The following is a 144,179-nucleotide window of genomic DNA, read 5'->3' as shown; positions in this document are numbered from 1 at the left end:
TTCCTTAAGGTTCTGGGTGTTGAGGGTCTTGGCTGATGCGTCTCTTCAACATTGCGTGGAAGTCCGTAACAGTACCTTTGGTTGATAGACTGGGGGTGGTGGTCCCCCTTTTTCAGAAGGTCGGGTGCCTTCCAACTATAGTGGAATCACGCTCCTCAGCCTCCCTGGGAAAGTCTATTCCAGGGACTTTATCTGAATCTCAGCTGTAAGAGGTTCAATGCGGTTTTCGTTTTGGTCACAGAACACTGGACCGGGTCTACACCCTCATGAGGGTGGTCGAGGTTATATGGGAGTCCCGGAAAAGTCATTAGATGGTGTCCCTCACGGATTCCTTTGGGGGGATTGGCGGCGACTACGAACTATTCGGTCCTTGTACAACCAGAGCAGGAACTTGATTCGCATTGCCAGCAGGAAGTCGAGACGGTTTCTAGTGAACGTTGGTGATTCTGTTTGGAATTTTCATGGACAGAATTTGTCGGCGCAGCCAAGGTGTCAATGGAGTCCGGTTCAGGGACCTTAGGATCTCATCTCTATTTCCAGACAATGTGGTCCTAATGGGTCTTCGGACTGTGACCTTCAGCGTTTACTGGGATGGTTTCTATCTGAGTGTGACCTCTGCACCTCCAAATCAGAGGCGGTGGTTCTCAGTCGGAAAAGGGTGGAGTGCTCCCTTTGGGGTTGGGAATGAGGTCCTGCCCCAGGTGGAGGAGTTCAAATATAAAATATCGTCACAGTTCACATGTATCTGTTATAAGGTCAACATAAACCTTGAAGTGCTCCAACTCCGCGTGTTTTTTGTCATCGCCATCTTTGTGAAGATGAGTGTAAAATATATGAAAATGCAGATCTTCTAAGGTCAACTCAAGGCCTGCAAGTGTTCCGACTTTAGATTGAAGCGACACAGATAAGCCAATCCCTCGTCAGATAACATAAAGCTCTCATACAGCTTCTCAGCCTGCAGCGTGGGTTGCCATGGCAATGTGTCCTGCTTAAAAAAAAAGTGACACTGAGTTGAACCTGAAGTGTCACATGATGAGAGCCTGTATTTTTATTTATTATTTTTTTTACATTTTTAAAGCATGAAACCTGACTTCCTGTTGCTTATAAATAACATAATAGTGTTATAAAAAAATGATGATGCCATACAATAGCTTGTAAAAGGAGTGACAGCTATACAGTGGCTGTCATTTGTTCCCCTTTAAGGGGGGGGGGGGGGGGCAATAAAGATAAGGTTGCAGCTTAGTGGGGTGGGGGGGCGGTGAATGATGGTCAACTCGGGGGGACGCATCTATCACATGGTGGCACTCCACTTATTATTCTTTATTGGTGGAGCCGCATGACGACTTCTGATGCTAATGTCACTAATATGAGTGCCGGCGTCTTGGTTTTTAACCTTTGACCTCAACTACCGCAGCCCTCTTGTACAACATGTCACTCAAAAAATGTGGAGAAATAATCCTCCCTAGATATAATATATATATATGTGTGTGTGTATACATATGTGTATATATGTATATATATATATATATATATATATATATATGTGTGTATGTATATATATATATATGTGTATGTATATGTATGTATATGTGTATGTATATATAATACATTGTAATCTAAATATATTATATATATTATATAATATATATATAATATAAATATATATAATAATTGTTATTTTTTTCGTCAGTACTACACCTTAAATTTTTTCTTGACATCATGGGTGTCCAAACAGCAGCCCAGGGGCCATGTGTGGCCCACAGCTGTTTTTTAATTGGCACTTGCTACATTCTAAAAATACAACCAAATTTTTAATTTAAAATTTTTTAAATTAAAAATGTTTTTAATTTAAAAAAATAAAAATAAAAACCCCATCAAAAATCGGGAAACAAAACACAAAATAAATTTGAAATATTAAAGTCATAATATTGTCAGAAACAAAGAATATTTTTGTGATTATGAGTCAAAATATTATGAGAATAAATTAAAACAATGTAAAAAAAAATTTTTTTAAGCAAAAATCAGGAAACAAAACAAAATAAATTTGAAATATTAAAGTCAGAAACACAGAATATTTTTGTGAATATTTTTGCAATTATGAGTCAAAATATTATGAGAATAAAGACATAATATTAAGTAAGAAAATGCACAATATATTTGACATATTTGAAAATTAATTAGCAAAAACATATTTATTAATTAGAAAAAAATGCAAAAAAATTTAATATAAGGAGAAAAGGTTCCTGGTCACAATACCTCACAATAAATTTTCTCTGATGACACAACTCTTAGAAGAATCGTTAGTATTTGTATGCTACATTTGGACCTTAATCAGGTTTTAAGTAGAGCTACAATATGCAAACGCAACAAGGGGGAGTAAAACAAAAAAAATGATGGCTTCCAGCCTTCCTGGCATGACAAGAAGATCCCACCTGAGATGTTTTCTACCCGGTTCACCACTTGGTGCAATGTTCTCCTGGAGCCTCCTGGAAAAACACTCGCATCATACATGCCCGAACCAATTTTTGAGGTCATTAACAAGAACGACGTAGCTACTCATTACCGAGTCTTACCGAGAAATGTTTTTGTTTGGAGAGTTTTGTGTCATTTTTCCAGCAATGATAAACAGCCCATTTGAGTTTAATGATTCTTTTTAAATTAATGCTTTTTGTCACACTCCCTCTATTGTAGCTCTACTTTAAAAGCTCATTAAGGTAATAATAAAAATCTAGCTATTTTTTTAACTGGTCTTAAGACTTTGATCAGGTCCGTATTTAAGTGTTGTTTATCCGGTCCAGAAAATGAGTGCGGATGAAATGCTTTTCCTGGAATCTTCTCTTAAATAATCAAGCAGTTGCAAGGATGTTTTTATTTACCTTGCCTGCTATGATGGAAGTGATAAAGGCAAAGGCAGGAGGATGGCAGGATGGCAGGAAGGGAGGCATGTGTGTCTGTGTGAGAGAGAGAGAGAGAGAGAAGAAGCAGTAATTTGAAGCCGGGCTAATTAAATGGGATGAGCAGCATGTTGTGATAATGAGACGGTGAAAGCATCTTGAAGAGCTTGCCTTTTTACGGGAGCAGCAGCCAATCCAACTGGCGGCTTCCCACACTGATGAGCCCGCTCCACCAATCAAGTCGCTCATTCCGAGCCTTGGCAACAACCTCCGCGGCAAAGCAGAAACAGCAGTGTGATGTGTGTGTGTGTGTGTGTGTGAGGGAGGGGGTTGTATTTGCACATGTGTATTGGCCTTGTCGTCTTCAGTGTTTGGCTTGTAACGTCTCGTATAAAATGTGTCTTCTGTGTGTGTGTGTGTCAGGTGACCGGCCTCACACACACACATACATGCGCGTGCACGTCCATGCGAGTAGCCTACTACATGATGACCTCATGGAATCCTTATGATTACAATCTATATCTGCAAATGTTATTTATTTTGGATTGTTTTAAAGCTACATGCACGCCAGTTTGATGCACGCACACACACACACACACACGGGTGTGTGCTTGCATAATTAGAATCGAGCGGAACCTTCATCCAGATTGATTGTGGGAAGAACAGCTGACACATACATTAAGGGTCCAATATCTCGTCCAGTCATATTTCACCATCTTTATTCATCTTTTTCATTCATAATCCTTTCAAAAACTAAATACTTGTGTTTTTGAAAAAAAACATAATGTCAAATATGAATAGATACATTATGTATCTTTTTCTATACACTTTATTATTTAACTATTATATTGCAGTGTATTATTTTAATTTATAATTTGATTAATAATTACATTTAATTATTTTTAAAGTAAATCAAATAATATGCTTGTTTCTTGTATCTTTTAAAATATTTGTCATTAATCATTTATTCATATTACATTTTTAAATAATTATCCATTATAAAAATAAGAATAATTAAATATATTGTAGCATCATTTTATTTGCTATATCATAATGTAACATATATTATTTATCATTCATAACTATATTTAAATGTGATTTATCTGTGTGTAATGACTTTTTACCATAATTTTTACACAAATATTTTCTATTTTTTATTACATTTTTAACAAATGTATTATATTTGGGCATTTATGTAAATGTTTTGAAAATTGAGTGGGGGGGCTATAACAGTTTTCCATGCTGTCATTTAACTTAAATTAAATGTGCATTAATAAAGGTGAGGTCATCACCTTATAAAGTACTGTACCGGTATCTAAACAGTTGCAGTTCTTTTCCTCACCACTGGGGGCACTCTACATTTATGCATTGCATATGGCTGCATGCTTTCATTTTAGTGTTTTTTTGTGCTTGTATCTGAAATAAGAGTGTGACGTGTTATTTCCCCTCAGGAGACTGTACAGGATTTTTCTAAATCTAAAAAAAATCTTAAAGTACATAAAAATAGTAATAGACATTCTGATTTATGAAAAAAGCACAGGAATACTATGGCTTAGAATGGAAGATGTGTGTGTGTGTGTGTCATCATCCGGAGAACAGTTGTCGGCCCTGATGGGGGTCCGCCATAGTCAGTGGCCCACATTAAGGCTGAAGCGAGGGGGGGGGGCTTGGAAAGGAATGAGTGGGAGGTATGATTTGTGTGTGTGTTCACGCGTGTGCACGACTTGATTTTGTATTCAAGACTCCAACTGCTTTGCATATGGTTCATGTTGCATTATTATGATGAAGTATTACACACTTCTTACATACATCACTCGTGCTCACTTCCAATTGAAGACATGAGCAGTGTCAATGCAGCAGTTTAACTGAGTGGAGGAAAACTGCCCCCTCTTGGTCACAATTGGAATTGCACACAGGTTCCTTACAATGTATTGTATGAATGTAATGGGGTTTTTTTTTATATTCCCCATATTGGTCAACGAAATGCAAGAAAGTGGCTCTTTTGCAGCTTTTCACCATATTTTTTATTTCACTGTAGTTTTATCTTTAGATCATACACCCAATGCAATTCATAAACACCAAATTCTACACAATTTGTGCAACTTAACACATATATTCATGAAAGAGGGGAGGGGTGGGGTGTGGGTAGCAGGGCACAAAACCAAAATAAATACAGTTGAATTGAAGGTTAAGAGCAAGCCTAGAGGAAAGTATGTACAGTATGACAGTCAAGCGTGGATGTACTTCGACATGTAGTGTGATCTATATTAAAAATGATGCATTTGTGTATGTGTACTTTAAAAACAGGTGTAGACACATGAGCACAAATTCTAATAATAATAAAGCAGGGGTGGCGGGGATGGGGGGAGAGGGGGGTTGCTGGAATTTTAGAAGTCGCCCACGTCTGATCTCTTGTCCCTGAACTTGCTTCTGGCCTTGGTGCGGGCTTTGAACGCAGCAGAGTTGTGAAGATGCTGTCAGAAATAAAAAGGAGAGAAGGTCATGCAAGTGTGGGGTTCTCAAACTGCGGTACGGGAACCGCTGGTGGTACTCCCATCTTGTAGAGCTAGAACAGTGGCTATTTTATTAAAAAATCATTTTTATTTCGTAATCTATTGCTACATTCTCATCTCCTAATTAGAAAATGGTACATAACAAGAAAGTGACAAATGATAAGTGTAATTGTTCGGACATAGCAAAGGGATAGGATTAATTCATCCGCTTCTTCCTACTCCTTTTCAGACATGTTGAATTGTCAAAGTGTCAACATAATGCTCCTCAACTTGTTCCAAAACATTAGTGCATATATGACGTGTTCCATACCCTCTCAAAGCGGGAGATCTTCATGGCCTTTATTGTGGCGGAATCGACCAGCATGGGAGGTCCGAGTTGGAACACGTCTCTGATGAACTCATTAGCCTGTTTTGGTGAAAGTTGACATGTTAAGCCTCCGTTCTATGGCGTGGTTTCATGCTACATAAACATGACCGTACCTGCAAGTGGTAATTCATCCCAGCACCCACAAACTCCCTGAAGGCATCATAGGTCCTTTTCCTAAGCCAGCTGTCGATGCTCATGCGTTCTGTCCCAAAGCGGATGGTCTCAGATTGGAAGTCGCCCTCCTAGAAAGAGGGAAACAGTCAGAAATGTGTCATTTTTCTCTTTTACATGAAAGATTTTTTTTTTTTTTAAATCACCTCCACAGCCTTAAGGACGTCCCTAAACACGGAGCGCTGCTTCTTCTTATCTGTCTTGGCCCGATGCTTGTTGCAGTCTGTGGCCAGAGCACTCAATTTGTCGCACAGCTCGTCCCAGTCATCAAACTCAAACTCCTAGAGAGGACATCTACAATAAGGGGAGTCTTGCAACAAAAGTTTGAGTATCTGGGTACCGAGAAAACTCACCGGGTCCATGTCTCTTGCTAGCTCGAAAAGCAGCGCTATGGTCTCGCCTGCTGCGATTCTCATGTTGACGTCGTCACTCTCCAGCAATCTTGGCAGCTTGGGCAGATGTCTTGAGGAAGAAGAAACGAGAAGGAATTCATAGAAAATGCACAAAAACACGGTGATGTTTCAGCTGCTGGGGCGTACTTGTGCAAGACATCTTTAAGTTGGCTGGCCGTGCAGATGGTGAGCAGCAGGGCCCAGGACAGAAGAGCGTTGGTGTGCAGCTGGCTGGTGGGGGCGTTGACAGAAGGGCATGTACCATCAGCCCGAGCGTATGAGCGCGTGAAGAGGTTCTCGAAGCACTCCATGGTGGCACGCACGTCCAACACGTCATCTTCTGCCACTAAAGTACACAGGCCCAAACTCGTCGCCACCTACAAGGCGACAGCGTCAGTGAATTCAGCGTGTTTAATTCTCGCCAAGAGTTGCGACTCACCGCCTGTCTGCCCAGAATGTTCGCCGAGGTGTCCGCAAGGATGTTTTTGAAAATGGGTTTGAGGGTCTTGAACACCTCCTCACTCTCGATGCCCGAGCCCAGCTGGATGCAGAGCAGGCAGGCTAAAGACGCTGCTGCTCGCTGCTCCTCACCTTTACCTGAAAAAGACAGCAAAGCCTTTGGTCTACACTACCTGAGGATCAGAGCTAAACCAATTTACATTCACATTCGTAGGCCACCTGCAACAAAATGTAAATTTGTTTGTTATTTTTGGTTAATATAGTTCTTCTACAGTGGCAGCCTATCTAGGCAGTAAAGGCAACCTAGACACTGTGCCGCTACCTTTCTTCAGACTGCATTCGATGCCATCTTGCTTGACATAGTTCTTCTACAGTGTTTCCTGTATGATTTTATGACCGACTACTGAATACAAGGATATTGGCGCACTAGCATCCATCCATGGGCATGAAAGCCTGTCTAGGCAGTAAAAGCAACCATGACGCTGCTCCGCTACCTTTCTTCAGACTGCGTTCGATGCTATCAGTGATTGTCATCCTTCTCTCAGAGATAAATTCATACAGGATGCGTGTGGCCATCGCCGTCTTCAGCCCGTCCATCGCCCCCTGTCTGGTCTTAGCACTGGAGGTTTGGATTGAAACAAGATACATCAAATGTTAATTGGGGCTAATGCATGGATGTTTAATGCATATTAATGAAGCAAACAAGTACCTCTTATCCACTGTGCTGTCAATGAACCCCTTGAGCTTGTACTGGAAATCCTCCTGGGCTGTGTCCTCACTGGCCTCTCCGCCTTGTACGATAAAAGCACTTTCAGTACTTTGGTACTTCAAGAAAAGAAAGCAGAGAAGCGAGGCCCACCTTCATCTGCGACACTGGTGTTATCACTGAAGCTGCTGCAATGACTGAGCGTCTCGACAGAGGCGTCCTCGTCGCTAAAGGGCTGCACGTTTCCATGCTGGCCCCCTAAAGGAAAAAAAAAGTGCAAGGTTATTATTATGTAATATCAGTACAACACAGGTAGTGTAGCAAACACCACAGTTATCTAATCTCTTCCCGTATGCTGGTTTGCAGATTGTTGTCAGGGTCAAGGGCAACGTGCACTTTATTTACTTTTCTGTGCCAATGTAACTTGTTTACATGGACGGATGTAAAAACGTGATGTACGCACGTGCAATCAAGACCAGTTTGTGTCATATTTTTGACATAAAGAAGTGGCTGAGGCCATTTCAGTACACGTGGAAGGAACAGCTGATAAAGGCGTGGGAGGGTCGATCCAAATGTCTACAGTACCGATACCGAGTATAGGCGCGGTCATTTATGTACGTATAGTTTCCAAAGAGTCACCTCAAGGAAGTAATGAGATTGTCAAAAGAGAAGGATATTTATCATTTTGTTGCTATCGTTACACATACCTTGTTAAATCAAAAGTTTATTAAAATAAAGGATCTCTCTTTGCAAATTTAAAAGAAAATTCACAAAATAATTCGATCTTGTAAATCTCCAAGTAAAAAAGGGTCACTATCATCAATACCGGCGCTGTTTGTGTGGTATCTGATCAATACCAAAATTTGCAGTATCGCCCAGCCCAACTGAGGCCGCCTTCATCACGCCCAAAACAATCAACAAATGTCCGCAATCTCCTCCATTACATCACGGGGGCGTCATCCAACACTGGTAAACGCCTAAATCGACTGGAGGAAGTCACAAAATTTGGCCGTTTTAAGTTCTAACTCGTCCCTTTTAGCGAGGGAGTCAAAAACAAACATGGACGTTAGCAAGTGGGCTACCGTTACTGAGCATGTTTGCTAACGGACGTTGAGGCACGATACAAAGGGAACGGTTACTGAAATTAAGAGTCTGGTTGTGTACGTTATACACATTTAAGATTATCAATGATAGTTTTAATCAATAAACGTGGAAAACAAACGGCATATCGTCGTGTGTTGTCACGTTTTGACTGCTTTGTGTTAGCTGCTAGTTAGCCACAGAGCTATGTTTTGACGCATGTCGCGTCATATTTGTAGTCCTAGCTGGAGACACGTTCAATGCGTTTCAATGGCATCGCGTCCGCAAAAATACTACAACTCCCATCAGCACAAAAGGGACAGAAAAACCAGCAAAGCCAGAATGTCTGCAAGGCCGCACTCACCTCTGCCGCTCTTCTTCTTGGCCCTTCGCATTTTCTTTGTCAAAACAAAATATCTAGTTTGATCCAAAATCAGCCAATACACGACCAGCTTTTATTGTGTTGTCTCGCAAAGTGAAAATAGTCCCGCGGCACTGAGGAAAAAAAGGAATTGAAAGCGATCTTGGAGAAAGACTGTTGGCCGAGACGATACATTTTCCCTCATACGCCAGTGCTGAACACGTCACGCGTTCCGACCACTTTTTACCGGCATGGCTGACCAATCACGGAAGAGGAGCTCCGTCGCATGTATCCCCGCGTGACACACTCTGTGGGCGTCTCCTCTTACTGTACTTTTGCTCACATGGGCATGCTGTACTACTTGACATCTGTATATGTACTCACAATATTGCAAGTGCATTATCTTTAACTTTCATCCATAACTTTATTTACTTAGGTGGAATTGCACTACATCATACGAACATGTGTTTATAATATTCTGGGTACTATATAGATCTAACAGGGGCCAGTCAGGGAGTCTGTATAAAAGGAATGCTATCACGGCAACAATGCTGACAACAACCTGGAGCTTCAGGTTGTGCAGGGGCGTCAAAAGGCAGCCTGGCTATGTGGAGATGTTGCAGGGGGAATCCCTCGTGACTGAAGGCCCTCATCTGTGTGGTAATGAGTGTCTTTTTCAACACGACAATGCTGCAGTTCACAATGCCCGCTTGACAGGTCTTCTTCTAAAGCAGGGGTCTCAAACACGCGGCCCGCGGGCCAAATGTGGCCCGCAGGACACTAGTTTGAGGCCCCCGCCTTGATATGAAAGTTTAATGTTAGTGCGGCCTGCACAAGTTTGATATGGATGCTGTATGGTATCATGTACCCAGAAAAAAATATTACGTTTGATTAATGTTCATGTTAAAGGTTAAATAACTGTTAATAGTTATCCTCCCTATCCGTGTGGATGTGGTAAGTTTTTGGCTATTTAAGTTTAAAGGAAATAAGTTGAAGGCTACCGTTTAGGTCGCTAGCTCTCTAGTTTGCGAGTTAGCATGTGTCTCAAGACCCTGCATTTGCGCAATATGTTGTAAATAGAAAGAGTATAAATGTGACTATAGTCGTGTTTTGTCATGTCTTTAATCTGAAAAAAATAATTTGTCTACCCACCAACTATATGTGGTTTCTCAAGTTTTTATTATTTGCCGTTTTATTATTATTATATTTATTTATTACTGATTGATTTTCTTTTTTCTTGATTTGTTTATTTATTTTTCATCTTATTTTGTGTAGAAAAATAAAAAGTAAGATATTTGAGAACAGTGGAATGTTTTATCAGAGCCTTTCTTGTAGAAAATTGGAACCAAGGTGAAGTTTTTTACATTTTTTTTGTTTTTAATAAATGTGTTGTTTTTTTTTTTTTGGAAAACCTGATGCGGCCCAGTCTCACCCAGACCCGAGCTCCAGTGGCCCCCAAGTAAATTGAGTTTGAGACCCCTGTTCTAAAGGAATAACCTCACTCTTTTGGACCATCCTGCATCCAATCCAATTGAGAACATTTGGGAAAGGATGGCAAGGGAAGTTTACTCGTCAGAGCCCCGGCTGGCTGGACCTTACGCAATTGCACAGGTACGTCTTCCTTTCAGTCCTTCCCACGACACATCTGTGTGTGCTTCACACCACACCGGTATTCAAATGCAGGCGTCTGAAAATCACCCTTTTTCATTTTTATGCATTTTTTTTTAAAGCTTTCAATATGACATTCATTTTTACATGCATGGACACCTATTTCCATGTGTTATTTAACAGCATACAGTTGACTATCAAGACACTCAAAGGAGGCAGCAACAAGGCCTCTGTAAAACTCTATTAGCCACTAGGGGGAGCCATTCTGTTTGAAATTCAACAGTCTACTCCAATAAGAGCAAATGAAATTCCCATCAATATTTTTCTGTGATACTTAAGTAACCTTGTCAGCAGGAGAGTGCCATGCAACCCTGTTAGATTGCCTTAAAAGCATAGAGAAGCAGCCATTGTCTGGTTTTATTTTAAGTAACAGGAAGTGTAAAAGAAAAAAAAAAGAGAGTGTGGAGGATCACCTGCCAGGGAAGTACAGAGGGGCCCAGTGTAATCATCACTCAGCATGCACCGCACGGTGCACCAGTGGGCACAGCCCGATCAACTTGATGCCACAGGAATACAGATGATCGTCAAAGTAGCGAGCTGACAGCAGATGATAGAGGCCATCTGAATATTCATGGGCAATGCTGCTTATTAATAAATATTTCATAAAGTCCCGCAATGACGAGATGAGGATGCACAGGCCGCCAGGGGATAAATAGTGAAGCCTTAAGGATCTCCTGATGGAGATGATGAGACGTTGAAAGAAAGCGACTCTCATTTGTTGTCCTTTGTAACAATGAGTAAGCATTTAGGATGTCAGCGAGCGTTTATGTCATTTTCTAATGCATGATGTTTACTGCCAACTAGCCAAAGATCTTCTATTTACCAATAGCGCTCTTCCTGCTGTTTTTAAGAATCTAGAACTAAAACGCTAGTCAAAGATCCTCTGTGATAGAAACTCCCTGCTTTTTTAAGGAAAGTACTGCAAAATGCTGGTCAAAGATTGACTTAATGATGGGGTGCTGTGGTGGTTTTAAGTATCTTCTGAAACTTTTGTCAAAGATCCGTTATATGACAATAGTACGCTGCTGTTTTTGGGAATCTAAAACAAAAACGTGAAGATCTTCAATATGACAGAAGCACGCTTTTTAAGGACATACTTACAGAATACTAGTCAAAGATCCTCTATATACAAAATGCTTTGCTGATTTTTTTTTTACAAATTTGTGCTCTGTTTTTAAGGATCAGCTGCACATCTTTGGTCAAAGATTCACAATAAAACACAAGTGTTCTGCTGTGTTTTGAAATTGACAGCAAAAATGCTGGTCAAAGATCTCCTACATGACAAGAGCACTCTGCTGTTTTTGAGGACCTACTGCAAAAATGTTTGTCAAAGATCTTTTACATGTTTGGGTACTCTGCTGTTTTTAAGTATCACCTACAAAAATTCTTGTCAAAGTACTCTTCTGTTCTGAAGAATCTACCACAAACACTCACTGCTGTTTTTAAGGATAACTTAAAAGGAACTTTTAAGGAAAATCTGGTCAAAGATCCGCAATTTGGATCTACAGCAAAAACACCAGTCAAAGATCTACAGCACTCAAGAACTTTTTTTGCAACGCACTTGCAAAAATCCTAGTCAAAGATCCTCTGAAGGATAGAAACCCTCTGCGGTTTTTAGGAATCTACTCCCAAAATATTCATCAGAGATCTTCTGGCTTGAAGGATCACCTGCAAAAATTATTTTCAAATATTAACAATGACAATAAGTACTCTGTAGTTTTTTGGACTCTACAGCAAAAATGCCCTGCTGTTTTTAAGGATAACTAGCGTAGATTCTCGATTTGATTCTTGATCCACTATATGGCAAGACTGCTTTGCTGTTTTTGAGGACCCACTGAAAAAAATGCTTGTCAAAGATCCACTGTATGATAGGGACCTTTTGCTAAGCAAACACTGTGCTGTTTTTAAGGATCAGCTGTGAAAACTCGGGTCAGAGATCCGCACCATGCTGTTTTTTAGGACATAAAAAATTCTCAAAGATCTCAAAGTCAAAGATCTCCAAAAATGCTACTCCAAGATCGACTATATGCTAGGGGTGCTCTGCTGTTTTTAAGGATCACCTGCAAAAACGCTAATCAAACACTTTTTCATTCATTAATTTTCTACCGTTTATCCTCACGAGGATCGTAGGGGGTGCTGGAGCCTAGCCCAGCTGTCTTTGGGCGCGGGGCGGGGTACACCCTGGACTGGTGGCCAGCCAATCACAGGGCATATATAGACAAACAACCATTCACACTCACATTTTGAGGAAGAAAAATCCATGTGATGCAAACCATAGCGCTATGCAGAATGGTTCATTCAAGGTTAAACGGACACATTGTTGCTTTAATGTGTCGCTCCACACACTTGAAATTAAAATGACGTCATTTTCTTGCCCTCTGCCGTTCTTGAACGCCACTCACAACTTTCAGTCTCCTGTTGCGTATTCATTCTCCATCGTCTCTTCATCTTTCCGATGGGGAGGACAGAGGCCTTTGTCCACATGCTCCAAAGCACCACGCCCTTCCACCGTTATACCCGACGTGGATTTTAATTGATCAAAGGCGATGGAGGCGGCGGGGGTCGGTGGGAAGGTCGGTCAAAAAGCCTCCAACTCTGCTCTCGCCTTTTCATCTCCACTTCAGTCAAACTCCCGGTGCTGCAAATGATTTCATTAGAGGGGTGTGCATATATTTACGAAAGTTCCTTTATAAGAAATGTTATTTTTTGTGTTTAACTTAAAAGGTCATCAATCTGCGATGAGTGCCTTCTGCGTTCAGGCTTATCTCGGTCCTCCTATGTGCAAAATCCATGAAACCCCTGGAGGTGCACACAGAGATGATAAGCTATTGCCAAGCATCCATCTGATTAAGTAGATTAAAGCACATTGATGGTTCCTCGTGACCTCATTACCTGCAGAAACAAATGGCCTATTGCTTATTGGGCTCCCCTAGTGAGTCCCATTTTGCTCACTTTGAGTAAGTAGACAATTGGTTCTGTTCCATTTCGTCCAAAAAAAAAGCCCCCATTCCTATTCAAGGAATGTCCTTCCTCTTCTGTGGTTTCTTACACGTCCTGTTCATTTCCAACGCAATGATCAGAATCATAATTTTACCCATTAACGCCTCAGCTGTGCATACAAATCAGAGCGACAGAGGCTGTTAAAGACGTACAAGCACAAATTCAGTGCGGGTGAAGTGGCGACAGGGCCTTTGGGGTAAATCCATGCGCTTTGTGAGAGGTTATAAGGACGGCCTCTGTGCCCTACAGCTGCATTTAACATACAGGAGAAGGCCAGCACTGAGTTTATTTTGGACAGCGCCTGGATTGTTCCGTCACAGGGTTGGCCAGAAAATGTGAACGCGGCACTTTTGTGAAGCGGAATCACAAATCATGGCATGTCAAAGCAAAGCAAAACGGCTGTCCATAAAAAAAAAAAATGACACACTGATGGACATGTGTGGCTAAAATAAGACAAAACGCAGACAAGATGGCTCCAAGTTTCTTAAGTCCGGGATTCACTCAGTAAGACCAATAAGTAGATTAACTGGTCTCTTTATTACCAAAGGTATTTTTAGACCAAATGTTTCAATGTGTGTTCAATTATTATTAAATGATGCTAAAAATGCATGAGCAAAATACATTTGTTTAAAAATTTAATAATAATAATGGAAAAATTATGAAAAATCTGTGTGGTTACGCACAGACCTCACAGCTAGGAGACCCGGGTTCAATTCCACCCTCGGCCATCTCTGTGTGGAGTTTACATGTTCTCCCCGTGCATGCCTGGGTACTCCGGTTGCCTCCCACATTCCAAAAAAAAGATGCTAGGTTAATTGGGGACTCAAAATTATCCATACGTAGGTATGAATGTGAGTGTGAATGGTTGTTTGTCTATATGTGCCCTGTGATTGGCTGGCCACCAGTCCAGGATGTACCCCACCTCTCGCCCAAAGACAGCTGTGATAGGCTCCAGCACCCCCGCGACCCTTGTGAGGAAAAAGCGGGAGAAAATGGCCACTCCAAATTGTCCATTACATTAAAAGTGGACTGTGCGTAGTACCCTGAGGGACTCCTGACGGGAGTATCGTCCTGCCCATCTACTGCATTGAAATCACACTGATTTTTAGTTACATTGAAATTCCAACGATGTTTTATTGGTCATATGTAATTGAAATACAATCGGAATTGTCTTGATTTATGGTTATGAAATCAACGTTATTCCAATGTAAACTGAATTAACATTGTCCGACACTGATTCAATGAGCTAACGTTGAAACGTTAATTCAATTTCCACAGGGCCAAATGAAGTTGTCAGTGTCAGCGATTTGATAAAGAGGATGGGAAACACTAACCTTGCCTTTTCTGCATGTAAAAATATATTTATAAATATATATCGAGTGGTTAGCACGCAGGCCTCACAGCTAGGAGACCCAGGTTCAATTCCACCCTCGGCCATCTCTGTGTGGAATTTGCATGTTCTCCCCATGCATGCGTGGGTTTTCTCCGGGTACTCCGGTTTCCTCCCACATTCCAAAAACATGCTAGGTTAATTGGCGACTCCAAATTGTCCATAGGTATGAATGTGAGTGTGAATGGTTGTTTGTCTATATGTGCCCTGTGATTGGCTGGCCACCAGTCCATGGTGTGTGCCCCGCCTCTTGCCCGAAGACAGCTGGGATAGGCTCCAGCATCCCCGCGACCCTTGTGAGATACACTTCCAGGTTTTGTGTCACATGACTATACAGTTTAAACTTGATTGGCTGGCTCTGAGACGACTCAGTTTAAAACACATTTTTGCAGATTGAAAATGGAATATTTAAACACATGCTTTTGTTTACACATTTTTCCTCATGGAATTGTGAGCATCAAGTCATGCAAAAAAACAGAAACCAAATAACTCTCATACTCAGTATGTTGTGGCCGGTGTAGTTGGCACACAAAGATGCAGGGACACCGGCAAAGTAGACCTTAGTTGGCGTTGCTTGGCAACTCTCTAGGCCACAAAGAGGGGGAAGTTTGGCACTGATTAATATCTTATATAAGCACAGGTTGCATAAGGCCACAAGTAATAGAAACTGTGTGAAATTCAGGTAGGTACATCCACAAAATAAAGGTTGTTAATGGTTTTGTTTACACGGAGCATGCTTAGCAAAGTTCCATTGCGTCCATCACATGTGATGGTGATATTTGGCGTGTAATATGTCACCACCCACTGTGCTCTGCAGGGGTGGAGCCTACTGAAACCGTGGGAACCTCCTGTGAACTTGCCGCCAGGCTTGGTGGTGGTTGGGGGGGGGGGGGGGTAAATATGGACTCACGGGTGCCCGATATAGAATAGAGAGTGCAGGATATTTAATACAGCTTTTTCCATTGTACACATGTACAGATCAAAACAATGATACTGAGTGGTTAAGCCACACAGCTAGGAGACTTGAGTTTGATTCCACGCTCGGACATCTCTGTGTGGAGGGTACTATGAACCCGTGCATGCATGGGTTTTTGTCGGTTTCCTCCCACATTCCAAAAACATGATAGGTTAATTGGCGACTCCAAATTGTCCATAGGTATGAATGTGAGTGTGAATGGTTGTTTGTCTATACTGTATGTGCCCTGTGATTGGCTGGCCACCAGTCCGTCGGGAAAGTAAGTATTACATGTTATCATGAATGTGCCTGTTAGTTTACGGTGACAGGATGGTCATAAAACCATAAAATATTGTTGGAGGTAGGCTGCACGGCGATCAAGTGGTTAGCGCGCAGACCTCACAGCTAGGAGACCCGAGTTCAATTCCACACTCGGACATCTCTGTGTGGAGTTTGCATGTTCTCCCCGTGCATGCGTGGGTTTTTGTCGGTTTCCTCCCACATTCCAAAAACATGCTAGGTTAATTGGCGACTCCAAATTGTCCATAGGTATGAATGTGAGTGTGAATGGTTGTTTGTCTATATGTGCCCTGTGATTGGCTGGCCACCAGTCCAGGGTGTACTCCGCCTCTCGCTCGAAGACATCTGATTAGGCTCCAGCGACACTCGTGAGGATAAGCAGTAGAAAATGAATGAAGATCCATACCCAAACAACAGGGGGTGCTATAATCTACAAGCTGAAGCTTTAGCATTGTCATTGCTGGAAAAGGCAGCATAGAACTGCAGAGTAGAAGCAATGTTTTTTTATAACAAAAAAAGGAAATAATAAAACAAAAAAAAATCATGACAAAAGCTGAGAATTGTAGTCACAGCTGTGGGCGGTATGTAAATGAGTGTGTGAAAGATTATTATTATTATGATTATTAAATATCACCACCACATGCCACAAAGAAAGAAGGCAAAGATGAGCGTGTTTCATTTCATTTCTGTGTCATATCTCTACCCCCAACCTACCTCTGGAAAATTCCTGCAGAATTCATAATTTTGCTACACCCCCCCTCACCAACTCGTACTCTATGATTCCATGTGGGTAATGTATGCAGGCAGGAATAACATCAAAGATACATAGAGCGTATTTATGTGTGTGCACATGCATGTGAAGCTGCTAAAAGTGCCATGAATAAGCCCCAGGCTAAAGGGCGGGGACAATTTAAATATGTTTTGCAGTCTGAGGCTAATGAAAACTTCAATCTTCAAGGATTGGATGTGATCAGTTTGGAGAAGAGTCATGCGGGACGGCTGATCCTCATACTGATGCTGCAGTGGTAGAAGATATACCAAAATAACACCCCCACAGTAGCTCCAATCCATCCACACATGATAATGCTCAGGTTTGATTGACACTGTCAGAGAGGTATGGGAATGCAGCGCTTCTTTCTTTCCCACCTGTCTTATTTCCTCCACACGGTACACCCCCTCATTTGTACTCCAACATGGCTTCTTCTAGAAAAACAAAAGGCCAACGCGTTGGGATTTAAACAGCCGGCCTGACATTTGCACGATGAGTTTTTTTTTTTCCATCACGTTGCTGCAGACCAACCTATCTATCTGTCAGTGTCATAATCCGCCACCTTTTTCTCGCTTTTTCTTTCTTTGCCTCCTCTTGAATTTTTTATGTTGCCCGCTGTGTGTGCACGGCAGCTTTAAAGAAAAAAAAAATGTTCAAATCACTGTGGGGGGGTTATCTGAGTAAAACACGGCGTGGCTCCCAGTCAGCATTTACATTCCCTGCACTGGTTTTCCTTATCAGTGTGGCCAATTTAGCCAATGTTCAGACCCCCCAGGAATTAGCGACACATCTAGAGACCTTTGGGGGCGCAGACGTGAAAACATATGTTTCTTAAACCTGGGTGATGCTTCTGTGTAGACACTAATGGAGCTGTCAAGCCTTGTGTAGCTCTTAGTCGGGATTAAGTGTCTGACGTGCAGTTCTCTCCCCAAACACTGGGGGCGGTGTGTTCCGCTGTCTGAAAAATGAAAGGATGCAGGGGCGAATGGTTAATGTTTTCATTTTATTTGGCATATATACAATTTCACATGTCCAAAAGGAGTAGCAGAGTGTATTATTGTTTTTTGACAATACTTCACAAATTAGTTTCTCAGAATATTATGACTTTATTCCCATAATATCGTAACTTTTTACTCAAGCTAAATTTCCCACCCAAATATTAATTTAGTTTTTTTGCTTGTTTGCCATAATGTTATGCCTTTAAAAATGGTGCATTTTTTCCCTTTAATATTTCAACTCTATGCTACTACAGTAATGGTAATGGTAATGGTTTAATTTCATTTGAACATGCATCAGATTACAATTGAATGCATCACATAATCAGTTCACAGTTCCACATGTCCGAAAGGAGTAGGAAGAAGCAAAGCTTATTAAATCCTACCCCTCCATCTGGTACTTTTACAATCAGTAACTGTTATATTTGTTCACTTCCTGCTTTTTGTAATACAGTTTAAGGTTTTGTTTTTTTTTTAATTTTGTAATATTTTGTCCCGTACCGAAGTATGAGGTGATATGACCATACAATGACATAATGGGTACCATAGTAACTGTCAATATAGTGATATATATAGCACACCATGACCCACAGAGTGACATTAGTTTTCGTCATATTATGACGATGTTATTCTCAGAAAATTGTGAGAATACAGCCTTTTTCTCTTCATATTTTGACTTTATTACTGGAAAATTATAACTGTTTTTTATGTTCTTTCTTCTTGTAAATTTCCTTACTTGTGATTATGTCTTTAATCCCAAAATATTATGACTTTATTGCCAAAATATTTTTACTTCATTCCTATGACAACTTTTTCTGTATTTAGTTTTCATTTTTCATAAATATATGACTTTCTTTCTTTAATAGACTAAAATGCAATTTTTTATGCTATTTTTTCTCACAATATTACATTATTCTCATACATTTTTTTGTGCTAATATTTTGACAAAGTCTTGTAAAATTATTGCTGATTTTTTCCATTATTTCTGTTGTTGTTGTTTTGTTTTGTTTTTAAAGTTTTTTTTGCTAAATTCTTTTGTTTAGAATATGCCGTGGTAACAAATTATGCTTTTTGCCATAACAAGAGAGTGTGGAATGTCCTGTTATTCATCATCTTGTTGACTATCCGGAACAAGACATTCATCATCATTATTACAATACAAATGATGACTGAGCTAATCGCATAAGGAAGGAAACGGCAGATTGTGATCGCGGCCATGATTTCATTAACCAAACATGACTTCCATGTTCACCAAACATAATAAAATTTAGATCATGGCGAGATGTTTGTAATATTTTGCCCTCACTGACTTTATAGCGAGCATATGCTTTAGTAATTACACTTGATGTTTGTTTGTGCATCAATTCACGAGCTGACTAGGGTTCAAATGTTATATGTTATTAGTGAGGCCCCAGGACTCGAACCACAAAGCCCTAAAATGTTCAACTCGCAGCACAGCCTGTAGGTGTTGTGGTTAGTGACACTGACACCCACAGACCATGCGCTGATGGAAGAGGTTCAGCAGAAAAGAGCTCTGCGTGTGTGTGAGTTTTTTTTTTTTTTTTTTTTAGCACGAATGAGTAAGACTATGACTAAAACGCAAAATGTTGCCCGTTTGTGCGAGCGCTGCTCATTCCACAAAAGGAAACCACATGATTCAGGGTTACTTTCTTTATGGTATATACTGTATCCTTGCCCTTATGTACATTTTAGTACACTTCGGTAAGAGTACTGTGTTTAAAGTGCCTGATCGTCTTATATTTGTATTAAATTTGTTTATGAAATCTATTATCGGTAATTAAAAATAATAAAGAAAACCTATTACAGTGCCTGGACATAAGAAAATATTTTTTTCTATATCTGCCTTCATAATAATGACTCTGGCAAAGTATGACTTTGAACAGTAATGCATTAATAATGATAGACCAATCATGCAAACACGTCCTGGTTGCACCTGATTGGTCAAAAACTTTAATGTGCTCATGTTTTCATTTCACATTCTAGGCTTATTCAACCAATATGAATATTTTAGAAAGGAATGCAAATGCTTACCGCATAAAAAAAAAATTATTCTGAAAGTTTGGACAAAAACCCGAGTGTACAAAAACCGAGGCAATATTTTCCATGAAAAATAATACAAATTTGATTAATCTGTTCCAGACACCCCAAAATTCATTCATTCATTCATTTTCTACCGCTTAGCCTCAAAAGGCTGGAGCCTATCCCAGCTGTCTTCGGGCAAGAGGCGGGGCACACACCCTGGACTGGTGGCCAGCCAATCACAGGGCACATATAGACAAACAACCATTCACACTCACATTCATACCTATGGACAATTTGGAGTCGCCAATTAACCTAGCATGTTTTTGGAATGTGGGAGGAAACCGGAGTACCCGGAGAAAACCCACGCATGCACGGGGAGAACATGCAAACTCCATACAGAGATGGCCGAGGGTGAAATTGAACCCTGGTCTCCTAGCTGTGAGGCCTGCGTGCTAACCACTTTGTCCACTGTGCAGCCACACCCAAAAATATGAAGAAAAAATATTTTTTAACATGCAGAAAAGGCAAGGTTAGTGTTTCCCATCCTCTTTATCAAATCGCTGACACTGGCAACTTTATTTGGCCCCGTGGAATTTGAATTAACGTTTCAACGTTAGCTCATTGAATCAGTGTCGGACAATGTTGATTTGGTTTGCGTTGGAATAATGTTGATTTCATAACCATAGATCAAAACAATTCCGATTGTATTTCAATTTCATGTGACCATTAAAACAACGTTGAAATTTAAAAGTAACTATAAATCAATGTGTTTTCAATGTGGTAGATGGGCGGGACGATACTCTGTCAGGAGTCCCTCAGGGTACTATGCACAGTCCACTTTTAATGTAGCAACAACCATACGATTGGGAAAAATTGATGTTAAAAATACTTGACAGTACCATCACTCATTTAGTTTTGAATAAAATCATACTAAATTTCACAGAAATTATTCTGCTATCGACATTCCGTACGCTAGAAAAGTATGATTTGGATTCATATAAATTCCCATTCTCCACCCTAGCATGTCGTCATATCTTATGTATATTAATAAGCATGCTGTACATGTGGGTCAGTAGGTATAGCAGGGACAGTTTGCCAAGGATTTGCTTTCAACGTGATAAAGATGGAGCCATTTATGACTGCCATCTGTCCAGCATGTGTGTATGTGGTAATACACTTGCAGGCACAATCATGTTTTCAGTATCGGGTTGTGGAGGGGGGTCCAGGTGGTTGTATACTGTAATTTTGCACCCACAGAGTGCAACAGCATGGGGCATGTGGGAGCTCAGCAAAGCCCCCACAGAGCACGTGAGTCATAAAAACGCACGCAATCTGGACGTCCGTGTCAGCAAGCTAAAAAAAATAATGACTTTTAAGTGGTAATATGACACAAGTGAAAGCACTTGGCCGGTCGGGTGCTGTTTCTCATACAAATGAATGTACCAAACCACAAATCTGACACGAACTGGTCATTTCTTCCTGTTTATTATAAGTCCCACAGAAAAAAAAGATGGTGTTTTCCACCACTTCTGCTTTCCACTTAAAAAAAAACACTCCGTCGTAAGCTTGAAGCGACACTAAAACATGTGATCTAGGAATCATTTAATATGTTTTAATAGCGCAGAAGGCTTAAGATAATCCCACATGAGCGCCTCTTAGACTTAACATAGTTGTAAAGTGGGGCAAGTATAGGTCGGTTATTGCACCTATTGGAAATAACAGAGGTCATCATCATGTTGCAGGAGAACGGAAAAGACTTCCTTAACCCTTAGATGCACGAGTGACTGGACCCCACACTCTTCCATAAGTGGGTCAAATCAATGCGTTTTTATGCCAATTTTGCCATTTTGGTTAGGAATAATCACTTGTATCATATTTAGTATTATATTTAGGACCACACAGCTAGTTATAAAGTAGGCTAATTTGTTGATAATACAGTCATGAAAGACACATACACAATATTGGATGAAGATAATACTTGTTGTATTAGCACTATGTGTAAAATAATCTGATATAGTCTGTGTGGTCTACAGTTAATTTATTCCTGATAGGCAACATTGATAAGAATCAAAGATTCCTATTGGATTCCATAGAAAATGCATGCAGGTCATTTTTGACCCACTTATGGAAGGTTGGGGTAGTAACGCAAAAACAAAAAATTCTTAAAATGTATAAAAGGTAAGTTAAAAATGTGACATGATAGCAAAAACATGTTTTTTTATGAATACCTGAGAATATGAAATGATGAAAAATTTTCATTACGAAGATATTTCAAGAAAACAACCTGACCGGGTCATTTTTGACCCACTTATGGAAGGTTGGGGTAGTAACACAAAAACTAAAATTTCTTAAAATTTATATAAATAAAACATTTTTATAAATGGTATGATAGCAAAAACATGTTTTTTGAGGAATACCTGGAATATGAAATGATGAAAAATTTTGATTACGAAATATTTCAAGTAAACAACCTGACTGGGTCATTTTTTACCCACTTATGCATCTAAGGCACGGGTGGGCAAACTGCGGCCCGGGGGCCACATGCGGCCCACCAAGTGTTTGAATCCGGCCCGCCAGTTGCTTTCTAAGTATTTCAACTTTTAACATAAAAACTGGCCACATGACTTGCAAGTGGAATGTCTTATTTAGTTAAAAAAAACAACAAAAAAACTAAACAAAACTGTCAAATGAAATGACATAGTTTGATGTGGTCTGATGTTTAAAGTGCTCCTGAAAAAAGGGATATGAGAACATACAGCTGATAGTATAACACTTTTACACATAAAATTAGACAAATAATTCAAGGAAAATTATAAGCATAAAATAGTGTGTGTGTGTGTGTGTGTTAAATATATGTTCTGGCCCCCTGGGCAATTTTGTTAACTCAATGTGGCCCACGAGTCAAAATATTTGCCCACCCCTGATCTAAGGGTTAAAATGTTGGAAGCACAAAAATGTCCAAAATGACTTCCCAAGATGAATAATAAAGATTTATTTACTTTAAAGCCCGTCCCAGGTTGATTGATCAATGAATTCATGAAGCTCTTGTGACAAATCAAAGCTCCGAGACGTTTATGGGTGTGTCAGAGAAGCTGCGGTAGATAAGACAGGAAGGATAGGGAAGTCCTACGTCTTTAATTCCCCCAAAATGAACCGCTTAAAGTGTCAGAAACTGTTGAAATATGGAAAACTACTGAATATTCTTGGTGTAACATTATTTCTACCAATGTTGCACACATGTGTCGAAAGACTCACCAGCTCATGTGACCATTAATGAGCTTCTGTGGGTGGATTACATACTTAGAAGGCATTACACATGATATAAAGCAAACGGACAAGTATTTTCTAACTCTAAAATACTACTGTAAATGTGCATACAGATCACTAAGAAAATCCATAATGTTTTTTTAAGGCTATATTTATCCTTGTAGGTGAGGATGTGGCCTGCTGTGTCCAAGCTTGGGGGAAGTTTACGCTGAATTCCCCCCATCTGACCCGCACTTCCTGCTATGAGCCAGCTCAACAGGTAGTGATGTCTCCAAAAAAAAGCATGTTTTATGTCAAATTTAACCATTTCTTTACCCACAGGAAGCTGATACACTGCCATCAATAGAAGTATACAGAAGGAGTCCCTCAGGGTACTAAGCATAGTCCACTTGTAAAGTAACTAACACCATACGGTTGCGAAAAATTATGTTTTCAGTCCTATTTATAGCTGCAGAATACTTGACAATACCATCACTAATTTAGTTTTGTGTTGTTTATATTTGTTTTTGATTCAGTAGTAAAACATCGCCACAAATTACACCACCGCTGCTACTCCAAGTGTTGAATCTGCATGAATTTTTCCCATCCTACCTGCACTTCCTGCTGTTCGGAAAATCTACAGGTATCAATGTCTCCAAATATGCATACATTTTGTTCAATGACCTGTTTCTTATCCCACATGAAGCTGCTAGACTGCCACCATTAGGGATACACACAGTAGGAGTCCCTCAGGGTACTATGCGCAGTCCACTTTTTATTTATACTTTTGATGTTGCTACAACTATACGGTTAGGAAAAGAGTTCTCTTGTCTTGTTTATATTTGTTTTTTATGCAATGTTGCAAAATATCACCACAAAGTAAAGCACCTGTGGTGGTGAATTTTACCCAATATCTAGTATCTAGTATCTACCCAATATCCTAGCATATCTACAGGTGGATGTCTCCCAATATACATCATTTTTGTCCAAGTTTTTCATCCACAGGAAACCATTCAACAATGCAACAAATAGTGATAAACAGTAGGAATCCCTCAGGGTACTTTCCTCAGCCCACTTATGTCACAAAGTTAGGTGTTTGAACTTTGACAAAAACAATACCCTAAAGGTCTGCCTAGCCATGAAAAAAAATTGGGAACAATTATGCTTTCAGTCCTTTATTAGCGCTTGACAGTACAATCAGCCTCTCACATCCCGCTTCTGTTTTGTCTTGTTTATATTTGTTACCCTCTACTTGCACAGCCATTATGTTGACAGCGCATTTGATTCACATCGTTGGAAACTAGACCACCACTTGTCCTCCAAGGGATGAATCCATGGGGTTTCTGTCTTACTCTGCTACCCCCCTCGTCTTATGATTTATTCATATGCAGAGCAGAACATTCTCACAACTCAAGCGGCTCCAATCAGAGCGATGGAATAGAAGCTGGGCAGCATGTACTGCACTGCTAATCCAGACCAATCTGTTTATTTTTAATTATGCTCCACCGTTCATAAAATGTACTGCAGTACAAGGGTACTAATTCAGAAAAGGTGGACGATACAGACACTGTAGCGCAGGGGTCTCAAACTCAATTTACCTGGGGGCCACTGGAGCTAAGGTCTGGGCAAGACTGGGCTGCATCAGGTTTTCCAAAAAAACGCATTTATTAAAAACAGAAACATATACAAACTTTTTCACTGCTTTGGTTCCAATTTTCTACAAGAAAAGCTCTGATAAAACATTCCACTGTTCTCAAATATCTTAATTTTTATTTTTCTGCACAAAATAAGATGAAAAATAAATAAACAAATCAAGAATAAAGAAAATCAATCAATCAGTAAAAAATAAATATAATAATAATAATAATAATAATAAAACGGCAAATAATAAAAACTTAAGAAACCACATATAGTTGGTGGGTAGACAAATTATTTTTTTCAGATTAAAATGAACAAAGCATTATTAGAGCCCTGTAGACATGACAAAACACGACTATAGTCACATTTATACTCTTTTTATTTACAACATATTGCGTAACTGCAAGGTCTTGAGACACATGCTAACTCGCAAACTAGAGAGCTAGCGACCTAAACGGTAGCCTTCAAGTTATTTCCTTTAAACTTAAATAGCCAAAAACTTACCACTTCCACACGGATAGGGAGGATAACTATTAACAGTTATTTAACCTTTAAAATGAACATTAATCAAATGTAATATTTTTTTCTGGGTACATGATACCATACAGCATCCATATCAAACTTGCGCGGGCCGCAGTAACATTAAACTTTCATATCAAGGCAGGGGCCTCAAACTAGTGTCCTGCGGGCCACATATGGCCCGCGGGCCGCGTGTTTGAGACCCCTGCTCTAGCATCACTTTTGACATAATTTTGACTTGTTTTTTTTGTACTCAAACGCACCGCAGGCCGCATTCAAACAGCACGGATAGCTAAATCGAGTGTATTTTAGCTGGTGAGGACACAGGCTGCTCATAAAAAATGTGTGACATTCGCTGCATTCACCCACATGGAGACACGCACATGTGCACACACACACACAAACGCAAATCAGAAAAATGTGTGTGTGTGTGCATTGACTTTGACTGTGCGACTGCTTCCTCCTCCATACACAGTCATGTATTTTTCATGCCCCATTTGAAGCTCACTGCATCCACAGTCCCGACCAAGGTCATGTTGTGCACTGCTTGCATGAAATTAAATGCAAACGCTTCATTCATTTTGTTTTTTCTTCATTAGTGTTACTGGTGAGCTGGAGCCTACCCCAGCCAACTTTGGCCAACATTCTTCTTCACAGTCAATCAGAGTCTCCAGTGAGCCTAACATGCATGATATGGGACACGGGAGTAGCAGTAGAACATGCAAAACTCCTCACAAAGATGTTCCTACAGAGACTCAAACCCGGATCTCCAGACTGTGAGGCTAACCACTAAACCAATGTGTGTGCATGTCTTTGTTTCTGTCTCTTCAATTTTCCTTCTTCCTCAATTTGAGGTAAATTTCTGAGTAGGCTTGGGCTAAAAAGAGGCCTGCCTAACCACATTGACGTCACTAGGTTATTACTACAAGCCCCACAATGCACCGTGAGCGCTGCGTTCTAATACAACTCGATAATGTCGGATCTTCATTTCTGTGACGCTCAGCTGTATCCATCACGTCGATGAAAGTGCTGGTGATGAATTTCAGGAAGGGAGTGTTGCATTTAGTTAAAATATAAACTTTATTAATGTATACCGTTTTGCTTTGTGTTCAAATTGTGACATTTTAATACATTTGTGAGCAATACTTGGGAAAAAACACAATTAAAGCGGCTATACGGCACAGTAATGACAAATACTCGTTAGTGGAGGCATTTAGAATCAATGAATGAAAAGAAGTTGTGAAAAAATGAGCCAATTTGAACACATAACGATCTCACTGGAGTAGTAGCGGGATTCCCGAGGGTACGCGAATGCATCAAGTCTCCGTACCGCTACCAGCTGCAGCGGCGGTAGCAGCGGCGCATTCTCGCCGTGTTCTATCCAAACAATGACTCCTACTACGGAGCGGAGGAAAGCACGCCAATAGAATGCCTCTGACGGCACCGATTTCGCCGCTATTCCGTCCCCTCACTTAACAAAACCATGTGGATACCTACGGAGCAGGAAAAATACGGCGTCGGTAAGTTCATTGATTTTTTTATTTCAAATACTCCTGGATGTGTACTACGCGTGGTGCGTTCACAGACGTGATCGTTTGCCTTTGAGGAATCGGTCTGGCTTTGATTGTTTACTACGGGAGGAGGTTTTGATGTTTATTTTTTTTAACAACAATGGGGGGGAGCATCTTGGCTCTGATGTTGAGAGCTTGACTGCCACATTGCAAAGCAGCCTCTCTTCGTTTGCATGCAGCTTGAATATATATATGTCCAATCTCCTGGACATTTCTTATGTTTATTATTTGCTTTAATAAGCACTAAGATCACTTAAATTTGACACTTCTTGATACATACATGAGGGAAGAGTTGTCTTTTTTAGTGCATTGCTGCAGGTTGTGGAATCAAACAGTGACAACAAACCAAATGTAGGAAAAGGGGGGGTGTGGGGGGTGTTGGAACACAGGCGAGAATTCCTATTTGCTGCCCCCCCCCCCACATCCTCCACCTCTGCACAATGAGATGATCACAGAGATGTGAGCCACCTAAATGTCTCATAACAATATCTCCCGAGATATGCTCTGTGTGTGTGTGTGTGTGTGTGTGTATGAGACACTGCAATAATCCATTTCACAGGCAAAAGTGTCACATCAACATTTTTGGTTTGCATTAAACCACCCTGGCCTTGCTCTGAGCCACCTTTACCACCGTGACCTAAAATCAGTGAAGCACACTGAACAGGGAAGTAGTCCCCGTGTTCTGGCTGCTTCTTTTCCTCGCCTATTTCCAGGAAAAAAACCCTCAAATTGTACTCTCTGATATATTTTTAAGACATTTTAAAAGTGAATACTCATATAAAGCAAGTTAGTCTTGTGAAAACCTTGACAAAACCTTGACAATGATGTGGCATGCATGAGAAAGTGGAAAGGAAATCCCTCTAGTGGCTTTAAATGGCTTTACACTCATATTACCCAACACAGAAGACAAAATAAAAAGTCAATAAGCTATTTAAGACGTAAATAAAACTCCTGTGTGTCACAGTGAAAGTGTTCCTTTGGGGATATTAGTAGCGGGCGGACAGATGTGTAGAGGACAGGAAGTGGGTTCTGTGCCCAACAGTAGTAGTGGTGTTGTGATAATGAATATCATATTATTGTTAAACCTGCAATAAATTTCAGTACTGGAGATCACTTCCGGTCCTTGTCTCACCAAATACTGACACCTGGTGGCCAAAGTAGAGTACTACATGCACAATTAGAATGCTTTCTCTGCCTTGTATTTGTATTTTAGTTCATGTAGCCATTTGTATGCTTGAAAATGCTTAATATAGACCAAGAACAAGTACATTTTGCTTAAATCTGCATTTTTTTATGTGAATATTGAACCATATTCAACCACTTTATTGTTTGTGGAAACCCGCAATCGAGTGACGGTCGACTGTAATGAATAAATCATCGCCATTATGGTTGAATATCTATTATTGGTAAAATATTCATTCAAAAGACAAAGTGTCAGTAAGCGGATGAGACAATAGCCACAGAACAGGAAGTAAACAACAACAAGGAAGTATCCCAATGCTAATATGTCTTATTTTGAAGTGTAAATGTTACAATAGGGGTGTTACTTCATGTCTAGAGGGCTCTAATAATGGTCAAAATCATATTTAGAAGGTCATAAATTCAATTGAAAATGAAGAAACAGGGCTCCATAGCAATAGAAAGTGTTGCATTTAATTGGATTAAATGCCTAACATCCCCTTTCAGTTCCCAGTAACTACATTTTAAGTCATGTTCTGGCAGCGCAGCACATCTTTTGTCTTGCTTTCTTTCTTTTTTTTTTTTTAAGAGGAAGGAACCCGGGTGTTTTCCTGTTGTGAAACCCACAAAAAAGCGATGTGTGACATGAGAAGCTGTGAGTTGGCAGCGCTGTTGGAGCAGGTGAAGAGCTGTCAGTGCTTCTTATGAGTGACGAGGAGCCGACAGATCAATGAAAGCTTATTGTAATGGGTTCTTTTTTTTTACAGTTAGATACTCCTTTTAGGGACTGTTTACATAACGGTTTTGTACGTGCATGACCTTCAGCTTCCTCACCGAGGCACTTGATGATCTCAGTGTCTTTTTGCTTGTTATTATGTTAGAAACCTGTGAAGCCATGCTGCTATGTAAGCTGGATACTGACTACTCTAAACAAAGATTCATTCATTCATTTTCTACCACTTATCCTCACGTCGTGGGGGTGCTGGAGCTTATCCCAGCTGTATTCGGGCGAGAGGCGGGGTACACCCTGGACTGGTCACAAGCCAATCACAGGGCACATATAGACAAACAACCATTCACACTCACATTCATACCTATGGACAATTTGGAGTCGCCAATTAACCTTGCATGTTTTTGGAATGTGGGAGGAAACCGGAGTACCCGGAGAAAACCCACGCATGCACGGGGAGAACATGCAAACTCCACACAGAGATGGCTGAGGGTGGAATCAAACTCGGGTCTCTAGCTTTGAGCCCTGCGTGCTAACCACCATACAGTCTCCAAGTAGGACTCCTTATTTATGAATCCAATATTTTAAAACTTGGTTACAACCATCTAAATACAATTTTTAACATTAGAGCCCTCTAGTTATGAAATAACATCCCTACAGTCACCTTTACATTGGTATGACCCAATATACGAGACATACGTATTAAAAAGAAAATAACACACGAGTCCTTGTTTGTTTGTTTTTTTACTTCCAGTTTCTGTACAGTACTTCCTACGGTGACCAGTATAAATATTGTATGTCAAAACAACCTGATGGCCGAGGATGGGATTGAACTCGGGTCTTCTAGCTAACCACACGATTACCGTGCAGCCTCGATTATCCATTATGAATCTTTTTTTATTTTAAAAAATGTAAAGCAGACCTAAATCAGGATTTCCATTGAATAATTTGCCATAAAAATAGCATACAGACGTGAAGATGTGTGTCAAGACTCGATATCTCATTAACAGGTGTGGAGTGGTTCAACAAATGTTAATCCGGCTAATCCTGACTTGACCCCTGAACCCCGATTTGGGGGTCATGGAATAACACCTCATTTATTCATACCAGTCAGAACAGCTGTTGCCCTGCCAGGAATTTGGATGCATTTGATTTAATTCCATAACATTTGCATAATTAAACTCTGCTTCTTCCTACTGCTTTTTGGAAATGTTGAGTAGGGGCCATAGGATATGGCTTTTTTTTTTTTTTTACCAAAATTGTAATAATTAATGAATTAATTTCAACATATTTAGTTCGGGAGGGGGCGGGCTAGTGTTTGTGATGAGATTCGCCAGGATTGAACGGTCTACCTGGGGAATACTTCCCCACACAAACATTCCTGCTCACAATGACGGCATTTCATTCACAGCAAAGACCTCCGCCAAGCAGAATCTGTTGGAAATTTCTCCTGTATTTTTATTTCCAAGTGCTCTGACCCTTTTTTGTAGACTTATATGCATCTTTTAAAACAATTCATGATCCGGATCACCCCCAAAATTTAATTAATTTTTCCATATCCCATTTCCGACAATTCCTGAAAATGTCATCCAATTCCATACAGAACTTGTCAAGTTACAAACAGACACCGAAAAAAGCATAAGCTCCACACTATAAAGTACTAAAACTACTAATTTAATTTCTACTATGTTACACTCTGTGTGTATGTTAGCAGCCCCGACTTCACCCACTGAGACTATATGACTAACAAAAGTGCTCACATGCCAATATATTATAATTAGCAAGTTCATTTTCATTTATTGTGTGATTAATTAATACATTGATTATTTGCTGAACAAGAAATCTTGTCAAGGGCTGCATGGTGATCGAGTGGTTAGCGCGCAGACCTCACAGCTAGGAGACCAGGGTTCAATTCCACCCTCGGCCATCTCTGTGTGGAGTTTGCATGTTCTCCCCGTGCATGCGTGGGTTTTCTTCACGTACTCCGGTTTCCTCCCACATTCCAAAAACATGCTAGGTTAATTGGTAACTCCAAATTGTCCATAGGTATGAATGTGAGTGTGAATGGTTGTTTGTCTATATGTGCCCTGTGATTGGCTGTGTACCCTGCCTCTCGCCCGAAGACAGGAGGGACAGGCTCCAGCACCCCTTGCGACCCTTCTGAGGATAAGTGGTAGTAAATGAATGAATGAAAACCGCACTACACATGATCTATTCTATTGTGCAGTTGCATCATCACCTCTATTTGCGTTTTGCGGCAAAAAACGTAAAAGAGAGCTGTGGTTCGGGTTGAAACAAACATAAATACGCTGTTGGGAGTAAATGAGTGGGTGAAATGTGCATTTTCGAACCTTAGTTTGCCTACTTTTACAATTTTGCCTCAGTTCGCAATCACTTGTGAGGCAAAGCGGTAGAAAATGAATGAATGAATGAAATCTTGGCGGTTGAATATGTAAATATAGTAGTCATATATCTTCTTTTTGCGTGTACGTTTAGCTAATGTGAAAGGGATTCGAAATTCGTCAAGTTCCATTTGATCTTGGACCAGTCAGATAAAGATCAGGGCGGATCGCTTCTTAATTGGAGTGCCGTTTGATGTCGATTCATCTCCCTGACGTGTGGGGTGGTGGGGTGGGGGTGGGGTGGGGTGGGGTAGTTGGACGCTCCTGCCGTGGATGAAATGTAAACGGACTCCAGGCCACTTGGTATTAAGGCGCATTACTGCTTTTTAACCTGGAGCGAGACTCTTGCAAGATCAATGAGATGATGTTCATTTGTGATCCCTAAATGGAGAGAGAGAGGGCGGTCATTTATCAGGGGCAAGAAAATAAGTTAAGGCTACATGGCGTCTCCTCATTAAGGCTCCTCTGATGAAGCCAATCAGCCGTGTCATTGCTCATCACAGTGTAGACACATAATGAAACTATCTAATAAGATGGCCTGCGTCAGCAATGATTGATTGGAAATAAGAGCTAGACTTATAACCCCCCCCCCCTTTATTCTTGCTCATCATCAGGGGGGCACCCGCTTTGCCCCTTCACCCCCAAACTCTCCCTCTTTTCTCCTCAGGGGGGATTAGCAGGTTGTTTTGGAGTGTGTTAACCTTCCAGGCCCATTCCGGCATTATAAGCAATGATTCCGTAATGCAGCCAACCCCAAGGTTTTCTGGACATGGATTTGGGGGAGGGGCTTGTAATTGCTTCCTCGCCTGCTGCCTCCATCTGGAAAAAATGGCAGCCCTTGTCCTCCAATCCCATTGTGTAATGTATAACTAAATACAGGGTATCTATTAGGTAAATATGAAATATGTATAGTTGATCTTGGTATGCGCTCCTGCTTTTGAACGACGGTCAGATTACTCCTCTATTATAGCCTAGATGACATGATCCACTCTGACAATACTAGTAAACAAGTTGCAGCAACATGCCCCCCCACCCCGTCGTTCAATTAAACCACGCTCTATTTATAAAACACTTCAAATTGGATTACAGCCGAAAAAGCCTGTTTGCTTAAAGAGGAGATGAATTGAAATTGTCCTCTCCGCCATTGTTGTTAGTGACACAGACAAGCATGCAGCAATATTAGTCCACAGCCGTGCATAATGTTATGACAGGCCGGCAGGGGTTGGGGGAGGGGGGGGGGGGGGTAGGGTAGGGGCGGCGTGGGCTTTCCTTGCCTTTCCACTCCAGTGGCATCCTTCCCTGGCTTTGCCATGGGGAGTGATTCCCGGCTATTTTTACAGACGCCAATTGCTGGTTTCGTTTCATCGCACGGGTTCAAGACAATAGAAGTAAAAAAAAAAAAAAATGGCGGAGAGGAATGGATTCTTACTTAAAAAGCTGCGATGTGTGATCCCTGTGTGAGCGAGGTTAATGGGATGTGTCCTATTAGGAATTCAGCGGCTTAACTGTCGGTAATTTTCCTGCAGAAGTGTTTGTCATCTGTGTGGGCCGAGGGGGAAATATGACTGGCATTCCATTTTCATAAATAAAGGGGTGTCTGCCGTTGACAATCACTGTGATTGACAGGTGAGGGGCGCTGTTAACACGTTAGGAGACGCTTGTTTTTCTTTTTTTTTTTGTATTTGTGTACTGGTTTATTGTCAGAAATGATGACATGTGCTGGTCTAGTGTCGGCCATCCATACCCCGTGGCTGTAGTCCGGTATTGACCATAAAGGAAGTGTAAATTGATCTGTGGGGGCGGGGCGCTTGTGTGGGTGACCCAGTGTAATCGTAATGACCTCAGGGCTTTCATTTGCCCCATAAAGCTCACTTTGCTGAAGCTCGGGTTCTCTAACGTGCGGCCCGGGGGGCTATTTGTGGCTCTTGGTGGTTTTTGTACTGGCCCACCACACATTCTAAAAATGTAATTCAGCAAGAAAACTAAATTGATCAGCAAAAATGGCAATATAAGCAGTAATTTTACAAGAATAACGTAGTATTATGAGGGAAATTAACATCATTTTTGTAGCATAAAGTTTAAATATTAAAGAAGAAAAACATCTTTTGAGTTATTTCTAGAATTCTATAGCGTTTCTCATGAAAGTGCTGACACTCGCTACTTCCCTTGGCGCCATTGTGGGTTATTTTGCAACCGTGATTAACAAGAAAAGCAGAGGCTTGTTATTGTGGTAATTTGCAAACAAGTACAGCAACAGAGCAAAGAAACGTTTTTACTGACATAGTGTATTAATAACACGACAATACGAGTACCAGATTGTATGCTGAATGAGAAACTGAGGTTTGAAAATATACATTTCAGCCACTCATTTACTCCCAACAGCGTATTTGTATGTTTGTTTCAACCCGAACCACAGCTCTCTTTTACGTTTTTTTGCGCAAAACGCAAATAGAGGTGATGATGCAACTACACAATAGAAGAGATCATGCTTAGTGTGGTTTTCATTCATTCATTTACTACCACTTATCCATAAGCGTCATGTGGGTGCTGGAGCCTATCCCAGCTGTCTTTGGGTGAGAGGCGGGTACACCCTGGACTGGTGGCCAGCCAATCACAGGGCACATATAGACAAACAACCATTCACACTCACATTCATACCTATGGACAATTTGGAGTCGCCAATTAACCTAGCATGTTTTTGGAATGTGGGAGGAAAGCAGAGTACCCGGAGAAAACACACGCATGCATGGGGAGAACATACAAATTCCACACAGAGATGTGTGCTAACCACTTGTCCGTATAAACGGCCATAAGGTGCATTTTATAAGAGCTCGGCCTGCATCTTTTGCTTTTGTATTAAAGCATACCAAAAGAAGGAGGAAGAGGAAAAGCTTGGAGGAGTGAAATTTTAACCCATGCACACACACACGCACATACTTTGTAAATAGTAAATTGTAAATAGTTTATGGTGTTATATTTGTAAATAAATTCTGATTGTATTAGACAACATTTTTTTGTGTTTATGTTGTGGCATAATTGTTTTGGTAGTTTGGCTAAATATGAACATGAAGGCAAAATTTGTGTCAAAGTGAAAGTTATGCTTCACAAAAAGCTTTTTCTTTCTTTTTTTATACTGCTGATTACTAAAGAAGATGAGAAGGTCGAAAGAAACCCCTTTTTTCTGATAACATCTTTCTTTTGTTTCTTTGTTGGCTGCACGGCGGACAAGTGGTTTGCATGCAGGGTTCACAGCTAGGAGACCCGAGTTTAATTCCACCCTCGGGCATCTCTGTGTGGAGTTTGCATGTTCTCCCCATGCAAGTGTGGGTTTTCTGCGGGTACTCTGGTTTCCTCCCACATTCCAAATACATGCTAGGTTAATTGGCGACTCCAAATTGTCCATAGGTATGAATGTGAGTGTGAATGGTTGTTTGTCTACTATATGTGCCCTGTGATTGGCTGGCCACCAGTCCAGGGTGTACCCCGCCTCTCACCCAAAGACAGCTGGGATAGGCTCCAGCAACTTCTTGTGAGGATAAGCGTTGTTTATGTTTATGTAGCTCTAGAACACAATATTCTATGTGCCTTGAAATGGCCGCCAGTACTAGAGGAGATGACTATTTTTCACTGTCTCTCATGCCCATTTTGTCCAATCATAAGCCTGAAAAAGCAATCATAGTGGACTTCATATGGTGAGATATTAGATGTAAAATTCCACCATGCGTGTTATAAGATATACATGCGTGTACGCCTGGCTGCACGAAATGACACTCATCGATAGCTTTATGTTCTGTTGACCTGTTTTTGGCCGGGGATTTTCAAAAGCGAATCTCAGTTTGTTTTTGGCCGAAATATGCATTTTTAAAATGAATATGTATCGAGATTGTTAAAGACCACACAAAATGGTGTCGTTGCCGGAATAATGATAGTACATAATAATACATAATACATAAACATGCACACATATGTGGGCGTGGCCTAAATAATTGGGCGCTCAGGTCCAGTTTGGGTCACTGGGTTTGAGGATGAAGAAAAGGCCTCCGATGTCTTCAGACTTGATTTGTCCTCACCTTCCTGTTTCCACCGGTAGCTCTACTTCCTGTAGTTTCTTCCTGTCCCTTTTCCCACTTCTGTCTGGTCAAGTGTTTTCATGGTGAGCAGGTTACACCACCATGAATGTCCCTTATCTCACATTCCGCCTCCTGATACTTCTTCACCCCCAGCCCGTTCCGTTATCTCTCCGCTGCAATCCTCACCTCCAAATCCACACGCGTCTGTCCCACATATTCCGCCGTTAACGCATGTGTTTATTTGTAGGCCATATTGAGTGCATGTGTACGCATGCAGGCTGCATCCCCGGTGAATCTCACCGTCGTCTTGAAGATGATAAAGCGCTACAAACTCTCGGGAGGCTCTTAACCGCGGCAGGTCTTTGTTGTGCGACTTAGTCTGCCTTGCGTCAAATCTATTGGAACATGTTTTCCTTTCGTTGGAGGCATGTTATGCTGAAATGAGATTTGAAAACGGCTTTTTCATGCCTCTCTCGGAACAAAATTGTCCTTTTTTGTGTACACCAACGCTGTTAAATGAGGTTAGCAACGGACAACGAGCATAACAAGCTGTTTATGTCCTCTGGCCACAGTTTTATTTGGATAATGGTATATATTGGTGTGTCTGAAATAGTACTTTGGATTATTATTGTCATTTTGCAGCCTGCAGCTTTTTTTAATTTTTATTCAGCCAGCGGCACCTTCTTAATTGAACAAGAAAACTAAAAAAAACAAAACGATAAAAAATATAACTATAGAAAAATATGCAGTAATTTTGCACGACCAAAGTAAAAATATTAAGAGAAAATTAGAAAAATGTATGAAAATAATGTTTTGAGCACAGAACTTGCTTTTTTAATTTTTCTTATATTTCTAACAAGACACGACAAATGAAAAAATTTTTTTTTATTTCAAATGTTAAAAAAAAAATCAAATTAAAATCAGGTTTTCGAAAAAGTTACAATTTTATGATGAAAAAGTCATAATATTATGCCAATAAATTCATAATTTTGAGAAGAAAATTTCCAAGAAGAAAACTTAAGACAATAAAACAGCAGAAATGGAAAAGACAGCTGGTGTTTTGCCCAAAAAAGTATTATTATATTATTATATTATTATGTTATTATATTATTATATTATTATATTATTATATTATTATATTATTATATTATTATAATATTATAATATTATATTATTATATTATTATATTATTATATCATTATATTATTATATTATTATATTATCAGAATATTATGAGGGAAATAATGTCAGTTTAATAAAATAAAGTTGAAATATTCAAGAAAAAATACATTAAAAATGTTAAAATATGATAAACAAAATAAAGAATTTTGGAAAATAATGGAGGACGAAAAATGAAAATCTATGAAAAATGAACTATGAGAAAGTCAAAATAGCTAAATAACTTTTATATCACAAAGCTGAGCGGAGTAGAGGTTGCCTACAGCCAGCTGTTCATGCACAGTGCTTTTTGACAGATATCAGCCATGTGTTTTAGCGGGAAAATAAATCAGCTAATGGCGAATGCAGTGTAAGTACAAGTCAATAACCCAACACGAGTGACTTTTTAATGCATTGCAGACCAAGCACTAAACGGCTGCCATATTGGCTGTGTACATTGACTGTAAGTTCAAGAGCTGTGACGGTCGTGATATTGATCCCGCTCCGTCACGTCCACTTTCTTTTCTCCATCACGACTCTTTCTCACAGCTCGGCAGCGATTCTGACCTTTCTTTTTTTTTCCATCTCCTCTACATTGACGATCCCCTGGGTCTTTGCCCGTCCACCTAACCTCTGCTCGACTTCCTCCCCACCCCATTACAACAAGAGAGGCTTTTCATGGCAAGCCCGCCATCACTCGCTTGCTTTCTTCATGTCTTTTTCATTCCTGCACCAGTCAATTGAAGGAGTGTTGGGTACGATTGTAATTGATTTTTGTTGCGCACAAGTGCTCAGCTGATTGAAATAGCTTTACTCTGTAGAGAGAGAAGGAGCTGTTGCATTCTGCATTCTTCCTATTTCCTTAAAGTGGTGATTCATACAGCAGACCTGCTTAGAATATGGTCTTTAGCTTCCAGGCTAATAGGCTTAAACCGCTCATGTCCATTGAATGAGGGGTGACGTTTGTAGGGTTGGAAATGTATTATTATTCATTCATTCATTTTCTTGCTGGAGCCTATCCCACCCTGGACTGGTGGCCAGCCAATCACAGGGCACATATAGACAAACAACCATTCACACTCACATTCATACCTATGGACAATTTGGAGTCAACAATTAACCTAGCATGTTTTTGGAATGTGGGAGGAAACCGGAGTACCCAGGGAGAACATGCAAAATCCACACAGAGATGGCCGAGGGTGGAATCGAACTCGGGTCTCCTAGCTGTGTGGCCAGCATGCTAACCACTCGTGCACCATACAGCCACTCAGTAGGATTCCTTATTTATGAATCCAATATTTTAAAACCTGGTTACAACCGTCTAAATAGAATTTTTAACATTAGAGCCCTCTAGTCATGAAATAACATCCCTACAGTCACCTTTACATAGGTATGACCCAATATACAAGACATATTAAAAATAAAATAACACACAGACTCACATGAGTCCTTGTTTGTTTATTTATTTTTTTACTTCCAGTTTCTGTACAGTACTTCCTACGGTGACCAGTATAAATATTGTATATCAAAACATGTATTTGAATGCATCTTTTGAATGCCTTATATTTGTATTTTTGTTCATTTAGCCATTTCCTTGCTTGAAAATCCTAGCTGTGTGGCCTGCGTGCTAACCACTTGTCCTATATTATTATTATTATTATTATTATTATTATTATTATTATTATTATTATTATTATTATTATTATTATTATTATTATTATTATTATTATTATTATTATTATTATCATTATTATTATATTGTTGCTACGGCTGGACTACCCAGCATACCTTGCGGGAATTTGGACAGACCACTTTTAAGTTACGTTATGCTTAACTGTTGTTGATGAAGTCGTTGATATATGTGATGTGAGATCTTGCTGTGGATGTTTTTGTTTTGTTGTGAACTGTGAGCAAGTTTGATGGAATGAGGCCTTATGGGTTCACAGATAAACTGCCTGACACGCTGTTGGATGTGATATTGCACCAGATCCCGTATCGTATATCACCCCCTGCGGCGGCGATGGTATCCCCTTTCTCTCACCCCAAAAAAATCCCACATTAGCTTCAAGCGGCGGTCCTCAAGCCTCCACCTGGTGTCTTGATTTTCTCGACTTCAATCACGCTCCGCCCTCAAGGGAGGGAGTCTTGAGGGCTTATAAGTGTTGCGTCTAAAAGTAGCTGAAACGGATCCTCTTTGTGTGGGCAAAGTGGGGAAGGAAACCACCGTGGGAGCCTTTGTTTGGCCAACGCATGCCGCACTTTAATATTAAATATTAGTATTCACGTTTCCTACTGTATATCCACAATACAAGCCTTCGGTTGCAGATGGTTGTCATTCCGTGTGAGGTCCCATGGCTATTCTCGCTAACAAGCAATTTGTGTTGAAAGCTGGCCTCGCCGCATATTATCCATACACACACCGGGCATGGACGTAATCCAGCGTGTGCCAGTTAGCAAACGTTTCACTGGGACTCACGGCCAGATCCTGTTTGACGACAGATGGCTTTGTTGATCAAGTGTTATGCGCGTGTGTGGTGGGGGGGGGGGGGGGGTTCTTCTTCTTCCCCAAGGGGACTGGATGTGTAAAAATAGCATTGAGTAATCTTCACCGTTAATGGATCGATAATGGAAATCTTTTGGGCTCATGTGGCCCCCTACCTATTATTTATCACATATAATGACCCTGTCAGTGACTCCGTTTTGACCTCGATGCCGACCAAATCCCGCTATCATCTTTCAGTCTTTGAGCACTTTGGAACGAAGATGCTTTCATGCTCATTTTAAAAGTCAGTGATTTGTGTCTTTGAAATAGGACTCCGTTCCTTCGTGGACATTGTTCACACCTGAAGGTATGATAATATCTAAAGTAAACCTGCGGTCGTCCCTCGCTGCTTTGCGCTTCAAATTTCGCATCTTCACTTTATCACAGTTATTCAAAACATATTAATTCATAAATTATTGCTCATTTTTAGCTTGGTTATGGCCTGTTATTAGTCAAAAACAACCATTCATTCATTCATTCATTTTCTATCGCTTATCCTCACAAGGATCGCGGGGGGTTCTGGAGCCTATCCCAGCTCTTTTGGGGCGAGAGGCATGGCCAGCCAATCACAGGGCACATATAGACAAACAACCATTCACACTCACATTCATACCTATGGACAATTTGGAGTCGCCAATTAACCTAGCATGCACGGGGAGAACATGCAAACTCCACACAGAGATGGCCGAGGGTGGGATTGAACTCAGCTCTTCTAGCTGTGACGTCTGCACGCTAACCACTCATCTGCCGTGCAGCCCCAAAAACAACAATATTTTAGCGAATTTTCTACGCATTTTTGGTTTAAATTAAGCATTTTCAAGCAAGGAAATGGCTAAATGAACAAAAATACAAATATAAGGCATTCAGAAGATGCATTCAAATACATGTTTTGATTTACAATATTGATACTGGTCACTGAAGGAAGTACTGTACAGAAACGAGAAGTAAAAAAACAAACAAACAAGGACTCATGTGTGTTATTTTCTTTTTAATATGTCTAGTATATTGGGTCATACCAATGTAAAGGTGACTGTAGGGATGTTATTTCATGACTAGAGGGCTCTAATGTTAAAAATTATTTTTAGACAGTTGTAACCAGGTTTTAAAATATTGGATTCATAAATAAGGAATCCTACTTGGGGGCTGTATGGTGGTGGATGAGTGCTTAGCACGCAGGCCTCACAGCTAGGAGACAAGAGTTCGATTCCACCCTTTGTGTGGAGTTTGCATGTTCTCCCAGTTCATGCGTGGGTTTTCTTCGAGTACTCCGGTTTCCTCCCACATTCCAAAAACATGCTAGGTTAATTGGCGACTCCAAATTGTCCATAGGTATGAATGTGAGTGTCAATGGTAGAATTCTCTAGCATAAAAAAAACCTTGTAAGCATGTAAGCATACCCGAGATGATGCCCCACTCCTCCGACCAACTCGGGCCTTCTGCTGTGACCTAATGAGCATGGAATTGCTATAAATAGTGGCCCGCAAATGCTAGCAACGCTGCTCTTTTCCTTATACATGTCACGATAATTGCATGTTGTGTATTTGTCCTGAAGCTAAATATGAAAAGTCTTCTCCTACATTTGGCATTTACTCACATCAGCGGTGAACACAGTAATGGGAATGATTGACTTGGCAGACATTGATTTGTTGGTGGATGTTTCCAGACATCATCAGTAATGATGCGTCACCCGTAAGTCCCCCCCCCCCCCCCCCTCGGGACCCTCATCTGGAGCGGTGCCATAATCCTCTTTGCACAGGGCCATAATGCAGCAGTAACCTCAACATCACCGCCACCTAGGAATAAATATGGACCCGGGTGGGTCGGTCACATTTGTGGATGATTGCATTGATTTTCTCTTCATTTGATAAATCTTCCAGCCGGTTTGTCCCGTCGAAGTAGTTTATGAAGGAAATCCAACGTTTTTATATCACATCATTCCTCCCAGCTGGTCTGGTTAATAGCTTTTTAAACACAATCAACAGGTAGGTCAACCTAGCAAGGCGATTGGTTGTAAATCACTGGTTGAGAACAACAGCCTGGAATTGGAATACTGGTTATTATTGTAATGGTTTAGTTACATTGAATGGCAATACATGGGGTGGCAGTGCTTGTGATCCCAACCTGAGGGTTGTCGGTTCGATTCCCAGTTCTTTTATCATAGCTCATTAGAATTTAAAAATGATTTTTATTTTATACGTTCTTCCCCCCACAGCTAGCGCCATCCGTGGAATGGGCACACAAATGAGGTTACCTTTTTCTGCTTGGGTGGGAGGAGAAAAACAAAGATGAAATTAATCACTCCAGCCTTCACCGTCCCCCCCCCTTTCTCATCTGCATCTCCATCCTGCGGACTTTTTGTGCAACACTTTTATTTAATTACAGACAGCCTTGGTGCTAGCACTCAAATGACCTAAATTGGGAAAACTGGGGCAGTTTGGTGTCTTACTCCACCGCATTGATTTTGTCTGTGTTGGACCTTGGCATGCGCAAATTAGCTGAGCAGTAGGTATCAGCTCGACAAGCTCCCAAGTGCTCTGTCTTGCTTCTGCTGCGGCATTAGCCTAGTTGTAGCTGGCGTGGAGCTCGGGCGCCGCTTCCTCCAATTTAATCTTGCAGGACGTGCAGGGAAGGAGGAGGAATTGGGAATCTCTCACATTCAGGGGGTGCCTGACAGGAAGAGAGGAATTACCAAACAAATTGGAGAGCAGCCTCTTTTGTTCACGCAGTCACGGTCTCGTTAATGGGCAAGATTAAGCGCACAGCGGCTCCGAGTTGAAGTTGAAACAAAATTCAAAGTAGACACGGGGGATTTTCGGTGACGGTGGAGTGTTGGTTAATTATTTTTCCGCTGTGAGATGGTTTGAGTGACGTCTCTCTCGCTCCCTCTGGAACAGTCCAGTGGGATTCCGATACAGCTCATCCTCATCCATTCCACCCCCCCTGGAACAATTCTATGCTATGTACCAGTCGGTGGCATGCAGAGGACAGCAAAATAGCCCAGACAACAGCTGAACCCCCTCTGATGGAATGTTGACTGCACTGTACACTTATGTTGGTGTTTCACTGATGTTTACAGCTTTAGGGGGCCGGGTGGGAGGGTGGACGATCACCTACACAAACATGAACACATGGCTGGACAGTTATACTTGATAACCGCCGCCTTTTATAATAAACATCAATAGAAAGACTGAAATAATCAACAGCAGGTTCACTCCGTCTGCCGCAGAGCAGCGGTTATCAACTGGTGGGTCATGACCCAAAAGTGGATTTTCATCAAGTTTCGAGTCTTTGCCAGGGCAAAAAATCAAATCAAATCTTAAAATTTAGTGTCTTTGAATTGAATTCCCGAGTTCAATTCTTCCGAGAATTAAATTCCGAGTCCAATCCTCCGGCATTGGCATGTTCTCCCCGTGCATTTTCTCCGGGTACTCCGGTTTCCTCCCACATTCCAAAAACATGCTAGGTTAATTGGCGACTCCAAATTGTCCATAGGTATGAATGTGAGTGTGAATGGTTGTTTGTCTATATGTGCCCTGTGATTGGCTGGCCACCAGTCCAGGGTGTACCCCGCCTCTCGCCCAAAGACAGGTGAGGTAGGCTCCAGCACCCCCGCGACCCTTGTGAGGATAAGCGGGAGACTTACAAATACACGATATACCTACAACAAGGACTGGTTGTTGGTTACTGACAATAAGAACTGGTCACAATTGAATGGAGTGAGGTTCCCAAGTTGGTAAAGGTAGCATCAAAGCAGCGTAGAAAATCAAAGAGACTTACATATACACTATATACTTACAGCAAGGACTAATAAAGTTAATCAGGCATACCTACAATGAGTTAATAATCGAATGGAGTGAGGTTCCCAAGTTAGCATTGGAGACCGTCACCAGGCTATTTTAACTTATAGCACCGCAAAAAAATGATCAGGCTGGATTTCCTATTTTGTTTTGTGCATTTAGATCTGATAAATTAAATTCTACGTTACATCTTCAGTAACGTAGAATAAATCTTGTGAAGTTTCCGTATGGACAGAAAGGTGGATTTCATAGCTGCAAGACCTTTCATGGGCTGCTTTTGTGCACAATCACCTTTAAAAGGTCAACCTGCCTTACAAATGTTATCATCAAATATTTATCACTCCCATTTGACCAAGAATGTAGTGTCTTTCCCTTTCATGTGTTAGGTATCTTTACGGAAGAAAGGTCAGATTTTCTCTGGTGAGTAACCAAGCAAGGATCGGCACGGTTTGATCTCGCTAATAATCCAAGCAAAACTTCCCAAACAGTTTATTCGCAAAAGGGCCTGACTTGAAAGTATCGAGTTCTGAAGCACTTCCACGAGAACACTGCAACTCCTTCCCCGAGCTCAGCATGGCTATTTCTTGTCAAGACAACAATGGAGTGATGACAAAGTACCACCAGTGGAGACGGGCAACCGGAGCAGGCGGGTCTAAGTCTCAGAACAAAAATAAAATTCCACATTTGGCCTATGGGAAATGAAGGCGTGAGTGTGTCTGTATTTATGCTGATTGTCTTTCTTTCCCGGTTGGATTATGTGGTTTGGTCTAGAAGAAGTGGAGATCAATAACAGGACACAAATAATGTATCACAAATGATTTTTGGTCATACGCTGTTGCAGTGGTTTTAAAGAGGAAATGTGCTTGCTTCCTTTTCAGTTCTAGCGTCTGCTTACTTGCTGTTTGCTGTCAGGAAATGCACCCATTGACTGATTCTTGAACACCACACCTACAGAAAGCTTGCATGTGGAAACAGTCCATACCTTGACTTCTGACTTCTTATTTTAATTTATCTCATTTACATGGCAACATGTCATTTGTGTGTTTACATGGTCGCACATTTACAGTAACCTAAATTGAATGACGTCTTTATTACATGGAGTTCTCAACTGGTTTTCCTTTGGCACCCATCATTAATCCTTGAAGGGGATAGAACTAACTTATTTTCTTAGTCAATTAATCTCAAGCTTGGTGTTTTGTTTAATCCATAACAGGTTAGGCCGTAAACCAGGGATGGGCCAATTTTTTCACTCATGGGCCACATTTGGTTGAAAAAATTTGGGCTGATGTGGCATCAAATAGAACGACATACTTGCTCACGGTGCAACAAAACGAAAACAACACACCCACAACAAGTTAAAACACCCCATAAATCAACAACTAAGCACTGAACACGTAATTTAACCTAAAACTGTTATTTCCAAATGCCCGCAAGGCATGCTAGGTAGTCCACCAGCAACAATCATATGAACTATGAACAATAAATCATTTTATATCAAGAGTACGTTAACTCGGGATGCATGTCGGACGAGTGTGAAACCGGAGTTCAATTCCACCCTCGGCCATCTCTGTGTGGAGTTTGCATGTTCTCCCTGTGCATGCGCGAGTTTTCACCGGGTACTCCGGTTTCCTCCCACATTCCAAAAACATGCTAGGTTAATTGACGACTCCAAGCTTGGGAACGTCACTCCATTCGATTACTAACTCATTGTAGGTATACATTACAACTTTATTTTTTTCTAAGATACCCATTCAGATACAACCAATCCTTGTTGTAGGTATATAGGTATATGTAAGTGTCTTTGATTTTTTATGCTGCTTTGATGCTACCTTTACCAGCTTGGGAACCTCACTCCATTCGATTACTAACTCATTGTAGGTATACATTACAACTTAATTTTTTTTCCAAGATACCCATTCAGATACAACAAGTCCTTTTTGCAGGTATATAGTGTATATGTAGGTCTTTTTGATTTTCTAGGCTGCTTTAATGCTATCTTTACCAGCTTGGGAACCTCACTCCATTTGATTGCTAACTCATTGTAGGTATACATGACTGATTTTATTTATTTTCCAAGATACCCATTCAGATACTACCAATCCTTGTTGTAGGTATGTAGTGTAAATGTAAGTCTTTTTGATTTTCTAGGCTGCTTTAATTTGACCTTTACCAGCGTGGGAACCTCACTCCATTCAATTGTGACCAGTTCTTATTGTCAGTATCTAAGATACCATAATTTAACCAGCTGGGGGAAGCTCACACCACAGAATTACCACCAGTCCATATTCTGTATATATATACATATATATATATATATATATATATATATATATACATACATATATATATATACATATATGTGTGTGTGTGTATAAGTAACTGTTGGTTAACTTTTATTTCCGAAGATTTAATGATTCTAGGGAACCTCACTCCATTCAGTTACCACCTGTCATCAATTATATATTCTCATCTTGTGGCGGTGCTTGGCTAACCTTTTACCGTCAAAGTGAAACCGCAAGTTTCTAGCACGCCCTCATGAGCTCACCGGCCGACGGGCCTCGCCGATTAATGAGGTGCGCTCCACTGGCTCGTATTTGTGTAGCACCTGCCATCTGTGTGTCCTTGAGTAGATCCTGTGTGTGTCTGTGTGAAGTGTCTTCAATGGCGCTGGCTGTGCTCCGAGGCAACCACCGTCTGTCAGCACGCTTATCACTTTGCGTGCGGTTGTTCCAGCGTCTCGGGCCTCCCGCGGCGAATCCGAGCGCGCATTTAACATCGGAACCTGCACCCAGTGGCCCTCCGGCTCAGCGTGGACCACTAACACTGCAGTCCTTTCATTCACTGTCTCTCTCACAGACACACAATTATATAGTCGGCCTCTCACTGAGCGCTTTTGTTTTATCTCTTCGGGAGGAGTGCTGAATGAACGCCACTGGGCGAGGATGTATGGGATAACGACTACACTGAATTTGGGATTCTCATCCGCCGGGATCGTCTCTTTGTCTCTCAGCTGTTTGTGATGCGCCTTTCATCCGCCCCTTTTTTGCTGTCTTTTAGCTTGTTTGCGGCAAACCAGGCTAAATAAGACTCTCGGTGGTTGGCGGCAGACGTGCCAAATTTGACGAGACATGGAAAAATGTCATAAAAGTATGGTGTCTCTCACTCATCATCTACAGCGTGTCTGTCTTGGAACTTGTGGGAGATTTGTCCTTGACTTGATGCAAAAGACTTGCAAGGAGGAGGTGTGACCTTGAAGTAAATAATAATCTCACGGTCCAGTGAAAATGCTTATCTTGAGGGTATATGCTACAACTGTGCCTTTTTAATATTCACCCAACTTTGATGCAAATGTAAAGTAACATCGTGCTGACTTGTTAAAGCACTCTTGTGCCTGGGGAACCTCACTCCATTCATTTACCTTCAGTCCTTATTGGAGGTGTATATGCTGCCTGGGCACAAAAATAAAAAGAACACACATTCTTATTATTTTGTGGGACCGCCTTCGGCTTTGATTATGGCACACATGCAATGTCACAACTCAAAATTTACCTTCCAGAGGAACCTCACTCCATTCAATTAGCACTAGTCCTCATCAGAGTCCAGTAAAAAAGGCTTATCTTGAGGGTATCCATGCACCTTTTTAATATGCACCCACCTTCCATGCAAATGTGTTGTGTGAAGTGCAGGTAGAGGTCGGTCCCGCCTACTCAGCGAAAGGAAGGAAGCGGAATGTTTTTGATTGGCACGCCCACTGCCAATCTGGGGGGGGCAGGCAGATGTTTTCGTTTTTTTTTGCAGCCTCTTCCATATTAATTGCCACCACCATCGCTGTCTCGCTGCAGGGATGGGAGGCATGTGTAGGCGGAAAAGCAGTTGTTATCTTGGAGGTGTGTTTGGGGTCGTTATCATGTTGGGAATCTGACACGCAGACCAGTTTCTGCTTTAAAATGTTATGGCTATATGGATGATAATGGTTGGATGATACATCTTTTATGGTATACATGCTGTACACTTGCTACGCTAAAGTACTGTATATCTGGAGCATTCTTGGATGCCTTTTCTTAGGTCCTGTCCACACGGAAATGTTCACACTGTGTCATCCAGATGGGAACGGATCTCTGGGTGCAAACAATGTGATACACAAGCCACGCCCACATGCGGCGCTGTGAACAGACACACAGATGGAACCATGTCACACCCCAAAGTATCATCATGGCATCGTTTTCGTTTTCCACATAGGTTCCTTCAACTCAACTATCATCTAATCATCAACTAATCATCTACAATCTATAGTAATGCACACAAGCATATGAGTCTTATTTGTGTCATAAATGGCTTATTTTATTTTATTATGTCTACCTTTATGGTAATGGTAATGGTTTAATTTCATTTGAACATGCATCAGATTACAATTGAATGCATCACATAATCAGTTCACAGTTCCACATGTCCAAAAGGAGTAGGAAGAAGCAAAGCTTATTAAATCCTACCCCTCCATCTTGTACTTTTGGAATCAGTAACTGTTACATTTGTTCACTTCCTGCTTTCCTAATATAGTTTAATTTTTTTATTTAGTTTTTTTTGTTTTGTTTTTGTCACATACCGAAGTACGAGGTGATATGACCATACAATGACATAATCGGTAACATAGTACCTGTCAATATAGTGTCAATATAGTACCATACTGTCAATATAGTACCATAGTAAGTGTCAATATAGTGATATATATATATAGCACATCATGACTGGTTGAAGACTCTTCATCCTTGTATTTAGCAAACATCAACTGCTTGTATTGTTTCTTGAATTGGCTCATCGTTGTGCATTGTTTGAGGTCCTTACTCAATCTATTCCATACTTTGATTCCACATACTTAAATGCTATGGCTTTTTAACATAGCATACAACGTCCTAGCATAGAAGTGTTTCAAATTTAGTTCTTCCTTTATTATGTTTTATTATGTTTTATTATGTCAATTGGATAATATAATTGTAAATGTCACTATAGGGCTGTTAGATTATGTTAAGAGGGCTCTAATAATGTAGTAGTAAAGATAAACATGTATTTAGTATGCTTTAACTACAAAAATATTCCATTCATAAATAAGGAATTCTATGGAAATTTACAGGACTGTAAACAATCAACCGTGACAAATGAGGAAATGACAGAGTGGATTTGGTATCTTCTCAACTTTGGCATCAGTAAGCGATTTTGTACATGCTTTTAACACGTATACAGATTCAAGTCTGCAAATAACTCACCAATATTTCCATGTAATCTGTTTTTATCGATGCAGTCCATCCATGTCCACTTCAAGAGTCAAGTTTCGATGACCAGTGAGCGAAAAATAAGCATCACAGCCCCTCAATAACATTCCAATTGCCCCCCCTGCATTCAGACACTTATTGTGGATGGAGAGTCTTGTGCCACGGTGGTTAGTTTGCTATCTCCCTGCGCAGAGATGAGGTGAAAAGAAACCTGGCAGCTGGCAATGAAGATGGCCGAATGAAAGCCCGTTCCGCTCCACCGGTCCACCTAGTTTAGCTTTTGTATGCTGCCTATTCCTCGCTCGTGGATGCATGCATTTTTCCCTCCTGGGTGCCAAGTTAAACGAAGGTCTTTTCCTTGTCGTCTCCTGTGTCGTTTTTAATCGTATCTCAGTTGGAATCGAGTCGTGTATTTCATTCTTGACGCATGTCTGGAAAAGATGGAGAGATCTCCCAGTAGCCTTGATACTAGAATTTTTGGCTTTGGTTCTCCAACTGAGAACACGCCGTTTTGTTTGTCTGCAGCCTTAATGTTTGTCCGTGCTCGTGTGTGCGGCTCCGCTAAGTGCTGTTCTGCACTTTATCAACTTTTTACAACTTGAACTCTGCAGCAATTATGCGGTATTGATGTGTTTCCGTCCCCTTGTGAAAGGCTTAACGCGTTATTAAACTGCTGCGACTTGAAGAGTGTGTCAGTTGGACATAAAGATTCCAGAGTGAGTCCTCCTGTTGCTAACCGCACTCCCGCTGTCTGTCTTGGATCCACGAGGCGACGACAGTTGTGGCATGCGTTTTTTTTTTTTACCGTCCTCCACCACAGCATGCAAGATAAATGCCCAGAGTCCTTTGATTTGGGAAACAGTGTTAGCAGCGTCTGGCGTAGACTAAGCATAGCTCAGCTAGTTTTGGTTTTAGAATGGGAATGTTTTTTAAGTCGCATCCCTGGACTAAAAGTAACCTTCTGGTGGTTTTGGCTGCGCTATATGTCAGGTCTTTGAGCGAGGGGAATGCGGCCAGGGAACATGAACACAACACAGCAGGCGACACATGAGGAAGTGGAGGAGTTTTAGCTTGGTTTAGAGGAACTGAATTTCAGTTCTGTCGGTGGGAAAGAAGTAGCGCTTCCTTTTGTGGAGGCCATCATGGGGGGTGGGGGGGGGGTAAATAAGCTCTGCTTCTTCCTACTGCTATTCCGACATGTTGAATTGTGCAATTGTAAACGTGATGTACTTCAATGTGACTTCGAAAATAACGACATACCATCACAGATAATATAACATAGCATACAACAGTATACTGTATATGACATAACATAATGTCTTATCATCTGATTACTGATTAATATAACAGCATAATGTTAACAATAACGTTAATTAGCATAACGTAGCATAGTGTAACATAACATCATTACCATCATATTAGTACTGATTCACATACCTTAGCAATGTTGTGTAACATAACGTAATAACATAGGGTAACACAACATCATGTAGAGTAACATAACATAGTAACGTAGCGTAGCGCAATGTAAATAGTATAGTAACATAGCATAGTAACATAACGTAACGCATCAAAACGTTTTATCATTACTGTCATCAGATTACCATTCACATAACATAGCATCGCAACGTAGCGTAATGTGGTAATGTAACATAACTCAGCGGAACATAACGTAGTAATGTAACGTAACCCAACAATGTAGTAATGTAGTCTAATGTGACATAGCGTTGTAACGTAACACAACAAAGTGGCATAGTGTAACATAACATAAATTGTTGTCATTACTATCATCTCATTATTGATTCACTCAATAATAGCTTGCAATATAGCTATATAGCTATAGCTAGTATAGCTAGTACATAACGCGGGAACGTAACATAACTCAGCGTTACATAACGTAATGTAGCGCGACATAACGTGGTAGGGTTGTGTAATGTAACGCAGCGTAACGTCACACAATGACGCATCATAGTGTAGCATTATCATTTTAGCATTTCATCATCGGATTACAGATTCACATAACCTAGCATTGCAATGTACCAGAACGTAACATCACGTGGTCATGTAACATGACACGTGACATAACGTAGTAATGTAACATAGTGTAATGTAACACAATGACGTATCATAGTGTAGCGTTATCATTTTATCATTTCATCATCGGATTACAGATTCACATAACCTAGCGTTGCAATGTACCAGAACGTAACATCACGTGGTAACGTAACATAACCTTGACATAACATAGTAATGTAAGATAGTGTAATGTAACACAATGAGTGTTAGCATAACTAGTGTAGCATAACTTTTGATCATTGTTGTAATGTAACATAGCCTTGTAACTTAGCAGAACGTAACACAATGAATTATCATAGTGTAACATAACTTTATCATTACTGTCATCGGATTACGGATTCACATAACCTAGCGTTGCAATGTAGTGTAACGTAACATAAGGTGACGTCGCGTGACACAACGCAGTAATGTTGTGTAATGTAACATAGCATTGTAACATAGTGTAACGTAACACAATGAATTATCACAGTGGCTATCATTGCTATCGTCCGATTACTGATCACACAACATAGCGTAGCGTAAAGTAGCATCGCTTAGCATACATGTACTGTACTTTAGCATAACATAACAGCATAACTTTTTATCATTAACATCACCTGATTAGTGCTTATTTATTTCATAATGTTCACACCAGATCCTAAATATTCATGAAGCGTGCATTTGGCAGCAATGCAGGCCAGGGGAGCGCCACCAGTTGCGGAGCAAACAAATTAGCATATTAATGATATAAATGCTGTATAATGAACACGTGGGAGTGGATTATGCATGTGAATCATTGTCAGATCAGTCTGGGAAAAGAACGCTAATGAGGTTAAAATGTGCGTTAATAGGAATCTGGATCGTCGTCTTTTTGATTGCACTTTAATGGTGAATTGTCTCTAATCCGCCCCGTAAAATAGAGTTGCAGCAACACAATAACAAGCTTTTATGAGGAGATCATCGTATACGTGCTTGGATCAATGGAAAGCTTTGAAGGAGCTCTTTTGCTTATTTGAAGGAGGAGCGCTGCTGTTGCGCTTTTTTACTGGAAGCCCCCCCCCACCCCCCGACTGTGTTTGTTCTTCTAAGGAGCTTAGATGCACTGAGAGAGCACACCAAACTTAATGTGGTTTGACAAGCCTCGACTGCCAGTGGAAGTGGAGAACACCTGTTAGACGCATTTGGGAAAGGAGGCCTCCGCTTCCTCTGCTCAACTGAGAGCATGCAACACTGCAGCGGGAGAATACAAGTGGGATTTGGATACAGGAAGGGATTTTATATGAGCCTTTTTTATAATAAGACTTCATTTATTAAATATTTAAAATTGCTGTCCGGTCTTGGTGCAAATTTACAATGCTGTCCGATTTAAAAAAAAAAAAAAAAAAGCATGTATGCAAATATCCAATGTAGAATTTGCGGTCTCCAGCAGGAGCAACAGGAATATTATTTATATTCAGACTCCACCGCAACGTGTTTGGCGCGCTCACTGCTAACACTTCAGGTGTTGCTGCACATTTTGACACCTAGCATGTATACCTAACCAGCTGGCACCTAGATTAGTGTGCTAATCTAGAACAGTCGATAGCATGTAGCCCATAATCAGTCCCTCTTTTTCAAAAGGTTGTTGCTTTGAGGTTTATTCAACGTAAAGGAAGAGGTGGACGCAAGTCGGCTGTGCGGGGGCACATTTGATTGCTGAAAACAACAATAATTGGCCAAAATGTGCAAATAAAGCGCCAGCCTTAAAGGGCCAGCCTTAAAGCGCCAGCCTTAAAGGGACATCCTTAAAGGGCCAGCCTTAAAGGGCCAACCTTAAAGGGCCAGCCTTAAAGGGCCAGCCTTATGGGCCAGCCTTAAAGGGCAATCCTTAAAGGGCCATCCTTAAAGGGCCAGCCTTAATGGGCCAGCCTTAATGGGCCAGCCTTAAAGGGCCAGCCTTAAAGGGCCAGGGTTAAAGGGCCAGTCTTAAAGGGCCAGCCTTAAAGGGCCAGCCTTAAAGGGCCAGCTTAAAGGGCCAGCCTTAAACGGCCAGCTTTAAAGGGCCAGCTTTAAAGGGCCAGCCTTAAAGGGCCAGCCTTAAGGGGGCAGCTTAAAGGGCCAGCCTTAAAGGGCCAGCCTTAAAGCTCCAGCCTTAAAGCTCCAGCCTTAAAGGGCCAGCCTTAAAGGGCCAGCCTAAAGGGCCAGCCTTAAAGAACCAGCCTAAACGGCCAGGGTTAAACGGCCAGGGTTAAAGGGCCAGCCTTAAAGGGCCAGCCTTAAGGGGCCAGCTTAAAGGGCCAGCCATAAAGGGCCAGCCTTAAAGGGCCAGCCCTTGTTCAATTTGTGTGACTTAGCACAATAACAACATCAAAAAAATCCTGGAGGGTCTGCATAGAAATGTGCTGTCCACTTCCTGTACCTGTATTTTGGAATGCACCATATCCCCCCATGGCAACCTTGACGTGAGCTGCCAAAGTGACAGCGCCATACCATCGTGACGGAGATGAGCGCTGACACATTAACCTTGCAAGGACCCTGTGACACGGCGCATCCATGTCAGACCACCATCTCTGCATCACTTGTGACTCATCAGCTTCTGCATCTCAAGTCCCGTTTTTGACGATGCTTTTTGTCAGCTTGGATTCCTTCACTTGCTGAGACCCCCCCCCCCCCCCACTTTATTTTTTTTGGTCTTAGCTTTGTCTGTGTGCGCATCTTTTTTTTACAGTGGCGGTCAAAAACAGCAGCGCCCTGTGTGGTTTAATTTAATCAGCTCGTCCCTTCAGTGTGCATTTTTCAATTTAGTGCGTGATTCCACCTTACTGGGGGACTTGGACCTGCAGAAATAGACGAGAGCAGACATTTAAGGACGTGCAAGCAGCCTTGTGGATTGACATGTAACAGACTCGCGGCTGAATAATTAACTTCTCCTGCTTAATTCATGCATCAGGCACACTTTTCGTCAGAGTAAATGTATTTGCCGCTCTGTGTGCTTTTTGAGTGCTCGTTCTTTGAAGGATTACAAAGTTAGATGTGCACGGGTGACAAATCCCTCGGGGTGTTTTGGGGATAACAAGGAGCTATGGGAAGATTGCATAGAAAAAGACACAGAAAAGTGAGTGTCTCGTTGTTGTTTTATTACAAGGAAATGCAGCTCTTTGCTTCAATTTTGATGAAGTAGTGACTGCTTGACATCAGATATTCAGTGTAATTCAAAAATACAAGTACAGCATGTCCTTTGGGATACACTGTGGTTATCTACAATCATTCATTTGTAGTTTATACATGTGTTAATTGCCACTTTAAGTAAATAACACATGGAAACTATACTTTAAACATCATTTCATTACCCTGGTGTCAATCTATAAGTAGACATGACTATAAATAATGCAACATGTAGCACAGCTCAACTTTGTTTGGAGGGTGTGTTCAGGTGAACTGGCCTCAATTTTCCCACTAACGTTGTATTTACACGATCGACTTGAATGGCTCGTTTGTATGCACGGAGCTGCAGAACACCCGTGCTAAGACTTTAGACAGTGTGTGCAATGATCGCTGTGCCGCGTGTTTGCTTTAAAATGTGTATGTAGAATATGAAGAAGCACCATTCATCACCGGTAAAACAAAAACAAATAAAGCAGCCCAGAAGGTAATATAGTAACTTTAAAAATATATATATAATAATGTTTTGTCCCACAAATATATATTTATAGTGGGATTAATCTTAATAAATTTTGGTGGCTCACTGCCAACATAACCGTGCTATTAATCTCCAAATAAATTATGCATTTCCTCATCTGCATGGAGTGTCCTTCCATGCTGTACATTAATCTTGACCGCATTTTAGCCTCCATAAATGCATGATAATGACCTCTTCTGTGCAGATTTACATCCCATTACCGCTTATTGTTTCTATGGCACCCAATGATTTCCACTTATGCTCATATTGAAGCCTTTTTTCAATGAAGCATTTCAAACATATATATATATATATATATATATTTTTTTTTTTTACAGTGCTGGCCAGTTTCCGAGGTACCGTCCAGCATGGCCTCCCGCTGGAAATCGGCGACACGGTGCAGATCTTGGAGAAATGTGAAGGTAGGTAGAATTTATCTCGTAGAAATGTTCCCAGAAGAGTGGACGCTTTTATAGCCGCAAGACTATTTTCACTTCCTGTATGTGCAACGTCCATATAGCGTGTTGCCACGTATGCAGTGTCTCTCAATGGGGGTGATGTGAGAACCAAAGCAGGGAGGAAAAATAATTGGTTCTGCTTGAGTAGCGGCACGTGCCTGACCCCCCCCCCCCCCCCCATCCGTACATGAAATGTCCTCCAATGAAGTGCTGCAGTGTTACATTTAAGACAACATGATAACAAAGACCTCGCTGAAGAAAGGACAAAATGAGCACTGACGGAAAAATCTCAAGCTGACTGTTTTTCCAGCCATGCAGCCCACGCCGAGTCTGCTTTTCTCCTCCACGTGTTATTCAAATTTGGCGTTCATCGCTTTTGTTCTGCACACTTAACTTCCTGCTCGCTCGCACACACACTAGACCTGGATGTGATATTGCAGCAACACACCTGGCAGGAAGTCAGCAATAGCCCCGCCAGCAGGGATGCTTCGGCCCAGGAAGGAGGAGCGAGAGCAGCGAGGATGCTGAGCGACAGCAGCCCAGACGCGCTAATGTTTCTGCCTCACGTGGATGACACTTCAAAGCGAGTGCGGAGTGTCTGTGCTGACAACGCCACGTCACTCCTTATGCGGTTTGTGTTTGAATCCGCCTGCAGAGAAACGGAGCATTTGACAGCAAATAAACACGTGTCAGCTGCCTCTTACAGACGTGTTGCCGTCCCGTGTCAAGCAGAAATATGAATACACTCGACAATAGGGGAGTCACAAGACGAGAGGATACACGAGATCTGGTTTACGAGACGAGAAGAGATTTTAACATTATTTTGAAAAAAAAGCACAACAAAAAAACATATGACAGGTAGGAGACCCGAGTTCAATTCCACCCTCGGCCATCTCTGTGTGGACTCCAGTTTCCTCCCACATTCCAAAAACATGCTAGGTTAATTAGCGACTCCAAATTGTCCATAGGTATGAATGTGAGTGTGAATGGTTGTTTGTCTATATGTGCCCTGTGATTGGCTGGCCACCAGTCCAGGGTGTCCTCTCCCCCGAAGACAGCTAGGATAGGCTCCAGCACCCCCGTGACCCTTGTGAGGATAAGCGGTAGAAAATACCCTGGACTAGTGGCCAGCCAATCACAGGGCACATATAGACAAACAACCATTCACACTCACATTCATACCTATGGACAATTTGGAGTCGCCAATTAACCTAGCATGTTTTTGGAATGTGGGAGGAAACCGGAGTACCCGGAGAAAACGCACGCATGCACGGGGAGAACATGCAAACTCCACACAGAGATAGCCGAGCGTGGAATTGAACTCGGGTTTCAAAGCTGTGAGGTCTGCACGCTAACCACTCGACCGTCGTGCAGCCATAATAATAATCATAATAATACATTTTATTTGTATAGCGCTTTTCAGAGTCCTCAAAGACGCTTTACAGTGGAGAAAAAAAGAAGGAAGTCCACTCCTCTGTGACATCACAAAAGGGCAGTTTTACCACGCCTTTTGAAACGGAGCGTTTTCAGCCATCCCAAACTTCTTTCAGGGCTCACTCCCAAATGTGCAAACCTCATAAACTGAAACTTTGGCATGGTTTAACATGAGAATAGAACATTCTAACTACATTTATAGGTCAGAAAAGAAGAAAAAGCATAATAGGTCCACTTTAACTAAACTAATTAATTAATTAATCTTGTCATGTTTTAAAAAAAATCCTGAAAGTAAAAACTTGGTTTCACCACCTTGGCGCGTTTATTTTATAGAACAACCCTTTTGCATCCTTTTGTCGTACAGCCTCTTCATCTCTGTGGGTGGAGGCGGGTCCACTAGCATACACACAGAGTGCAGAAGTGTGTAACATAGTCGTAATTCAAGCAACTGTCGTCTCGTTCTTCTAGACCCAATCTACATATAGTACACATACATATATATATATATATATGAATATTTGAACCTTTTTTCTTTCAAATGATTATCAAAGATGAAAATCTGTAATGACCTTCATCAGTGTATGGCTACGCTACCATGAGAAGGCCTCCAAGAATGATTTCTTACACGTCTTGTGGCCAAGCTATAAAGTGGAACATTCCAAAATGAGAACTCCAGAGCACAGACCTCACCTTTTTATGTTTTTCCTGGTGTCGACCGTCTATAAAGGTAATTAAGTAAGTTTGTCCCTGCAGGCTGGTACCGCGGATTCATTCTGAAAAACCCAAATGTCAAGGTAGGTGCAACATTGAACTGCTGGGAGTAATGACTGATTGATAGAGCCTATGTTATTTGGGTGCTCCACAGGGTATCTTCCCATCCAGTTACATCCACCTGAAGAATGCCCATGTCAAGAATAAAGGGTACGTCATGTTTTGCTGGCTTGCTTTTGCGCACATGTCCACGTCTTAGTCAAGGTTTGTCTCCTTCCAGGCAATTTGAGACGGTCATCCCCGTGGAGGACACGGTCATCACCGAGATGACGTCCACCCTGCGGGACTGGGGGGCCATGTGGAAGCGGCTCTATGTGGTAAGTATTTGCTTGAGGAGTCCCACAACGGAGCTTGTGTGTGACCGTGTTAAATGCAATCACCAAAAAGCCATTTCCCACACATTTATTAGCGGGATTGATTGTGTTTGTGACCCATTAAGTTATCTGGGGCGCTGATTAAAGTGAGCTGATGAATACTTACACATCAAAGCGCATGCATTTGTGGCTAAAACGCAGCAGGACACTGAGGCTAATTTGCACAAAGTGGCTCTAGACTGGGATTCAGGCATGAGAAGATGAAATGTTTTATATTAAGGCCAGATTTTTTTTCCCACGATCTGGCTTGAAGTAATACGATTTCTCGCCTCTCATCCCGCAGAAGAACGAAGGGGATTTGTTCCACCGGCTTTGGCACGTGATGAATGAAATTTTGGACCTGAGGAGGCAGGTGCTGGTGGGCCACCTCACACACGACCGCATGAGGGACGTCAAACAGCACATCACAGCCCGATTGGACTGGGGCAACGAGTAAGTAGAAAACTCCTGTCAGGGCTGCGAGATTCGGAATAAATAATCCAACTTCTGTCTCTCCCTTTGGACCCTTGAGTCTACTTAGTGACACGTCTTCTGTTTCTTTCTGGGAAGACGACATCTGAGGATAGATTGTGTGGTTAGGGTGGAAACAGGGTGCAGAAAAACAGCCAAGCGAGGAAAATAAAGCAGTAAAAGTAAATTTAGGCTTGTACGCACGTGCGCTGGCGTTTTTAAAATAAATGTCCAGCTTGAATGGAAACCTGGTTTTGCAGGCTAAGCGGATTCGAACACAACAGGTGGCGCTAGAGGCCAGAAACGTGCAACCACTATACATCCATTTTGGGGGCCATACTGCTATTTATACGTATATTTTGTTATTTTGTTATGGACTATTAATATTGGGCTGCATGGCGGTCGAGTGGTTAGCGTGCAGACCTCACAGCTAGGAGACCAGGGTTCAATTCCACCCTCGGCCATCTCTGTGTGGAGTTCTCCCCGTGCATGCGTGGATTTACTCCGGTTTCCTCCCACATTCCAAAAACATGCTAGGTTAATTAGCGACTCCAAATTGTCCACAGGTATGAATGTGAGTGTGAATGGTTGTTTGTCTTTATGTGCCCTGTGATTGGCTGGCCACCAGTCCAGGGTGTACCCCGCCTCTCGCCCAAAGACAGCTGCGATATAAATTGTAGCAGTATATAAATGTATTTATTATTTATTCGTCATTTCCAAATGCCCGCAAGGCATGCTAGGTAGTCCACCAGCAACAATGATATGAACTATGAACAATAAATCATTTGATATCAAGAGTATATTAACTCAGGCTGCACGGCGGGGAGTGGTTAGCACACAGGCCTCAAAGTGAGGAGACCCAAGTTCAATTTCACCCTCGGCCATCTCTGTGTGGAGTTTGCATGTTCTCCCCGTGCATGCATGGGTTTTCTCCGGGTACTCCGGTTTCCTCCCACATTCCAAAAACATGCTAGGTTAATTGGTGACTCCAAATTGTCCATAGGTATGAATGTGAGTGTGAATGGTTGTTTGTCTATATGTGCCCTGTGATTGGCTGGCCATCAGTCTCGCCTGAAGATAGCTGGGATAGGCTCCAGCACTCCCTGCGACCCTCTTGAGGATAACTGGTAGAAAATGAATGAATGAGTATGTTAACTCCTCCATGTTTACTTCTCCGACAACCTCATCAACATATTTTGCAATCAGGTGAAATGCACAAACATGGCAAAATTGCAAGCTACCCAGCATACCTTGGGGCAAATATAAATGGGTGTTTTTTTATTTCTACTCTCGAAATATTTCATTTTTTTTTGTATTTCCTCCATTTTTTATGTTTTTATGTTTAATTTTACTTCCACAATGTGTCACTAGCCAATAAGACCAAGCTGTGGACCGCAAATTGTCCCCGGGTTCCATGTTAGACACCCCTGTACTGCTACTACTAACAATAATAGTGGTGTTCCCACTCAATAGTTTGTATGTAATGTATAATATCTTTTTATCCGCAGACAACTGGGTTTGGATCTGGTCCCTAGACAGGAGTTCAGCATGGTGGACCCGGATGAAATCAGCGTGACGGAGCTCTACAGACTGGTGAGCATTGCTTCTGTTCTCCATGGATGATATTGGTCCCCGTGCTGGTGTCTAGAGAGTGGATCCCCATATGTTGCATGTAGTCAGTCCCTAGACTGGATTACGTAGCTATGGAGAGGGGGTCAAAGGTTGAGTCAAAGCCAGAGTGGATTTCGATAGTGCTCCCCTGCTTCTTCTCCTTCACATCTTCAGATGTGCCGTTACCATAGCAACCACATCTCCACTGTGATACAGTGTAAGGAAAACACACACGAGTTGGAGTAATTGAAGCACTTAATCCATCTGTTTCTTTTTTTTGTTATTGTCCAAACAAAAGCTTACCTCCATACAACGGTATTACACAATGAGCACTTTTACAAGATAAGGAAACGGGGGTGCATTCTCCCCCAGAATAAATGCACACACAATGGTCGCCCACAACAATCCCAGAAGGACGCCTGTGTTGTCAGCGAGATCTTTGTTGTCGACGGCACCGTCTCTGCGCTGGACTGCGCCACTGCGCCAGTGTGGAGTGGATTAATTAAACAGAGATGAGCATCACGTGTGCTGGAAAGGACTCGCGGGGGTGTTATCGTGGGCTGTTTTTGTTACCAGGAATGATTTGAGATTACTCACACAACCCGAGAAGGAGGATGCTAAAACACACATGTCTTGGGAGTGACATATCCCGCATGAACAGATGGATGCAGACGTCCTCTGTGACCTCAGGTGACAAGTGAGGCATAAACATCCCCTGCAGGAGTGATGTGGGAAGAAGGGAAGGTAGCATTAGCCATTCAGAAGGCCTTGGCTTGACCATTTAAACCTTTCAGAAAGCTTTTTGCAATTTACTTACAGTATAGTCAGTCAATTGTGATAATATTCATATATAGTCTCTTTTTGATTTTGTACAATTTTGTAATCATTTTTTTTTCTATTTTTTTCTATTAAAGCTATTAATTTCCAAATTTTCTGCATAATTTTTGTAAATGTTGTTGGAATATTTTTATTATTGTTATTGTTATTATTATTATTAATTTCCCTGCCCTATTTTTTTTAAATCACAACTTAATTTTTTAAAATTTTATATTTTCTTTGATTATTTCAAGTGTGTGCTGCTAAAATGACATTATTTCTCATATTATGACTTTCTTTAAGATTTCCATTTTATGCTACTACAATTTCCTCATAATAATACAACTATTATTATTATTATTATTATTATTATTAACTTCCCTCCCCTATTTTTTTCAAAAATCACATCTTAATTTTTTTATTGTTTTTTCTTTGATGATTATTATTATTATTATTATTATTATTATTATTATTATATTATTATTATTATTATTATTATTATTATTATTATTATTATTATTATTATTATTATTATTATTATTATTATTAACTTCCCTCACCTTTTTTTTCAAAAATCACATCTTAATTTTTTTTATTGTTTATTTTCTTTGATTATTTCAACTCTGTGCTACTAAAATGACATTATTTCTCATAGGAAAAAGCGGTAGAAATGAATGAATGAATATTATGACTTTCTTTAATATTTCCATTTTATGCTACTACAATTTTCTCATAATAATACAACTATTATTATTATTACTATGATTATTATTATTATTTTTCAATTTTTTTTGCTGGTCTTGCACAACATGTGGCCCCCAGGGCACACTTTTCACACCCCTAATTAGCGCCAAGTACAAATCATATATTTCTTTTCATTTTCCCGTCCATCATAAACGCAGATGGAGCATCGGCATCGCAAGAAGGAGACGCCAACGCCGGCCAGCACCCATCACTTATTTGTCCACGTTAAGAGCTTGATGAGCGCCAATCTGGGGGAGGAGCTGGAGGTCTTCTTCCAAATATATGACGGGCGGGAGAACCGGCCACTTAGGTAAGGACTTGAATTGCGCACATCTTTATGCACTTGGTGGGCAGCATCCAGCGCTACTTCCAGCGCTAAAAGCATTTTATCTTCCAACCACTGTCATTATCTCTAGTTTTTTCTCTTCTGTCATGTTAGCACTCCAGGAGAGTGAATGCTTTAATGATAAGACTCCTTCAATGCTCTTTGAAGTGGATTTTAGAGCACTTTTCTTTCTCATTTCAAATGAAGGACCCTTACAGTTCTGAAGTTACTATGGTAATTGAACTCGGAAATCCATCCAATAATATTGATATCCGTTGTGTGGGACTTCTGAGGAGGACATTCGGCTGAATTAGGGGAGAAAACATCAAACCTCATCAGCCAACTTAAATGCCAGCATGAGTACGACTCCTGGGGCTTGTTCCTATCGCTGCTGGGTTTGAAAGTTGCAAAATAGCTTTCCAGGAACGACCTGAGGGCTAAAGTAATCTGTGATTTCATCATAGAAAGCATGACGCTAAATGACCAGGCCTTTATTATCGCTAAAGATACTATCATGGATAGTAAACCTTCATGTTCATCTTAATAATAAGACATGTCATAATAAGACATTAATAATAAGAGCCCAGAAACGTGCAACCACTATCCATCCATTTTGGGGGCCATACTGCTATTTATACGTATATTTTGTTATCTTGTTATGGACTATTAATATCGGGCTGCACGGCGGTTGAGTGGTTAGCGCTCAGACCTCACAGCTAGGAGACCAGGATTCAATTCCACCCTCGGCCATCTCTGTGTGGAAATTGCATGTTCTCCCCGTGCATGCGTGGGTTTTCTCCGGGTACTCCGGTTTCCTCCCACATTCCAAAAACATGCTAGGTTAATTGGCGACTCCAAATTGTCCATAGGTATGAATGTGAGTGTGAATGGTTGTTTGTCTACATAATAAGACATAATAGAACCAAAATCCTTTTACATCCCCGGATCTCACCTACTTTGTCGCGATTGGTCAGGAGGTGAGAGACAAAGAACGAGATTTAGGAGTGGACATACCAACTTTATGATATTGTATTTCCACTTTAACATTGCAAGTTATGTTTACATGTACACAATTACTTTTACCATTACTAATAGTTTGTTTACTTTCTGTGTTTGACACGGTAAATAACTATCCTCATACTTGATGCATTCAGCTGGGATGCACCCCCCCCCTCAAAAAAAAAAAACGGGCTTCTTGTGTGTGTGCATGGCCACTGCATTGCTTGTCTTCGAGGAAAAAAAGATGGCACCGCGCCAGCGTTGTCTCTCGCACTGTCTGGCCTTGCAAGTAAACAGACAAGCACATTTACACATCTCGGCCCGTCTGGCCGGGAGCCACGGCGCCGCTTGAATCCGGTGTGGGTGCTTTCTGTGTGTCATGGACCAGATGGGGGTCCAACCCGTTGTTTGTCTCGGTGCCATGCCAGCACCAGAAGACCCCCTTTTGCACCACGGCTGCTCCTTTTTGTGTCTGAGGGATAATGAACACAGTGATGTGTTGTGCTAACATAACCACGACTGTATAACTTTTAGGTAGCATTTTCTTCGACAGCCAACAGGACAAGTGCCCCCACCCCACTAGCCCCCGTAAATGCAATTATCAATAACATGAGAGGGGCCGGCGAGTGCTCTAGGGGGCCCAGAGGGGAGGGAACGGAGCCATTCATATTGTGTTAATACGAGCGGTGATAGAGCGAGATAAAGTCCCACTGGGGGAGGAGTAGATCAACAAGCTGTGAGGGAGGGGCTGGCAAAGGACTGGGAGAGGACATATTTGCATGTGTGTGTGTGTGTACGAGTCGCTGGTAATCGGTGGTTGCGACAATAAGGCACTAATTAAGGTGGGGGAAACCATGCTAAGCACGGCGCGGTGTCTGATGCACAGGAATCCATATGGTGGAATAAATGGTGTGGAAAGTCACACAGAGCATCATGGATCCACATGTGAACATTCCCTCACGTGTTGCTTTTTGATTGGACAGTTCAGACAAAGCTAATCTGACTTGGGCCGTTCGGGGCCATCGTCGCTGTTAAAGTACACACATTCAAAAGTTTTAAGGGTGCTTTGTGTGTCCTTGTGCGAGTGGCTCGGACTGCTATAGCCGTGTCAGCAACTTGGCTCATTGTCAGGCGCTGGTGCATTACAAGGTTTTCTGTCTGCTTATCGGGCCGACTGTGAAAGTCACCTAACTGGATTAGCCGAGCTGGGATAAGAGAGAGCGAGAGAGGCCCAGCTGGATGCCTCTGCCGGCTCTTTTTGTTTTTTGAGTAGAGGGGGCAGTGGTCGTCCTTTCCGCTTTTGCCCGACATGGACTTCAATTTGTGGTCGTTTGAGGGCACCGTGCCGCGGGTTCAACCCACAAAATACCACTTTATAACTTTACGACGAGCATTCCTTTGTGCTCTCTTTGTGTAATTTCTTTCGAGAGGTGTTTGTACACCCTGGACTGGTGGCCAGCCAATCACAGGGCACATATAGACAAACAACCATTCACACTCACATTCATACCTATGGACAATTGGGAGTCACCAATTAACCTAGCATGTTTTTGGAATGTGGGAGGAAACCAGAGTACCCGGAGAAAACCCACGCATGCACGGGGAGAACATGCAAACTCCACACAGAGATGGCCGAGGGTGGAATCGAACTCGGGTCTCCTCGCTGTGAGGCCCGTGTGCTAACCACTCCCCGCCGTGTAGCCCGAGTTAATATACTCTTGATATCAAATGATTTATTGTTAATAGTTCATATCATTGTTGCTGGTGGACTACCTAGCATGCTTTGTGGGCATTTGGAAATGACGAATAAATAATAAGTAAATTTATATACAGCTACAATTTATATCCCAGCTGTCTTCGCCAGCCAATCACAGGGCACATATAGACAAACAACCAGTCACACTCACATTCTTACCTATGGATAATTTGTTGTCGCCAATGAAGCTAAGATGTTTTTGGAACCCGGAGATGCTTGCAAACTCCACACAGAGATGGCCGAGGGTGGAATTGAACCCGGGTCTCTTAGCTGTGAGGCCTGCGTGCTGACCACTCATCCGCCGTGCAGCCGTAATTTCTTTTTTCTTTCTTTGAATTTGTGCAGTGAAAGGTTCTTTGTCCGGCTGAATAAGAGCGGCTTGCCCAAGTCACCAGAGAAGACGGAAAGACAGTGCACGCTATTTGTGGTGAGTACTGCCAAAAACCCTAAAAATCCTAATCTACTACCAAAAGTGTTGCTCACATCTTGTAACAATCCAGGATCTGGGAAGCAGCGACCTACGGAAAGATGTCTACATTGTTGTGCACATGATAAGAATAGGTAGGCCTCGCTATTTTTAACATTGGCTTCCTTAAGCGAAGCATCATAGGTTAGAATGTGTTGTTGTTCGTTTGCAGGCAGAATGGGCGCCGGAGAGAAGAAGAACCAGTGTAGCGTTCAATACCGCCGGCCGTTTGGCTGCGCCATCGTAAGCATCGCCGATCTGCTCACGGCCGATTCCAAGGATGACCACCTGCTCAAGGTTTACGCGTAAGCGCATGGAAACGGGGCGACAGTTGTCTGTTTAGCTGATATGACTAGTGCAGGCGCCAACACAGCAATCAGGGGAATAGCTATTATAAGTCATGCATAATCACAATAAATACATATTTTTATATGATTTTATTGCTTATTTTTAATTATTGTGTGTGTTATCTTAACTTGTGCATTTTATGTATTTAATTGCATTAATTTTCTGTTGTATTACTTTGTTTTTTAGGTATTATAATAACCAAACTGCACACAAAAACACAAGAGAAAATTTAATTTGGTTTCCCTCTGTATTGTTTTAGATGTAACACAGAAAGTGAGTGGTACCAAATCCACGAGAACATCATCAAAAAGGCCAATTCGAGGTACAACCTGTCTGGATCCAACACAGGTAAGTTTTGAAGTAAAATTTGTACAAAAAGAAAAAGAAAATCAGATTTAAATGTGTTTGACTTTGCTTTTTAAGAGGCATAACATAGTAAAGGTCCTGAAAGATACATATAATGACTTTTCCAAATATCCATCCATGCGTTTTCTATGCCACTCGTTCTCACTAAGGCCGTGGTGGAATGCGGGAGCCTATCCCAGCTGTCGTTATGCGAGAGGTGGGGTATACCCAGGACTGGTGGCCAGCCAATCACAGGGCACATATAGACAAACAACCATTCACACTCATATTCATACCAAGTTAACATAAAATGCAAGTTTTTTGAATGGGAGATGCTCAAGCGGAGATTGATTGAAACCCAGATCTCCTGACTGTGTGGTCAACATGCTAATCACTAGTCCACCGTGCAGCCGCTTTTCCATAAATATACTTTCAAATTTTGTTTTATTGAAATAGACACTGAAAGATCTCTTTGTAAAGCACCACTACTAATAAGTGGTCGGACTTGTTTGAAGTCTGGCAGTGCTGGAGCCGTGTTGCATCATCATCAGTCTGGTACCATGTCCGGTCCGGCCTGAGTCACCACACTTTGTGGGCATTGAGTTCTTCTTTTTTTGGGGGGGGGGTGGGGGCAGCAATTAAAATGAGCCTCACATGGTCGTCTCTACAGGAAGCCTACAGCAATTGCAAAAAGGCAGCATTTATATAAATAGACGCACACGCATCACCACGCCGAACAACAGCATCAGCAGTTTCCCGTAGCAACAGGTCGGCCGTAGACGTCAAGAAGAAAGAAAAAAAAAAGTGTGAAATATGAAAGCATTGTTTCGCTGCTTTCAAACATCGGTGTGCACTTTCCAACGAGAACACACGGTGACTGAGCCTCAAAGACAAGGACATTTGTCCTCACGCTAGACAATTTTGACACCGAATCTTACTTAGTCAGCGTCTCTTTTCCAGCGTCCCCCGGGGGACCAATAATTACTTCGCACGACATCCAGAATGGTAATTTATCACAGGCCATCCCTCCAACGCATTGGATGGATGCTGCAATTATGCTCAATGTCACACTGTTGTGTGTTATCTGAGCTGTAGGACCGATACGGCATGACGGCGCTTCCACTGCCACTGCCTTTGTAATAGCAGTCTAATAAAATATCAAGAAGAATGCAGCAGACCACCTTCCTGCATCCTTATCAGACACTGGACCATAAATCATATTTTTCTGTTATTTGGCACAAAAGCTGTTGCCATACACTTGGTCTGCTCACATGTTGAAAATCAACTTGAATGGGTGCTTGTTCAAAAATAGCCTGAAAAGAATTCACAAAAAATACGAAATCTGTTGCTCACAGCCGCCTGGGTTATGTTATAATTTTTCATAGTACCCAATATTCCATGGAATAGCCTCATTTGTCCTACAGTTATTTCTTACTAGGCACTCAGATGGGTCACTGACTGGGAGCAATATTGTTTTTCATACATTTTATTTTTCTACAGTACCAAAATGAGGGGAAATAAAACACACTCGAGGCCAGAATGACCAAAAATGTCAGCTTCCCAAAAACAGCTGTAATTATATGATATAGGAATATATTGTTTCAATCTTATATTTCTTCATACGGAGTATGAATCATATTATGGGAGTTTTTAAGTATTTTTGACCAAAAATGTCAGCTTCCCACAAACTACTATAAAGAGTGGATATTTTCCACTTTAAAATAATCACTCTTCAACTCTGTCAGTGACATAGTGTCAGTGTATATATATATATATATATATATATATATATATATATATATATATATATATATATATATATATATATATATATATATATATATATATATTATACTAATATTAATTTAGAGCTTTTAATAACTTTAAAGTTGGCATAAGTTTATATTTTTAAGTAATAAAAAAATAATAATTATAAAAATACATTACTGCTTATTATTTTTACTAGGCTCTTAGATAGGTAAGGTAATTGGCAGCAACTTTGCTTTTTATGCATTGTTATTTTTCTACAGTGTGAAAATGTGGGGAAAAAACAGAATGCGGTCCTAATGACCAAAAATGTCAACTTCTCAAAAACAATATTTTTCCCCAACTTGAATTGGCATTTCAGCATCTTGATGCATTTTCTGAAAAAAATCCTAATTGCTACCCAAATTCCTCCCATCCTCACTAAAGGTCCTTGCAGTTGCTGTAGAACTTCCTGCATAATTGAAGAGCCTCGATTTATAACACTTAGTGTCAGGGAAACGATTAAAAAGGGTTCAATGGTGTGAGATAAGTGTTGTTGGGGCTTGTGTTGTGTGAATCATCTTTGTGTTGCTTTCTAGAGACCTGGCAGTGCAACAGAAATCTCTTATTAGCAGCCTAAACTAGACAAAAGCTGTCTAAAGGTGAGGAGGAAAGGAGAAACTATGGAAAGAGGTTTCATAAGGGTGTTTGTGCAAGCTCCATACTGCATGAGTCAGGCCATGCAGGTAGTTAATTCAGCCCTCACCTCCGTGTGAGCGTAGGCACAAGCAGGCGGTCCTACGGCAGCTCAGCGGTTTTGTTTTGGACTTGTTTGTGAGAGGAGGCAGGCAGGGTGGGCTGAGGCCAGGAGGTTGAGGATGCTTTTTTTTTGTCCTCTGCATCTACATAAAACAAACTGAATAGCAATGAAGCTTGCCTAATTGTTTCCCCGCAGTGGCTTTTAGAGACAAATAAGCTCTGGTACTTTCTGCTCCTTTTGGGACATGGTGAATTGTCTAATTATGTGGTGTTTCTTAATGCAACAAATAAAAGCATGACCGTGTACTGCATATTAGTAGAATTACTGTATTTTGCCATGAAGGCAGTATGTTTTGCCAGCCTTTTAAAGCAGTTTGGTGTAGGATTTTGCACCATCATGCTCCGCGTTGCGCAGATAGACTACTATACCGTATTTTTATTTCACCTTATATTTGGTCCCAAATTCTGATACTATGTGGGAAGGCATAAAGGTGAAGATTTGAGTAGTATCATCTTGTAGTACCTTGGTATCATCCTGTAGTACCTTGATGTCATTGCATAGCGCTGTAATTTCCTCCATCTGGTTTTTAACCTCCTCAATAGAGGTGTGCAAGGCAGTAGTATCATCTTCTAGTACCTTGATATCATCTCGTAGTACCTTGATGTCATTGCATAGCGCTGTATTTTCCTCCATTGGGTTTTTAACCTCCTCAATAGAGGCACGCAAGGGAGTAGTATCATCTTCTAGTACCTTGATATCATCCTGTAGTACCTTGATGTCATTGCATAGCGTTGTATTTTCCTTCGTCAGGTTTTTAACCTCCTCAATAGAGGTGTGCAAGGCAGTAGTATCATCTAGTACCTTGATATCATCCTGTTGTACCTTGATGTCATTGCATAGTACTGTATTTTCCTCCATCTGGTTTTTAAACTCCTCGATAGAGGCGTGCAAGGCAGTAGTATCATCTTGTAGTACCTTAATGTCATTGCATAGCGCTGTATTTTCCTTTTAACCAGGTTTTAGTGTGCAAGGCAGTAGTATCATCTTCTGGTACCTTGGTATCGTCCTGTGGTACGTTGATGTCATTGCATAGCGCTGTATTTTCCTCTGTCAGGTTTTTAACCTCCTCAATAGAGGCATGCAAGGCAGTAGTATCATCTTCTAGTACCATGATATCACTCCATAGTGTCTTGGTATCTCCTTCTGCAGGGCGTGAAATAACATCCAAACCTTCTATACCTCTGTTTGCATTTAGAAACCAGGTTTACATTCTTCAAGGCACCATATAATGATACATCCTTATCATTCAACTCAACCTGCTGGTCATGTGACTTACAACTGATACCTGCTTATATTTCTGCTCATGTTTAGGACTAGCAGTGGCTCTCCAGCTCCTCCACGGCGACATCGATCAGCTGAGGCGAGAGTACATGGTTCTGTTCACTCGTGGCGTGTCCATCACCAGGAAGCTGGGCTTCTCTGATGTCATCATGCCAGGTGGGATACCACAAGGCTCTTAAACGAGCACATTAATCATGTGGTGCGGGTCAAGCATTACACTATGTCATGTGTGGTTAGGAAAAGGCTACTGTGGGTAATCACTTTCCCTTCTGGATGTCTGCTTCTTTTTAACATTGCATCCACTTAAAGCGACTTACCACATGACTTTAGGTATGAATGGCAGTTTGAAAGTTACCATTTTGTAAAAATAGTACAAATCCGAAATAAAATCACTGTAATCCCATGAATCACGTGCAAAAGGGACACTGCAGTATATGGAGCAGCGCTGTTTAATACAGTTTCAGAAAAATCCTGTACTTTTATTCTTATTTTGTCGGTAATGTCAATGCTATATATCAGCAGCACTCTGCCAGTTTTATGGACGTACTGCAGAAACACGAGGCAAAGATCCTCTATATGGCAGGAGCACCTATTGTAAAAATAAGGGTCTAAGATCCTTTATGTTGCAGAAGTGTTCTACTGTTTTTAAGGACCTCCTCCAAAAGTTCGAGTTAAAGATCCTCTATGTGAAAGGACTACTAAAAATATTTTCAAAGATCCTCTGGGCTGCAAGACCACTATGCTTTTTTAAAGCACCTACTGCAAAAACTTCAGTGAAATATCCTCTTTGAGACACGAGTGCTCTGCTGTTTTTATGGACCTGCTGTAAGAATGAGGGTCAAAGATGTCTATGTTGTCTATGCTCTGCTGTTTTTAAGGACCTCCTGTATAAATGCTAAATGCTAGTCAGAGATGAATATGATGAGATGAATAAATGAATATGACAGGAGTACTGTTTTTAGGAACGTGCTGCAAAAAAATCTTGCGTGGAGTAGGAGCACTCTGCTGTATTTGAGGACACAATGTAAAAGTGCTAGTCAAAGATCCTCAATGACAGGAGCACTCTGCTGTTTTTAAGGACCTTCTGAATAAATGCTAGTCAAAGATCCTCAATACGACAGGAGTACTCTGCTGTTTTTAAGAACTTGCTGCAAAAATATCCCATGTGGAGCAGGAGCACTCTGCTGTTTTTGAGGACACACTGTAAAAGTTCTAGTCAAAGATCCTCAGTATGACAGGAGCACTCTGCTGTTTTTAAGGACCTCCTGAATAAATGCTAGTCAAAGATCCTCAATATGACAGGAGTACTCTGCTGCTTTTAGGAACTTGCTGCAAAAAAATCCTCTGTGGAGTAGGTGCACTCTGCTGTTTTTTGAGGGCCCACTGTAGAAGTGCTAGTCAAAGATCCTCAATGACAGGAGCACTCTGCTGTTTTTAAGGACCTCCTCAATAAATGCTAGTCAAAGATCCTCAATATGACAGGAGTACTCTGCTGCTTTTAGGAACTTGCTGCAAAAAGATCCTCTATGGAGCAGGAGCACTCTGCTGTTTTTGAGGACACACTGTAAAAGTGCTAGTCAAAGATCCTGTATATAACATGAGTGCTCTGCTGTTTTTTAGGACCTACTGCAGCAACGCTAGTCAAAGATCCTCCTGTGTTGCAGGATTATTGTGCTGCACAAACTCGAGTTAAAGAGCTTCTATGTGACAGGAAGCTGTTTTTAAGGAGCAACTGCATGAATGCTAGTCAATGATCCCTGATATGACAGGAGCTTAGTTGTTTCATGAAACTGTTACCAAAACACCTGTCGAAGATCCTTTAATGTGACAGGAGCGCTAGTCAAAGATCATTTATGTGACAAAAGTACGAATGCGTTGCAAAAAAACGCTATGGTACAAGAACAAGAGCGTATTGCGATCCCAATACAGCACCTTCTACTGAGGTATAAAGCTCCCTAAAGGATATATTATATCCCCTTTATGGCAAACAGCAGTCGAGGCTTTCATGCTGTGTACTGTATGTTGTCCAGCCTTTTAATATCCACGGCAGTTGCCTTGGTAACAACCTCACACAGCGCATCAGAGCTAAATTACACTTACATGATTAAATATTCATATGTCGATAGCTGCCTGTCAAATGATGCAGAGCCCTCAGGCCTTACAGCTTCCACGCTCTCTCCATGTGGTGAACACTGAATAAAAAAAGTAAAAAAAAAAAACAGTCTTTTGTTTTCTATGACTTTAAGTGAGGTGCACTGTCTGGTCACACAGATAAAAAGCCAGTGCAGACCGTGGGTCCCCCCAGTGTCTCACTAACACAGATTTATGTTCGCTCTCTTTGTCTCTGCTTGACTACAACCCTTTTTTTTTACGCTCTCTCCATTTCTGACCGTAGAAGTCTGCCCCTGGGCAAAAGGAAGCCGTCTCGCTCTCTTTTTTTCTCTCGTCTGGAGATGACTGAATCATTTTCCCAACACCACGCCTTTTTTTTTTTTTGCTCTAAATGGGATCTATACAGTCCTCCAGTGTGTGCGTGCGTGTGTGTGTGTGTGTGTGTGTGTGTACAGTATGGGGGTCTATAGGATGCTTGTTGTTGCCATGGTTACTGATGGCAAGAATAGGAAATCAATGTTGACCTTCGAGGTGATGAAATGACACAAAAACAAAACTTTCCAGACACTTTTGCTTAGTATTGGATGGGAAGGTGACTCCAAACTGTACATTCAGCTGTAAATACTCAATATGATTATTTTAACCTTCCTTGTCCGGTAGGCAATTACTTATGGACGTACTGCAGAAACACGAGGCAAAGATCCTGTATATGACAGAAGCACCTATTGTAAAAATAAGGGTCCAAGATCCTCTATGTTGCAGAAGTGTCCTGCTGTTTTTAAGGACCTTTTACAAAAGTTTGAGTTAAAGATCCTCTATGTGAAAGGACTACTAAAAATATTTTCAAAGATCCTCTATGTTGCAAGACTGCTATGCTTTATTTAAGCGCCTACTGCAAAAACTTCAGTGAAATATCCTCTTTGAGACGCGAATGCTCTGCTGTTTTTATGGACCTGCTGTAAAAATGATAGTCAAACATCATCTATGTTGATAGTTTATGCTCTGCTGTTTTTAAGGACCACGTGTATAAATGCTAGTCAGAGATCCTGAATATGACAGGAGTACTGTTTTTAGGACCTTGCTGCAAAAGGATCCTGCGTGGAGTTGAAGCACTCTGCTGTTTTTGAGGACACAATGTAAAAGTGCTAGTCAAAGATCCTCAATATGACAGGAGCACTCTGCTGTTTTTAGGAACTTCCTGCAAAAATATCCTGCATGGAGTTGGAGCACGTTGTTGTTTTTGAGGACACACTGTAAAAGTGCAAGTCAGGAGCAATTTGCTGTTTTTAAGGACCTCCTAAATAAATGCTAGTCAAAGATCCTCAATATGACAGGAGCACTCTGCTGTTTTTAGGAACTTGCTGCAAAAAGATCCTCTGTGGAGTAGGCGCATTCTGCTGTTTTTGAGGACACACTGTAACAGTGCTAGTCAAAGATCCTCAATATGACAGGAGCACTATGTTGTTTTTAAGGACCTCCTGAATAAATGCTAGTCAAAGATCCTCAATATGACAGGAGTACTCTGCTGTTTTAGGAACTTGCTGCAAAAAGATCCTCTGTGGAGTTGGAGCGTTCTGCTGTTTTTGACGACCCACTGTAAAAGTGCTAGTCAAAGATCCTGTATATGACATGATTGCTCTGCTGTTTTTAGGACCTACTGCAGCAACGGTAGTCAAATATCCTCCTGTGTTGCAGGATTATTGTTCTGCACAAACTCGAGTTAAAGAGCTTCTATGTGACAGGAACACTGTGCTGTTTTTAAGAAGCGACTGCAAAAAAAAAAGTGCTAGTCAAAGATCCTCAATATGACAGGAGCACTCTGCTGTTTTTAGGAACTTGCTGCAAAAAGATCCTGCGTGGAGTAGGAGGACACAATTTTGAGCAATAAACACCTTGAACGCACCCAAATCATGCTCCCAAATTTGAGGACACAATATAAAAGTGCTAGTCAAAGATCCTCAATGACAGGAGCAATCCCAATACATCCACAGTTACAGTTAGGCAATTACTGGGTTTTATTAGCCTGTTGGATTGTCTCCATTAACCAATCAAGACAGTCTGACCTTAGAAATAAAACATAAAAACATGTATCCTTGACTTTACTGACTTTTGCCTTAGATCTCATTAGAATGGGCTTTAAAAGGGCCGACATCCGTGGTTAAGTACAGTTAAATAATACTAATGCTGTCCGCCCTTTGTCAGGATGCATTTCACTCACAATGTCCCCAAGCTGTCAGTCGGTCATTAATAACACTACACTCGTATGCATAATCAATGATGCCTGTTTTTGACCGTGCAGGAGAGATGAGGAATGACCTTTACATCACATTGGAGAAAGGAGAGTTTGAAAAGGGTGGGAAAAGTGTCGCCCGGAATGTGGAGATCACGGTCTACGTGCTGGATATTGATGGACAAATCCTCAAGGTATAAAAACCTGGAATTTACTCAATTATGACTTTTTTTTAACCCACAACGCTCTGTTGAACACTCCCAATTAGGTGCTTAGTTAACTCGGTTTGTCCCTTAATGGCTCCTCATTTGAGATGCGTCTTCTTTTAGATTTAAATATGTCTGACCCAGATGAGCCAGAGCTTTACCTCCAGTGTGTTGCTCATCTCGGGCGCTTTTGCTCCTGGGTTTTTTCCATGTCAGGGGACAGAAAACGGTTTACAATTAAAACTGATTGAACTGATTTTTTTTTGTTTGATTTTTTTGGTTCTGTACCTTCCAGAGTCATGTGGCAGCCGGTTCTGGTGAACCCGGTGCGGACGAGTACCACTCTTTGGTACTCTACCACAACAACAGTCCTCGCTGGGCAGAGCAGATCAAGCTGCCCATCCCTGTCGACATGTTCCGGGGGTCGCACGTTCGCTTCGAGTTTCGACATTGCTCCAGTAAGCAGCAACATACAACGAAAAAGGGTGTCATTTTTGATGTACTAAGCATAGCACAAACCCAATTCAAACTTCAACAGTTTGAATGGATTTGGATGACATTTTCAGGAATTGCTGGAAATGGGATATGGAAGAACTGATTACATTTTGGGGGTGACCCGGATCATCCTCTGGATCCAGGATTTTTTAAAATAGATTCTATACATTACCATTTTTGGCATTTTGTGCATATAAGTCCCCCAAAAAATGGTCGGAACACAGTAGCATGCTAACATTGCAAGCATGCTATTGGTACCACACTTTTTTGCTATTTTCATGGGTAGAAACAAACACTTACCACTATCATGTTAAGTGTTAGCATGCTAACGTTATCATGCTAGCATTTCTAGCATGCTAATATTAGCATAGTAGCATATTTAGCCATTTTCATGGGTCGACTCATGGGTAGACACAAACACCACGATCATGTTAGGTGTTAGCATACTAACATGCATACATCTTAGCATATCTAGCATGATAATATTAGTATAGTAGCATTTTTAGCCATTTTCAGGGGTCGACTCATGGGTAGACACAAACACCACAATCATGTTAGGTGTTAGCATACTAACATGCATACATGTTAGCATATCTCGCATGATAATATTAGTATAGTAGCATTTTTAGCCATTTTCAGGGGTCGACTCATGGGTAGACACAAACACCACTATCATGTTAGGTGTTAGCATACTAACATGCATACATGTTAGCATATCTATAGCATGCTAATATTAGCATAGTAGCATTTTTAGCCATTTTCACAAACACCACAATCATGTTAGGTGTTAGCGTAGTAATATGCATACATGTTAGCATATCTAGCATGATAATATTAGCATAGCAGCATTTTTTGTGATTTTCATGATGATGAATTTAAGCAGACACGACTAGCTAACATAATTACAATATGGAAACATTTGTAGCATTTTCAGAGGTAGGCATTTATATAAACACATGCTTCGGGCAGGTAGGGCTCGCTAAACATTATTATGCAAGGTGTTAGCATGCTAAGGTTAGCATTGTTTAAGTCATTGAAATCCTATAGTATGTTTTCATGGTCAAGCAATGTAAATATGTAGATAAAATAAATGTAGGTTTAATTATTTCATTTTTAGATTTGGGTTTAATTTTATTTCTCAAAGGCATTAATGCATACAATAATCATTCTTAAAAGGTGTAGCTATAAATGGAGAAGAGCAGTTCAGCATCGTCGCCGCACGTTTATCCTAAATTCCTACCTGCTAATGAGATGAATCATTAATGAGGACTTTTGATTCTTTACATTTGTGCTCTGTTTGCTGCCAAGTTTGCGTGGCTGCATGCAGGAGATGCTGCAGCCTTATTCCTCCTGGCACCGCTCGCTCCGACACCCAAGGGCTTCTCATTAGGAGCCCTATTTAGACTTGCGGTGACACCAAACTGCCAGAAAAGTTGTGCTCAACCTGCCTTTGGAGTGCGGAGAGTTGATTAGGAGTATGGCGGCACATATAAACCATAATGCCGGGGTTGCATTTTAATGCCAAAAATTGGTATTAAAGGTGTCCTTGTGAGGATATTTAATTCCCGTTTTTTTTGCACCAGCTAAAGAGAAGGGGGAGAAGAAGCTGTTCGGCTATTCCTTTGTCCCCCTGATGCAAGAGGACGGAAGGACTCTGCCAGATGGCACGCACGAGCTCATTATCCATAAGGTACGGCCTGCTTGTCCTCTGCAGAAAAATACTCCTTTTTATGCAACAATGTATATTTTGCCACATTTTATGTTGTCAAGTACTACAGAGCAGCCTCTTAAAGGAGCTATTTGTGTCCTGCTACTGTGTGATTATGTGATTCACTCCTAAGTGTGTCCCATGTTGTCCTGTCTCTATTCGGCGCCACAGGCTGTCAAACAGCCATGCATGTAACACTGGTAGCCGTGTATCATTTGTTTTTAAAAGCTCTCCCCATGTCTGTTCAGCATGTGTATATTATAGACACAAATAAAACATTTAAAATGTAATTGCAGACTGCGTCGTCAGCTGCAGGCAAAAAAAGGGTGTGTGCGTGAACCTCCTCGCACAATGACGCGCAGGCTGCATTGATTCATTTGTCAGCTGCGGGGCACAACAGCGACCAAACGTCTGATTTTTCATGTTTTTTTTTTTGTGTACCCTCCTGCCTGCTGCAGGCCATCAGCGGCGTTGTCAAATCATTTTCCTTGACTTGAGAAGCATCGGGGCCCCGCCGCTAATGTCAGATGAAAGTTTGCGGAGAGTCGAATGAAAACTTGCATGGCCTAGTTTCTCCTCAGACCCAAAATAGATGCTGAAGCTGCAGTCCGACCGACGTGTGCGAGCTTTGGGGCTCCGGCAGCCTCAGCCGAGCGCTAAAGCTATCTGCGCGCTGAATCAATAAAACAACAACAGCTTCTTACCCTTCTGTGATTGTATAACACCAACTGGCAGCATTGAAGGCCAAGAAAAGAACACCTCGCAGCAGGATAATGATATAACATCCAATAACGTCAGCCTACGGTGTGCAGCAGCCACAGAATGGATATTATGTCATATTCTCAAAACAATTATCCAATCTGCAATTACACCGAAAGCAATTCCTTGTATGTTTCCAGTGTGAAGAGAACACCAATTTGGCCGACTGCACACGGTATCTGAAGCTACCGTTCTCCAAGGCCAACATCCCGTCCAACAACCAGACACTGAAAGGCACCAAGGAGTCTTTCTGGATCACAAGCTTCCTCTGCTCCACCAAGCTCACACAAAACGGTAAAGAAAAAAAAAAAAACAACTTACATTTGGGGATTTGCATTTTTGTGTGTGTCCGACTGATGAAAGCACTCGGTGAACCGAATAGTCACAAACATACTGACATATGCTGGAAGGGAAAATAATACCAGCAAGTGTGAATATGTTCTCCGAGCGGGGAAACGTGTGTGAATAAATCTGTGAATGTGCAGGGGGGCGGGGGGGGGGGGGTAGCTTCCATTTCTTTGCACTATGCGCTAAAACTCTTTAAAAAGATACATTCCTTATTTATGAATGAAATATTTTCCTAGTTCGAGCATCAAAAACATCCTTCTAAATCAGGGGTCTCAAACACGCGGTCCACAGGCCAAATGTGACACGCAGGACACTAGTTTGAGGCCCCCGCCTTGATATGAAAGTTTAATTTTTGTGCGGCCTGCGCAAGTTTGATATGGATGCTGTATGGTATCATGTACCCAGAAAAAATTATTATGTTTGATTAATGTTCATGTTAAAGGTTAAATAACTGTTAATAGTTATCCTCCCTATCCGTGTGGAAGTGGTAAGTTTTTGGCTATTTAAGTTTAAAGGAAATAACTTGAAGGCTACCGTTTAGGTCGCTAGCTCTCTAGTTTGCGAGTTAGCATGTGTCTCAAGACCCTGCAGTTGTGTAGAAAAATAAAAGGATATTTGAGACCAGTGGAATGTTTTATCAGAGCTTTTCTTGTAGAAAATTGAAACCAAAGCAGTTTTTTTTAATTTTTTTGTTTTCAATAAATGTGTTTTTTTTTTTTTTTGGAAAACCTGATGCGGCCCAGTCTCACCCAGACCCGAGCTCCAGTGGCCCCCAAGTAAATTGAGTTTGAGACCCCTGTTCTAAATACTTGTTTATATTATTAGAGCCCTTTAGACATGAAATAACACCCCTATAGTCATCTTTGCACTTGTATTACCCAATATTGTTGAAATAGTCACAACAAAATAAGCCATTTAAGACATAAATAAGACTGATACTCCTCATATTTATATGTTCCTTTTGTTAGGGGAGCTGAGTAGTGGGCAGACAGGAAGTAACATTTTGAGTTGGTTTAGAGTTGACTTTGTTTTATGCCGTTCCTTCAAAACCTGTTGATCAAGTCTGGTGCTTGTGTGTCTCAGCAAACATGACAGTAATGTTACTGACACCTACTAGATACCATCACAGCATCTTTGAATGCGTCTTCCGAATGCCTTATATCTAATTGTATTTTAGTTTTTATTTTTATGCTAGAGCTTGCTTAATTTAGGGAAAAAATACATAAAATTGTGTTAAATATGCATAATTTTATTTTATTTTTATTTTTATTTTTTGTTTTCTCTTTTTGGGGTACTAATGAGGATAACAAGGAAGACAAGAAAACAAACAAACAAATTATGACAGCAGCTATTTAAATATGTTTTTGTTTATGTTTTTGTCGCTTCCAGCCGTTTTAATGCGGCATTTGTGCAAAAGGGAATGTCCGTTGTTCTGTCATTTTGGATTAAAGTCAACAGGAAGTTAGTATTGCTTTAATGAAAACACATGTTGGCTTGCTCGGTTGCCAGGTCTTGTGTAAATCATGTTTTCGACAGATATATTTCTACATAAATTTGCACCAAAAAAAGAATTTAAAGAGGCCGCTAAAAGACTCGGCGGCGGTGATGTTTTATTCATGTGCAGGGAACTCGGGGAAATTACTTCTTATCTCTTCTACGCCGCTCAACTTAAAAATGTCAACATTTGTTTGGATTCCCGTCACTTTTGGGCGGCGTAATTGAAGGCTGCGGTGATGTTTTTCACCGCCGAGGGACGTATAGCTCGCATTAACCCGACCCAAAGTGGTGATGTTGCTTCGTGGGTTGTCACCTCACATGTGTTTTTTTTTTTTTTTAAACTCCCTCACCTCAGGCGACATGCTGGACCTGTTGAAGTGGCGAGCGCACCCGGAGAGGATCAACGACAGCCTCTCTAAACTGAAGGAGATTGACGGCTCGGAGATTGTCAAAGTAGGCGTCCCCGGATGTCGTCACTGCTAGAGATTGATTGTTGGTTGCTTGATTGACAATTTGGACATTTTCTCTCCCGTTTTGTAGTTTCTGCAGGACACATTGGACACACTTTTCGGCATTCTGGATGAGAGCTCCCAAAGATATGGACTCAAGGTTTTTGACTCGCTGGTAAGTCTTTCCAAAAACACCTGAAGCAATCTCGCCACGGTTACGCCACGCTGACCAGAAGATGGAGCTTTTGACCCGGCGCACGAGTCCGACGAGTCGATCAGAGTGATGAAATTGTTTGGCAAGCTGACGCGTTTTGAAACAGTGATGCATCATTGCTGCTGAGCTGTGACGTCACTTGTTGCTAGGCAGAATTACCATTATATACAATACCATAATCCCAGTATTATTATTATATTAAATTAGTAAATTAGTATAAAATTAAATTATATTAATTAGTATTAAATTCCCAGTTTTTGGAATGTGGGAGGAAACCAGAGTACCCGGAGAAAACCCACGCATGCCCGAGAGTGGAATTGAACTCGGGTCTCCTAGATGTGTGGCCTGCACGTTAACAACTCGGCCTGTTTAATTAATCATTCATTCATTTTCTACCGCTTATCCTCATGAGGGTCGCGGGGGTGCTGGAGCCTATCCCAGCTGTCTTCGGGTAAGAGGCGCGGTAGACCCTGGACTAGTGGCCAGCCAATCACAGGGCACATATAGACAAACAACCATTCACACTCACATTCATACCTATGGACAATTTGGAGTCACCAATTAACCTAGCATGTTTTTGGAATGTGGGAGGAAAACCGGAGAGAACACGGGGAGAACATGCAGACTCCACACAGTGATAGCCGAAGGTGGGATTGAACTTGGGTCTCCTAGCTGTGAGGTCTGCATGCTAACCACTCAACCACCATGCAGCCCTTCATTGCTGCTGAGCAGTGACGTCACTTGTTGCTAGGCAGAATTACCATTATATACAATACCATAATCCCAGTATTATATCTTATACATGTACTTACGTTCCTGTGTCTTTTTGTCTTAGGTTCACATCATCAATCTTCTGCAAGACAGCAAATTTCAGCACTTCAAACCAGTGATGGACACCTACATTGAAAGCCACTTTGCAGGGGCTCTGTCATACAGGTATACGTCATGTGATCATATATTATTATATCTATACAACCTATTGCAATGACATAACACACTAGACTGGTGTTGGGCTTTAGTGGTGTGAACACAATGCTGAGGGTGCCCCCTGGTGGATGGAAAAAGAGAAAACAGCTTTTTACATGCACAAACCAGTGAAGAATAAGCAGGAAGTGACCTACCATGTGTTTCCAAGGGACCTGATCAAAGTTCTGAAGTGGTACGTGGACCGCATTGTGGACGCGGAACATCAGGATCACATCCAGCAGGTCCTCAAGGTGAGAGAACTGATCAACATGTTTCTGTTAGTGTCTTGTGTGGTTAAGGTGTTAGCTTTAAATGATGAGTGTTGTGCTTTCAGGCCAGTGAATACATATTCAAGTACATCATCCAGTCCCGACGCCTCTTCTCCTTGGCAACGGGGGGCCAGAGTGAGGACGAGTTCCGCGTTTGCATCCACGAGCTCTTTATGTCCATCCGCTTCTTCCTCTCGCAGGAAAACAAAGGCACAAGTGCTGTGGCACAAACGCAGGTGTGTGTGTGTGTGTGAATATACAGCATGTTGTTACTGCGTGTGTGTGTGTGTGTCAACTTTTCCCTCCACATATTTCCCCACCCTGGTGTAATTGAATCATTTCATGCTACTTGAGGGTCTTGAGTGTGTTGAAGCTTTTTGGCTTTTCCCAACGGGAAATTCGAGAGGAGAGGGAGAGGATTTAAAAAAAAAAAAAAAAGCAAAAAAGATGAGAATGCCAGTAATAATTGGAATCACAGCAGTCTGTGTGGACACCACGAGAGGGAATGCCTGATTATTCCCCTCTCTGTTGACATTGTTTATTGTTTTTGCTCTTATGGTGCAATTATTATTAATGTGTATGTATTTTATTTTATTAGAATTACTTAAGATTCATAGATATTTGTTTTACTTTTAATTCTGAGAAGGCGAATAACTCATTGCTCTGATTTGATATAATTTTTTTTAATAAAAATATTATTATTAAGTTTAATGTATTTTATTACCGGTACTCACATTGTTACAGTTTGTAATTTTTTTTTTAATAAATATTTATTTTTGCTTTTAGTTTTTTTTTTTTAGTTGTACTCTCGGTCAATACAATTTCAAATTAATACAAATTAAATAATAATAATTGAAAAAATGAATAAATAAATCAATAAATATAAGCAAAGTGTAAATAAAGATATATATATATATTATTTTTTGGGGGGCAATTATTGTAATTTGAATGTGTTTTACTACTCACATTCTGACAGTTTGTACATTTATTAAAAATATATATATTTAGAGTTGCTTTGTTTTTTTTGTTTTTTTGTCCTCTCAGTTAATAAAATTTTAAACAAATGCATATTTAATTAAAAAAACTAATCAAATAATATATATAAAAATATATAAATATATAATAAAAAATATAAATAAACACCAACAATTATGTAAAATGATGCAAGACTCGAACACAATAAATGTGTTTTTTTTAAGTTAAAGATAATAAAAATTTATGTTTTAATTGTCAATCTATTAATATTTTCATATTAATTTAGTGCTACATGATCTGCTGACTCCCCTATTGTTGCTAACCTGCTCTACAATACAAATTCCAGGCTAATTTGCCGCCTCAGCTAACTATAACATAACCGTCGTCCATAACGGAACCCGTTCTGCTCAGGCGGTCTTCCTGCGGACCTTCCCGGCGGTCTATGGCGAGCTCCTGAAGATCTTCACGGTGCGAGAGGTGGCCGGCTTTGTCAGGGAGACGCTGGGCTGCCTGCCTACCATCCTCCACGCCGACTGCTCCTTGGAGGCCGTCAAACTGCAGTGCCTTGCCAAGACGGTGGAGAGCCAGCTTTACGTTAACCCAGGTGAACCGCCCCGTGCTGCTGGATATCACCATGGTAACAACACCTCTTTATATGTGTCTGGGAGGACTGAACGTGCTGTTCCTGTTGCAGAATCGAGGTGCATCCTGTTGCCGGTGGTGCTGCGCATCCTGCAGGCCCACATGCAGGAGCAGAAGGACCTGGTCATGTGTGCGCGGATCCTCACCAGCATGCTGTCGCTCCTCAAGAAGGAGGAGAATGGAACTTCTGTGAGTGTTACGCATGCGTCTTCAGGCACAAATTAAAGATGTCATCCTCAAGATTGGTCTGTGTGAGGAACATGTGAAGGTCAATTAGTCGCTGTGTAACCTAGTTGCATCATACAATTAAAACAACGAGAAAATCACATGAAAGCTGCAGGAATTCCAACTGCAATTTCCCGGCAATAGCAGCCTTCTTTATTTTGTGCGGTTACGGTCAGTTTGTTGTGTCACGGCGATACACCGGGGCCGCTGTGCACTTCACTAATGAGAGCCATCAATTTAAGCAAGTGGGCACGGTGCCACTTGCACTCACTCTAGCATGCAGTGAAGGACACACACACACACACATGTATACACACACACACACAGAGCAGCGGACAGGCAGCGGATTTAAAGAGATGCGACAGCGGTGACAGCCGTTGTGCCAGCCTGCAGCTCCTTCTCATTATCGCTCTGTCTCGTCAGGGCGGCACACACAAACAATATTATGTATATATCATCGTTTCTACTTCATGGTTTTATTATAGGGTCGCGGGGGATGCTGGAGCCTATCCTAGCTGTCATCGGGCGACTCACATTCATACCTATGGACAATTTGGAGTCGCCGATTAACCTAGCATGTTTTTGGAATGTGGGAGGAAACTGGAGTACCTGGAGAAAACCCACGCATGGCCGAAAGTGGAATTGAACTCGGGTCTCCTAGCTGTGTGACCTGCGTGTTAACCACTCGGCCTGTTTAATTAATTATTCATTCTTTCATTTTCTACCTCTCGAGGGTCGCTGGGGGTGCTGGAGCCTATCCCAGCTGTCTTTGGGCGAGAGGCGGGGTACACCCTGGACTGGTGGCCAGCCAATCACAGGGCACATATAGACAAACAACTATTCACACTCACATTCATACCTATGGACAATTTGGAGTCGCCAATTAACCTAACATGTTTTTGGAATGTGGGAGGAAACCGGAGTACCCGGAGAAAACCCACGCATGGCCGAGAGTGGAATTGAACTCGGGTCTCCTAGATGTGTGGCCTGCGCGTTAACCACTCTTGTTTAATTAATCATTCATTCATTCATTTTCTACCGCTTATCCTCATGAGGGTCGCGGGGGTGCTGGAGCCTATCCCAGGTGTGTTCGGGCGAGAGGCGAGAGGAATCTGGGAGGAAACCGGAGTACCCGGAGTAAACCCACGCATGCACGGGGAGAACATGCGAACTCCGCACAGAGATGGCCGAGGGTGGAATCGAACTCTGGTCTCCAAGCTGTGAGGCCTGCGCGTTAACCACTCAGCCTTAATTATCATTCATTTCCTACCGCTTATCCTCACGAGGGTCGTGGGGGTTGCTGGAGCCTATCCCAGCTGTCTTCAGGCGAGAGGCGGGGTATACCCTGGACTGGTGGCCAGCCAATCACAGGGCACATATAGACAAACAACCATTCACACTCACATTCATACCTATGGACAATTTGGAGTGGCCAATTAACCTAGCATGTTTTTTGGAATGTGAGAACATTCGAGAACATGCAAACTCCACACAGAGATGGCTGAGGGTGGAATTGAACTCGGGTCTCTTAGCTGTGAGGTCTGCGTGCTAACCACTCATCCGCCGTGCAGCCCTTTAATTAATCAAAAAAATGACACAGCGCTTCCTCCCCAAATGTTCCTTTAGGCATGTGTCCATCTCCTTTGCTTTCCAGGAACCAATCATCTCAGAGGAGGTGGACCTGATCGTGGAAAGCCTGCTGGGAGTGTTGCTAAGGACCATCCTGGAAATCAGCAACCGACCACAGCCTGCTGGGCCTGCGATGAGACTGCAATTCCAGGATGTCACTGTATGTCTTGTGTGTGTGTGTGTGTGTGTGTGTGTAATATCCAAATTGTTTTGGGCTTTGGCAAGTAATTATAGATTTTAAATGGAGTTGCTGCACCAGCGACTATAATTGTGCCAACAACATTAACGCAAATGGCAGTAATTAAGATTTATAATACGACATACACTCGGGGGCTGGTGATGAGATCCTCATCGGATACTCGAGGAGGGGGAAAGAGGGGAGGTGTGAGAGTTGAAAAGTATCCACATATATTTCAGCTGTCCAATAAAGTTAATTAAGGCCAGACATTTAAGACAATTAATGTCCTTGAAGAGAGTTTGCAGCACACATGGAATGCCTGATGATGATGATGATGATGCTTTTATTGTGTGTGTGTGTGTGTGTTCCATCCTGCCAGGGGGAGTTTGTGGCATGTTTGCTGGCGCTCCTGCGACAGATGAGTGACAGACACTACCAGCAGCTGCTGCAGGCATTCAGCAGCAAAGATGACTTGAGGGTACGACCACTCACTCTCTATTTATTTTGGGAATGCACGCACACTAATACAGTTGTCAGTTAATGCTGAGAAACAATAGTATTGTGCATGAAAAAGGCATAAGTCGGTATGTTGTTTGATTTATAGTAAAAATGCATAGTTTCATTAGTAGTTATGTGTGTGTATTTAATGGTCAAAATTGAATTTATGCAAATATATATTAAAATATTATTAATTTCCCCACACAATTACAACATTGATTCTGTTGCTGTTAAATAAAGTAACTATTATTTTGACCTCCATCATGTTTTAACACAACCAAGCAACCTAAACTTTGACATTTACTTTTTTTTTTTACTGTGATTACAACATTGGTTCTATTGCTGTTAAATAAAGTAATTATTATTTTGAACTCTATCATGTTCTAAAACAACCAACCAACCTAAACCTTGACATTTACTTATTATTTGTTCTTTTTACTATGATTACAACATTGGTTCGGTTGCTGTTAAATAGAGTAATTATTATTTTGACTTCCGTTATGTTTTAACACAACCAACCAACCTTAACCTTGAAATTTACTTAATTTTTTTGTTTTTACTGTGATTACAACACAATATTGGTTCTGTTGCTGTTAAATAAAGTAATTATTATTTTGACCTCCATCATGTTTTAACACAACCAACCAACCTAAACCTTGACATTTACTTTTTATTTCTTTTTTTTGCTGTGATTACAACATTGGTTCTATTGCTGTTAAATAAAGTAACTATTATTTTGACCTCCATCATATTCTAACACAACCAAGCAACATAAACCTTGACATTTACTTTTTATTTGTTCTTTTTACTGTGATTACAACATTGGTTCTGTTGCTGTTAAATTAAGTAATTATTATTTTGACCTCCGTTATGTTTTGACACAACTAACCAACCTAAACCTTGACATTTACTTATTATTTGTTTGTTTTACTGTGATTACAACATTGGTTCTGTTGCCATTAAATAGAGTAGTTATTATTTTGACTTCCGTTATGTTTTAACACAACCAACCAACCTTAACCTTGAAATTTACTTATCTTTGTTTTTTTTTTACTGTGATTACAACATTGGTCCTGTGGCTGTTAATTAAAGTAACTATTATTTTGACCTCTATCATGTTTCAACACAACCAACCAACCTAAACCTTGACGTTTACTTATTATTTGTTCTTTTTACTGTGATTACAACATTGGTTCTGTTGCTGTTAAATAGAGTAATTATTATTTTGACTTCTGCTATGTTTTAACACAACCAACCAACTTAAACCTCGACATTTACTTCTTGTTTGTTCTTTATACTGTGATTACAACATTGGTTCTGTTGCTGTTAAATTAAGTAACTATTTTTTGATGTTTTAACACAACCAGCCAACCTAAACCTTGACATTTACTTATCTTTGTTGTTTTTACAGTGATTACAACATTGGTTCTGTTGCTGCTGTGTTGTGCAATATACAGACAATCATATTGTGGTCAAAAAGAGCTACATATGTATTCCTTTCCCCTTTATCATGTTCTCCAAATCATTAATGTATTGGAATTGATTGGAACCTATAAGTATGTTGATTGAATTGATAAAATTCAATTTTTTTTTTTTCATATGTTTGTATTGTTTTGTCCAGGACTTCCTTCTTCAGATCTTTACGGTCTTCAGGATCCTCATCCGACCTGAGATGTTCCCTAAAGACTGGACGGTCATGCGGCTGGTCACCAACAAGTAAGACGCTCTGTCCTCCTGGTGGCTGGTTGTGTTATTTCAGTCTTGTCATGGCAACATGTTGCCTTCCAGCGTCATCATCACCACCGTCCTCTACCTCTCTGACGCTCTGAGGAAGAACTTTCTCAACGACAAGTTTGACTATAAGGTAAAAGAGATATTTTCAAATAAAAGCGTCAAAACTGACATTTTTTGGGGGGGTGTTTTTTTAGGTGTGGGATTCCTATTTCTACCTGTCTGTGTTGTTCATCAACCAGCCGTGCCTTCAGCTGGAGTCTTTCTCTCCCTCCAAGAGGAAGAAGACTCTGGAGAAGTAAACATGCTATTGTCTTATGTAATATACTATATCTTTGCTAAGCGTGAACAAAATAACCCAAACCATATCCTGTTGCTACCATGCTGTGCAGGTATGGAGACATGAGGGTGATGATGGGCTGTGAGATCTTCAGTATGTGGCAGAATTTAGGTGAGGGCATAATAGAATGTCTAATTATGTATGCATATATGCATAATTAGCATCCTGGTGTGTCCATCCATACAGGTAATCGAGTTGCACATTACTTACAGATGCATAATCTTCAAGGCAGTGTATTCTATCACAACATGTGCTTAAAATGTGCTTAAATGCAGCACAGGTGCATTTCAATGAATTATTGCAGCCACTAGGTGTCGCCAAATGACCAAATACCACCCCATTTTAACATAAAGGCATCTCATGTAGTATAAGTCACAGTGAAAACGCGTGTTGTGTATTGATATATTTCTTCTCCAGGGGAGCACAAGTTGAACTTTATCCCGGCGATGATCGGCCCCTTTCTGGAAGTGACGCTTGTCCCGCAGCCGGACCTGAGAAATGTGATGATCCCCATCTTCCATGACATGATGGACTGGGAGCAAAGACGCAGCGGCAATTTTAAACAGGTACGGAACTCCTCACCTACATGTGACAGTGAGAAATCACTTCCAGCAGCCAAGATGGAAGCCTTGAGGCATGTTTTTTTTTCTTTTTTTTGGTGCAAATAGGTGGAGGCGAAGCTGATCGACAAGCTGGACAGCCTGATGTCGGACGGCAAAGGAGACGAGACGTATAGGGAGCTCTTCAACAGCATGTGAGTTATGAAAAGGCGTGTCGGCCATTTTTGCTGCCATTAGAGGGTGTACCAATGTTTATTTGCCGGGGGGCAAACAGCGTAAGAATAACAAGTGTGACAAGAGGACACTATAGTGCTAGCATTATACTTAGCCACTTTTCTGAAGAAAACCTTTATTTTATAAGCTTTATTTTAAGATGTGTAGTGAAGCCTTTTTTAAATTTGAGCACAATAATATATTTTGTCACATTCTGTGCTCATAAACAAACACTAGGGACACACTATTTGTGAAATATCATAACAAGTCAATTTTGCACAAGAGGGGACAATATTGATATATAATATGATAAAAATTAGGCTGCACGGTGTTCGAGTGGTTAGCCGTGCGGGCTTCACAGCTTGGAGACCCGAGTTCAATCCCACCGTGGGCCATCTCTGTGTGGAGTTTGCATGTTCTCCCCGTGCATGTGTGGGTTTTCTCCGGTTTCCTCCCACATTCCAAAAACATGCTAGGTTAATTGGCGACTCCCGCCCGAAGACAGCTGGGATAGGCTCCAGCACCCCCCACGCGACCCCCACGTAGAAAATGAATGAATGATTAAAGTTAGCGCTGAATGTGCCAACAATGTCCAATACGACACGATAATCTTACACATGGAAAGTTTTTAGCTGGATGTAGGAAGATGTTTTTGGTATCCTAGCAACAGTAAGCCCCCTAGTAACAAGTATATGGATACCATGATGTGAAATATATAAATGAATGCATGGTCAAAAAGGTAAGCATTTCATCTTGAGTCATCTCGTCTTTGTCTGGTCTTGGTCCAATCAGTCCTTGTGTTTCCAGGTTTGTGCTCTGCATGCTTTGTTTGTGCGTGTGTGTGTGTGCGTATCTCATACCTCGAGCAGTATTCAGTGTAAATATCATTAAGGTTTCTGTTCATCGAAGTGTAAATTGTGTATTGTAATTGCTGTGTCCTTCATAGTGAGTCACCATGACCGCACCACTCTGCATTACTGTATGTAGTGTAGTGTAATACAATATAAATAGGCATTATATTGCTTTAGGTGTGATTGCATTTGCAGCTAATGCTTGCAAAATCTTCTTTTGTTTTTAATTGTGGTGTTTTGAAAAGCGATATGGGTGATATTTATTTATTAGACCATCCACTAACCCCACTAACCTGTGTGATATGGAGTTTTTTTGTGGAAAAATTAAATATTAATAATGGATTGATTTTATATAGTACGCAAACCGTTATTCATTCGCTCCTCAGTCAGTCACAAACTGGTGGTGGTACTCTACAGCTACAGCTGCCCTGGGGTCATACACTGGTGGTGGTACACTACATCTGTAGCTACAGCTGCCCTGGGGTCACACACTGGTGGTGTTACACTATGTCTGTAGTCACAGCTGCCCTGGGGTCGCACACCGGTGGTAGTACACTACATCTGTAGCTACAGCTGCCCTGGGGTCACACACTGGTGGTACCCGACATCTGTAGTCACAGTTGCGCTGGGGTCACACACCACACACTGGTGGTGGTACGCTATGTCTGTAGCTACAGCTGCCCTGGGGGCACACACTGGTGGTGGTACTCTACGTCTGTAGTCACAGCTGCCCTGAGGTCACACACTGGTGGTGGTACTCTACATCTGTAGCTACAGCTGCCGTGGGGTCACACACTGAGGGTGGTACTTTACGTCTGTAGCTACAGCTACCCTGGGGTCACACACTGGGGGTGGTACTCTATGTCTGTAGTCACAGCTGCCCTGGGGTCACAAACTGGTGGTGGTACCCTACGTCTGTAGTCACACACTGGTGGTGGTACTCTACATCTGTATCTACAGCTGCCCTGGGGTAGCCTTTACGACCGTCTTTGAGGATTTGTCGTTATTCATACCAGCACTAGGGGCAAGGTGGGTGAAGTGACTGGGTGGAGGAAGCGAGGATCGAACCGCCAACCTTCTGGTTTCTGGCTGACCCGTCCAAATATATAAAGTCAATTGGAATATTCATTTAATTTTTCCTAAAAAGAAAAAAAAAGCCTCCATAGTGTGAGTGTGTGTGCTGATATTAATCGTATTAATTTATCCCGCCTACGCTTCCCTGCCTGGAGTAGCATTCCTCTGTTTGGTCCGTACCCTAGGTAAGATGCAATTTGTTCTCTCTCTGTGTCTGTCGTCTTTTAAAAAAAACAAAATGATGGCGTCGAGGCGACACATTGAGCGACCGCCGTCTCGTCGTCTTGCTATGTTTGATATCTGTCTATATTGTACCTCTTTTAGCCTGCTGAAGAAGATTGAACGCGAGACCTGGAGGGAGAGCGGCATCTCCCTCATTGCCACTGTCACCCGATTAATGGAGAGGCTGCTGGACTACAGGTGAAATAAATAAACCCAGCATCACCTCAGTAGGTTTTTGCCTGCTAAACTTAATGATTGTGTCTCAGAGACTGCATGAAGCTGGGTGAAGTGGATGGCAAGAAAATAGGATGCACTGTCAGTTTACTGGTGAGTCCATGCCCGTTCAAAGTAGCAGAAAGGTATGATCACGATGTCTCACTCTGTGTCTTTTCTCTCTTTGCTCAGAACTTCTACAAAACAGAGCTGAACAAGGAGGAGATGTACATCCGTTACATTCACAAGCTTTACGACCTCCATCTTAAGGCGCAGAACTACACGGGTAACTTCTAACATTTTATTATTCTATATCCTGCAAATGTCACGTGTGTATTTATTTGCATCACAGAGGTGTCCTACACCCTGCTGCTGTACGACGAGCTCCTGGAGTGGTCGGACAGGCCGCTGCGGGAGTTCCTCAACTACCCCATGCAGAGTGAGTGGCAGCGGAAAGAGTTCCTGCACCTCACCATTGTGCAGAACTTTGACAGAGGCAAGGTGAGACAAAGCAAGCGTCCCCTACTTGTGCTTTTAGGGTGGAGGGAAGTGGAAAAAAACGGGACTCATTTGTTTGTCGTCACAGTGTTGGGAGAACGGGATCATCTTGTGTAGAGAGCTGGCCGACCAGTATGAGTCCTACTATGACTATAGGAACCTCAGCAAAATGAGGGTGAGCTGTTTTTATTTCTTATTTCATTTTAATTATTTTAATTTTATGGTTAATTTTAATTGTAATTTTAATGATTTCATTCTAATTATTTAATTAATTTAATTATTATGGTTTATTATTTAATTATTGTGGTAATTATAAATTTATTTTATTTATATATTTTATTAATTATTAGTGATTATAATTTTAATTATTGTTTTAACATTTTTATATATTTTTTAATGGAGTCTTTGCTTTATGTTTATATTTTTTTTACCAGATGATGGAAGCCTCCCTCTATGACAAGATCATGGACCAGCAAAGGCTCGAGCCGGAATTCTTCAGGGTCGGATTCTACGGGAAAAAGTTCCCCTTTTTCTTGAGGGTAAATATGTTTTTTAACATATAAAAATATATTTTTTAAAGACATTAACAGCATTATTACCCTGCTTGAGGTGCTTTAAATATCCTCACGCATTATTCACAAATGACAAAAAATATAAAAATATATTTTTTAATACAAATTTTAAACCTTTGTTTACATAGAGTCAGTTTTTGAATGAAAAAAAAAACATACAAACACAAGTTTTGCTGCATGCTTTGAATGGGAGGGAAGTAGCGCCCTCCAGTGGACAAATATGAAATGACAAATTGAAAGCTAGTAGTTCAAATTGAAATCTTCACATACAGGATTACATTAGTTTATGTTAATATACACGTGATAACAAAAATGTTTTTTCCAATTGTTTGTGTCGTCAGTATAAATCAAATAATTCACTTTTTAGGTGAAAAAATTCCACAAATTTGTGGCAAATTTGATCTTTTAATAAACAAATGGCTTAAAAATAATAGTAAAGATGAATGTCCCCATGATTACTTAATTGAAGGATGCTTTGTTATATTCTCTGTGGTTGTCTACATGCATTTCTTTTTTAAAGCCATTTATTATATTCAAAAACATACTTAAATGATAGCATAAATGGTTATAATCATGTACATAAATGAGTGAATGTAAGTGTTTCAAAGTGCTTGGATTTGACTTTGACAAAGTGTGAGCTCTCCATATGTTTTGTGAGAACAACTTAAAGACCTTTGCCCCTCTGCCAAAGAAGCAATAAGCCCACAGGGAGAATTAACTTTCCTTATACAAGCGTCCTTGAGTATGGGAGGTGACATTCACGGATCTTTTAAGTGCCTTTTCATGAATGTGCAGTTGTGGCGTGCTGCCACTAGATGTCAAACTCACCCCACTGTGCCCATCGCTGCGCTTTGCAGAACAAGGAGTTTGTGTGCCGCGGCCACGACTATGAGAGGCTGGAGGCTTTTCAGCAGAGGATGCTCACCGAGTTCCCGCATGCCATCGCCATGCAGCACGTCAACCAGCCGGATCAGACCATCTACCAGGCGGACGCGCAGTGTATCCTCTGATACTGTGGCGTTCGTGCGCTGTATGCGGGTGTTCTCATATACCGTAATCAGTGCAGTGTGCAGAGAGAGGTTGTTTGACTGCTCACTAGCTATATATGATATTGATACACTGTATCCGGTATATGGAGAAATTAATGCTTTTATCAGCACAGTGTTTACAAAATGTCTTGAAAAGAATAGGAAGAAGCAGAGCTTATTTATCTGAGTCATTGTCTCAATAGTGAAATGGATGCATTTTGCACCATATACTTTTGATGATTTGGAAGAATGACACTAGACAATTATATACATAAATTACTGGATCACTTAATTAATAAAATAATAAATACAAGACAATAAATACAGAAAAATCCCAAAATAAAACATAAAAATATTAAATAAAATGATTATTATCCAAAATAAAATTGACTTACATAAATAATAAATATAAATTCTTAGATTCAATGTAAATAAGAAAGCCTTAATAATGAAGGAGGTTGGCGACCAGTCCAGGGTGTACCCCGCCTCTCTAGAAAAAATAATGAATTAATAATATTGTAGGAAAATAATACATAAAATGTTTTTTTTGTCAAAAATGGAACTTTGAAAACATAATAATAAATATAAATATTTAGAATTTAGAAAAAAATAACATACATAAATAAAAAATAATGAGTAACTGGAAAAAAACAAATTAAACAAATTAAAACATATTTATTACAATTATGAGAATCTTAAAAAATTATTTTAAATTATTTTAAAATTATTAAGTTAAAAATGTAATAATAATAATTTGAAAAATTATTTAAAATATTTTATTTAAAAATAAATGACAAATAAAGAAAAGATGAGAACCTAAAAAAATGAAAGAATGACTCCTGGTAATTCCATTAAGTCAAAATGAGTGAATGATGATGCTCATACACCCCCTAGTGGCCCCCTGTGTTTGGTATGGGATGACAAGGCCGTTTAGTAAGTGCTATGATCTTTTAGGAATGGCATCACTGACGTCCATCCATCCATTTTCTACACCGCTTATCCTCACCAGTGTCACAGGCATGCTGGAGCCTATCCCAGCTATGCAATTATCCCTGTAATGCTTCCTTTAACGCACCGCTACCAGACTTGCAGATCTACGCTGTGACCCCCATCCCGGAGAGCCAGGACGTGCTGCAGCGAGACGGCGTGCCCGACAACATCAAAAGCTTCTACAAGTTCAATCACATCTGGAGGTTCCGATACGACCGTCCCTTTCACAAGGGCACCAAAGACAAGGAGAACGAGTTCAAGGTACCTCGTTAAATTGTACGCTATACAATATATGCTGTTCGTATTCATGATAATGAGCCCTTCTGTGTTGCTGATGCATCGTGTGTAGGCACATGTATTTGTGTTGCACATGTATTATTCATCTTAACTCTTGTAGCGCTAATTATTATCAAGAACCAGGATGCACAGCTTAGCAACTTGAAACACACTCCGTACGTCTCATTTTGCTTCAATGTTGCACACTTTTTTGTAGTTTGAAGTGATTACAAGGTCACAAAGGGGAAGATTTGTCATATTAATGTGTAGTCTAATATTTTATGGATGTTTTGTCACCTTAAAGAGCATTAAACCACGAAAGGTCGTATGGACATAGATTGTGTTCTATGTCCTTGTGGTGTATTAGAGCCATTTATCGGTGTTCTGTTGTATTTTTCTGTATACTCATGTGAGAGTTGAAGACGTGTGCAGGTGCAGCAAAGATGTTGTCCCTCCATCTCGTCTCGGTTTGTGTTTATGTGTCTGTACAAGCATATTAAGAACCCAGTAGGCAATAGCCGGCTAAATATAGAGCCATAAAAGTCCTGATTGTCTACGGGAGAACCTCACTATTCTGTTCTGCATCCTGGTTGGCTGTAGACCGTCAATCAATCTCCTTTGTGCCATTTCTTGTTGTGGTCAATAGTTAATACAGAAAGAAAGAAAATACAAGGACAGAAGCAATATGTTTTAACAAGGATACAAAAACGCTACACCTGTCAAAGGAGGGAAATATGTCACTTAAGTCACTATAACCAATAATTTCTTGTGTCCAACCTAGTAGGTTGATCATTAAAGTTCAAACACAATTTGAGCTTTGAGAGTGTTTAAGCAACAGAGAAATGTGAGAAAATGTTGTATAAAGTGTATGGTGAAGGACAACAAAGGAACACTGTATTGGCGTTCATGTTTTATATTTGTCCACCAGATGGCGCCACATTTGCCCATTCAAAGCATGCAGCAACATGTGTTACATGTTAATAAACATGTGCGTTAATAATAAGTGATATGTATAGTTCATCCTAAAGTAGTGTTTAAAGATGTACTTAAAAGTGATTTACTTTAAAAGTGGAAAATAATCTTCATTTGTATTTTTACAGCAGTTTTTGGGAAGCTGATTTTTTTCTGGCATTAAAACTTTTTTTTAGTTTTTTTGTATTTTTAAATCTCAAATAAGAATGCCAGCCATTGTCTCGCTCACTGCATAATTATAATGATACAAAAATACTTATTTGTTATGATTTTTTTTAAAAAGGAGGGTTAAAAACACAATATTTGATGTTTATATTGTTAGTAATATGACATTTTTGTTATTAGTAAACAAAAAAGATAATAGAAAAGTAGAAAATGGAAAAGTAATAGAATCTAAGAAATTATGTTAATAGAAAAAAATCTAAACAATTTTTACAGCAGTTTTTGGGAAGCTGATTTTTTTGGCATTAAAACTTTTTTTTGAGTTTTTTGTATTTTTAAATCTCAAATAAGATTGCCAGTCATTGCCTCGCTCACTGCATAATTATAATGATACAAAAATACTTATTTGTTATGATTTTTGCAAAAAAAAGGGGGGGTTAAAAACACAATATTTGATGTTTATATTGTTAGTAATATGACATTTTTGTTATTAGTAAACAAAAAAGATAATAGAAAAGTAGAAAATGGAAAAGTAATAGAATCTAAGAAATTATGTTAATAGAAAAAAATCTAAACAATTTTTACAGCAGTTTTTGGGAAGCTGATTTTTTTCTGGCATTAAAACTTTTTTTTGTATGTTTAAATCTCAAATAAGAATGCCAGTCATTGCCTTGCTCACTGCATAATTATAATGATACAAAAATACTTATTTGTTATGATTTTTGCTAAAAAAAATTAAAACCACAATATTTGATGTTTATATTGTTAGTAATATGACATTTTTGTCATTAGTAAACAAAAAATAATGATTAGAATCTAAGAAATTATGTTAATAGTAAAAAAATCAAAACAAAAATGAAAAAAAACGATATTATAAATTCCTCCTTTCCTTTAAAAATGTATTTTATGATGTTTACAATAGCATAGTATGACTTGTACTGCACTGAATGCCAGCGCCTCCACTACTCCATCAGAGCAACCTTGTGGGACGCGTCTTGACGAGCAGGCAAACATTAATTGGTGATAGCGGATATAAGACATGACATGTGACCTCCTCTTACACTTGGAGTAAATGTTTGGCTTCCCCGTGCTGCCTGTCTGTCACCGTTTATTACTATTATTATTGTTGTTCTCATAATCACGTGATGCTAATTGCTGCGTGCACCTCTGCAGAGCCTGTGGGTGGAAAGGACGACCCTGACCCTGGTCCAGAGTCTTCCCGGCATCTCACGGTGGTTCGAGGTGGACAAGCGGGAGCTGGTGAGTGGAACAACAACAACAGGAGGAGGATGCTGTAATCCACTTTTGTAGGTTAGAGGACTGTCATCCAATAGCGGCGTATTGATCCAGGCCGGTGCATTGAACAACGGTAATGGCCTCGGTCATGAGTTTGGGCTTATTGGCTACATCGAATCACCAGCACTGCCGCTTTTGGACACCGTGCTAAACATCTAATTGCTTTCATGACAAATGTCCAATTTTGAGCGGAATTGACTTTTTTTTTTTTTTTTACTTCCCCTGTTGTATGAAAAGCTTTTTTTTCTCGTCATTGAATGCACTTCCATGCAACATAACATATTGTGTTGATCTGTGCGTATGCATATTTAGAGTGTTTAGCGCGCTGTGAAATTGTGGCTTATAAAAGCAGCAATGACGGCTCGGCGGTGCAATAGCGTATGAAATATGGAAGTGACAAAAACTCCATCAGGGAGAGGATTAAGCCGTCGGTGCGACAAGGCTGCATGCAAGTGACCCAATACTATTTTACTGTTGCAAACATAGCAGTTTATCTTTAAACTTGTCACAAGATGAATGAGAAAGGTGATGAAACCTACTTCTTGATGCACATTGCGTTGCGTTTGCGGCCCCCAAATGACTCCTATTTTTTGTAGCAGACATCTTTTTGTTAATTGGAAAGACATTAATCTCCCTGCAATATAAATTTAAAGTCACGCAATTTCAACTGCATTTTATCATAAACAACGCAATCCTTAATTCAAAGCTGGAACGGTTTATATCAGTTGTTACTGCCGCTTCAATTTGGAGCTGTTTTGAACACATTAAGGCCATTGATTGCTTACTGCCTCAAGTGGCCCTAAAGTGATTCAACTCTTCCGAGTCTTCCGACCTCACTGATGCGGGAAAAAGGCAGATGGACAGCAGAGCGTGTGTCGTCACCTTATTGTAAGTGCTTGTGATGCAGGAAGGCAGCCGCTTTCAAAGCGAAAGTAAACAGGCAATGAAATACGACCGGTCATCAATGAAAGCAAGAACAGCCGTTTGGTTGCAATAACTGGACTAAATAATCGTTTATTAACACACAAACACAGTTTTATAGTTTTACAATTGTAGTTTTACGGTCAAGTCAATTGTACGTACACTAACCGAGGTTCCACTGTATTCGAAACCAAACAAGCTGCAAACAAGGACATTTTGTGATTAAAAATAAAAATTCAAACACAGCTGGACTCACACGGTGTGTTAATAACATGACAAGACATATGGTACGCTAACCGGGGCGTACGCTAACCGAGGTCCCACTGTATTAGAAACCTAACAAGCTGCAAACAAGGACATTTTCTGATTAAAAAATCCAAATTCAAACACAGTTGGACTCACGCAGTGTATTAATAACATGAGAAGCCATATTGCATGCTAACCGGGGCGTACGTTAACCAAGGGTTCACTGTATTAGAAATCTAACAAGCAGCGAACAAGGACATTTTGTGATTAAAAATACAAATTCAAACACAGCTGGACTCACACAGTATATTAATAACATGACAAGCCATATTGTACGCTAACCGGGGCGTACGCTAACCGAGGTTCCAATGTAATAGAAACGGAACAAGCTGCAAACAAGGACATTTTGTGATTAAAAATAAAAATTAAAACACAGTTGGACTCACACGGTGTATTAATAACATGACAAGCCATATTGTACGCTAACCAGGGCGTACGCTAACCGAGGTTCCACTGTATTAGAAACCGAACAAGCTGCAAACAAGGACATTTTGTGATTAAAAATACAAATTCAAACACAGTTGGACTCACACAGTGTATTAATAACATGACAAGCCATATTGTACGCTAACCGGGGCGTACGCTAACCGAGGTCCCACTGTATTAGAAACCTAACAAGCTGCAAACAAGGACATTTTGCGATTAAAAAATCCAAAGTCAAACACAGTTGGACTCACGCAGTGTATTAATAACATGAGAAGCCATATTGTATGCTAACCAGGGCGTACGTTAACCAAGGTTCCACTGTATTAGAAATCTATCAAGCGGCAAACAAGGACATTTTGTGATTAAAAATACAAATTCAAACACAGCTGGACTCACACAGTATATTAATAACATGACAAGCCATATTGTACGCTAACCGGGGCGTACACTAACCGAGGTTCCACTGTATTAGAAACCTAACAAGCTGCAAACAAGGAAATTTCATGATTAAAAATACAAATTCAAACACAGCTGGACTCACACAGTGTATTAATAAAATGACAAGCCATATTCTACGCTAACTGAAAAACGTGCTAACCGGGGTGTACACTAACCAAGGTACAATTGTCTCGATTTGTACATGAGTTTTTTTTATTTAAAAAAAAAATCTAAATTTTCTCCACTTTTAGGTTTTAGGCACAATGTATGAAAACGTTTGTATTTATAGTATTTTATTTCTGTCTCCACAGGTGGAAGTGAGCCCGCTGGAGAACGCCATCGAGGTGATCGAGAACAAGAACCTGCAGCTGCGCACCCTCATCACGCAGTGTCAGAGTCGCCAGATGCAGAACGTCAACCCCCTCACCATGTGCCTCAACGGGGTCATCGACGCCGCCGTCAACGGGGGCCTGGCCCGCTACCAAGAGGTGCGGCTAAATGGCGTATAAGATTGGAGGGCTTTTAGCGGCGTGACATATGGGCGGGCCCGATGATGCATGGCGCCGGGTAAGCAGCGGGAATATATAAGGCACAAGGAACGGCGTGTTATCCGCTGAAGTGTTTGCATCCTCTTCAAAAATCTCCCGAGCCGGAGCACAGCGTGGGGAAAAAGAGCAGCTTGTAAAATGTTTCATCCTCAAGTAAGCGAGTGGACTCACTCGGTGTCGCATAGCAACCACCTCTTCCACTGAGAGGCCCCTTCACGGACATGGCAGCTTTAGATAGAGAGACATGCTTGTTATTTTTGTTTATAAAAGCCTTGCATAAATCTGCTAATTTCCCATTAACAGCTGTGGAACGCCGCTGTCATGTAGACTCTTATTGCAGGGGGGGCGTTCGGAGGGTGTTTTTAACCTTTGGCTTGTTTGCTACTTCAGTGTTTTTAGATGTTTTGGTCAGATGTTGTTCCCCAAGCCACTTAGTTATCACTTTTAAAAAAGGATGTTTGTCTTGGATGCTTGTGAGAAATCGCTTTCAGAGGTTGTTTTAGTACCATTCTGCAAAATAGTGACTGAGCCCCCCTCCCTTGGTCACATGATGCTTGACACAGGACTGATGGTCGCACTCACCTTTTCTTCTCCGGATGCCCCAAACCATCTCAAAGGGGATACATCACAGAACACGGTTTTATCCAGTACCTGTATCTTTTTGCAGAATTGCAGTCAGTCCCTGATGTTTGCGACCTCTGTGCGCCCTTCTTGACACCAAAAGTCTTTGCCTCAATGCCGCCATTCCTGAGCAAGCGCTGCACTGGCAATGTCTTATTCTGCAACTCAATCAACTTTCTGTAACAATCCAGATGCTTGCTGGACTTTCTTAGGCGCCCTGAAGTCTTCTTCAATAACATTTGAACCTCTCTCCTTTGAAGTTTTTAATGATCTGATGAATGGTTGGTTAAGTTGCCGTCCTCCTTTTTTTTTTTTAAAGATTCCCATCTTGTCCTTCTCACTCAATCAGGACAATAGAGTGTGAACAATCTTTGTCAACACTCTATGTTACCCAGAGAACCACTAACATGATTTCATCAGGTCCTTTTGTGGCAGGGCTGAAATGCAGTGGAAATATTTTGTGGGGATTATGACTTCTAAGAGGGGCTTTGCATACTAATTGCCATCATAAAAAAATCAGGCAGTGGACTTGAAAATGAATATTTGTGTCATTCTCACAACTTTTGGCCATGACTGTACACAGCTTAGCATCCCCTTGCCATTAGTCATTTATTCTTTGTAATTATTTTTTTTTATTTTATTTTGGGGACATATAGTGTAGATATTGCTAAATAATATTTTCCTAATGATGGATGAACAGCACAGGTCTTGGATTTTTTTCCATTGATTTTTTTTGCCAATTGTGTTTATTTGTTCACGTATAAGCTCATATTTGTGGCTAGACCTACTTTTTATTAGTAGTTATAAGTATCTGCTGTTGGAATATTTGTATTTTTAACATGATTTCAGCTTTTATTTAATAGTAACTGTGTTTTGTTATTTAAATACCTCAATAAATGTAATTATTTTAATGAGAACTATTTGGTATGTTTCTAAAATTAAAATAATATATTATTTAATGTAATAATTATGTAAAAAAAATAATACACAGATTGAGATAGTAATAATTTAAATAATTTTTTTTTAAATACATAAATATTTATTTTTAGGGAAATATTTTTTTTAATAAAACTCAAGTGTTCACATCTGGGAATTATGCCAAATTTCAGAAATATACATATTTATAAATCTAAACATATTTCTATACAATTGTCTTTGTAATATAAGCTAAAAATATCATGATAATATATTTAAATACGACAAGTTTCAGAAATATACATATTTATAAATCTAAACATATTTCTATACAATTGTCTTTGTAATATAAGCTAAAAATATCATGATAATATATTTAAATATGACAAGTTTCAGAAATATACATATTTATAAATCTAAACATATTTCTATACAATTGTCTTTGTAATATAAACTAAAAATATCATGATAATATATTTAAATATGACAAGTTTCAGAAATATACATATTTATAAATCTAAACCTATTTCTATACAATTTTCTTTGTAATATAAGCTAATATATCATGATAATATATGTACATATGACAATTCACGCTGCAACCAGGGCAGCGCTAATTACGCGTTCTTAACAATAGAATAGTCAACAGACGAGCACTATTGTTTTTCACGTGTTTGTTTGGACTCTCAGTCAGTCACTGCATCCCAGTGTGGATTCAGCTCCAACATGAAAGACAAAAACATCTCCCGCTGTTCCAAGTTGGTGCATAACAGACATTTTTGTTTTCAACACAGGCCTTTTTTGTCAAGGACTACATGATGAATCACCCCGAGGACGGCGAGAAGATCGGGCGCCTGAGAGAGCTCATGTTTGAACAGGTTGGTAACAGCAGATTAAATAGCAGGAAAGGGACTCTTTTCTTGTTTGACGTCAACATTTTTTTTTTGTAGTACCAGGCAAAGTTTGTCCAAATAATGTCCAATAATAATGCTAATGTGAACGCACACAAGCCACATTGCCAGCATCCTCTAATAGTAATTGTAACATAATAAATCCAATGTGGTGCCAAGCAAGGGGCGGAATGGAAGAGGACACACGTGTTTGCATGTTGATGAGCAGGCGGCATATGTTGAGTATGAATATTGAAATGTAGGCGGGTGACAAGAGTGTTTGAAGAATGGTCACAAGGGAGGTCAGGAGAAGAAGTAACAAAGGAAGGAGGAGACGAGGGAAGTGCTTGTTTCACTTCACTGCGCATCTTTGTGACCTCTTTGCCACAAACTTTGAGGGAAAAAGTTGAATTAAGTTTTAAATGTCAGTTTTGAATTTAAATGTTTCCGTTAGTTTTCATTGTTTTGTTCTATTTTTGTTTACATGGGGAATGAAAACACACCCAAACCACTTTGACACCATTTTTGATCCTAATGAGCTTTTTACATTTTCAATGTCAATTTTAAACTCAAAAGTATAATGACATTTCAGTTTTCCATTTTGTTTTGTGTTCATTTTTTTGTTAACATAGGGTACATAGGGTACACAGTGAAAAGCAAATCACTTTGAATCCTTTTTTGATCCTAATCTGTGTGATTTGGGGGGAATTCAAATACAAAAGGTAAAAAAAAAAATCTTACATGATATTATTTCTTTCTGTTTTTGTTAAAACAGGCAATAAAAGCAAACCCAAACCACTTTGAAACCCTTTTTGATCCAAATGTTTCAGCTTTTTACACTTTAAATTTAAAAGTATAATGACATTTCAGTTTTCCATTTTTTTTTTTTTTTTTTTGTTTACACAGTGCGTACCGTGAAATGCAAACCACTTTGAATCCTTTTTTGATCCTAATCTGTGAGATTTTTTGGAATTGAAATACAAAATTAAAAAAAAACAACAAATTATTAAATTTTTTTGTTTTTTTGTTTTTCTTAAAACAAGGAATAAAAGCAAACCCAAACCACTTTTTTGGATCCTAATATGTGAGGTTTTTACATGATGACAGTTTTATATGACAGTAAAATTAAATTAAAACTTTTCATTTTTTTGTGTTTTTTGTTTATTAAAATGCAAAATAAAAAAATAAATTGAATAAAATTAGTTTCAATCTTATCCCCCCCCCACCCCCCTTTTACATGGGGGGTAAAAACAAACACAAACCACTTTGAATCTTTTTTTAATCCTAATGGTTGAAGTTTGGGCAATTTAAATGACAATTAAATTCAAATGTCAAGGAAAGTTTTTTTTGTTTTGCTTTTTGTTTATATGTGGCATACCATGAAATGCAAACCGCTTTGAATCCTTTTTTTAAATTTTTTCAGATTTTTCAGACATGAAATTCAAATTTTTGTATAAAAGTATAAAATCCAATCCATTCATTCATTCATTTTCTACCGCTTATTCTCACATGAGTTGCGGGGGTGCTGGAGCCTATCCCAGCTGTCTTCGGACGAGAGGCGGGGTACACCCTGGACTAGTGGCCAGCCAATCACAGGGCACATATAGACAAACAACCATTCACACTCACATTCATACCTATGGACAATTTGGAGTCGCCAATTAACCTAGCAAGTTTTTGGAATGTGGGAGGAAACCGGAGTAAAATCCAATCCAATGGTTTCATTCTTATGTTCCTTTTTTGTCATCGGGAATCAAAACAAACCACTTTGAATCCCTTTGTGATCCTAATCTGTGAAACTTGATCTGAATTTTCTTAAAATGAAACCTCCTCTGATGTTTTCTGGTGTCTCCAAACAATGACACATGTGCATATTTGAGCACCAAAGTCAGATATTGAAGATATTTGTCTCTCAGGCTCACATTCTGGAATACGGCCTGGCTGTGCATGAGAAGGTGGTCCCCCAGGACATGAGGCCTCTCCACAAGAAGCTGGTGGACCAGTTCCATCTGATGAAATCCAGCTTGGGCATCCAGGTTTGCACCACATCATTAATGCGCCTTAAACAGATTCTTATTAATGACTATCTATTTGCAAGGCACATCATTTTCCTGAAAGTAATGAAGTGGAATGTCCCCCTCATTAAACACTTCCTCTGCATATGTCATCACTGTCATTATTATTCTCATACAACAATTCCGCTTTTCCATCCCAGGAGTTTCCGGCTTATGTGCGTGCAAGCCCAGTCCACTTTACCAATGGAAGTCCGCGCACGTGCAGGAATTCGGTACCCAGCATCATCAGCCCGGACGGCGGTAGAGGGGTCTCCAGACGGAGGTGAGGACCTCTACTAGTCCTAATTTTTCTATGTTCTAACAATGAAACATTCCATTGACAAATAAGGAATTGTACTTTTGGAAGGATTAATTATCGGAATTCCCTGTGATAAAGGAGGGATTACTGTGACATGTCTTTCCACCATCCATCACGTCCTTTGTCTTCTCTTGCTTGAAACTTTTCCATGTCCTTGTTTCACCTCCAGCGCCACTTTGTGCTCCTCCCGGTCTCCACCACCTGAGCATCACCTGAGTGTGTGTGTGTGTGTTGATGTGTTCACTGACCCTGTCGCGCTGTCTCCCTGCGACATTCTGCCTCCACAGTTTGATCCCAAGGGGCAGCGCCCCACAGGAAGATACTGCCTGCCTCGCATCCGCTTCACTCTGACATTTCCCATTTTGTCTCATTTGAGTTGTTTTTTTGTTTTTTGGTTGTTTTTTTTTATTCCAACCTTCAAGCAAAAGCTTCTTGTGTTTGTTCTCTATAAAAACTCCACTCTCTCTCAACGGAAGCTGTGATAATCTTCTTCTAATCTGACATTTTCCTCCCATTTATGTCTTCTTCTATGTGCTATCTGTCTCCTCGCCGCATCCTGGTGAGTCTCTAAGCTGACTTATTTTTGCTTTCTTTACATATACCTTCACAATTATGGATGTTTATGAAACTCTTGTTTTTTTTTTTTTTTTTTTTAACAATGCAGCCTGCTCAGCTACCCGGCGGTAAACCGCTACTCCTCCTCCTCGCTGTCCTCTCAGGCGTCCAACGAGGTCAGCAACATCACAGGGCAGTCAGAAAGCTCGGATGAAGTCTTCAACATGCAGGTACTTCAACGTAGTTTAGTCGGCTTATTTAACGTATTTTCCGGACTCTAAGTTGCACTTTTTTTCATAGGTTGGCTGTTCCTGCGACTTATAAATGAAAAAACTGTTTATGTTACATAAACACTGGACACCTTTTCTGTTCATGTTTATTTTTTGTGTCCAAGAGGACGTAATGTCAGTTTTGGTCAAGTAGTTTGGAAAATACTGTATTTTCTGGACTATAAGTCGCTCTGAAATATAAGTTGCACAAGGCCAAAAATGCATAATTAGGTAGAAAAAAGCATACATAAGTCGCACTGGAGTATAAGTCGCATTTTTTGCGGGTAATTTACCGTACTATAAGTTGTTTGTAGTAAGTTGTTTATGGTTTTTCATAGGTTGGCTGTTCCTGCGACTTATACTGCAGAGCAACTTTCATTCATTCATTCATTTTCTACCGCTTTTTCCTCACGAGGGTCACAGGGGTGCTGGAGCCTATCCCAGCTGTCTTATAAATGAAAAAAATATATACTGTATTTTCCGGACTATAAGTCGCACTTTTTTTCATAGGTTGGCTGTTCCTGCATCTTATACTCCAGAGCGACTTATAAATGAAAAAAGTGTTTATGTTACATAAACACTGGACACCTTTTCTGTTCATGTTTATTTTTTGTGTAGCTGAATAACCATTGTGTTAGCATATCTTACACCTATTCAGCCTGTTCTCTATTCTTTTATTGTTAGAACTTGCCTTCCAAGAGGACGTAATGTCTGTTTTGGTCAAGTAGTTTGGAAAATAAATTACCCGCAAAAAATGCGACTTTTACTGCAGTGCGACTTATGAATGTTTTTTTTCTACCTAAATATGCATTTTTGGCATTGTGCGACTTATACTCCGGAGCGACTTATATTCCAGAAAATACGGTAGATAGAAATGACTAACCTTAAAATAATCTATCAATTCTGCATATTCCGCACATAGCGCATCCAAAAATGATCAAATTAGGAATTGGTCCTAATAAACTCATAACTGTAACTCTTGATTGATGCGTTCTCCCTCTTCCAGCCCAGCCCATCTACCTCAAGCCTGAGCTCCAACCACTCTGCCTCGCCCAACGTCACCAGCTCAGCGCCCTCTAGTGCCCGAGGTAAGGATCACCGCCATCACATCTATGTTGAACGATACACTGAGGCAGTTTCAGCCAATCAGGACAACACAAGAAATGTGCTAAATGGCGTTACATACTCCAGTCAGGTAGGGGGCTGTAATGTGTACTTGATCCTAGCTCAATTTGCTAGATTTGGAGGGTCACCGCCCCCACTTGGTCCTGACACAAGCTGACAAGAATCGACTTATGGTTCCAGAACATCAATACTGTGACTTTAATTTCCATAAACACAACCAAACTCATGTGATTTTAATACAAAACTCAACAGAAAAACATCTGTTTTTAAGAATAACTGCATCACCTACATATTTCTGCTTTCAAGCACTGCACCTTTATCCTGATCTGCACTGAAATGTAACACAAACACAACCACACTCATTTGAATTTAATGCAAAACTTCATAAAAAAAAAAACATCGATTTTGAAGAATAATGGCTTCACTTCTTGTCTTTCAAGCCATGTTTTGGTCCTAAAACAAGCTGACTAGCAATAGCTTTACCTGTATGCACCTTTATCCTGATCTGCACCAAAATGTAACACAACCGCACTCATTTGAATTTAATGCAAAACTCCATAGAAAAAAACATCAATTTTGAAGAATAATGGCTTCACTTATTGTCTTTGAAGCCGTGTTTTGGTCCCAAAACAAGCTGACTAGCAATAGCTTTACCAGTATGCACCTTTCTCCTGATCTGCACCAACATGTAACACAAACACAACCACACTCATTTGAATTTAATGCAAAACTCCATAGAAAAAAACATCAATTTTGAAGAATAATGTCTTCACTTCACTTCACAGCAGCCTCTTAAAGCGTCACATGGTCCCAAAACAAACTGACTAGCAATGGCTTTACCAGTATGCATCTTTATCCTGATCTGCACCAAAATGTAACACAACCACACTCACTTGAATTTAATGCAAAACTCCATAGAAAAAAACATCGATTTTGAAGAATAATGGCTTGACTTCTTGTCTTTCAAGCCACGTTTTGGTCCCAAAACCAGCTGACTAGCAACAGCTTTACCAGTATGCACCTTTATCCTGATCTGCACCAAAATGTAACACAAACACAACCACGCTCATTTGAATTTAATGCAAAACTCCATAGAAAAAAACATCAATTTTGAAGAAATATTCACTTCACTTCACAACAGCCTCTTAGAGCATCACTTGGTTCCAAAACAAGCTGACTAGCAACAGCTTTACCAGTATGCACCTTTATCCTGATCTGCACCAAAATGTAACACAACTGCACTCATTTGAATTTAATGCAAAACTCCATAGAAAAAAACATCAATTTTGAAGAATAATGGCTTCACTTATTGTCTTTGAAGCCGCGTTTTGGTCCCAAAACAAACTGACTAGCAATAGCTTTACCAGTATGCACCTTTATCCTGATCTGCACCAACATTTAACACAAACACAACCACACTCATTTGAATTTAATGCAAAACTCCATAGAAAAAAAACATCGGTTTTGACGAATAATGGCTTCACTTCTTGTCTTTCAAGCCGCGTTTTGGTCCCAAAACAAGCTTTACCAGTATGCACCTTTATCCTGATCTGCACCAACACGTAACACAAACACAACCACACTCATTTGAATTTAATGCAAAACTCCATAGAAAAAAAAACACATAGTAATTCACAACAGCCTCTTAAAGCATCACTTGGTCCCAAAACAAGCTGACTAGCAATAGCTTTACCAATATGCACCTTTATCCTGATCTGCACCAAAATCTTAATACAGAAAAGAGGTCTGTTTCTAAGAATCTTCTAAGAATCTTCACCAAAGTGTAACACAAATATAAATTGAATGCAAGACCTCACAGGGAGGAAAAACGCCCGACTTCTTGTCTTTCAAGCCACGTTCAGGAAACAGGGACCCTTTAGACCTCCACATGGTCCCGTCTGTTAAAGTTAGAGGGGAGATTGACATCTTGCCATACAGGCGGCACATGAGATACGACAAGGAGGACGCGGAATGAAAAGTTGGGTGCAGAGAAATGCCGTGAATATAAAGCGAGCCCAATACAAGATTGGAGCACGCTGGCGTTGTACCTCTCGGACCTCATTACAGCGTTCTGTTCTCTCGGCCCCGCTCTTATCACGCTGTATTTCTGCCCCATCTAAGTCATAAAAAGTATGAATATATGGCGACGTTTATGGACGCGTCGACGCTGCCCTTTGTGAAAGCAGCTGCCGGCCCCTGGCTGGCCATAAAGCCTGTGGTGACTTACTGCTTGTGTGTTCTTATCTGGAGGCGAGCCAGCCGAGTGTCATCACATGATGCTGTGAAATGCTCTCTTTGTGTTCGCCGTCCATTGTGAGTGTCCACTTGCCTCGGCGTCCGTCGCCCGGGTCTAAAGAGTCTCGCGCTTCCCCGCCGCTCTGTTGTATCTTTTGGCTGCGGGTGACTCATGGCCGCCCACTTGCTGCAGGTTCGCCGCAGATGGCGGAGAAACACAAGCATTCCAGAGAAAACGCCTGCCTGTCACCCAGAGAGAGGCCCGTCAGCGCCATCTTCCCCAACCCTCTGGACCCCACGCTGGTAAGCCGGGAAAATACAGACATGAAAAGATGGAATCCAATGAAACAGTCCCTAATGAGTCCCGATGATGTATAAGAGGAAGTAGAAATATTAACTCATTCAATCCCAGCCATTTTTTTAAAGGCCATCCCTCTCAGGATCGGCCATTTTTGATGATTTTGACACAGAATATTGTGCTGTATCGGCATGGCATATACCAAAACAAAGGTTCCACTTTCCTATTCTTTTGCAATCAGCAGTAGAACACAGGTCAAATATCAGTTCTTAACAAAAAACTGCTACATTTCAAGCATAACTTTCTCTTTCACACAAATTTAGCCATATAAACTTAGCCAAAATATATAAACAACTATGCCACAACAAAAAAAAACATGAAAATAACCATTTAGGCTGCACAGTGGACAAGTGGTTAGCACGCAGACTTCACAGCTAGGAGACCCGAGTTCAATCCCACCCTTGGCCGTCTCTGTGTGGCGTTTGCACGTTCTCCTTGTGCATGCGTGGGTTTTCTCCGGGTATTCCGGTTTCCTCCCACATTCCAAAAACATGCTAGGTTAATTGGCGACTCCAAATTGTCCATAGGTATGAATGTGAGTGTGAATGGTTGTTTGTCTATATGTGCCCTGTGATAGACTGGCCACCAGTGCAAGGTGTACCGCTCCAATTTTGGATCAACATTTGCCGTAAAACTTTGAATTATTGGATTAATAAACCATCTCTCTTCAATGTACCTCACACACGAATTAAAAGCATTTCAAGTATAAAATGTATCACTACTCACTAATAATGAATGATAATGTAATTAAAAGTATGTAAATTTCGAGTAGTAGCAAATTTAATTTATTTTTGGCCTATATTAAGGATTTCAAGCATAAAAATGAGCAAAATACTAAAAAGATACAAATGCAAGGCATTCAGAAGACGCAATGACGCGATGTGATATGTAGTATTCTATACTGGTCACCAGGTATCAGCAATGTGACATTCATGAGACAACAGCCAAAAACGGAAAAGGAACTTCTGTGATTATGTCTCCTATAATGGGTAAAGTGAGGGTAAAAGTGACTATAGGGGTGTTATTTCATGTCTAGAGGGCTCTAGTAATGTTAAAGCTCCAGCACCCCTGCGGCCCTTATGAGGATAAGCGGTAGAAAATGAATGAATGAATAAATAAGCATTTATTAACAATCATAACACTATGAACTATTTACAGTTTTCACATTAGTGACTGAATTGTATGTGCATGCAATTAAATTTCCCCCCAATGAGTGATCTCGTTTTTTTTTCCCACATCCTGGTTGCTATGCAGAGTGTATTACTATGGGAAAGTTGCAGGCAGAGTTCTTATAAAAGGCTCTCCTGCCACCTTATGGCCTTTTTTCCGTCTTAAAACTGCAGCAAACATGGTCTTTTTTATTCTACAGTTGCATCATCACCTCTTTTGCCTAAAGGACAAATCGAGTGGGAGTGAGTGGTTGAGTTGAAAAAAAAAGTATCAATACGTCTTTGGTAGCGAATGAGTCAAATGTGGTTGTATTACTTATTGAAATCATCCATATTAAAAAAGTGTATTATATAATTGTACTAGATTGCAGTGAATTAGCAAGCTTGTTGGGTACAAGACATGCTCTTAAAGTAGGACATTCATTGCTTAGACGTGCACATTCATTTCTTTTCTTAAGGATGGCCTTCACTAAAGCGACAGAAAATATTCCTGAACAATTATTGTGCCCCGTGTGGAGGTCGGCCGTGCACACTTGAGCTGTGAACAGAGAAAAAAAAAATATACGTGTTCTTCTCAAGGCTATTCATCTCCCCCGCACTTCACCTGCTGTTTGAAGCACGAACAAGAGTTTATTTTTTTTTCTTCCTCAGTTGTTGACAGGTAGATACTTGTAGAGAATTGGTTTAAAAGCACTTTGCTGCAGCATTGAGGGTAATTACAAAAGGGTTGTTTTACATGAAAATAGAAAATTTGCATTTATTTACAATTATAAAGCCTTGAAGTATTTACAATTTTCACATTTGGCACAGTTCTTATGAACGGCTTTTCTTGAAACTGCACCAAACATGCGCTCTTTTATTGTACAGTTGCATCAACACCTCTTTTTGCGTTGGGGAGCAAACAGTTTTGTTATACTTTATTACGATAAAATTACTGTATTTACTGTCGCACTTTTTTCATAGGTTGGCTGTTCCTGCGACTTATAAAATAAATGAAAAAGCTGTTTGTTACATAAACACTGGACACCTTTTCTGTTCATGTTTATTTTTTGTGTAGCTGAATAACCATTGTGTTAGCATATCTTACACCTATTCAGCCTGTTCTCTATTCTTTTATTGTTAGAACTTGCCTTCCAACATGATGTAATGTCTGTTTCGGTCAACCTGCAAATATATACTCCAGTGCGAATTATGTATGGTTTTTTTTCGACCTAATTATGCATTTTTGGCCTTGTGGGACTTATATTCCAGAGCAACTTATAGTCCAGAAAATACGGTATACTAGAAATAGCAAGCTGTTTGGGTACAAAACATGTTCGTTATTAATATCGTATATTCAGCTGCTGTTTGAAGCACTGTTTCTCTGTTGTTGTCAGGTAGCTACGAATGAAAAATTGCTTTAAAGGCACTTTGCTGCAGCTTTTAGGGTCATTAGAATTATTTTGATAATGGACAACGTGTGTGTGTGTGTGTGTGTGTGTGTGTGTGTGTGTGTGTGCGTGTGTGTGTGTGCAGAGGGCTGCTCCTCATCATATAGGTGATGGCACTTTACCCCGCAGTGACCCCAACCTCTCAGCTCCAGACAAAGGTAAAACACACACACGCTTGTGGCATTTCATCTTCAAATATATGATGCAATGGTGCAACTGTATTTGAAGGAAGATCTCATCATGCATGTCATATGACAGTCATAAATATGAAATTGTCTTCTTTTTGCTCAGCGGGAGCGTTTCTTCGCAGACAATAGAAGAAACGTGTGCACAAAAGAACAGCATCCCCGCCAGATAATTAGCGTTAACGGCGGAAGAAACACATTTCCTCACCGTCTCCGATGTGATAATGCATGTAAAAATAATGCAGCGAGATCTCGGTGAACAATATGCTAACTTGACACCTTTAGTGACATGGTGCTGTCGTTCTCATGATATATATATATATATATATGATATATGTATATATATAAAAAAAAGAAGTGTGAGTATTTTCTCCTGTATGAAATCTTCTAATTGTGGAGTGTTGTTCTCACACACACACACACACACTGGAATACAACATTTTAACATACACGTTTACACATACTTAACACAGCACATGGCTGTCATCATCTCATATAGACGTGTTTTGCATCATATTGATGTTAAAAAGTACAAATTGCATGAGTGGTTGTGCATGCATCGTCCATCTTGTTTGTGTTGTGACTCGTCATGTGTCTCCTGTGTGCTGTCAAGTGCGAGCCACGCCCAGTAGCTGGAGCCTAGACAGCGTCAAAGAGGGTGTCATGTCCTTCTCTGACCCTGTCGGCAAGCTGCTATGTCCTCCCATCCCTCCCAGGCCGCCGTACGCAGGTATTCCATTCATAAGGGGAGTCACACTGCATGATCATTGGAATGAAAAGATCCTCTATTTGACAGGATGGCTCGGCTGTGTTTAAGGAGTGTTGGTTAAAGGATATGCAAGGGAAATATTTGAATTCTCCCTTTCTTCTTCTCCATCTTATTCAGGCTCTTCGGCGAAAAACATGAGGTCCCAGTCGCCCGTCCTCATGTCCAGGTCGCCGCAAAAGGTCGGTTTGAAGATTTTCTTGTCTGAAAGGGAAGGCATGTTCTCAGGTGATAAAAAGGTTTATGAAGTGCAGACGGAGTCCTTAATGAGGCTTTTCTTCTGCAAGCGACAAGTGTTAAGCTTCCCGCTTTTTGTCCCAGGTGACAGCTAGCATGAAAAAGAAAAAAAAGAAAAAGGAAACAAGCTGTGGAAAGTGTGAGTGGCAGCTCTGCACTGTCAATCACTTGTAGCTGTGTGTGTGTGTGTGTGTGTGTGTGTGTGTGTGCGCGCGCGGCTTTGAAGAGCGCACATGTAGTCTAGTCAGTGCATCATTCACGCTAGTCAAAGATCCTTCGAATGACAGGATCTCTCTGCTTGTGAAAGATCCTTTGTATTACCTATTGTGAAAGATCCTTTATATTACCTATATCACCTCGTTTTAAAGGTCAATGCAAAAAAAAGATCCTCTATATGAGGGGACTGCTTTTGTAAGTAGTACCTTAAAAGCATCAGTGATCTTAAAAACACAAGTCTAAGTTCTCTCATATGACAAAATCATCCCTTGTCTTAATCCACATACTGCAAAAATGCTTGTCAAAGATCCTTTACATGACAAAATCAGCCCCTTTTTAAGGACCTACTGCAAAAAATGCTTGTCAAAGATCCTTTATATGACAAAAATCATCCCTTGTTTTTATCCACAAACTGCAAAAATGCTCGTCAAAGATCATTTACATGACCAAAATCAGCCCTTGTTTTTATCCACATACTGCAAAAATGCTCGTCAAAGAGCCTTTACATGACAAAATCATCCTGTTTTTAAGGACCTACTGCAAAAATGCTCATCAAAGATCCTTTATATGACAAAAATCATCCCTTGTTTTTATCCACATACTGCAAAAATGCTCGCCAAAGATCCTTTACATGACAAAATCATCCCGTTTTTAAAGACCTACTGCAAAAATGCCAGTCAAAGATCCATTATATGACCAAATTATGCTGTTTTTAAGGATCTACTGCAAACATGCCAGTCAAAGATCCTTACAGCCAACAAAATCATCCCATGGTTTAAAGAACCTACTGCAACAATACAAAACAAAGATCCTTTATATTATAAAGGACCTACTACAAAAATGCATCAAAGATCCTTTATATGACCAAATCATATGCTGTTATTCAGGAGCTACTTCAAAACAATTCTAGTCCAAGATCCTTTATCTGCCATGTTTTTAAGAACCTACTGTAACAATAATAGTCAAAGATCCCTACTGTAAAGGATCTACTTGAAAAATGCTCACCCAAGATCCGCTCTGAGGATAATCATACACTGTATCATACACTGTTTTTAATGATTCACTTCAAAAATGCTTGTCAAAGATCCTTTATATGACAAATTTCTCATTTTTAAGAACCCAGAGTCAAAGATCCTTTATCTAACAAAATCACCCCATGTGTTTAAGAACCTACTTTAACAATGCTAGCCAAAGATCTTTTTAAGGATCTAATTCAAAAATACACAATTGTATCGTTTTTGTTTGTTTGTTTGTTTGTTTTGTGGTTTTTTAAGGAGCTACGGCAAACATGCCAGTCAGAGATCCTTTATATGACCAAATTATGCTGTTTTTAAAGACCTACTGCAAACACGCTAGTCAAAGATCCTTTCATCCGACAAAATCATCCTATGGTTTAAAGAACCTACTGCAACAATACAAGACAAAGATCCTTTTATAAAAATGCTTGTCAAAGATCCATTATATTATAAAAAATCCATTTAAGGACCTACGGCAAACATGCCAGTCAAAGATCCTTTATATGCCCAAATCATGCTGTTTTTAAGGACCTACTGCAAAAATGCCAGTCAAAGACCCTTTATATGACAAAATTCTACCCACTGTTTGGGGTTGTACTACAAAAACGCAAATGAAAGATTGTGATCATCCCTGTTTTTAAGGACCTACTGCAATGTAAAGCTAAGGGGTGTCTGTCTTTGTAGACGAGCGTGCCCCCCTTCACCCCGTCACCCACCGAGTGCCATTCATCCAGCCTGGTCTCCAATTCGCCCGTCCTCTCCGGCAGCTACAGCAGCGGCATCTCCTCCCTCAGCCGCTGCAGCGTCTCCGAGGCGTCGGGCACCGAGTTACCCGCCGCCGGCGACCTGCCCGCGCAGCCGGCCACCACCCCCAACTCCACCCCCGACGAGCCCATCCGCAGGGAGAACAAGACGCCGCCCCCTTACAGCGTCTACGAGAGGAACAACCCCCGCCGGCCCGTACCGCTGCCTCACAGTCTCTCCATCCCCCCGCAGACGGACCCTCCCGCCCTGCCTCCCAAACCTCACCAGCTGCGCACGGGCAGCATGAAGCTGGACGGAACCTCGGACCCTCGGGTGCCCAGACCGAGGCCTCTACCGCGGAAGGTGTCTCAGCTTTAGGCGCTGGGAAGATGGAACACACTGGCATTATTTGCACTTTTTGGGCACTCACCTGCTTTTTCTTTAGTTTTTCTATTGACCAACACACTTTTGATAGGTGTCTCTATGGGAAATATATGTATATGAGTATATACTGGATTGTTTTTGCCTTAATTGGGAACCTTGCACGTTTTTTTTTTTTTTGTACATTTGTACACTGTATGGTGCTTGAGGAGGAGCATGCACTTTGACTCAAGTGTAGTAATGTGCTCTCGTCATATCCACACTAGGCTCACAATCTTTTTCCTTTACAGCGACAACGTTTCAGGGTATCTGCCCCCTCTTGTAGACTTTTGCACTTTTTTTAAGAGGACCAAACGCCAACGCAAATATCAGCTTTTTTTTCTGCATGCTTCAGAGCCTGCATGACTTTAAAGCGGTGGGTTACTACGAAAGTATTGTGCCAAAGGAAAACGCACAATTAAAGCAAGATTCTCTTTTTAAATTGGTGCCAAGGAACACCCCCAAATGCTCTAATCTACTGTAATCTAAAGCACAAGTTTATCATGATCGACAAGTACTGTTATGTATTCTCGATGGGACAATTGGAGTTGAAAAATACATCGCTCACATGTGTACAGTTTAATTTTTGTAAGCAAATGACATCATATTGTGAAGTCTGAATTTTAGCAGCCTGCATTTTTTGAGAAAAGTGGGATTAGTGGGCGCTCTAGTATTGTTTGTACGTCTCATTTTTTGGGGTTGTGAATTTTTATTTTCACATCAATCAGTTCTGGAGAACCTGTAAATGATGCCATAAGATTACTGTAAGTAAGCCAAATATAAAAGAGGAAAAAAAAGGTGTATTGCAATTCATGTAAATAGTGTGTTTTTAACAGAAAATGTAGTTATAACAATTTACAGCTTTGAATGTAATGTTCACGGAAATGATTATTATTATTATTATAAATGTTTTATGGGTTTTGTGAGTGTAGAAAAACAAAGGTCATACATTAATGACGTCCTAACACATTTACAAGTTCAATAAACTGTCCAATGTAGACATTGCGTTTGTGTTATTATATTTAGCGTTATATGAAATCACATTATGTACTCTTAGCAGTCTAATGTGGTTATGGTAATCCTAGCATCAAAGCTAACTAATTATTGTTCTGACAAGTAAACTAGAAACACCATAGGAGAGCGCAGACCCCGGCGATGCAATGCTAACATTAACATGCTAACACCTAGCAGTGCTAAGTGTTATCTAAGTGTAAATCTACCTAAGAAAATGAATTTTAACTGGAACATTTATTCAACATAGTGGAGTACAACACATAATACATTCACAATTCCACATGTCCAAGAGTAGGCAGAAACAAAAGTTATAGTAATCCTGTATTTCATATGTCATCTTTTCAATACTGTAGTGATTAGGTAATGTAAAGATATGGTAATATAATTATTTTATGTTTCTATTCCAATGTTAGCATGGTAAAACCTAGCATAATAATGGTGTTTATAAGCGTGTCTACCAATGAAAATAGCTAAAATGCTGCACTCATTGGCATGCTAACACCTAGCATGATAGTGCTAAGTCTTTATACAAATGTCTACCATTGAAAATGGCTAAAAAGTAATTTAAATTAAAGTAACAACATACATTTTTGTCGATGAAGCAAATAAAAAGCCAACAATGAGGCGGCACAAATTCCTTCATTGCAAAATGGCCACCAAGTACTCACTTCCTGTCCAGACAGGAAGCAGGAAGTATATAGCAAGGCCTTGCAAAATGCCTGGAGACACCTGCTCATTTTTAAGCTACTTTATTGACGCTTGGACTCAATGAATCCATAACAGGTACAGTCATTCTAATTTCTCTTTGAATTATACTAGCTTCATGCTAGCCACATGTAGCCATTTTGGTGGTTTTTAAACATGTTTTGTGGCGTCCATTTTGTAAATGGCCACCAAGTACTCACTTCCTGTCCAGACAGGAAGCAGGAAATATATAGCAAAGCCTTGCAAAATGCCTGGAGACACCTGCTCCCTTTTATGCTACTTTATTTACGCTTGGACTCAATGAATCCATAACAGGTACAGTCATTCTAATTTCTCTTTGAATTATACTAGCTTCATGCTAGCCACATGTAGCCATTTTGGTGGTTTTTAACATGTTTTGTGGCGTCCATTTTGTAAATGCAAAGCTGGACCATGTGTGTTTGTTGTCACTCCTTTTTTGCGTTAGCCGCATCCAATAGTTTAGTGCACTGTGTCTAATTACAGTACATGTGATTTGCCTTTCAAAGCTTTAGAATTGTGTTGCTTTGTAAATTGTGTACAAAACTGTAAACACCTGCCACAACTCATCATAATTACACACGCTTGGCTGTAATTTAGCAACAATTATCATGTCAGGAAAGCATCCCCTTGTTAATTGTACAATCTCCTTGTAGAATCGTCTATTGCAAATGGAGATCTGATGGCAGGATGGCTGCAGTTGCATGAAACAAAGGCCTGAAGAAGAGGACAGCAGGTAAAAAAAAAAAGAATACTATAGCTGTAAGGCATGCACTTGTAAGAGCATGTAAATATTATGAGCTGCAGTAATTGTAAACGCATTCAGCACTTTTCTTGGGGCATTCATTACATCCAGCGCGAGCACTCTGCAGAGCACGTTTAGCCCCATTATACAAGCACTAAACAACCTCCATTTATAGCATTCACCGGTAATGATACAGAATTATCAGGAGCGGTGCTGGGTATTAACGCCGTGCTGCCTGGGGTGAATTTTGGAGAACACACAGCCACAGAAAAACCCAAAGGTGTTTGTCTCGCTCTGCAAATCTCTCCAGGGAGAATGGAAGCTTGGGAGCATCTTTTTTTTTTTTTTTTCCCAGAACCTTTTTATCTCCCTGCTCTATTCCCATATATTATCTTCTTGCAGTTTATTGGGGATTTTTCACCTGGCGGCTTCAAACGCGACAGCTTGTTTTTAGTGGCGTCGTGAGTGAAGTCCTCGGAGGACGCCTGCCACCGAACGGGGAGGTGACAGCAGGGTTTGGAGTGCTTTGAAAGCGGAACGAGGCGAGAAGAAATGGCAATGCGGGAAATGCTGTTGCGTGAATAGCTTAGAGGAAATGAACGCCATTTTAGGAATGAATGCACCTCGGTGTCAGGCGTGGTTCAGGCATTTGAGTTACACCACCATGTGTATGGAATTGAGAAAACTTGATTCCAGTAATTGCTGAGACATGGAAAAGGGCTAGGATTAAATCAGCTTTGCTTCTTCCTACTCCTTTTCGGACATGTTTTGCATTGGTATTGTCATCGTATGTCATTATTAACATCAACAATGATATTTATAACCACAAAACCACTAGTTTAAAAAATGAGTGTTTTCCAATTTTATAAGAATAAAGTCAAAACATTAAGAGAAAAAAAATGTATAATTCTACAAGAATAATGTAACATTACGGAAAAAAATTATTATAGTAGAATAAAGTTGAAATATTAAAGAGAGCCTTACTTTTTAAAAAAGTTACACAAACAAAACAATGGATAAAGTTGTCTTTGTGGGAATATTAGGCTGCAGCAAAAGTTTAAAAATAATATTATAAAAATATTAAATATATACAATAATACATATAAATATATATAAATATTATAAAATAATAAAAGTATAATTATAATAAAATATTATAAAAATACAGTTATAATAAAATATTATAAAAATATAATAATAATACTATGACAAGAATGAAGTCAAAATATTATGGGAATGAAGGAATAATTTTGAGAAGAAAATGTACCAGAACAAAATTTTAATATTTAGAAAGTTACAAACAACTGTTGTTTTACGTTTTAGGAAGTGAAAATTTTAAGAAAAAAAGTGTTATTCTAAGAAAAAAGTTGCAATTTTATGAGAATAAATTAGTTGTAATGGGAATAAAATCCAAATATTATGGGAATAAAGTCATACTATTAAGAGAAGAAAATCGGCAAAGATTATTTGAGAAGAAAGTTTAAATATTTGGAAAAAAAAGAACAGCAAAAATGTAAAAAGGACCAAAGTTGATACTAATAATTTGCTTTTTTAAATTTTTTTGACCTATATCACAATATTCAAATATGACACATTTCAGAGCGTATTTATGAATTACATTTTAGTGAATTACAGACACATTTAAGTATTTATTTATTTATGACTTATTTCGTTCTGTTCCATTTGATTCTCCGTAAAGTGAGAACAGACTTTTGACAAAGTTCATGCTTTACACGGACGTGTGGAGATGGGCTAGGATGACTGCATTAGGATAGGCCAGCCTCATATTTTGTTATCACTCTTGACATGGTTTACTACTGGGTTCAAAAGTGCAGGTGAGAATGTCTCCTATCTGCCTGCTGCCCCCTCTGCAGGCTCCTATCATCGGAAGCTTGGCTCTAATCTGCCTGCCCATGAGGTGCTGCTGATGGTGGTGCTGGAGGTCGGTAGGAGAACGAGTGGTGGTGGGGGGTGTCTGTGGCATCCTGCGTCAGGACTGTGGCCCAATCCATCTGTCTTCATCAGAGAGGAGGGGGTGTGTGTTGGCCGGGGCCTGCAGCAACCCGCTAAGCACCAGCTGCTAACTGCCTTTCCCACTGATTCCCATCGAGCGGACATATTTACAGTAGAAGCCGACCGGAGGCTCTGCTGGTAGATTTCCACTGTGCTCATACATTGGTAATGTGTAATAGTAACAGGTACACAGTGGAAAGGAAAGTCGCGCGTGCACACAACCACACAGGCTAACTCTGCTAGCTTCCATTCATGCTCTGTAGAAAGTGTTTGTTGTTTGTTTAATTGTTTCGTGTTTATAATGATTTTGTGCCACGACTGAGCAGTCTGCCGCGTAAATACTTCAACACATGAATGTTCCTTTTCCTCACGATGACCGCATTTCATTCTTGTATATCCGCCGCGGCTTGTTTACGTTTTAGCATTCATATGGGGACATAAAAAGTATCGCCCAACCCAACTTTTAGAGTTTGAATTGCTTGTGAATTAGTAGTTCTTAATTTATTTTACTGGTTTTATTTGATTATTTATTTATTTTTTATTGTTTAAAACACAATTTTCACATAGTTTATATAATGTTTATTTTCAGTTTTTTCTGTTATTGTGTATTATGTTTGCTCTATTGCGTGACGTAGTATTATGGCCACATGGGCAAAAAATACATCAACGAAATTTCAAGAATACGGTTGTAAATCTACGACAAAAAAGTTGTAAATTTACGAGAAAAAAAAATCAGAAATGACCTTTTGCCATAGACCAAAGGTAACATAAGTAATTTCAAGAAAAAAGTTGTCAATTAATGAAAATAAGTCGAAAATTTATGAGAAAAAACATTCGTAATATTACAATTTCCCAAGACCAAAGGTAACATAACGATGGGGTATTAAAGTAATAAAGTCGTACATTTATGAGAAATTTTTTTTAGAAATATTCCGACTTTATTCTTGTAAATTTGTTTAGTTGTTTAATTAAACTCTTTTGTAGGATATTTTTTCACATAAATATACAAATTTACTATTGTAATTTTGCGACTTTTTTCCTCAAATTTACGGCTTTATTCTTGAAATCTCATATTTTTTTCAATATCATAATATTGTAAATAATGGCGCTAGTCAATATACATAAATATTCGACATATTGCACTGTTTATGCTATGTTTTGAAATAGACTACAGACACATTGTGTGTAGTTGTACAAAGTACCGATATCGCCAATACCAGCCTGAATTTGACTCGGTATCGCATCTGAAAGGAAATCGGTGGTATCGCACATCACTCCTGGAACAGATTTGATGCAAGCTGCTCCTGTGCATGGCCAGACACTAATTGCCCTCTTATACGCTGTTGCCTTCTATTGAACAAGATGCTAGCCAGGAGGCCTTCCTATTGAAATCAATTCGGGGCTAAATGGCTTATTTTCTATACTTCTTCCAAGCTTATTCTTCTTCCATGTCAGGGAATAAAAAAGCTTTCATGTGCTGCGAGTGTCTGGATGTTTTCAACAGCTTGGAGATGAGAGTAAAAAGCACTTCAGCGCTGGCAGCCGCACAACAATGAGGCGCAAACGTGTGATGTTTTTGGCAGGCCGCTGAAAGAAAACGTCTCGTTCAGCCATCTTGACTTTAACCAGGAGACGAAGGGACACGGGTGTTTGCGTGTGGTCATGTGAGTCAATATTCAGTGCCGATATATGCTAATATGTCACACACAATAACATAGCAAGGGGTTAACGAGGGAAATAGCATCTCACTGATTGCCGTGGCAGCCGTATATTACCTAATTAGTGGCGTACAGTAGGTGTGGGCGAGACATTTTAGTATTGATCTGAAAATCCTCATCCTGAAACCCAGGGACAGTTTTGCCGATACTGATACTGATGCTAATCATTGATTGAGTTTGTGTTTTAGCCTTTTATTCATTCATTTTCTACTGCTTTTCCTCACAAGGGTCGCGCGGGTGCTGGAGCCTATCCCAGCTGTCTTTGGGCGAGAGGCGGGGTACACCCTGGACTGATCGCCAGCCAATCACAGGGCACATATAGACAAACAACCATTCACACTCACATTCATACCTATGGACAATTTGGAGTCGCCAATTAACCTAGCATGTTTTTGGAATGTGGGAGGAAACCGGAGTACCCGGAGAAAACCCACGCATGCACGGGGAGAACATGCAAACTCCACACAGAGATAGCCGAGGGAGGAATTGAACCCCGGTCTCCTAGCTGTGAGGTCTGCATGCTAACCACTTGGTCCCTGTGCAGCCCCGTTTTTGCCTTTTAGGTAACCAAAAAAATCAACAAACTTACTTGTAAACTATTTCAAAATATAAGATAATTATCCACTGTTATGAAATTTTTTTGTGTGAAATATAGTCAATAATGCAATATAAATAAACATAAACAAGTACTTCTATTGGCTCCCATTCCCTTTGTGTCCAAGGAGTTTAACAGTATAACCATATCAGCAATATTCCAGCCATTCACACTAGGCTGGTCGCCAGCCAATTGCAGTATCAGCAATATTGATAGTATTAAAGGTATTGGTACTATCAATATTTGGATTTAAACGCCCACCCCCGAGAGTACAGTACTGATGTACCAAAACCCGTAAACAAGTCAATTTTTTGACTCACTCCAAATTTTCTGGCTGATTCTCTTCCGATTTCAGATCATTTAATTTGATTCTGATTCAGCTCCAGAACCCTCCCCTTCTCTCTTCAATTGCCACTGTTCTGAAGTAAACAAGCTCAATGCATAGAAGCAACATCCAGGTTTAAGCCCCTTTATATGCCTCACACAATTATTTTTATATGCCTCACACACTTATTAAATAGTAGGGCTCGGCGATAGGGACCAAAACCCATACCCCGATATATTTAGCACAGTTAGCGCTTTCATCTCAGGTTTGCCATGACGACAATAGGCAAACATGGTTGAAGCAGTCTTTATCCAGCAACCTTTATACCGTCTTTTCCCGCTATGCAGCCTCTCAGCGCGGATCTCTGATGGCTTGGCGTAGCAATGGGGTGCTCTAAGCTAACCTTGTATGACGATGTATTTATACATTATTACAGACTTCAGAGAGAAATAAATGTCTAAAAAAAGTCATAATTTTTTAACAAAAATCAATGAATTTGTGAGGTTGTGGATGGTGATTCACAGATATGCTTGGGATCCAATTTGGCCGAATTCAGACAGCGAATCATTTGACAATTTGTCTTATTTGTTGGCATATCTTTGTTCTTATTGTAAGCATCTGACTGCAATTAGATGAAATGGCTGTTGGCTCAGGTATTAAAGAGTCTTTTTCTTCTTCTTCCCGCTCCAGTTGATTGAGCTCTGCTACCTACTGAATGATGAAACCTTGATGAAACACCGCTTTGCTTTTTAGTTACTGCCTTTTTCATCATGTTCTTATAATCGCACTGAAAACGCATTTAAGATGATATAATGTAGAGGCGTTCACCACCAATGAATGATAATGGAAGTTGATTCGGAGTCACGGTGTAGGCTTTAGCCTGGTCATCAGGCTAGGTAAACAGGGCGTAGCCATCTTGCATTGACATGAGTACATTCTATGCTTTATTATTATGTTTTTATTAGGGGATTTTGCAAGATTAGAATGTGACAAGATTTTTTGTTTGGTCAGTAGTGCAGCCTCTTGTCTCGGTGGGGGGAGGCGGGGCCGCTACCGTACACACACAGAGTGCAGAAGAGTGTAAGATAGATTCTAATAATTAGTAGATTGCAATATATTGTTGTATTTCTTCATTGTACTTTTCTTGTTGACCCAATCTCGTATGTCATCTCTTCTTGAGTGTCTCGTGACCTCTTTAGTATTTATAAATGACTACCAACACAGGGTGATTGATGTGTCTTCTGTGGAAAAAATGAAAAGTGCCTATTTTTAACCCAGAGTTTGTGTATTTGAGAGGTTATGAGTGCTGAATCACAAATATGCGGGGATCCACTGTAATGACAATTTGGCCACATTCTGACAGTGAATCATGCCTTTATTTGTTGGCTTACCTTTGTTCTTCTTTGTAAGCATCTACAGTACCTGCAATTAGATGAAATCGTTGTTGGCTCAGGCATTAAAGAGTCCTTTTCTTCTTATTCCCGCTCCAGTCGATTGAGCCCCGCTTACCTACTGTATGTTGAAACCTTGACGAAACACCGCTTTGCTTTTTCGTGACTGATTTTTTTCATGATGTTTTCACTCCAGGAGACGATCCCGGAATTTTAAACTGTGTCAAAGATGTGCGGCAAACAAATGCGAGATAAAGAATGGAAGAGGGTGAGTCGTGTGTGTGTGTGTGTGTGTGCATGTTCTCAATGGAGGAAGAGCTAACCTTTAAAATGTTAATTGGTGTACTCTGTGTTGATGCAGCACCTAAATATAGCTGTTGATTTATATTGCATTGGGCTGACACTGACGGTACCTTCTAACAACCACAGCGTTCACGTATCAGTGAATCCAAGCCTTCATGAACTCTACTTTCTAATATTGTTTGCTCCGTAGATAATTGAAGGTGATGCTGCGTTGCCATGGCAATACGAGATGCTAATCTGTATCATTAAAATGTCAGGTAAAATTGACTTGTTGATTTATTGTATCTTTTTAGTGTAATAGTAGAAGTACTAATGTAGTATTTGCAGTTGAAGCAGCACTTCCTGTGCTTTTGTAGCACCATGCTGCTACCGGGCACGGTGCTCATTGCCATTTCCGCCACTCTTAAATCTTGATTGCTGGCAAGAAATGAAAGACCCATCATATCACTCTGCATGTGGCTGCAAAAAAAAAAAAGATTTCTCCCGTCTTTAATTCACAACCCTGACTCATCTCCCCTGTTTAAAGATTGGTAAACTCCACTGGGAAGGTAATGTGAGAGGAAATTGGTCTAGATGTGAGTGGTGTGTGTCACAGATGATCATTCGTGTCGCATCTGCTTAACAGAAACACAATATAGGAGAACAGTGCAGCCCAAAGTGATTGCTTGGTTTGGTGCGTCACAAGCAAACCACCCCCACAGTGCTGTTTGAGCGTCTAAGCATCTTTCTGTTTGCATTTACTGCACTGATACATACATAAGTCATATTTTAAACCCACTTATATGCAGATGAATCTACAAAAACACAGAAAATATTGTCACTCTTTGTTTATGCGACAATTGTGTTTCGGCATACATGAAAGCAGTCACAAAAACAGACATAAAGAGGAAATATTATTTCTATCCCAGAAGGATAAGGCACATGTACTTCATATACAGAGTCAGGCAAAATGATCTGACACATTAGTAGGTTAAATAAAAGGTAAATAAAGTAAAGAAACAAATAAGTGTTTCTTTATAATGCCATTGTTTTCTTTTTCAGTTGCCGCCATGAATTGGACTGGTGACCATTGCGCTTTCATTGATCCTCCGATTCATCCTCACGTTGACGAAACCCAAGTCCTGATGATCAGGTATCAGAAGAAACCAATGAAAATGTAAATAAAACTGTGAGAGAATGTGAGTTGAACGCGTTTACTTTCATTTTTGGTTTGTTTGAATGTCCCTTGGCTGCACAGCGACCAAGTGGTTAGCACGCAGGCCACACATTTAGGAGGCCCGAGTTCAATTCCACCCTCGGCCATCTCTGTGTGGAGTTTGCATGTTCTCCCCATGCATGCGTGGGTTTTCTCCGGGTACTCCGGTTTCCTCCCACATTCCAAAAATATGCTAGGTTAATTGGCGACTCCAAATTGTCCATAGGTATGAATGTGAGTGTGAATGGTTGTTTGTTTATATGTGCCCTGTGATTGGCTGGCCACCAGTCCAGGGTGTACCCCGCCTCTCGCCCGAAGACAGCTGGGATAGGCTCCAGCACCCTCCCGCGAGGACAAGCGGTAGAAAATGAATGAATGAAACAGAATGGCATTAATGTACTTTTCGAACATACTTGTTGTTTTATTTTATTTGCCTTTTATTTAACCTACAAATGTGTCAGATCATTTTGCCTGACCCTGTAGATATAAACACTCCAAAGGAATCAGTGCCAGCAATGATGATGCATTTTCACCAGGTGTCTGTCAATTGTGCAGCTGTCTTGTGATTTATTTTGGTTAAGTCACTCAGGTGCACCACACATCTGGTCCTAAAAATAAGAAATAGTCAAAAATCCATCCGAAATGGCTGATAGCTGACAATGTTTCCATCTGTACCAACCTGGGCTGTACCGCCTTAGATTGGATGTAAATTATGCACCACACAATGATCCAGTATGCAAGTAATTCTGGTTATAAACAGTCCCTAATGCCTAATGGACTCGAACCGCTGAGAATTCGTTCACGTCATCGGAAAACACAACATCAGTGGAGAGAGTGTTCCCGATTAGACCTCAACAGCGTAATAAGACACCCACGAGGTGCAGCCTAATTAAATGGAATAGGTTCTTTTTCATTATAGAGTTCCGCTGATTGTTGTTTTGCGGGCTCGCTCGTCAGGATCAAGCGATGCAGCAAGACCTCACGTGAGCGGTGGATAGTTCCAATTAGATGCCAGAGTCGAGTCAAATGCACCAAGTTTCACCTATGCAGGTTGGAAAAGTCCACCAGGAGCGGTGTCATTAGTGCAAATGCAGGGATGTGTTGTATTTGTGTTCTCTTGACGGGTGGCCAATTAATGTCGACGCTGTGGGCGAAGATGCTGTCAATGCAGCCTGGTTGTAATTAGTCACCGCAACAATTGGGTGACCTCTAGGAATTGAATTCATTAATGTCAGCGGTAACATTCATATAGTAAAACACGAAGTCTTGCGGCAAAAATCAATGATGCACAATCCATTTAAATGGTGCAAGAGGCCTTTATACAGTAGAGAATATTGCTTTGTAATTTATGGTGCACACAAAGCCACTTAAAGAGCCCTAGTCGTGCCTTGATGCATATGCATGACTTCTCGGCGAGGATGCGTGCCTCCCGCCACCCGTCGAGGCACCTCGGGGGGAAGCTGAGAAACGGGGGTTGTTAATAAATCCACTGTGGATTTGCATTGTTGCGCGCTGTCAACACTTCCTTTACAAGAACAATCTAAAAGGTCTGGGAAGTCGTAGGTTCACACTTGGCGAGTTGTTGTTGTGTGCTGAGAACAAACATCGTCTGTGAGCTTACGAGCACATTTAATATGCAAAATCTTCATCTCCTGTGGAGAAAGACTTCATGTTACCTGGAAATGTTTCCAAGGTTCAATCAAGCCACTTCCAATGTACCAGGCGTCGGAAGGGATTCGTCATTTCTGGTGTGTTTGTCATCAGGAAAGAATTGTTCACAATAAGACACACTTAGGCTGCATGGCGATTGACTGGTTAGCACGCAGGCCTCACAGCTAGGAGACCCGAGTTCAATTCCACCCTCTGGCATCTCTGTGTGGAGTTTGCATGTTCTCCCCGTGCATGCGTGGGTTTTCTAATGAGCAACCTACAGTATACAGCCTATCCCAGCTGTCTTTGGGCGGGAGGCGGGGTCCACCCTTGACTTGTCGCCAGCCAATCACAGGGCACATATAGACAAACAACCATTCACACTCACATTCATACCTATGGACAATTTGAAGTCGGCAATTAACCTAGCATGTTTTTGGAATGTGGGAGGAAACCGGAGTACCCGGAGAAAACGCACAGGGAGAACATGCAAACTCCACTCAGAGATGGCCAAGGGTGGAATTGAACCCTGGTCTCCTCGGAGTGAGGTTTGCGTGCTAACCACTCAATACATCTTAGTTCTTTTTCCTATTAACTGTATATGAAGTACATGAACCCTATCCTGTTCTTGGAAAAGTTATGATACTTTGTTGTAAAACTCTGATCACCACCTGGTGAGCTTGGATATACAGTACAATCCTCCATCTTGGCAGCATAAACATATCCACAATTTACTGCTCTCCAGCTAGTGATGTCAAAAACAAAAAATAATAATTTCTCAAACCACGCAGGTATCATATAATTATAATTGCACATTACTTACAGACGTGTTAAATTTGTGTGTCTATCTGCGTCACAAGCTCAACTGAATGAATTATTGAAGCCACTAGGTGTCGCCTGGCAAAAGACAACCACCACCACCACACTTGAACTTAAAGACAGCGCCTGTTCAATTCCAAATAAATATTGGTATGAAAGTCAAACCTAGCTATGAGTGACAGAACTCAAATGTAGGCTCAAACTCCAATGTAGTCACTTTCAATGCATTTTGTGTCAAATTGCTGCTTCACATGACAGCAACTATTTGTGACAATTTGAGTGCACAACAGCAGAATTGCTCCCAATCAGTTGAAGTGGCATCTGATTGTTGACTTAGCATCAAACTACACCCACGTGCACCATCCACTCTGTTTTTTTTTCCCACTTTCCTCAATGTGTAGATCTTCTGTGGGTCGAGTGCCAGGAAGCATTGTTTGAAACGTCTGTTTGGGTGGAGCCCTGAAGGTATCATTCAGAGAGATCCACTGTGAAGTTCAGTCATCACAGGGTGGATGGATGTGAGGAGACAGCTGGAGTGATTCGAACGCATACTCATGTGCGTGGACACGCTTGTTCACACGCACACATGCGGGTCCCTAGGGGTCAGGTGCACTCTGCCAAGTCGGAGAAATAAACTATTGACGCAAAAGGGGCCCTGAGGATAGCATCACAATCTATCTACTGTATGGCCCATCTACTGTATATGTTTTTATATACAGTCCACCTATTTTGACATCTCATTCATACGAGTGCTGCCGAGTATTGCATTTCTTGCAGGGAAAAAAAAACATACTCATTTAAATATTGGAGCAAAGCCGCTGTGTAACTATCAGTCTATCCAAACAAGATAGTGCCAATTGTTTTCCCTTTCTTCTCGGTTCAAATCTTATCCAAAGGAGCTTAATCTATTCCAAGGAGTGTTTACAGCATAACACAGAGACTTTTTATTTTTTTACAAATCAAATCCACTGTGCTAACATTTCCCACATTTGGAAATGACTTGCATTAACCTGTGGGTTTTAACATTTGTATTTATTTACTGCCCGTAATCTGTCATAATTAGCTCTTAAAACAAACCGCACACAAAGAGATGTCATTAAGTTGCTTAATACCTGCAAAGGTCAGACAGGCTGAGTAATATTGAAAATAAATCCCCCTGCTATAGATAATTTAAGTCATAATGCAGCGTTCACTCACCTGCAGAAACTCGCTCAAAGAAAATACAAAATATGTCTCTTACATTGTGCAGGAGTGGCTAATAATGTGTCTTTTGTAAAATTGACACAATAAACAGAATATAGTATCATTATTAAATAAACATGTTTTTTTAAAATGGAGATTCCCAACTATGATTGTGTACAGTACAATGTAAGCTTTCACTTCCTGCCCAGAGGGGGCACTGTGTCACTGTTTGGGGTGGGGGGTGCATGGTGAGCTCCAGGTCAGCGGGGGAAACTGCAACTGCATTTATTCCCCCTCCTTACATCACCTCTCCTCTTGACAAAGTGCACACAGCTCCCGCGAGGCATACTAATGCTGCTGATGCGCATTAGCCTCGCAAATCTGCCATTCAACTCAAGCCAGGTGGTAGAAAAGTAAACAGCCATCACATAGATAGACTTCTGATATGTTTGTTTCTTGTGCATATTGCCATTATGCACAGTCATGAAAACAAAACAATGCCCAAATCAATGCTTGGCTGTCGTCATGCATGCTTGCAGCAGGGGCCATTAGGAGCCTGGTTTATTCCACATACCGCCGCTGCGACTCCCCCAGCTGTGAGCCGTGCAAAAGAGCGTTTTCCATGTGATGCGTCTGCTTGTTTGTAGTCCGAACAAACATGCACGTCATGCCAAATGAGACATGCATCTTTCATGCACGCGAGGCGGACTACAGCGCTGCTGTTGCACCCTTAGCATCTAATTTGTCTCTCTGTGGGAATATAAACGACATGTTTGCTGTTTTGTTTGCAATCAGGCCTATTATATTTTTACATACATAATTTCCATATCGGGGCGGCACGGCGGTCTAGTGGTTAGCGCGCAGACCTCACAGCTAGGAGACCAGGGTTCAATTCCACCCTCGGCCATCTCTGTGTGGAGTTTGCATGTTCTCCCCGTGCATGCGTGGGTTTTCTCCGGGTACTCCGGTTTCCTCCCACATTCTAAAAACATGCTAGGTTAATTGGCGACTCCAAATTGTCCATAGGTATGAATGTGAGTGTGAATGAATCCGCGACCCTCGTGAGGAAAAGCGGTAGAAAATGAATAAATTAATTTCCATATTCACTCGTGTTCTACTATATTTATATTTAAGGTCACAGTGGATCTGGAGCCCACCTGAGACAACGTGGGACGAGAGTGGGCGTGCTCGTTGGACTGGCACCCAAGGTAATTTCACACAAGTTTTGTTGTTTTTTTTTACTCAGGAAAGGGAGTCATTTCATCCAAACCAATTTTAGCACATTAGCACTCATCAAACCAGTTTGTCCTATAACAAACTTTCACAGTTGCCATGCTTTTGCAACAACAAACAACAAAGTTAAAGACGTGAAGTTTTCTGGCTCATTCCCCCTCCCCACTTTTAGAAACATGATGGATGAAAAAAAAAAAAAAACACAGGGAGAAAACATTCCGGGCAGCATTTTTTTTTTGAAGCTCTGAAACGGCGGAGTACTCTCTTCAACCAATCTCTCCTTCGCAGGCGCTCGCTGGCGCACTGCGGGAGTCACGGTGGCGCACTGTTGTTGCTTCACCAGGGAGAGAATGAGAGAAAATGGCAGCAAATGAAGTTGGCCGGCTATGGAGTATTGTTCTCTGCTGCTTGTGGTAATGAACAGGCTTTGGGAACAGACTGGGGGAAATTGGTTCCCGATAGGCCTTCTTTTTCTCATCTGTCAGGTGGACTGGCCACACATGAACACACACACACACACTTGTGTAAACACTTGCATGCGGGTTGCTTACACACACACACACACACACACACACACACAACATAAGAATAAACTCCAATAGGTTTGATTCAAGCCCTGGTTGTCCACATGAAGATGGATGATACAACAAGATAGCTATTAGGCACTGTAATACACTTCTTATCTTAGCCCACGGCTATTCAGCTTAATTCTTCTGAAAAATACATTTTCATAAAGAACATCCTGTCTGATTCCACCACACCATAAGAGTCCCAGAAAAGTAGTTTTCATGCATGCATCCATCTTTATCCTTCATCGGACTCCGCCGCCTAAGCAAAGAATCCTGTAGTTCCTTCTCCCTCGCTACTTTGCCCAACTCCTCCCGGCGGATCCCGAGGCGTCCCCAGGCCAATTGAGAGACATTGTGTCTCTGAAGTGTCCTGGGTATCCCCTGAGGCTTACTACAGGTCGGACGTGCCCTGAACACATCTCGAGGGCATCCGAGCCATCTCATCTGTCTTCTCTCAATGCGGAGGAGCAGCAGTTTTGAGACTCACTCATGAACCCCGAGGTACTTAGACTTCTCCACTTAACAAGTGGATCGGATCATATCCTCGGCTCGTAGATGAGAACCAGGGAACCACGGACGTGCTGATTCTCATACCAGCAGCTACGCACTCCACTGTGAACTGATACAGTGTGTGGTGAAGATCACAGGACCACATTATCTGGATAAAGGACCGTGATGGGAATAAGTAATGCAATAGTTACTTTTACTGGTAACTAGTTACTTTTATAGTGGAGTAACTCAGTTACTATTTTGGAGAAGTAACTATAACTACTTTTTTAAAGTGATGTGCCCAACACTGAAAAAGGAACCCCTCAGTGCCCTGGCTGCACCTCGGAATTCTATCCATGAAGGTAATCTGTGACTAAGGGCAGCCCTGGCGGAGTCAAACCCTCACTGGAAACCAGTACGACTTTTTTTTACCGGCAATGCAGACCAAGCTCTGACACTTCTCACACAGGAAAAATGGCTCTTTTGTTTTTAGGCCCTTCTCTGAGAACTTTGCTGTTTTTAGGCACAAAACAAAACCACAGTCAAAGATCCTCTGTATAGCAGGAGGGCTCTGCTGTTTGTAAAACACCAGCTGCCAAAACTCTCGTCAAAGATCTTCTATACTGTATGACAGGAGCACTCTATGCCAGCCAAAGATCCTGCATGTAGCATTAGCGCTTTGCTGTTTTTGCACCTACTGCAAAACTCTAGTCAAAGATCCTCTATACTGTATGACAGGAGCACTCTATGCTAGCCAAAGATCCTGCATGTAGCATTAGCGCGTTGCTGTTTTTTCACTGACTGCAAAACTCTAGTCAAAGATCCTCTATACTGTATGACAGGAGCACTCTATGCTAGCCAAAGATCCTGCATGTAACATTAGCGCTTTGCTGTTTTTGCACCTACTGCAAAACTCTAGTCAAAGATCCTCTATATTGTATGACAAGAGCACTCTATGCTAGCCAAAGATCCTGCATGTAGCATTAGCGCGTTGCTGTTTTTGCACTGACTGCAAAACTCTAGTCAAAGATCCTCTATACTGTATGACAGGAGCACTCTATGCTAGCCAAAGATCCTGCATGTAGCATTAGCGCGTTGCTGTTTTTTCACTGACTGCAAAACTCTAGTCAAAGATCCTCTATACTGTATGACAGGAGCACTCTATGCTAGCCAAAGATCCTGCATGTAACATTAGCGCTTTGCTGTTTTTGCACCTACTGCAAAACTCTAGTCAAAGATCCTCTATATTGTATGACAAGAGCACTCTATGCTAGCCAAAGATCCTGCATGTAGCATTAGCGCGTTGCTGTTTTTGCACTGACTGCAAAACTCTAGTCAAAGATCCTCTATACTGTATGACAGGAGCACTGTATGCTAGCCAAAGATCCTGCATGTAACATTAGTGCTTTGCTGTTTTTGCACCTACTGCAAAACTCTAGTCAAAGATCCTCTATACCAACTGCCAAAACACTAATCAAAGATTTTCTATATGACAGGAGGAGCCCGGCTGTTTTAAGTACCTAGTGTCAACATCTCCGTGTAGTACTTATTGACTCCCACTACTTGTTGTGTTTGAGATAGTTTGCATGCAGCCTGTAAAAAAAAAAAAGAAAAAGAAAAAAAATCCTTTCTATTTCACAAAGGCTCTGTGATTTGACTGGACATAGAGAGTTCATTCATAATTAATTCTCTCTCTCCCAACTTCTTCTTGTTTTATCTGTCCCCGAGCAGAAAATAAAATATTAACACGGATGCACAAATCAAATGTCTCCACGGTGCTCTTCATCTGGTAGCTCGAAGAAAGTCCCCATCGATTGGGGGCGCCCCCCCAATTGACAATACACTAAAAGCTAGTCCGGGTTCTTGTGTGCAGCGATTGATGGACCGGCTGGTAAATAGGAGGATGCTGTTATGATGTAGGATTGTAAGAGAGGGCTCGCCATTGAAGTCAGAATGGAAAAGAGAGTGTAGCTACACTACCCGTGCCATGAATAAATGAACACCCCTCTGCCTGGCAATAACGTGGTACAATCCGTTTTGTTCCTACCGTCTTTGTGTTGCATTTTTTGACTGGTATCCGACATTTATAGGCTGTTTTTATAAACAAAATAATAAATAAACTGCTATTATTGACATGGCCGTGCTAATAATAGACTATACTCTATTAGAAGGGAAAGGTCTTGCTATTTACTTGATTTATATTGTGTTTTACATTTTTTTTTAAAGATATGATGACTTTATTCTCATATCTCTTTTTTAAACCGATATTAATAATGTTGGACACGCTTGTTTGTCTATATGTGCCCTGTGATTGGCTGGCGACCAGTCCAGGGCGTGCAGCTGGGATAGGCTCCAGCATGCCCAGCATGGTATTTGAAACTAACCAAACTATAATCCTAAATAAAAAAAAAACCCCATACATTCCATTCATATGAACAGAGCCAGAAATATATTAGTGGTTCGTACATTACAGTATTTCTGCCCCCTCTCTATGAAAAAAAAAAAAGAAACCCTTCATGATGGATGTTTCCACCACTTTTTTGTATGTCTTATCAGCCTGGTACAGAAGCGCTTATCTGCATTAAAGAATTCATTACAATTTTAATTGTGATCAGCCACTCGAGGACGACTCGCATATGAATGCAAATGTTATTTAAAAAGGCATCCTGTTGGGTTATTATTCTCATTCAGCCTGCATAAATCTGCACTATTAAAAAAAAAAAAAAAAAAAAAAAAGCAAACAGCACGGCCAGCTTTAGAATGACTGTAGTTGCATTCAAGAACCTCTCGGTTTGATGAGATGATAGTAATACAAGGCGGCGGCGTTGGGAGCGTTACAAAGCAGTGTTTGCTCTTCCCTCGATAGACTGCGGATTAAGTCAAGCTGCTTTTGTTGGTTCTCCTGATTGCCGTGGCGAGCATTACTAGTCAAAGGGTCTCATTAAGAGCAACGTCGGCCCTCCATGTGCTCAATAAGAGCGTTCTCTCTTCAAGCATGCGATGACCTCTGAACCTCTATTATTGTAAAACATGACAATCCATATCCTCTCGCTTCTATTTATTTCCCCTGCCCTTCTCTCATTGTTTGACTCAGCTTGACACCTTACGCTGCAATGTTTATCCCCTGTGAAATATTTAATACCCGCAGGCCTGTGTGTACATACATTTCTACACGTACAGACGGGTGTTCATGCCACATGCATACAGACCATTTAGTGCTAATGTCAAGTAAATTAGCACCATGACGTGTTAATGTTTTATTTCCATTCATGCTTTGCATGATTCAGAATATAGGAGGAGCATGTTCTTGCAACAAATAAGGGTGTCTTTTATGTGTTAAATTAATTTCATTTATTCATTTTATACCGCTTATCCTCACAAAAGGGCGGGGTACACCCTGTACTGGTGGCCAGCCAATCACAGGGCACATATAGACAAACAACCATTCACACTCACATTCATACCTATGGACAATTTGGAGTCGCTAATTAACCTAGCATGTTTTTGGAATGTGGGAGGAAACCGGAGTACCCGGAGAAAACCCATGCATGCACGGGGAGAACATGCAAACTCCACACAGAGATGGCCGAGGGTGGAATCGAACTCCGGTCTCCTAGCTGTGTGGCCTGAGTGCTAACCACTTGGTTGCCGTGCAGCCAAAATGGATTTCAACTTTGTTAAATAGTTTTTGTAAATGTATTTCTTTTAATATTATGATTTTACTTCCATAATATTTTGTATACTTTTTCCCCAACCTAACTTTCCAAACAATTACAACATTATTTAGTTTTGCTTGTTTTTAATATTACAACTTTTAAAAAATAAATTTTCCTTTTTAACAACCCCGTGCATTGTTTTCCCTCATAGTATTACAACATTATTCTTGTAATCTTTATTTGGTTGTTAAATAATTATTAATGAATTAATTACTTAATTAATTTAGTTATTTGTAAAATTATTGCATATTTTTTCTTTTTTTGTTTTTTTTAAAAGTTCTCTAGTTAAATTATATTTCGAGAATGTGCCACAGGCCAATAAAAAACACAGTTGTGTGCCACAAATGGCCCCCGAGGCCACACTTTGGAGACCGTAGCCTGAGCTAAACCATTTCCATCATTTTTAAACAGCAACATATTTCTGCAAATATTGCCCCTGAGTGATGAAATGACAGCAAATAGCATGAGTAGCTATTGCCTACGAGTGATGAAATGACAGAAAATGTGTCAAATTAGCAGATACGAGGTTGCAGATTTAGTGAAACGCACTCCAACTAACACGTCCTTAACACATGCCTTAACACACCATCACATACTGATGGTGGACAGACGTGTTAAAGCTAAGCAGCAGCACTCAGTCACTTATTAAAAGCAGACTTTTCTCTGATATTTATTCTAAGGAGACTGAGCCCCATTTCCTTGTGTTTAATGATTTATTTTGGACATACAGACCTGATCAAAAGTTTAAGACCATCCCTCAAAAAATTTAAAAAAAAACACTCCAAACCAGAACAAAAACATTTCTCAGGAGGACTCAGTAATGAGTAGCTCCACCGTTCTTGTTAATCACGTCAAAAATTGGTTTGGACATGCTTGATGCGAATGTTTCCAGGAGGCTATTGGGAACATTTCTCCAAGTGGCTTCACCAAGAGCATCAACTATCTGGAACTGATGGCCATTTTTATAAACTTCCCTTGCCATCCATTCCCAAACATCTGCACGTAACCGCGCACCATTTGACGACCCTGTACCACCTGAAGCTCCTGTGTTCCACTGAATGAAAAAGCACCCCAGGTCATTATGGACCCCCTTGACTGCACTGGGTAGGAAAGCTCTCAGGTGGTATCTCCTTGTCATGCCAGTAACGTTGGAAGCCATCTGGACCTCATCACATTTCAGTGTCCCATGTTCGATGCTCCCTGACATAGACTAAACAGGCGTTGAAGGAGATGAGGGCTTTCAAAGCCATTTTAAGGGTCTTTATTTGGGTTGAGGACCGCCCTGTGTCTTGACAAACAGCCAATCGGATCGTCCCGAAATGTAGAACGACTGTCTTACTGCATCCAACCTCAGCAGCAATGGCACGCTGATAGAGGTGTTGCTTATGCAGCTCGACGATCCGACCACTTTCAAGAAGAGAAAGCTTCTTAGCTTTAGCCATCAGGAGGGCTCCCACTTCTTGCTTTTGCATATTGTAGCTCTACGTAAAACCTCATTAAGGTCCAAAAGGGAAAAAAAAGGATGAGAATGTGTCATAGTAAAGTCAATAAAGTTTTTAGATAGATTATTCAGTAATAAAGAATATATAAAAAAGTACAGGAGTAACAATGGACATGGACGTTGTGTAGTATTAAATGAGCTGATGTAATTTTCACTATCAGTTGTGCATTTTAATTGCCCGCCGTCACTTTAATCAGCTTTTTTAATTTCCGGCAAAACTTGGAAATGTTTTTGGAACCACTTTGGGGACATGTGCACAAATTAGAAGCAAAAATCTTTCCCGTTGCATTAATCCAGGCAGTCAAGCGTCCACGCCCCGTATGTTGTTGTCGAGCGATCTGATGGTGTTTCGGGATATTTTGGCACCAGCGTGAAGTGAGCGATTAGTTATTTTAGCACACCTAACGTCGCTCCCGCCCTGCATATTGTCATCGTAATGACATGATGAGGCAATTAGGCCATCGCTTTGACACATTGAGAGCAACATGCGAGGCTAATTATCTATTTTAATTTGAGACCCATTCAGTCCAACTGAATGGTGTCTTGTTTAGGTTTTTACTCGGGATGTCATAAGACACCCAACTGACGGGATGAGATGATGCATGAAATTTGGCCCACAAGATGAGATTTTAACATTAGAAAAGCACAAAGTAGTAATATGAGTGGACAAAATGATGAAATTAGAGACCAACAGCTTATTTCATTCATTCATTCATTCATTTTCTACCGCTTATCCTCACGAAGGTCGCGGGGGTGCTGGAGCCTATCCCAGCGGTCTTCGGGCGAGAGGCGAGGTACACCCTGGACTAGTGGCCAGCCAATCACAGGGCACATATAGACAAACAACCATTCACACTCACATTCATACCTATGGACAATTTGGGGTCGCCAATTAGCCTAGCATGTTTTTGAAATTTGGGAGGAAACCGGAGTACCCGGAGAAAACCCATGCATGCACGGGGAGAACATGCAAACTCCACACAGAGATGGCCGAGGGTGGAATTGCTAACCACTCAACCGCCGTGCAGCCCTCTTATTTATTTCAATGCTGGCTTATTTTCTGTGATGCTCCGTATTGCGTTGTGGACTCCTATAGAGCAGCTACACATGATAACTCACGCAGAAAGCTTTCTAGATCTTCTGGATTCTCCACCTAGTCCAGTTGTATTAATTTATTCCATCTACAGGCAGCCTCCGGGCACGCCCACTCATTTATGATGATGATTTATCCCATTCAGCTTGTACCCGAGCACGCCTATATAAGGAAGTCCAAGTCACTGTAATGTCACAGGGATCTGGTGTTGGAAAAAACTCTCTGATACTGAGCGTTCGGCGCCATCTCACATGTGCAATTCTCATTGTCTGAAACGTCAGCATTGTTGATGACGAGAATACCACATTATAACAACATTTATAGGTCAGAAAAGTGACAAAGCATAATAGGTCCCCTTTAATATTGAATCCTGCTTTGCAGAAATTCACTTCACGCGGTCAGGTCTGGGACCAGTTAACTGCACTAAACAAGGGACGACTGTATATCTCGGGGGGTAAAAGAGCCATTTTACCCTCTAGACTGGAGCTGCAAAACATCATTTAAAAACAATATCTTTGGAAAGCTTTAATGTTTCTTAATTTGAACAGGTTTTAACAGCAGAAAAAACAAATAGTGCAGTGTGCATGTGTAATGGAAGCCAACTCATCGAGTAATGACGGCATCATCTTGGTTAAAACTCAATGAAAAAAAATGCCTGAAAAAATGTGTAGCAACATGCTCACATCCTGAGCGAATGGAATGGAATGGCCTTTATTGTCATTATACAAGATGTACAACGAGATTAGAGAACTTCTCCTTTCAGTGCAATAGTCAAGTTAAAAAAGTATACAAAAAGTAGAGTAAAAAAAGACAGTTTAACAAGATATAAACAAGATATCCAAGATATACATATAGTATTGCACAGGAGCATATAAAGGAGCAGACATATTGCAGATATATTAAATTTAGTGCAGTGATGAATGGGTCTTAGTGCAAATAATGACTGGTGTATACAGATGAGTAAAAGTCACATATGAGTGTATTGTATTGAGTTGTTAAATAAATAAATATGTTTTCGAGGTAGTAACAGAGGCAGTGATGAAAATATTGCACATTTGCATTATGCTAATGACCGGGCTCGTTGTATGTCTGCGAGTCTCCCAAGATTTTGATTGACTGCCAGATTTGGAGGGAACTTTGGGGTATCAAAGTAGTTCAGAGGAGAAAAGGCGGAGTTGATCAAGTCGTCTTACTAGTGTAGACTCTCACAGAAAGTCAGATTTTTTTCAAAGATGTGTATTTTTCCCATTAAAAAAAATCACAACAAAGAGGCTGAAGAGCCACATGCAGCTCTGGAGCCGTGGGTTTCTGTCCCTTGGTTTAGCTAAAACCATCATAACATAAACATATTCGGCTATTCAGCCCAGCAATGACCTCAGACCGCAAATCTGGTTAGCTAAAGGTTCCACTTCCAGGTCTTCCTATCCTGCCGTCTTTCATAGTGCAGTGTGACTATCATTCAATGTGGATCCTAATTCCACGACTTCTTGTCGAGCAGGCCCCCCGCAACATGATAGTGATGTCAAATGTTGTTGAATGTCATCTTCCAACTGAATGGTTGTTTGTATGTGAGTCGCATCCTCCATTTTTCCTTGTTGTCATGGTGATGTGATCTTTAATATTTATCAGGATCCCGGATATCTTTCATACTCCAAGTACCTTCAATCTTTTCCTGCTTCTTCAAGTTGCGTGCGATGTCCGCATTGTGTTTTGTCAATTGTTCATTCATGAAGAGCTTTCAGGAAAATAACACAACTACTGAACATAAGCGGTTGTGGTTACATGGTGGGACTTGTAGTGCAGCAACGCTTTCATTTTGTGTATTTTCTGCTTCCCGAGTGTGTGTTCCGGTTGTATCCCAAGTGCTTTATTGTGCAAGTCAGCCGTGCTTAGCATCCAGCCTGCTGTCCCACCATGTCAGGTATTTACAAACCTCGACAGTGCAAGACAGATCGGCGAGCTCCAAGCTGCCACACATCCATCCTTCCAAGGGCTTCCAAAGACAGCCTTCAGCATGCATTACTCAGCCCCATGCTGCTTCCAACCACCTCACATTTTCCTCCCCTCCACTCTCTTCGCAGGGTAAGCATCATCAGGAAGTGTGGGTCGCCGTTTGCCTTGGTCGCATGTACTATGTTGCGAGCTCAAGTGTTATTCTCTTTCGATGCCACTTTGAGTGACAGGGTCCCCTGCGAATAGTGCTTACATTTCCTGCGGTGCGCTGTCTGCCACCTCAAGTTGTGTTGGCCTCGTGTTTGTTTGCATATTTGCGTGTGCTTCTCTGTGTGCGGCTGGCACCTGAAAGCTACCGCTTCCTGTTTTCGCTTTTGTGCAGACACAAATGACAGGAAAAGCTTGAAGGATGTTGAGTTTACTATCATGTTAAAAAATAAATAAAAATGCCTGAATTATATTGGGCATCTAAAAAAGTCCACTAGGTTTTTATGGGGAAAAAAAATACTGGAAGATTGCCTTTTTTATACATACCCTGAAAACTAAATGAGTAATGTTCTCTGCCTCCAAAGTAATAACCATAACCAAAATCATATGTTGAAGGGGCCTGAGGCAAAATGCTTAATCCCTTACTCTTGCAGGAAAGCGGCTTAGTTACAGGATACACAAGATGACAGGTTACTCTAAGTAGTCTTAGAATGTCTCCAATGCTGGAAAACTGAGGTAAAGGTGCAGATTCACTTTGGCTTCATTCAAAAATAATGTAGCATTTTCAGTGTGACAAGCATTTAAGCTTCTATTTGTGGTCAAAATATGTAATGTGTGAATGCTGAGAGTCTTATAAGGATGCTTTTATTTAGAAAATGCATCTCGACGAGCATTCGAACATTTAGTAGTACATCAATAATATGTGTGCATGCACAGATACTTTTTAGAAAGAGACACACACTCCACCGTGCCAGAGTATGTTGTACATATGTTGTATATGAATGCTGAGAGACTTTTGAGAATGCTTTTATTGTGAAAATGCTGCCAGACGAGCATTCGAACATGCTATTCTACGGTCGAAATACTGTATTTTCTGGACTATAACCTTGGTATCCTCCTAGACCCCACCCTTTCATTTGAACCCCACATCAAACAGTTAACCCGTACTGCATTCTTCCATCTTAAGAACATAGCCCGACTCCGTCCATCACTTACATTCTCTGCCGCTGAATCCCTAATCCATGCATTCATCACCTCCAGAATTGACTACTGCAACAGTATTCTCTACGGTACACCATCCAAAACCCTCAACAAACTACAATATATTCAGAACTCCTCACCTCCACCTGCTCCCGAGAACACATTACCCCTGTCCTCCAAAACCTCCATTGGCTTCCCGTCCCCCACCGCATTCACTTCAAAATTCTTCTCATCACCTATAAAGCCCTCCACGATCTGACCCCCCCATATCTCACAGACCTCCTCCATCCACATAATCCCCCGCGTCCCCTTCGCTCCTCAGACTCCAACCTCCTGGTACTCCCCTGTAAGACCAAGCTCTTTTTAATGTCTAATCTTTTATATCTGACTGCTGTGCCCCGCCCCGCTTTTTTAACTGTGTATTAACCAATGAATGTTGTATTTTGGTGTGTCTTTCATTCTGTTTACTTGTTCTATTCAACTTCATTCTTTTGTAAAGTGTCTTTGAGTATCTTGAAAAGCGCTATGCAAATAAAATGTATTATTATTATTATTATTATTATTATTATAAGTCGCTCCGGAGTATATGTCGCACAAGGTCAAAAATGCATAATTAGGTAGAAAAAAAAACATACATAAGTCGCTCTGGAGTATAAGTCACAGGAACAGCCAACCTATGAAAAAAAGTGCGACTTATAGTTCGGAAAATGCAGTATTTTCCGGACTATAAGTCTTTCCGGAGTATTAGTTGCACAATGGCAACAATGCATAATTAGGTAGAATAAACATACATAAGTCGCACTGGAGTATAAGTCACATTTTTTGCAGGTAATTTTCCAAACTACTTGACCAAAACAGACATTACGTCCTCTTGGAAGGCAAGTTCTAACAATAAAAGAATAGAGAACAGGCTGAATAGGTGTAAGATATGCTAACACAATGGTTATTCAGCTACACAAAAAATAAACAAACAGAAAAGGTGTCCAGTGTTTATGTAACATAAGCAATTTTTTCATTTATAAGTCGCTCTGGAGTATAAGTCGCAGGAACAGCCAACCTATGAAAAAAGTGTGACTTATAGTCTGGAAAATACGGTGTGTTGTGTGAATGCTGGAAGACAAGCATGCTAGTGTACGTCCAAAATTGTGTTTTTCTTGTGTAAATGCTGATAGAAAAGCTTTCCAGAATGTGGTAATACAGCCAAAATATGGTTTGTGAATGTTGACAAACAAGCATGAAAACATACACAATTTTTTCTCATATTACGTTATTGTCATAAAATTAGTAGAATATTTTTCTCTTAATATTTTGACTTTATTTTTCCATTTTTGCTATTTGTTTAAGTTAAAATAATCTTTATAGAATGTGCAAACAGCCCCTGTGTTGCACTTTACTTCCTAAATATGATGGATGAATCTTTTCATTGTGTACGTGGTGAAAATTAAGCATTTCAAAATGCAATAGCATCCAGAATGTGTTGTACAATTGCTTTTGTGTGAACGCTAGGACTTTCACACTATTGTGCATCTTAATAAAGGCAACATTATGTGTGGGGAAAATGTGTGTCTGTAGGTGCTCAGTGTTGTTGTTGTTTGCATTTTAACAGCTTGCGGTGGCATGATCAGGTGCAATGCTGTGATGGAGGAGTGTGAGGGTCTTTTCTTTTTTTAGCTGCACTATCACCTGTGTGTGTGTGTGTGTGTGGCATTTTAGAATCTAACAAGCACTAAAAAACAGGAGATAAATGTCATGCTAGCACATACAGTGCGCCTCATGCACCGTACACAGTGATCTACAAGCAGCCATATCTTCCAAGGTGAGTATGTCACCTTGACATTTTAGTGGAGAAAAATGGCTATGGTCTTGTCTGTATAAAGCGTAGTCTAGTGTGTTTATCCCATGTTCAAGAAGATACTGTATGCGCATTTTTTTCCCAGTTCAACTGACCAACGCATGATGAATTGTTGCCTTTATCCTCAAGTGGCTTTGGACCTTTATTTTTGGGACTCCTCCCCAAAAGGCACAAGCCACCAGGGACTACACTGTCTGCTTTAATCCACCAAGTTCTAAATCTCCAGTATGACGCTCGTCTCCAAGAACAATGCACCCTGGAGCTTGGGGAGAACGGCGGCATAAGGGAGGGAATAGAGAACCACTTAGGGCTGTTGAGAAAGTGAGCTAAATCCTTTGTGAATACACAATGTTGTGTTGGAAGATACCCCAGTGGTTGTGTACTACTTTCCTTTCATGTTGAAATCTGCCATTTTGTTTGCATATTATAAGGCTGCGTTCAATTGGCTTGCTACTGTTGTTTGGAAAAACACAAAAAATACTTGGTGCGCACTTTGGTGTTGTTTGTTAGTGTTGATACTTTGTCATTTCTGTCTCTGGGACAGTCAAGGGCAGAAGTTTTGAGAATGATACAAATATAAATTTTCAGTCTGCTACAGTTTTCATGGTCGTGATTTGTATGTATTCCAGAATGTTATAAAGAGTGATAAGATGAAAGGAAATTAATTGCAAAGTCCCTCTTTGTCATGAAAATGAACTTAATTCCTTGAAAAAAATTCCACTGCATTTCAGCCCTGCCACAGAATGACATCATGTTACTGATTCTCTGGTTAACATAGGTGAGCGTGTTGACAAAGACAAAGGATGAACATGACTCTGTCATACTGCTTGATTGAAAATAACATGTTGGAATATTAGTTTTTCCTCTGTTAACCTTGATTACCTGCAAAAAAACAATACATGCATCTGCAAAAACTGCTTCATGGGCAAGGATATTGCTCCGAGTAGGATGGCACTTAAACCAAGCATTTATCAGATCATTAAGAACTTCAAGGTTGAGTTGTTGTGAGGAAGGCTTCAGGGCGGCCAACAAAGTCCAGCAAACATCTGGACCGTCTCCAAAAGTTGATTCAGCTGTGGGATTGGGGCAGCGAACCGACGCCCATCTGTCCAGACGATGAACCGTATGAACCGTACTAGCAGAGCAAGCACACCAGAGTTCCTTTTAAGCGAAACAAATGTCTATACGGGCTATAATACATCCTTATATGATAGCACACCGTTAAAGATATTACAGACATTGGTTGGAACATTTATCAAATGATGGTGGCGAAGGTCACCCTGAAGTCGCCATCAGACACAGAAAAAGACAGGAATCCCTTTTAAAGCCACCATCCTTCCTGGATTAAGTATGGACTGCTCTACTCCCGTGGCTTCATCAAACAAGAAGCAAAGATAAAAATAGGCCCTTCTTTGCACTTCTGACAAGGAAGAATGTCCCCGGTTCAAATGAATGTCCGCCGACAGGAGTCTCGCTTCAGGCAGTGCTGCTGGAGATAAGCTGGTATTTTAAAAATGTAGCACATTTGTCATGGCAGCACTAGTGTGTTGCCTGGTGGTAATAGTTTGTAACTAATTAACTCAGTACCAGCATCTGATAAGGAGAAGAAACAAAGAAACCAGACAGTATTAGGAATTCAGGAATAAAAATGTCAATTTCTGACATACAGCTTGCTTCTTCCCGTCCAAAGCCTCTTGGTAGCTTGACAATAGCCACGTTTACATGAGGAGTTTTTCTCTTTCCAAATGAAATCTTTCCGAATGACCTTTCCAAAAACAATGGTATACTACATGGAAAGTAATATTCCAATTGCGTGTGTACATGCGCCGCTATAATCAACCAGAATAGTCAATGGGGCATGCACAGTAAAGCGTAAACATCAACATCACGTGATACCAACTTCCATGAGTTTTTCTTTCATTTGTTGGAATAACTCTGTATTGCCAGTTTTTTCCTTAGTCCAGACTTGAAATTTAGTTTGGATCAAAAATAAACTTTCCACAGCAGTCCAGTGCCGATTGCTCGCCTCCATTTTTTAAAAATCAAAGAACGTCTCGAGCTGCGTGTTATGTCATATCTCAGCATTCGCTGAAAGAACGCACCCGGGAACAGGAAAAGATAAAGTTGCTCATATTTTATAATTAAGCTTGTCACATGTTTTATATAGATGTGTATTTTCTTTTTTAATAAAACTGCATAGAAGAGTTTAGATTCTGTTCCACAGATGGCGCTAATGCACACGATAACTGCTTGCCAACCGCCAATAAACAACAGAAGAAGAAAAACACCACGAAGAAAAACGCACCCTGACAACTTTCCTATTGAGCGGGTACAAGATACCTCATTCGGATTGGGGAAAGGAATATTCCACCCCTGGGAATCCGATTTATATATTCATTTGGATTGGCACTTCTCTTTCAGAATGAGGTGTATACAAAGGTTACATTCTTTCTTATTGAGCAAATAACCCGAATGGAATTGGAATATTTGGGTCCATGTAAACGTGGTAAATTTCATTCTTTTCTGATTTTGGATCAACATTTGCAATAAAACGTTTCTGCTGGAACTCTAAAATTCAATTAAACTCCAGAACTTGGTTGGTGTGGAAGATCTTGACATACAGTGGACCCTCTCTCGTCCAACATAACTGACCTCTGACCTCACAAATCTTTTCAAAGTCCCCACAGACACGAAAAGGGCTGGTGTCCCAATACTTTAGTTGCCATAGAATAAATCATAAGCAGTATACTTTGCAGCGAGTGTAAATAAGCCACACACTCTCCAGTGGAGTGTAGCCTGCATATCATCAGGTTATTTAGTAATGAACACGGTCAACTGTGGCCAGGCCTCCGAGTGCCTCATTACTCCCAGTAGATCACAACTTTATTATGGCCCATCATGTCAGGGTGAAAGTATGATACATGGCTCTAAAATAGTGGACCGTAAAGCAGCATTAATTTGCTCCATTTTGTGTCCAATCCCCAGTGGAAGTGGGCGCTGAAAGAGAGAGGGAGGCTGCTGAAATGAGCTGGCTTTTAAAAAGAGATGTTGAGGCGTTTGGATAAATTATTCAATATTAATTCTTTTTTTTTTTTTTAAACGTACAACAAACCTTCCATTTAGAGACAGGTGTTGAGAGCGGAGCAAAGAATGGGTCGGGGTAATGTACTCGCCGGGCCATTTTCTGCATGCGCAATAGCTCTGAATAATGAAAATGGCTCTGCTCAACAGATCCATTCACTGCTTAAACAGCGGGGCAATGTGCAGCGGCAAATGGAGTATCTCCAAAGGTAACTACTGTTTGTACTACAGACAATTACATTTTTTGCTTTATTTTTAAAGACCGCGTGGCACATCGCGGATGCAAGTGAATAGTCGGCATTCTTTACATAAGCATGCACCCTTTTGGCCCTGGAAAAGCACCAGCTCGTTTCCTCATAATGGCTCCATCGTGTTGCCAGCTCCCCTGGGATCCGCTTTTGTAAACCCTCCCCCCCTCGCTCTCTCCACCTACATACTACTTTCTCGTTTCTGTGGACCGTACACGAGGAGAAAGAAGCAAGAGTGTGTGCTATGATGAGCTGATTAGGGACAGTCATTATGCAGAGGAGAGGAAGGGGGTTGGGAAGTGTCGGTAGCAGGTACAGCTATTCATTAAAGCAATGAAATATGACCCCTAAGCCACTGTGTGTGTGTATGTGTGTGTGTGTGT

General features: G+C 40.7%; 2 protein-coding genes and 2 long non-coding RNA genes across 7 annotated transcripts; 3 read left to right on the top strand and 1 right to left on the bottom strand.

The window, feature by feature from the left end:
• Nucleotides 1-4,894: 4,894 nt before the first annotated feature.
• Nucleotides 4,895-9,191, bottom strand: ifrd1 (interferon-related developmental regulator 1). The gene is made up of 11 exons (XM_058078324.2): nucleotides 8,947-9,191; nucleotides 7,656-7,760; nucleotides 7,506-7,587; nucleotides 7,291-7,415; nucleotides 6,777-6,934; nucleotides 6,485-6,714; nucleotides 6,299-6,407; nucleotides 6,092-6,226; nucleotides 5,888-6,016; nucleotides 5,718-5,813; nucleotides 4,895-5,368 (listed from the first exon to the last, which is right to left on the bottom strand). Exons 1-11 carry the CDS (start codon nucleotides 8,975-8,977, stop codon nucleotides 5,282-5,284), a joined length of 1,287 nt encoding a protein of 428 aa, XP_057934307.2. The 5' UTR covers nucleotides 8,978-9,191; the 3' UTR covers nucleotides 4,895-5,281.
• Nucleotides 9,192-26,807: 17,616 nt separating this feature from the next.
• On the top strand, nucleotides 26,808-114,366 carry dock4b (dedicator of cytokinesis 4b). Of its 4 annotated transcripts, none has more exons than XM_058078052.2 (53): nucleotides 26,808-26,986; nucleotides 54,234-54,317; nucleotides 56,541-56,581; nucleotides 56,653-56,708; nucleotides 56,779-56,875; nucleotides 57,216-57,364; nucleotides 58,891-58,975; nucleotides 60,712-60,863; nucleotides 63,979-64,060; nucleotides 64,134-64,194; nucleotides 64,272-64,404; nucleotides 64,707-64,795; nucleotides 68,670-68,795; nucleotides 73,051-73,175; nucleotides 73,483-73,645; nucleotides 75,266-75,372; nucleotides 76,290-76,443; nucleotides 78,350-78,447; nucleotides 78,535-78,618; nucleotides 79,493-79,593; nucleotides 79,793-79,874; nucleotides 79,958-80,128; nucleotides 81,279-81,471; nucleotides 81,562-81,698; nucleotides 83,389-83,523; nucleotides 83,921-84,019; nucleotides 85,661-85,755; nucleotides 85,828-85,903; nucleotides 85,968-86,068; nucleotides 86,163-86,221; nucleotides 86,528-86,676; nucleotides 86,779-86,864; nucleotides 88,967-88,993; nucleotides 89,133-89,228; nucleotides 89,297-89,357; nucleotides 89,436-89,529; nucleotides 89,596-89,744; nucleotides 89,830-89,916; nucleotides 90,176-90,280; nucleotides 91,171-91,312; nucleotides 92,426-92,592; nucleotides 94,915-95,001; nucleotides 97,440-97,616; nucleotides 100,007-100,090; nucleotides 102,019-102,138; nucleotides 102,318-102,439; nucleotides 103,149-103,260; nucleotides 104,306-104,387; nucleotides 106,853-106,962; nucleotides 109,702-109,774; nucleotides 110,415-110,531; nucleotides 110,688-110,749; nucleotides 112,721-114,366. In XM_058078052.2, exons 1-53 carry the CDS (start codon nucleotides 26,950-26,952, stop codon nucleotides 113,156-113,158), a joined length of 5,919 nt encoding a protein of 1,972 aa, XP_057934035.2. In that variant the 5' UTR covers nucleotides 26,808-26,949; the 3' UTR covers nucleotides 113,159-114,366. The 4 variants fall into 4 exon arrangements, with proteins under 4 accessions (XP_057934035.2, XP_057934034.2, XP_057934037.2 ...); XM_058078051.2 differs by having other exon boundaries at nucleotides 103,140-103,260; XM_058078054.2 differs by lacking the exon at nucleotides 88,967-88,993 and having other exon boundaries at nucleotides 103,140-103,260.
• A 779-nt stretch (nucleotides 114,367-115,145) lies between these two features.
• On the top strand, nucleotides 115,146-117,914 carry LOC131132444 (uncharacterized). Its single transcript, XR_009130366.2, has 3 exons — nucleotides 115,146-115,234; nucleotides 115,594-115,673; nucleotides 117,557-117,914. It is a non-coding gene; the product is annotated as an uncharacterized LOC131132444 (long non-coding RNA).
• Nucleotides 117,915-123,064: 5,150 nt separating this feature from the next.
• Nucleotides 123,065-140,949, top strand: LOC144898142 (uncharacterized). The gene is made up of 3 exons (XR_013627043.1): nucleotides 123,065-123,159; nucleotides 128,008-128,081; nucleotides 140,553-140,949. It is a non-coding gene; the product is annotated as an uncharacterized LOC144898142 (long non-coding RNA).
• The last annotated feature ends 3,230 nt before the right edge of the window (nucleotides 140,950-144,179 follow it).

Source organism: Doryrhamphus excisus, linkage group LG2 (genome assembly GCF_037039965.1).
Source record: "Doryrhamphus excisus strain RoL-2023G ecotype Guam linkage group LG2, RoL_Dexc_Guam_v1.1, whole genome shotgun sequence".
Taxonomy (NCBI): Eukaryota; Metazoa; Chordata; class Actinopteri; order Syngnathiformes; family Syngnathidae; genus Doryrhamphus; species Doryrhamphus excisus.
The sequence above is the reverse complement of the archived record's forward strand: the minus strand, read 5'-3'. Positions and strand labels throughout refer to the sequence as shown.

What these genes read in the sequence shown, in the direction of transcription:
- ifrd1 (XM_058078324.2), bottom strand. Translation starts at nt 8,977, where the DNA reads ATGCGAAGGGCCAAGAAGAAGAGCGGCAGAG. An exon ending in TAGCAAGAGACATGGACCCG is followed by an intron (nt 6,227 to 6,298) that starts GTGAGTTTTCTC and finishes TGTCCTCTCTAG; the next exon opens with GAGTTTGAGTTTGATGACTG. An exon ending in GGATGAATTACCACTTGCAG is followed by an intron (nt 5,814 to 5,887) that starts GTACGGTCATGT and finishes TCACCAAAACAG; the next exon opens with GCTAATGAGTTCATCAGAGA.
- dock4b (XM_058078051.2), top strand. Translation starts at nt 26,950, where the DNA reads ATGTGGATACCTACGGAGCAGGAAAAATACGGCGTCG. An exon ending in GATCTTGGAGAAATGTGAAG is followed by an intron (nt 54,318 to 56,540) that starts GTAGGTAGAATT and finishes TTGTCCCTGCAG; the next exon opens with GCTGGTACCGCGGATTCATT. An exon ending in AGGTGGACAAGCGGGAGCTG is followed by an intron (nt 95,002 to 97,439) that starts GTGAGTGGAACA and finishes CTGTCTCCACAG; the next exon opens with GTGGAAGTGAGCCCGCTGGA.